Below are 115,689 nucleotides of genomic sequence, written 5' to 3' on the forward strand. Positions count from 1 at the left end.
TGGGAGTTGATCTTCCTTATTGGGCTGAGGGCTAGCTTCTTTACATGAGTTACAGTTGATTGTTTTTGTGCTTTTCCATTTTTTTTGTTGCATTGTTGTCTTGTGGGGCCTTTCGTTGTTTTGGCTCCCCCTCCCCCTCGCCCCCGCCTTTTTTTTTTTTTTTTTTTTTGCCCCTGCTTCTCTGGGCTTTCCGTCGTTCTTGTTTTGCTGGTTGAGTGTGTTGCTAGGCTTTGTCTGTGCCTCTCTTGTGATTGAGGCCGTCTTGTTTCCGATTTTCAGGCTGTATCTCTCCTCTTATTAATATATCCGGTAAGGGTCTGCCTAACCCCAGCTTACCCATCCAAAATACAAAAAGGCTTCCCACCCTTGATATTTGATCCAACAGCTGCCACTTTTCAAGAGGCTGCTGTGGGATCAAATATATGGGGGTCGCACCTTCATAGTACTGCCTAAACTGCATTGGACTTCACGACCGGGCACCATATTATATCTCTAGATTATAGAATTATAGATCTGGTGTTGCCCATGGGGGGATGCTACCAAACAAGAACAAATTGTGTATTGAGGACCTCTTTGGATAACCGAAAATTAGGACATGTTTGGCTGCCTTGAATTTTTTTTTTTTTTTTAATGATAAGCCACCTCCATGTGGTGAGAGAGGGGTTTGGCGTGTGAAGTGGCTAAAAAACAGAAACCAAAATACAGGAAACTAGTCTGCATGTGATGAGAAGGGGCTAAAACACAAACAAAAAACTCTACTCAAAATCCAAACAGCTGTTTCACGATTTTTTGCCACTTCTCATTACCAGACACTAGTTTCAGGATTTTTAGCCACTTCACCCTCATCTCCACTTGAACACAAGGAAAAAAAAATCACTGTAGCCAAACATTCCCTAAGTGAATTCTTTTCTCAAATAAGATTGAGGAATGCTAAACTGAAGGGTGCCATGCTTCATTGGCATCCCGTGTGATCCACTGCATCAAAGTGCGTTTATAATAGCACCGAAAAATATAAAAGTAAACTAAATGCACTTTTGCGATATAGATCCAAAAGGGGTACCTCAGGCGGCTTGTGTTTTGCACGAGCGCCCTTTATTCTAGCATTCCTCATTAAGATTAGATTAAGTTAGACGAATTCTAAACTAAAGGGCGATCTTGCAAAAACAAGCCCCAAGGGTGCCCCCATTGGATCCACATCATCTTAGTGCAATATAATATATAGCATTGAAAATGTTAAATTAATAAAATAATTAATGCACTTTGATGATGTGGAACCAATTGGGGGGGGGGGGGGGGGCGCTCTTGGGCCTGGTTTTTGAAAAGTCACCCTTCAGTTTAGAATTTCTCCGATAATTTAATATCATTTATAAATAGGACATTAAAGCCACTTTTAAAGCCGCTAATTAAGATATGAGGAGTTCTAAAATAAAGGGCGCCCTTGCAAAAAAGGGATGAAAGGGTGCCCCCGTTGGTTGTAAATCACCAAAGTCCCGCTTTAATGTTCTCTGACTTGTCATACCATTTAAAGCACTTTGGTAATTTACAGCCAATGGGGGCACACTTTCATTCCTTTTTTGCAGGGCGCACTTCATTTTAGGACTCCTCTTCATTTAGAAATAAAACTACCCCATCTATTTGTCTTGAGCTTTTGTGGAGCTGAAAAGAAATGGATTGAGTTGGTGGAATGGTGGGTTAACTACCCAAGCAAAACCCAACTGAATGCTGAATAAAGCAAGAGAACAACCTGTTGATTAAGGTGCTCTCAAAGTCATTTTGTTAGATTTACTGTCCCAGTCGGAAGAGTCGGAACAATGAATCAAATCACGTGATCAGGGAGACGTGACGGTGCCTAGAAAGTATCTGTTAAGAATTATTAGGAAACAATGAATCCGATCGAGGAGTTTTTACTTGATAGTCCATGACAGGCTTATGATTTTATTCAGTGAAAGATTATCCAAATAAACACCATATATATGTCCATATTAAATATACACCAAACTCTCTTCTCTCTCTTACTTGAACAAGAATTCCTATTCAAACTCTAACTAGGACTAGGACTTACTTATCCATACCATTAATTTTTTTAACCTAAAATTTATCTAGGGGCCAGGGCAAGCACCTTAACTTTTATTAATAAGTTAAAAACATACAAGAGGGAGCCGGCCCACCTTACCTCAAAGCCCAGATCAATATTGGAATTACTTACTTATATTGAATTCTTGGAAGACCCAGGACATCACATCTTAAAGCACCCCTTATCCGTAACATAAATTATGACTCCTTTTAAATAATTTAATTCTAAGACTCTAACTACGCCTTTTTTGCAAGGGCGCCCGTGAATCTAGCATTCCTCAAATGAGAAATATCTGTCCAACATGAAGGCCCTGTTCATTTTAGATTTTGAAAACCGATTAGGAGTCTAAAACCGATTATTGGACTGAAAATTAAACCTAACTTTGAGTCAACTAATAAGGGTCATTTGGATGTTTCTAGCCCTTTGATCTGTGGAACCCCAATTTTAGGATAGCACAATAATAGAAACTTCTCAAATCGATAGGTTTAGAAGAATTGAATGGGTCTATATTTGGGCCATGGGTTACGAATGTCCCAAAAATAAATAGTTTAGATCAGCCATTCAAGTGGGCCCAATTTGCGTTGGGATATAGCTGCGTAGGAACCATTCATTTGTTGAGGGCCAACGTAGATAGGCCATGCCCCCAAAATTTTCTCCATAAGATGATCCCAACCCTCATTTCGATTGAAGTTTCTAACCTGTACCACTCAATTTAAACCTTCATCCTCAAGGAACAAGACTAGAGAATACACCTTCTTCGATGTAGTGTCCATTGATGTGTTCACAATATTGAATATTGAAGTATAGATGATTAAATAACACCAACTCTAACAGCTTAAGCGCTTCGAGTAATCGGTTGTTTCACACACAATACACGATCGAATTGTAGAAACAATATATCAAGAGAGGAACATTAAGCTAAAAAAGAGAAAGTACATGTTGTGTATTGATGTTCAGGAGCCTTCATAAATTCTTCTCCTCTCCTAATTTTACACGTTGGAACTGGTAGTTGTTGATCAACCATGTTGTAACTGTTCGTCCTTTTGTGCGATAAACATGTGATCTATCTTTTAAATTTTGAATTTGAGGTTGTAAACACAGTGATATGTCTCCCAGGAACAAAAGCACCTCCATGAGGGAAGATTAACTTTTATAAGTAGTATTATCGAAGTACAGGGCCTAAAACCTTTATGAGAATTCAGATGATGTGCAATTAGGGTCGATTTTTTCGGAATTTCGGTTAAGTTCCTATGGGAGAGATTTCGAGCTAAAAATATCCTGGATAACCTTTGGTAATGTGATGTCCCACAAATTTCCCAGTTGCTTTGGCGTAATTTGGTGTTGAATTCAACTAGGTCCGGGGCATTGGAGCCGTCCATAGAAATAATTGCCTCTACTGATTAGGGTCATTTAACATGTTCGATTTATAGCATATGACAAATCTGATCTCCTTGATAAACGGTTCAGATCTTGTGATATCACACGGTTGGACCGCTCACTCTTGTCTCTTAGCGGTGCATCTTGTATCATTTAGTACAAATGGAAATCTTGTTGTGTTATGTGTTTCTACTATGTGATTTGATCTGGGTTTATTTTTACCGTGATGAAGCAGGAGAAAGGAAATCCAAGACTAAAGATCCATTCTTTCAGCCATGGTTTAAAATTTCGGTTTCGGTACCGGTTTCGGACCCCTGAAATTTCGAAATTTGATAATAATTAAAAAAGCTTATTTAATTCATTTCGAAATTTTGTAACATTTCTTTTTTTTTAAAAAAAATTGCATTTTCTCGAATTTCAGAAAGGCCGAAATTTGAAATTTCACCAAATTTCAGTTTGGTCCCTGGTCGAAATTTAAAACCATGCTTTCAGCAAGAAAGTTCTGGAAGCAACGGAGCTTCTAGCCGAAGCAATTACTGATAGAAATTTTTAAAAGGGAAATGATAAATTCGCCCCTTTTTACATGGGACAGCCACTTCCGGTGTACGTGGCAATCAGGCCCGTTGAATCCTCCAGGTGAAGTAAATCAGGCCCGATGACCCATGTGAACTGACCTGAAACATTTCCACTTTTGGCCAAGCTTTGCAACGATGAAAAATTATTCCATGGAATATTCGTTGGCCTAACGGTGAAAGAGGAGTTGAGAATGAGTGAGTGGGAGAGACTTGAGCGGGCACGAGTGGAGGGACAATGGAAAGAGCATGAAAAATCCCTAAAAATAGTGAAAAAATTAACTAGAGCTAGGGCTCTAATAGTTAATGATCCATAAATTTATCTTATTGCTCAGACGGGTAACCAACGTGGTTCCCCTACTGATAATTTATACTCTCTTATTGATAATGCTTAATATAAAAACCGAATGATATGATATAAGCAATTACCTTCCTTAGACACGATGTCAAACCACATATATGTGAACAGTAACGCTGTTCAAATTATATATCGTATGTAACTTTAGAGAATTTATATGATGCCGACCGTCAAAACATAAAGGGCGCATATAGACAAAACGTGCTGCCTTGACCGTCAAAACATAAAGGGCGCATATGGACAAAACATGATGCCTCGAGAACTGAACCAAGGAAAAGTAAAAAAAGGGGGTTCTCTTGGATTAAAATTCAAGAGAGAGATGATTCTCTCTCCGCCCTTTAGGTTTTGACTGTCTGGCATCATATAAGTTCTCGTAAGTTTATATTGTATGTAGGTACATTGGAAACATTCTCGTTGTTTTGGGCAATTTATTCTCCCTTCTTGTTGTTCTGGGCACGGGGGTGTGTGTGTTTGTGTGTCTCGGTGTAATCTTTCATAGTTGTAAATGGATGGTTTAGAAAGTTAAAAACAAGATTAAGGTTGTCCAACCCTCAAGATTTTGATCCACAAAACCATCCATTGTAGTAAGACAATGCACATTAACGGTTTGGATGAGCAGACCCAACTAGTAGACCCCACCTTCACTCTCGTGATTTTTCCTCGGAAAAATATGCTCCATAAATGGGAGTATAAGTTTGGCCTTACCTGATAGGGATCACTAGTGTTGGATCAACCGGGGTCAGGGGTGTAGTTGGGGGTGCTCATCGATAGTTTGGGGGGAGCGCAATTCCCATAAGCAGTCCACATTTTAAGGTGCTCCTTTTGGATCAAATATCAAAGGTGGTACTTCTGTCTAACTGCATTAGACTTTACGCTCGGGCAGGGGCGGAGCTACATGTAGCATAAGGGGGCAGCTGCCCCTGTTGAGGTGGGCCAAACTCCTTAATAGGCCCAACTTAATTGGGCCCAGCCCCTTCAAATTTTGACGCCTGCCCCCCTATGTATAAATCCTGGCTCCGCTACTGCGCTCGGGCACCATATAAAAACTCCAAAAAGATTTTAGGAATATATAGTTTCACATGCATATTTAATGTTAGGATTTTGGAAAAAGATCTGCATAATTTCATTTGAAACTCAAAGACCAATTTTCAAGTTGAAAATGCTTTATTTAAATATGCTCCTTCATCATTATCAAAAGTAAAATAATATTCATTTATGCTCTGTATGGTTGCCAGGTTTTTTTCGTTCCCGGGAGTTATGTGGGAGAGAAAAATACCCTGGGAGATAGGTGGGAAAAAAAAAGTCCTGGAAGTATCCTGGTAAAATAAAAATCCCATGTTTGGTTATGTGGGAGAAAAAAATACCCTGGGAGATATGGTGGGAAAAAAAAAGACCTTTGTTTGGTTGCTTGAACTGTTGGGTAGAAAAAAATTCTTCTCAAGCTTATTTTTGGTTCCTGAGTTTATTTTTGTTCCTGGGGTTATCTTGGGATGGGATGAAAAGGCAATCATTACAAAAGTGGGATTAAAAAATTCACCCCACAAGTAATCATTACAAGAGTGGGATTAAAATAAACCTAGTGCTAAAAGACAACCAAACATGGGATGGGACCAAAATTTAACTTACTCTCCCACAAAACTCCCAGGAACAAAAAAAAACCCGGCAACCAAACAGAGCATTAAGAAGAAATATTTACCTAAATAGGAAGTGTACTCTTAATTAAGAGGAAACATGTGGGAAGAGTATGGGAATGGCACTTCTCCTAAATTTGGGAAGAGAGAAGAACTTCACTTCAGAAGTGAGTTTCTAGGTAAGTAAGCTTCTCATCCCAGTAGGAAATTTTTGGTAACTATGCAAGGGAGTACACCCAAAGCAGAAATAGACCAAAAAGAAGGAAATCTCAAGGGGGGAGATAGTCAAACAACTCAAATAACATCCTTGAATACCCCTTCTCTAGCTACTTTATCAACTACTTCATTCGCCAACCTTCTAATGTGCCGGAAAGAGATCAAAGAGCTGCCCACCCGATCCTAAATCTCGTCAAAGAAATGGCCAAATCGCCATGGATAAGAATGAGACCCCCCTAAGTCATCTAATGACATTGAGGAAATCACCTTCCAGCACTACACTATCAATGGATTCCTTCTCCAATAATTTTATGCCCTGATGCACAGCTAGCACTTCCCCCTCACTAGAGTCGGTAACTCCAATGGGACCCCGCGAAAGCCCATCTCACAGACCCCATCTCATCTCCAAGCACACCACCAATCAGATCACCTGAGTAGATTCTTGCCCATACTCTCACTCTATGGTTCACTTGGAAGGACCGAAACACACGCAAAGTCTCAACACCATCCTTGATCCTCCCAAGGGATCCACGACATGGACAACATTACAAGCAAACCATTTAGAGGCCAATTCTCACATAGAAAACACAGTTTACACTCGATACCAAGCAGTCCTGCTTAACAAATGACAGCAACAGTACACTCCATTCTACTCACTCTGCTGTAAACCCATTTACCGTACCCCTACCCCCCCCCCCCGCAGCGCCCCTTTCGCCTGAAGTTTATAAACTCAACTTTGACAAGGCTTCAAGAAAGAACTTATGAATAGCAGCGGCGAGAGGTGCATTTCCTGACTCCCGGTGACAACTTCGCTGCTGGCTAGAACTCTATCTTCATCATAAAAAAAATCACATTGGCAGAATGGCTAGTTTTAAACCTGTTTACCGCATAAAAATTTAGCAATAAAAGCACATTGGTGTGCCTTTCTTAATGACAATCTTTCTTAGCTGTTGCCCATAATACATGATAGCAGGAATAGGATTTCGTCATGCTCCATTTAAGCTACAGGTTTGATGCAATTTGGCATATGGCACGAGCAATCCGAGCCATGGTTGGCCCCTACAATATGTAGCGCTAAACTAAGAAAGACAAGACACATGATCAATGAGAGATCAAATGTATTGTGACAAAACACTTGCCAAATGTTAAAACAATAGAAGTCCCTCGATAGGGATATTCAGGAAAATCCAAATGCATCTATCGGGACAGATAGCATTAGGTTCCTATTTGGTACAATTGCACCAACCGGGATGCATATATCGCTGTCTGTAACAAAATCAAATATCACATATCTCGATCGAAAAATGATATAGACACCCCCTTTCACTTGGACAGTAAAACAAGGCCCAACAACTTGGCTCCTGCAAACCAATGAGAAAGGCATCCATCCACATCCCATTGTAGGGTGCATTTGATAATATGTCAATTCCTCTTAAATAGCAATGACAACAATAGATGTTCCTCATAAAGCTTCAGTAAGGCAGAGTGGGCCTCAACTTTGATTGAACTGAACCGTATACTTGATAGGCCTGGCTTTAGATCTCCAATGACCCAAAAATCACACCCATCACGCCCATCCTATAACAGTAAAAAACTACAGAACTACATTAGGAAACAGTTCACATTCAACACCATTATTGACAGTTTAGGATTGCATGATTGATATGATTTTTCAACCATGAGAAATCCAAAGCAAGCCCTATCAAATAGATTGGTTCAGATCAACCAATCAAAGGTGGAATGCACTACACCATAGCATTCCTCTCTTTTTTTTTCCATACATTACCATGAAAGATGCTCCAAAGACAATGGCTGTTATTTTCTTCCTGACAGACACCCTGGATGAACCTAGATCCTTGATCTATCAAGTCTCTTTTAGGGTTTCCCCAAACAAAAGCTAAACTGTCAATTTTCTGCAGTTCTTAATCTTATACACAGGATGTCAAAGCTTGTGAAATTAAAGAGCTTCCCTTGAATGAAATTTTATAAGAAAGAAGATAAATTGAGAGAATACAGAGAAAAATACGAAACAATCAATGTATACTCATCAAAATTTATCAACTAATTAAATTGACAAAAATGGTGATCACAGAACAATACAAACCAACATAGCCAAAATTATGAGAATGAGGGAAATTTAAGATTTCTTACCCTTTCCTCTCCCAAAATACCCCCAAAAATCTAGATCAATTTTCAACTGCAACAAACAAATTCAGCCCAGATTAGAGACAGGCAGAGGAGAAGAAAAGAACATGGAATAAATAAAGATAAAGGCAAAAGCAAAAGGAATAAGAAAAAAAAACGCGGCCACCACCATGATCATACCATTTGTAAGATAAGGTAATCTAAATTGAAAAAGCTCTCTAATGGGTATTATTCGTTGCCCTAGATCTCTTCTTAGCTTCGCTGTAAAGCACAACCCCCATGATCGTTACACCGAACCCCGTAATACCCATCGCCGTCACCGGATTCCTAAATATCAACACCGACACCACCGCAGCCACCGCCGCTTTTGCATTCCCGAGCACTTGTAATGTCAGAGCACTCGTATGTTTCGTCACCAAAAAATTCGTCAGATTTACCAAATACGCCACCGTAGCATTCCCCACCAACAAAAACACCATAAACGAATCCACCCTCGCCTTCTCCATAGTAATCCAAGCCACATTCCCCTCTATATAAAGCGTGAATGGCAATAAAATCAAAGCAGCCATTGGAGCCATATACATCAACAGATTCATAGAATGCAAACGCTCTGCTTCAGAAGTAAGCAAAATCCCCTGCACCACAGATTTTAGGGCTCGTCCTGCGGTCGAGCCCAAGCAAACTAAAAACCCAAAAAGGTGGAAAAGGGGTTCGCTATTACTAGCTAAAACAATCCCTAACACAACTGGTATCAGAGCGAGATAGACCTGCGCCGATTCTTTCTTACAAATGATGAGGAATGAGAAAATCGCGGTGAAAAATGGGGTTGTGGCTCCAATAGCTTGATTGAAAGAGACGGGAATGTAACGAAGGGAGGTGTTGCCACATACAACAGAGAAACAAAAAATGAGACTTAAAGCGGCGATCTTAAAAATCTGCTTACGGGACACGATGGGTTGGTAAGGGACGAATTCGAGCCAATGGATGAAGATAAAGCTATAGAAAGCGCAAGATAGCATGTGGAGCATGGTTAAAAAGATGGGGTAACGGTAACCATAGATAGTGAGGAGGTATTTGTTGAGGAGGAGAACGCCTATGTTGGAGAAATACCAAGACGCGATTATTAGGGCAGTGGTTAGGGTTGGAGAGGGGATTGGGAGGCGAAAGCAGAGGAAGAACCAGTATCCGTTATTGCCGTTTCTTAGGTCGGCGGTTGGGGTTGCCGGAATGTCGATGATTTGTTCGGTTTCGAACCTTGGATTGCTGCCTCGTCTTGTTGTCCATGTTTGGGCATGACCTTCTACCATTGCTTGGTTAAGATCTGAGAAAAAGGGTTCTTTTGATTGGGGGAAAATCTTAGACAGAAATGGTCTGATGAGGGTTTGGTTTTTTTTCTTTTTCTTTGTGGATCTGGTAAGAGGTGCGAAAATGAGGATGATGTTGATGAGGATAGGGGAAGGGGAAGGGGAAGGGGATGGATTGTTGTCTGAGTGGGATCTTATCGGACGGCTGGTGGTTAATTTGGTGTGGGAGTGAGGAAGGTATTGGGCCGTTGGATTGAAGGCTGACTCGATTCTCCTTCGCCAGAACTTTTAAATAAATAAGTGGACACACGTGTACTATTGTGAATACTTAGGTCGGCATTCGTTACTTGCTGCTTTCCTAAGCTTTTTTTTAAGAAATGTTATCAGCACTACTGTATTTTGATGGGGGCACTCTCACTTTATTCAAAGTACGGTATGGCCCGCACCATAGGATGATCCAAACGGTCCATTAGATGGGCCACAGCCTAAATAGGTCTTGCACCAAAAATTATTTTCATAGCTTGATTCTAACACTCCGATCTATAGATGGTTAGGATCAACCCTCTAACATTCAGATCAGAGGGTTAGGATCAACCTATGGAAATTATTTTTGGGGCATGACCTATTTAGTTTGTGGCCCATCTAATGGACGGTTTGCATCATCCTATGGTGCGGGCAAAAGTAAATATATTTTGATATAAAATATTACCATTTCAAAAAACAGAAGTTTGATAGAAAATATCTCGAGTTCTGTCGTGTATCTCAGTCAAGTTCACCCTCCTCAACTCAATATGAGAGAAGAGTTCCTACTCCCTAGAGTAGATAACTCATCTACTCCCTAGGCTTAAAATACAGTGGGGACTCATTGTTTAGGTTATCCAAAGCATTCATTTGATGGGCCCTCACGTAGGTACTCCTTAAGCTTAAAATGCAGTGAGGACTCATTGTCTTGGTAATCCAAAGTATTCATTTGATGGCCTTCACATAGATAGGGTGTGCCCAAAAAATAGCTCCATAGGATCATTCTAACCCTTTGAATTGTGGAGGCAAAAAATGGACCGGTATTTCAAGTCAAGTTTTCGAGTTCCTCAAACTATGAGTCAGACCCAACAAATCATTGGATCCTTTCAAAAATCTTTGACAGGAAAATTCTAGCCATCTCCATTAAACTCGAAATATCTAGCAAATGGCCGTTGGTTCAAAATCCTCTAAGGCTGTATTTGGATTGCCGTAGTTAGGAATCAGAATCGGCATCCTACTGTGATTCCTATTCTAATTCCCCTGTAAATGCTATTGAAAATCAAATTTCAAATTTTGCATAGGAAAAGTTGTAAAAAGCTGGAATTTGAAAACAAAACAGACGATTATTTCATCTTGGCTCTCAATACAAACTGGAACATTCTGTATTAGTTTTCCATGAATTTGTAGAGGGGCGATGATATTTTCAACCCCCCTCATTACGCATGCGCTCCCTGATAAGGTGATTTGACGTGAACAGTGTGCAACTTTTAACTGCTTCTGGCCTCAAAATCACATTATAAGGGGAGGGCATGCCTAAAGCAGGGGGGCTGAAAATATCATCTCCCTTTGCAGAAATGTGTATACTCCCCCCTCACTTTTGGGGAGAGAAGCCCTCTTGAGGCTAGATAATGTTTTCAAAGAGAATAACATGAAGTCAAAATCCTTTGGATCACTACTGTGCTCCTTTGCTAGGAAAATGCATAGCCAGCAAACATCTCGGACTCAGAGAACTCCTACACTCTCTCCTCCAAACATATCTAAATTTCTATGTTTTCGTCATAAATCAACCCATCGATATGCATGCTAAATGTAACTCCATTGAAACGACCCACTCTTTTGGAACACAATCATCAGACTTCTCAACAACACCCACGAGCTATTCGACGAAATTTCTAAACCAATTAATGTTTAGCTATAATCTGTCTAACCAAATTTCAAGATTAACCCATCACGGGCATTACCAATCAGGTGATATCCATGAACATCTAATTGACAAAACATTCTTAGAAATTTGGTGTTGCAGTCAATTCCCACAAGGATTTCGTTCCTAGCCAGCGAATGGGTGAGTGATAGAGATGACGCAAGTGAATAGTGAATTTTAAAAGAAAATTAATTTAAAACTTTCAGTCGAGGGTAAAATTAATAAAAAGCATTGAGTGATGGACATTAGGAAGAGGGAAGTTTTACAAATACAATTTTAAAATGATATCTTGGGTGATATTTGATTCTTAATGAGTAATCGGAAGATATTTTTCATGAAAAGGACTTGTCGAGCATTGAGTAATGACATTAGCTAGAGGAAAATTTCAGAAATAGATTTTTAAAATGATAATTTCTTGGAAAATATTTGATTCCTAATGACTAATTGGAAGATATTTTTGCAGCCCCTCTTTCATGGGAGAAGTGCCACCTCATTTGAATTAAATGAATAAGACAATGCAGCTCCGAGGTGGCTCCTCTCACATGCCAAGGAGGGGCTGCGAAATTGGTTTATGCTAATTGCTTATTATATACTCATGCTTGAAGGTCATGTGAATATGTGATGTTGGATGGGAATTTAAACACAATCTTAAATAAAACAGGTGCGAGTCAAATGGATCTGGCATTGACATGGTAAAAGCAATGTTTGGCCTTCACTGAAAAACCCTTCTAATTTAAGTCTCCGAAAATGATAATGACAGCCGTTTGTTACAGTAGGTAAACCAATCCTTACTCTTTTTTCGAACTCATTGGCTGGACTTGGCATTATCTACGACCTCCAATGGAAGAAAGGGTAAGAAGGGTGCAGCTATCAAAACAAGGTTTTCGCAATTAATGAAAATAAAGCAGGACTAGTAAGACCGGCATGTCGGTGCATGAGAAATATACAAAAATCAGACATTTTAACCTTTATGTAGCTGTCCCAGCACATGATGATTGATGAGAGGTTAGATATCACATCAACGGTGATCTGAGCCTACTGAATTTTGCCCATTGGGTGAGGGGCTGATTATAATTCGCCTCTGTAATTTCCTCACACAAAGCAGTACTCGAATGTTTCTCCCACATTCACGAAATCAATAAAAAGGCTTCCAGTTTAATCTAGAAAAAACTTTACACATTTTCTCAGTCAAACCAAAACTCTAGATTGGGATGTAAGACCACGGGGCCATTTGGATACGCGGATTATAGAATCCAGGATTTCTTCAAAATTGTAGCTAAGAGACAAGAGAAGAAGCGGACCAGCCGTCATTTTTTACTTCTCGCCCTTCTTTCCGTCAGCAAGAGAGCAACATATCCTCCTATGTTTCCAGGTTTTAGAAATCTCGGGATGCAGGAGAGATTTTTAAAACCTGAATTTCTCACTTAAAATCCGAGAAACGTTGTCAGGACAACATACAGCAGCTTGATCATGAACCCTCTTTTACACTGTTTTCAAACTAAAAACCTGGATTCTAACATCCGCATATCCAAACGGCACAATATACCTTTGCCCGAATTTGATCGTTTTTCAATCAAAGAAAAGCCAAGTGGAACCTATGCAAGATCCCAGGGGAGGGAAATAAAGAAAGAACGGACAAAAAAGAAGGCGAAGTGATATTTACGCCCCATCTGATTACTAGGGACACCCACCACCAGTGTATCAATGGCTAAAGGGGGGCTAATGTACTTGACGTCAGAAGAATCCAGTGGGTTTGATTGCCACGTACACTGGTGCTGGGCGTCCCTGGTGATCAGAAGGGGCATAAGTATCACTTCCCAAAATAAGATGATTAGTGAAATAGACATTTTCAGGGTCGGTGAGGACGACTTCTGAGGCCAACGTCTAGACTTCTTGATTTGAAATCAGGTGATAGATCAGACTTTAATTGATCACTTGGTTATGAGGGGCAATTCCATCAATTTAGTTGGATGGGTGATGGTAACAGGTGTAGAGGTTAGCTGATGTCATCGAGTAGATCTGAGTAAATGATTTAAAGTCATGGCGTTTAGATTCAGCATGTAGGAAGATCAGATAATTGTGGGTCAGATTGGCTCGTGTGCTCGGGAATTTATAGAGTGGATACTGATGAAATTTTGACTCTGACCTGAAGAATTTAATTATTTGTGTTTTTTGAATTTTCTCATGTTTTATTTGATTTTGCGCTTGCTTTCTTTGTGTCGAATCCGAAATTTGACCCAAAAAAACAGTTTTTTTATATTAATTTAATATTTTTCCGAAATTTCAACCGTTCGGTAATTTCGGCCGAAATTTAATATTAAATAAAATATTGGTTTCGGGTTATGTACCAGATTTCGACCGAAATTTTGAAATTCCAAGGTCCGAAACCGAAATTTTAAACCTTGATTGAGACCACCTCCCTTTCTTTTGCCTTGGTTATTTAATGCAATTCTCATTTAAAAGAAGATGCTTGGCGTTGGATATGTTACAATAGAGTTACAGAGGACTGAAAGGTACCTTACAAGTAATCATGTGGGAATGTGCCCTTTACAGGCGTGTATTATAGAACATGGCACCATTTTGGTTGGGGGTGGGTTTGTCGCCTTCTGTGTTTTTTGGCAACTCCCCATGTGCATTACCTATCAAATCATATTTATACAGTTTACCTATTTTAAAAGGCATGTTGAGAGATATGGACAACAAGCAAAGGGTGACAAAACTTAATAAACCAGAAAGGCAAGGGGGACCCATAATTCAAGTGGTAATTACAGAGCACAATTTCATAAAATAGGTTGAGTAGACCATGAATCAAGAATCACCACAATCATCAAATCAAAGAGCAGTAAAGAACAGAAAGTTATCTATTCAACCTCCAGCATCTCTCTGTGTACATGCATGCATGATGTGCTGCAATACTTATAATTGTATCTATGGAAGGGTACTTTACCAGCTAAGGATGCCTTACAATATGAGCAGCTAATATCGCTTTCTCCGCTTTTGGGTTCTGAACTGGTGGTTGCACTCTTAGCCATGGCATTGAGAGCTGCTATTCTCCTCTCAGCTGCAGCTGCTCTCAATTCTCTCTCGGCTGCCTGAGCCCTCTTCAGTTCCTCCTGATTAAACAAAACAAAATCTAGATTTGCCTGTTTGAAACATATAGTATACTGCTTATGGGAAAGGGAGTAATTTTTACAAAGACTAACCTCTTTAGACATCTTTGCTCCACCATGAGAATGCGTCTGCCCTTGAAGAACTTGAACTGGCACAGCTCCCTCACCGCGTGAAACTGTGGGAGGATTTTGCAGAAGGGCCGCCTTTTCCTGCATGTTTCAAACCCGACATGATTAGCTGAAAATGCAATGTGTCTTGACTTGAAGATGTGGAACCCAAAGAAATAAAAGAACCATAATGGAAAGATCATTCCAGATGAAGTATGGAGAAAGGTTTTTCTTCCCTCGCATATTACTACGCAAACTTAAAAAGGAGAGGACCAATTGTGCCCATGCAACAACATCAGCAGTGATCAAATGTTGACAAAAATATTTTTTCTAAAGCAGCTACAAGATTTTTTTTTTAAAATGCGGCCCAGTGCACGAGGCTCCCGCCATTGTGGGGTCTGGGGAGGGCTAGATGTACACAGCCTTACCCCTGCTTTACAGAGAGGCTGTTTCGGTGACTCGAACCCGTGACCACCAGGTCACAATGGAGCAACCTTACCGTTGCGCCAAGGCTCCCCCAAGCAGCTACAAGATGTATGTAATAAATCTTTGAAACCTAAGTGGGTGTGGTAAATCTTTATTAGATTTCAAACAATAAATATTCAACTGTAACACCATGTTGTGAATCCAGGTAGCGTAGATTACGGCAGTATGACTTCTGGAACTGAAAATAAAAGAAGAAAGTATATATTTAATATAGTATGAACAAAATAGGTAGCCCATATGAATAGATTTTATTGGTTACTTGTGCTGATACAAGTCAATGTGGATAGTAGTGCTAGAATTAGATGCCTACGTTTGAATGTTAATAAAATTCAGACGCATAATATATTTGAGTGAAGGATTCTGTACCTATGAATAACCCTAGTGGGGATCTCTAATAACTTGATTTGGATTATGTTCTCCATACAAATACAGTATCCGATGTAATTTAACACATAATAGCATGGCGATAACTCATGTAATCATGAACTAGAACCGTGTGTTATATCCATAGGCACATCAAGACAACAAGATAATGGATACTCCAACATGAAATATCTGGCTGTCATAGATGCAAAACTAGAATACAAATCATAAGCATCAACTTCAGGCATCAGTGATCACCTGATAGTTATAAACCAAATGCATCATGTCTTTATAAGCAGTGGAGTTCGTTAAAGTTTGATAATGCAGTGGAGTTTCCTTTCCCAAATCTAGCTTGAGGGTGGGGAATTTCCAGTTTCATATTGCCTTCTATACTTGATTGGACCGACTGTCCCAATGAAGGTTAAACTCAACTACTCAACTCAACTAAGCCTTTCTCCCAAACTAGTTGGGGTGGGCTCCCAATGAAGGTTATGTATGGGAAATGATATATATACCCCTTTCCCACCTTTTTTTTTTTAATACTTTCCCAACATTTCCACCCCCTATCGTTTGCATTCTCCTAAAAATGAAGTCATTTTCAGGAAAAATGGGTGGAAATATCAAATTATTCATGCACGCACTATGAACAAACATTATTCATGCAAATTTTTATGACATAAATATGGAGTCGGTGCTTAAAACTGTAAGGTAATTAATAGTTATAAAGTAGTTTACGTCTATAATGCATAATGTATTTAATAGCTATAGAGAAACTAAACATGTATTATTTAATAGCTATTAAGAAATTTAAATATCTATAAGGTAGTTAATAGTTAAAGAAAATTTTAAATTTATAAGTTTTCTAATAAAATTAGGGTCAACCAAGTTTTCCTATTATAGTACAAATAGATATATAATAGCCATAGAGCAATTTACATTTACAAAATATTTAATAGCATTAAAAAGGCTCACGTTTATAAGATTTTTAATAGCCATTTAGGGAAATTTACATTTAACGGTTTTTAACAGGAAGCGACGGAAGTATTCCTATTATGCATAGTATATATAGATCAATATAGATAGTATAGACAGTTAATAGCTAATTAGCTATAGAGAAATTTACTGATAGCTATAAGCTATAGATACAGAGAAACTTAAATTTATAAGCTTTTAAACAACATAGAAGGCCGCCAAATTTTTCCGATTATATTTAGGAAAACACTTTCAAAACAAAAATCTGTTTTGAAAAAAAGAACGAATATAAAATGACCGCTGATTTCACCGTTTTCAGTTCACTGTTGAATTGGGGGATTCAAGCTCTCTTCTTGTCTTCATGCACACATATCACGATGGATCTCCATCCCATTTGTTTCTACCAAACGGATTTCCATTTTGCTAGCAGCCCTCTTATATTTATTATCCAAAAACCTCCTGTTTGTAGAAACAGGAAGATATCTAAAAGTACAAATAAGAGGCAGATTGGCATATCTAAGTATTTGCCAAATCCAAGTTGAAATCAACTAAAGTGATTACACTCAACTCTGTATTTCTAAAACATAGAATCCAATTTTCTCAGACCACAGGAACAATGATACATGGGAAATATGGAGTTATAAACTGAGAACCAAAGTGCAGAGTGAATGAACATCCCTGAACAGCTGTAGAGCAATCATTCGAAGTAACAAGGGTGAAATAAAGTGCACCTGAGCCGCCTTTTCTTTCACTTTCCGCAATTTCTTCAACTCCTTTGCCTTAGCTTTCTTCTTAGCATCTTTCTCTGCCTGAATGTCACAAAGTAGAATTAGATTTCTGCTTGGGTATTTTAAAACTAACCAAGCATCATAGGAAGCACTCTCATTATGTAGTGAACCACAGGGTTTACTTCATTAACAAACATGATTCAAAATTGAGATTTAAAATTGATAAAACCAATACAAATAGTGAAACTTTCATGCCCTAAACATACAACTAGCAAGACTCTCCTGTGTGATGCACAGGCTAAAGAAAAGGAATCGGAAGGCAAAAGGATGAAATAATACATGAAACGGGAATATCAGCTTTCAATCCTTGCATACAACTGATTCGGTTTAAATTGTAGCCTTCAAAGTGGCCAAAACCCAAAAGAAATGCTCATACGAGTCATAGGCTTCTTTGCAGACAACTAAACAGTAAACATTGAAAAAATTTGACAAAAACAGGACAATAAATAGTAGGACTTATCCCTTCAATGACAAGACAAAACACCAACAGGCCGTACTTGTCACAAATGTTACCACATACGGTTCAAACCCTTCCTCTGGCATTTCTTAGAAAATTTCTAAAGCAGGCTGTCTAGCCTGTGAATTAGAAGTCCCTCAATTATGGTATTCCAAGCATACACATCCCTGAGGCATAAAATGCAACACCTTCATAGAATTCAAAATTTTACCACACATCGAATATATGTATATGGCAAGGTTTCAAGCCTGCTATGCATTTTGATTGTGACGGAAATGGAAACATGTCGGTTTTAGATACAAATTCAGTGGCAATCATATAATATCACAAAAACATATGGAAGCATATGCAAATGATGAATATTTAAGATGAAACTTTAGGGAGTGCTAGAAGAAGTACAAATACAAACTAAAAAACAGTCGCATAAAAAACCACTCATAAGTTTAACAACATCAAACAACTAATAATTCAGTATATACCACATTTCACATGGAATTCATATAAATTTATATAAAACACACACACACACACACACCACATTTTACATGCAATTCATATAAATATAATAATGTAACATATGTCGGTATAATATATCACTGCTACACTTACAATTTTGGTTTTTGTATGAATTTAGGTAGGGATGGAAAAAAAATATTTTGGTCTAGAAATTGAAAACCATGGTCTTTGGGAGACCTGCCTTTATATACAGTACACAGCCAAAGATGTCATTCTTCTCTATGAATTTATGTACATAAATCCCTATTTTGAGGGCACTTAACTGGGCACACAAAGAAAGAACACTTACCAAGTTTAATATCGTTATGCTTAAAAACCACAATTCGCATCGATTAAAGAGACCAAGGGCCTCCCAAAAGGGATATTCTCCAAAAAATTGAAATGAAGGTAGGAACACCACAGTATCCCTTCATCAAGGATGGTTCTATCAAAAGAACTAGGTCTGATTCTATCAGAAAAGAAGCAAATAAGATTCAAGCATATAGTAATCTCGGAAAAAGTACTTGAACACCTATAGAGACTGCATGAAAATTTCATCTAGAAATGATAAAATTAAAAAGAAATTCTGGTACAAATTGCAACTCATAATATTAAGAATCTAAAACGATATGATTTCCATCTAACTACTAAGTACCATTAATGTGACTAGAAAGAAGAAGATCTGAGAAGACAGAGGGGAGATGGAGAAAATTATCTAAGAAGTGAGAAGTATAAGAGGGTGTCAGCTTATAATCCCAACTGAGATGGGATGAGAGGGAAAGAAGAGAAGTAGATAAAAGAAAGAAAAATAAGAATTTAGGCGTAGTAACTAACCTAGTATGAAGCTCAAATATTTATTCATTACATCATTGCAAAGCATCAAAGAGAAGTGCCCTAGGATCTCTTACACACAAACATATAAGAAAAGAAAGAGAACTAGAAAGTTTTAAACTCCTAAACAAAAACCAAACACTTTCGGACTAAAATACCCTCTAATGACTTAAAGACTCCCTACTTAGAATTTTCTTAATACATGTGTAGGGCCAATTTAAAACATTCATAACTCAAAGAACTTAAATGATTTTGATGGGAAAAGACTACTACGCCCTATGAATTAAAAAGACTTAAATAATACTCTAAAAACTAAAGAAAACACTTTTAACATTAACAATGGACTCCATCTTCTCAACTCCTTGATGCTACACGGCATCTTGGATGGTCCCCACAAGAAGGTAGAAGACATTTTGACTTGATGGTAGTCAATTGAGATTTGAGAGAGGGTCTGAAGAACTTAAATGGTACCATATAGATACACCAATGCACCTATTCAAGAGCGTTTTTAGTAATTTTAAGGTATAAATAAGGAAACCTATGAATCATTCAAAAAATAATAATAAGGAAACTTATGACAAGATGGATATGGCACACGGAAATTGTTGGATTTTACCTAGACAAGAAATTTATTAAAAACCAGCCAAAGAGTAAAATAAACTTCTCTTCATGACTCCAAAACCCCTGGGATGCCATTTCCGCATAACATTGATACAGTTTCTAGTTCCCAAGAGCATAAATTAAAGACTTTTTTGCCCAAAACTCAATTCCAAGTACCATTCAATAATAATAATAATATATATATATATATATATATATATATATATATATATATGAGGAAAATGATTGTGAGCTTGAAGCTCATGTAGCTTATATGAGCTTGAGGGCCCAAACACATGTCCCACATTTTTTTGTGGTGATCCAAACCATTCATTTGTAAGGCCCCATCATAGATAGGGTGTGTACTAAAAATCAGCTCCATTGGATCATCCTAACCCCTCCAAAAGCGGAGGGCAAAAATGGGCAAATTTGTGGCCAACGGTGTCTGTCCATTTTGCCCTCCACTTTTGGATGGGTTAGGATGATTCTATGGAGCTGATTTTTTGTACACACCCTATCTATGTAAGGGCCTTTCAAATGAATGCTTTGAACCATCCTAACAATATGAGCCCACATGTGTTTGGGCCCTCAAGCTCATATAAGCTATATGAGCTTCAAGCTCACAATCATTTTCCTCTATATATATATATATAAAATAAAGAGGAAGGGAGGTTTACTGTTCACCGCTGATGTGGCAGCCCTCCCCTTCCTCCCCCAAATCTATGTGGCATCTTAATTTCCTACTTGGCATTAAGATTTACCTGGCATTAAGATTTCATAAAATTAACAACCAATTCTATTGTTAACTCTTCGACTTCCCACGCATAGAATTCCAAAGGTTATCAACTTCGAGTTCCCAAAACACAAAGAATTCCAAAGACGCATGCTAAAACCGCAAAATCAAAAATAAAAATGGAATCAATTATATAAGTTTCCTTTCTGGATTTATATGGACTCCTAAAACTTCTCATTTCCGAAAGGGTTACTCCTAATACATCTCCTTTCCAAAGATTACTCCTAAATATATTTCTTTTGATTCGTTTCCAGATCCTAAAACTTCTCCTTTCCGAAAGGTTTACTCCTCTCCTAAAGCATCTCCTTTCCAAAAGATTTCTCCTAAATATATTTCTTTTGATTCTTTTCCAGAGGGTATTCCAAACGCATATCTACCTTTCCATATTCATTTCAAGCGTTAACCCCACCCCCGCCCTTTTTTTCCCGGATTGACTCCAGTCCAAACTATTTTCTTGGGACAAGACACTACTGGTATTTATCTATGGTCCTTCGATTCATTTCTTTTCTTAGTATACTTCTTGCTTCACTATGTATTGCTAATTGCTTCTTTTAAAGTAATCCTCTGATCAGCCTAAACACTTGGTAAATCTGAAACTTATGCCCACCAATGTGATCGATTCATTTTAGAAATTCAGGTAATTCCTATCTTCGCCGTGCATATTCGTGTGTACTACAATCTTCACGGAAGATGAAAAGCTGAGAGCAAAATAAGATCTGTATATACATCCTGCCATATGTGTGCAGTACGGTCTTCAATGAAACTCCCATCTATCTGAAGGCAGGGGAGAATGGGTAATTTAGTTGTATGTATCTCACTGATTTTTTTTCCTATTGAAATGTTCAAATCCACTCTTATATATTTACAAGATTGTTCATCCCTTAAATTACACTTATCCTATTTATAACATCTATCTTTATGAATCAGGAATTTATACAATATACTCAAAATACAGTTCTGCTGCGAGGGACATTTCTGCTGAAAGTGATGAGAGATGTATTTTGCCCAATGCCAAACTCTTACTGCTTGGATACCTATTTGCTTTTCTTTCATAGATGTTGCAGGTCACCATTGTTGTACTGTTTAACCTTTAGATTTTCTTCTACAATATATTGTTCTTAGTGCCTGTCTATATTTAACTCTAAAAGAAGTTCTTGCTTACCACGTGTTAGACTTTGCATGTTTCTTTGTGCATGATTTTGTTTAACTCATTTCAATGAACTCAAGATCTTCCATGGATTTGTTGAAAACTTTTATGTTTCCTTCTCTTAGTAGTGATTTAATGTTCTCCCTCTTTAGCAAAGATATTTTTAATCTCATTTTTTATTGATTGAACCTTCTTGTATTACAATTTTTTTTCGTTCGAACCAATGCATCTCATGGGTGGTCCCACTAGTAATAATAATACCATTCAATAATAATAATAATAATAATAATACCATTCAATAATAATAATAATAGTAATAATAATAATAATCTCTGTTTAATGTCTACAATAGAGCACTTTACTACGGTGCTTCGATGAAACAACTTCCAACTAAAAAGCTTTTAAGCACGGTCTGAAGGCTTATGGCACATACTTCGGATTACCTAGTTCAAATTGGCCATGCTGATGAAAAAATTAAATGGCATAGAATTAATGTTTTACCCGCTCATAATAAAGGTAACAGTGTCAAGAACTCGAGAAAACCATACATCAAGAGCAATGCGCAGTTATATATTAACTCCAGTGTAATGAGTACAAATCTTATAAGTGTAATGCAGAATACATATGATCCAAATTAGTGCAGCAAATAATATCAAAATTTGTAGAAATAAAGAATAAATAACTAGGACAACTAACCTGCTTTGCTGCTTGAGAATCTTCCATCTCCTTTGTTAGTGGACTCGGGACATTAGCAGCATGCCAATCCCACTTATCAAGGTTTAAAGCCATGAACCGTCTAAAAGTGTTCCTGACTTCCTTCTCTGTTGCCATCATATAAGGTGTTCGCCCTCTTGGATCTTTAATGCAAGGATCCAAGCCCTGTTGAAGAAGCTCCAGAGTTAGTTCAGCATTGCCAGATCTCGCTGCCTCATGCAAAGGTGTTACTTTATCTGCACCAAGTGTTGTATCTATATCTTCCGTATTACTGGATATGGACAACCCACCGGAACTTTCGAGACCTGAACTTGCTTCCGGAGTCTCGTCAATTCCCGAGAGAATTTGTAACTTCTCTTTGTCTGATTCTTGATTACAATTTGCGACACTGCTTGAACATGACAGTGTGTCTTCTACATCCTCTAAACATTTTTCCTTTTCTACCTCATTGACCACAAGTGTCAGATGGTTATATATGCGTTTCGCTTCCTTCAACGTAGGCCTACGGACTGTCAAAGGTAGATGGCGTAATACGCAATTCTGACGACTAAAATGCACCTTTTCCCCATCAAAAAACAGCTGCCGATTGTTTGATGGAGCATGGATGAAAATGCGTGAGGATGCATCCAAATACGGCTTCCAAGAAGCAAGTAATTCTTGAATTTCCTTGAACAATGCAGTTAAGAAAATTATCAGCAGCATAAGGAGAGAAAACATTACGAAAAAAAGAAAGAGAAGAAAAGAAAAAATAGTTCACCGTCGTGTGCAGAGTGCACCATTATAAACAAGACATAAGGCAGTAAAACAAGAAATAAAATTTAAGTCCAAACGTTGGAATAGGGAGTTATCAAATATTCCCTAATAGAAATATCTGGTCGGAAATTCGATGCAATGTCAATGAAACATCCTCTAAAGACAAATATCAACAATTTTGGATATTACAGGATAAAAGATGGGAGTGAACTGAACCAATAAAATCTACACAGATTTTACTAAATGATGGATGTGTTATACAAAAAAGGGCTCAATACCTTCTTTAGAGCAAGTTCATTGTACCGCCGAAGAGAAGCTCCTGCCGATTTTGCAGCTTTGCCAGTTCCATCTTTTGCTGATTGTTGTTTGCCAGCCTTTGCCCTAACCACATACCTACAAACAATAGAAGAGAGTCAAACCCAGTCACGGGAAAAATTTAAGTATAGTAATGTTGCCAAAAATAGCCGAACTTGAGAAAGGAGGTTTAAAATAAGATTCAGATTTCATTCTGTTTCCAATTTTCATGAATCCAAGGGAAATTTTCAATTTTTCAACTAAATCATAGATACAAATTTCAACAATTTTCAATTTTATTTTTTTTTCAACAAATTTCAACTAAACCATAAACCAAAATAAGGGCGCAGTAAGGGTGCACATTTCAACAACTTTCTCCTACCCCAAAAAAAATAATAAACTAAAATAAACACTGAACATGAAGCAGTGTAGATTCTGTGACTACAATGAAAATATTAAAGCAGTTGTAGGTCTAAAAATATTCCACATTTCTGTTTTCAAGCATTGTGCAAATGGAAATTCCAAGGAAACATGGCCATGTTTAAGATATTTCCAAGCCTGAACATATAATCTATGATTTAACTGGTAGCTAACATAGTAATTGCATGTTGGGAAGTAAGAAATTATTTAAGCGATAGTTCAGTTGATACCATGCCTTGCCGATGGGAATAAACAGGAGCTTTGGGTTGATAGCTCTATGAGAGTTGCCTTGGTTGCAAAATTTCTGGGCAAGGTCTTTTGACCGGCTTTGGGGTGCCACATCATCTTCTAGAACTGTTTGGTTGCATGTTTTGATTCGAACTACAAGGAGACTAGTGGCCTTGTCTCTCGGTTCTCTCCCTTGTCTGCCCATGTGGCATGACTTTTGTCCCCCACCAAACTAATTGAAAAAAAGTTTGGTTTTTTTTTGCTAGTAGTCTTGTGATATAGAGCTTCTCTCTCTCTCTCTCTCTCTCTCTCTCTCTCTCTCTCTCTCTCTCTCTCTCTCTCTCTCTCTATATATATATATATATATATATATATATATATATATATATATATATATATATATATAAGATGGTAATAGCACCCTTACTGCGCCCTTATTTTGGTAATGACATTTTGCACCAAGAAACTACTTTAGTTGACAACTAGACATTACTTATCACTACTCTACGAGGAGACTACTTCATTGATATTACACCTATTGACTACTTCAGATTCACCACTACTCCTTGAGGCAACTACGTGCAACTGAACTGATCCTTAAAGAATAATCAAGGGGAGCAAGAGGGATGGATAATGGGATGCAGTAACATAGTTTTGAGCAAGATTTTAAATTTCGGTTTCGGCGTTTCGTTCCTCACCGAAACCGAAATTTCGGACGAAATCGATTGAAATTAAATAAAGTAATATTTTATCACCTACCAAATTTCGACGAAATTCCCAAAATTTCGGGATAATATTAAATAATGAATAAAAAACTGATTTTTTGGAGATATTCCTTAAATTTCGGCCTGAAATTTCGGGGGAAACGAAATTTCGATTGAAATTTAATTTTGGTCGAAATTTTGTAGCGTTTCGACTTTACCTAATTTTCGGTTTCGGTCTCGACCGAGACCTGAAATTTCGGATTTTGGTCGAAATTTAAAACCTTGGTTTTGAGAACACATAGAAGCATGAATTATATTGTCCGCAGATTTCAAATTTGTGAGAAGTATAACTGAAATTGCAGGCCTGAGATGCAGATTGAAAAATAGGAGATTAATTTTAGAACATCTGCCTATTCCTTTGTAAAACATCTAATCTGGCAAGTGCCTAAGATCAGGTATGGTTGCAACTATTATTAACTAAAGGGTAGTGTCCATTTGGACGTAATTGTATTTATATTTCCTGTTTGAAAGGTTACATCGTCAACTCAAAGGATTTGCAAACTATGTAGAGTCTGTAATTACAAAAGCTTCTTCCTAAAGCTGGTAAAGACAAAGTGATCTTAAAAAGTATATGGGAAAAAGCAGCCATGGGTTTCTTACAAAAGCTTTTTCCTCAAGCTAATAAAGACAAAGTGATCTTAAAAAGCATATGTGACAAAAAGAAAGCAGCTATGGGTTTCCTTCTGTTTTCACATTAAATAAAAGACAAATGCAGCAAAATTCACACCTCAACAGCATGCACTCCCCCATGAGCATTTAGATCAACTTGATATGAATGACATATGAAATTTACATTGTTCTTCCAGATAAAGAATAAATTGAAAGGATACCCCATACATAGTAATTGGTAAAAATATAATATATCAGTTGGAAGTGTTAATTTCCCATGACTTCACATGTAACTGAAGTTCTAGCACCCAATATGAGTATTTTTCTTTAATAAATGAAAATTAGGCATAGCAGTCAAAAAAGATATGAAGTGGTCGTTCAAAATGAATACAGCAAGTCAGTGAAAACTTTATAGAAACACGGTCCACAAATGCCAAAGTAATGTGTTGTAGGATCATCCGACAAAGTACACAGTACTGAAAATCAAGACATAAAATACAGATATACACTTGTTTTGTAACTGAATGTAAAAAAATTTAAAAAAAAAATCCATGAAACTATTTCATCCAGCAGATCTCACTTCAAAGAGATCACTCAAGAATGCCACATCATGAGAGGCACTTCTAAAAATATTACACAAAAACTCTACAAGACAATCTTGTAGGGAAGTTTGACACAAGAACAGGAAAATACTTGCATTAAATATTTCACTGACCTATGGTACGGATGTAGTAAGAGGCATCTTTAAAAACAGGCATGAAATATATATCACTCATGGACCATTTCAAAAAAAAGAAATATCACTCATGGAAGGTCTACACTAAATTTCTAGTAAAACACGGGAAACATTGAAGGATATCATTCACCAACCTATGGAATGTTTTGTGAGCTACAAGAGAATTCCCATCAAAGACGCAGCCAGCAAAGTGCCCACCACTTGCGAGCAACACAGTCCTTAGCCGTGTTTTATCCCTGGGCTCACGTATCAAACGTTTTAATCTCTCAACCAGCTCGTCCTCACGCAAGCACGACATACATCCACCATTCTCCTTGGCAATTAATTTATTATTCTCGAATGAGAGATCTTCAGACTCATCCAACAGCAGACATTTCCAAACAGAAACTACATCTCCTGATTTCAGACGGATGAACAATTTATGTTTACCCCTCTCCCCTACTTTCCCCATTATTCCAGCATTGGTGCATGACCCCTTCTCAGCCTCATCTTCAGACCCTGATATACTAGATACATCATAGTCTCTGAATAGAGACTCACTGGTCAACTCATCAAATTCTTCTTCCTTGATGGTACTCTTTCGAGCCACACTCAGCTTAACCTAAAAATAAACATTAACAGGTAAAAAAACACCAAACAAATGTTGGAAATTGTACAATGAACACAAAAATAAATAGAAACTTGGAAAGTAAAAGATAAAGTCGACAACAACCAATTTACAAATTTCTCAGTTGAAGCCTAAAACAACCCAAGAAGGAGCCATGTAATATATAATAACAAGCATAAATTGTACCATATGTAATGCCTATATATACATATACATGTGTGTGTGTGTGTGTGTGTGTGTGTTTGTATGTCTGTGTGTGTGTGACACACATTAGGGGAACATACCCAAATCACAGGGTTGTTTCACTGTTTTCCTAAATCACCACAATCAGTAACTTCTATAAAATGCATACGAATTTCATTACCAATTCAAAAGGGAAAAGGGCACATAGGTCACCACTCACCAGCCATCATTCACGTACTGAGCAGATCAACTCCTTTATGAAGTAGCTTTTGAAATGTTAAATTGACACTTGGGAATAACCCAGTTGCAACACAATTGCACTGTTTAAACATTGGGAGTTGGACACGGAACTTGTCCGAATTAATCATTTTTGCTAAGGCCCTAGGATTTTGAGAACCGATTGTGAGTCCAAGACTGATTGTTGGACTAAAATTTACGTTTAATTTTGAGTCCAACAATCAGTTTCTAAAAATCTAAAACAAGCAGGGCCAAAGTGTTAAAAATTAATGTCTTCAAGGTAATTTAACCAAGACACTAGCCGCTACCCAGCAAGTCTTCCTACGCAGGCAAATTCACCACTCAACAGGCGCGGACACGCCAGCGGAACAATGCCACTTCAAATTCAATAACTTAAAGGGTGATGATAAATCCGCACCCCTTTTATCCTACAGGGTATCATTGCCCTAACTTAAAACAGGTTAATTTTACAAAATCAAGTTGTTTTACGAAAGACAAAGATGAAATGTCGGAAAATCCATTCTTATCTAACAGTAGAAAGATAAAGAAGTCGAAATCTAGTGACGAAGCTAAGGTTGTTTTAAGGATTTCATCGATTCAAATACCTTCTTTATGTTGAAATTATGATTATACATTCACTGGCACCACGTATTAAATAAAACGATAAATTCTAATACGGCATACTATATATCTATATCAAAACCCTAGATAGGAAATAACGAGAAACGAAGGGGAAAAAAAAAGATCAAACAGCAGAAATCAATATAGAGAGAAAAGGAAGAGAGGTTACGTTGAAACGGTGGAAATCGGATTTGAAGTGGTAGCGCTGGTCTTGGAGGGAATCAAATTCCGCTTTGCACGTGTTGCACGACCATCTCGGGATTATTACCTTAGTGCCCTTCTCCTCCTCCTCCTCGTTGTTGTTCTTCTTCTTCTTCAAGTTATCGTGCTCTAGGGTTTCGGAGGGGATGGTGAATGGAGAATAAGAAGAAGTGGATTGAGAATTGTCGGAAAGGAGAGAACAGGAATTAAAAAAATTGGATGGGAAATCGAAGAGGGAACGACCTCTCTGCTCCCCCATTTTGCTTTCGCTTCCCATCCTTCTTCTTCCAAAATCACACAAGATTGAGATGAGAAGATTTATGTAGCGTTGCAGCCCGCGTTTGACGATCAGAGCCGTTGATCCTAATGGGGCCATCGTACGATGGCTTAATGGATCCAGCACAATGGCTAACATAATGAGTCCGTATGTGGTGAAGCCTGCAAACCATCAATGGTGCACCTTCTATTTCGTAAATATCACCGTGGTGTGTGCATAGTGTGCAATCGTTACTTGAATTGAATCTGGATTGTGATTGATTTTGTCATGTAGAGGCCAACATGCCTCCTCTAGAGCTTGGATCCTGCTACAAGAGGGTTGGGATTGTCATGTAGAAATGATATTTGGGGCCCAATCTATTTACGTCGTGGCTCATCAAATGGACGACTTACTCCGTAGGATGATCCAAACCGTCCATTTGGTGGACCAAAACGTAAATAGGTTGTGCCAGAAATAGCATTTCCACACCATATAAAAACTCTCCTCCTAGAATCTTTGTTTAGCGCCTCGAGTAGAATTTGTTGTGTTAAGAAATCTCGAACATTGACTTGTAATAAGCCAGAGTTAAACTTCCCATTGAGAACTAATCCATCTCGAACCTTGTCATTTGAATGATCATGACAAAACCTAACTTTACTCTGATACCAGACTGTTATGAAAATGATTGATTTATAATTCATTGGAAACGCAAGGAAAAATGGAAAAATCAAACAAGCATACGCAAGAACACATGAGATTTTCATAGAGTTTTCACTATAAGAAGATTATAAAAGTCGCATCACAAGTTTACAACTAAGACTTTCTATGATATCCCAACCCTAATCCCGTCTAGTTTCATCAAAACATGAAACTTGCAATTTCAAGCAGCTCTTTCAATTGTAAGCCCTTCGAGCCCACATTGCAATCGTATGGTGGCTATATAGGAGTATATATGGGTTAAATTTCGAGAGATAAACATAACATAACAGTATGCATGTATAGTACACATGTATGCTTCTCTTTTTTGTTATTCTGAGATCTCATTCACTAACAAGTCAGAGATTTCATGTGGGGCATCTAAGCAGGCAAAAAATAGTCATAATGGCAGGTGTAAAACATCTATAACCTAAGAATAAAATGAATAGAAGAAAAAGTCTAAAAAGCAAGAATAACAATAAAAAGATAAGTGAAAAACAGGTTTAATTCATTGTTCATGTTAATAAAATGCTATAAAAAAAATTTGTTTATATATACGTAGAATAATATTATAAGATACTCGTCTACATAATCAAATTCTAAAATCTAAAATACTACTTATAATTCATTCATTACTCATCATATTTACTAACTAAATTACGTACATACAAAAGATTAAGGCCACGCTTGGCAACCATTAAAAATATTCTATGGAATATTGGTAGACCCAATTGTGTGAAAGGGTATGAGCAGGAGGGATAGGGAAAATCTTAAAACTTAAGTAATCAATAGGGAGAAGACAGGCTGAGTAGTCTCCCCGTGGTTACCTCGTGGAGTAATAGTAGCTATGTTTGGTTGATGGATGGGTCAGGGGTGGATGTGGAATAGGGAGTCAAATTGGCTTTCGGTGGAATGGAAGTCAGATGGGATTTTAGGGGTGTATTAAAAACAGCTGTTTGGTTGTCATGATAAAGTGTGAAAGTTTGGTGGGAAAAGACTCATTTATTGAAGAGTCATTTCAACATACCATTCCAACTTAGATTCCACAAAAAAAAAACTCCGAATTTGTGGTTTACAATTCGGCTCCCTTTTCCCTTCCACGTCAGCAGACAAGGATCCGACAATCACAGCAGTCAAATGTGCTTTTGGATGAAAAAAGCAACCAAACGTTGTATTGGATTTCAAATCATGTCCGAATGCTTAAAAAATTCCTACTTTTTTGGCAACCAAACACGCCAACCCGTGCGGGTGGAGAGAGCATCATAAATTCCTAGAAGACTGGTGAAGAGCAAAATCACCTACTTAACATTAGTTTTTGTTTTACTGATTTTTAGGAGGTTTTCATGCTCCTCACTCACCCTCCTAAGATTTTTCGTCTCCCGCCCACTCTTACAACTTTCATGGAATATTTTTTTAAGGTTGCCAAACATGGGCTTAAATGTAATCTCTTCCTCCCTTCACAATCTCCTCTCAATCCAAGATTTGTGTTAAACCCAATGGGCCCGTGAATTTGCATGTTCCGATTATACGGGACAGGAAAATAGGCATCCATCTAATTATTTCCTTTCCTCCTGAATTAAGAGGAAAGTCAAACACTGAAAAATGGCTTGTATTTAGAAAACTAAAAATGGGTTGCATAAGGAATTGTGATCACGTGAATAGTACATAGCAACCAAACAAGATGTGCATATAGAAAATGGCAAGCAAACCACCCAATTAGCCAAACAATGCAGGAAAAGAAAATTATGCCCTTTTACTTTGATTTCCGAATAAAAACACGAATCATGTGATATGCTCAGTCCTTATTGTTCCTCCAACCACCCACTATTACATTTATGAATTATTATGACCACTCTTTTTTTACACAAAAGGGGGTGGTCGGAGGAATTTATAATTCACCTTTTTCGTGCAACCAAATGGGCCTTATGTAGATGGTGGAGAGATGTTCGTTCATTTTTTTAGGTACAAATTTCTCATATAAATGTTGCTAGTTTGACAAACTAAATGCAAATAAAAAACTAATAATATTTATCCCATAAAATTTCACGAGTGACAAACTTTGGATGTCTCCCATGTTTGGTTGCACAAAAGCTCGACAGCCATCAGATGTGGTTTGGATTTGGCATGCCATTCCATGTTTGGTTGCCAAAATAGCATTGGACTCCCTTGGATGTCTCCCTTGTAATAATTACTTGTGTGGTGATGTGGATTCATTGTCCCTCTAAAAGTAAATCCTTTCAAAACTAAAGAATTTTGGTTGAATTTTCTGGGCAATGATCCTCTCTCTTCTATCTCTCTTTTCTCTATCCCTATATTGGTAATGACACCCCTACTTATTCTCCTACTTCCTGAGGATATGCCGTGCAATCAAACATTGCTTCGCTATTTTCTGAGGTAATTCTAGACAAATCAAAATGCTTATCTCCTCCCACTTGACTTCTTTTGACTTCATATTCCACTACTTTCCGAACCACCCCGAGCAACCAAACGGAACAGTAAGGTTTTATGCCCCATTTGTTTTACTGAGATGTCATGGATGTGAGTTGAAAATTCGGATGGCATGAATTTTTATAGTATTGGAGTTCCAAAGCAATAGGGCTGGCAATTAAACCCGCAGAAACGGGGATCCGCCCCACACGGGGGTGGGGGATTGCAAAAATTCCCCAAAGCGGGGGATGGGGATGCCTCTGGACCTGCCCCGCCCATGAGCTCTCTCTCTCTCCCTCAACAGAAGCTGCTAGATCTATTCATTTTGCATTCAAAACTCAATTCCAAATCCAAATACATCATATACATGAGGCATCCAAACGGGCCCTAAATGCAAATAAAAACACGAATAATATTTATCCCATAAAATTTCACGAGTGACAAACTTTACCGCCGTAACGTTTATGACGTTTATACCCCATTTGTTTTACTGAGATATTGGAGTAGAAAATTGGGATGGCATGATTTTTTACGATATTGGAGTTCCAAAGCAAAAGGCCTATTAAAGCAAAGCTCTCCACTATCCACGTTTTCACCACCTACAAAACACCTTTTTTTAACATCATCCACGTTTTCCCTAGCTTTGTGTTGGGCAAAAGCTGCAAACGGCATTTATCATCCTCTGCCCCTTCTCTACTAAATTACAAGGAGCTCTGCCTCTCACTGACGATGCCAACAGTTTCCTCGAATGTTACGATATGAAGTAGTAGATAAGGATCAATCCACTTTCACCTCCCATTTGATTTCCTACTTACATTCGGGACTCAGTAAAATTTTCATGTGCAAGCAATTTCAGGAAGAAAACTAGTTACCTTTCGACACTTGATGGTTACACAAAACGGCATATCAGTACTGAAAAAGATAATAAAAAAATTAAGGTGCAGTAACAGTCAAGAGCTTAGTCTTTACTCCCAAAGCCCATACGTTTACAAGTTACAACAACAAAACATAAAGAAGTGGAGCCTAACAGATTCCCCTCAACACACGAAACCCACAGCTCTGTCTCTTACATCTCTAACAACCCCTGAAAAGCACGTCTAAGACCCTAAGTTCTAACAATCTAATTCATAAACAGGCCTTCTGTTTTACAGGTACTGGTTTGAAAGACACTGGTGGGTGAGAAGCCTAACCTTGAAGATGCATTGCTTTTAGTGCTAGTGGTGGTGTTTGTGGTCATCAGTTCGAGCCCTATTGGCATTGAAATGGAGAGTTGGATATTAGAATCGATGGGGTTTCTTAAGAGACTGTTGTTTGTAGCAACTTGGCCTTCCACAGGCTTTCTTGAACGTTGACGACCTCTGTGCATGTGCCTCTCACAGTATTTTCGATCGGGTACCACATCCTTTGAACAACGCCATTTTTTTCCATCTGTTCTTCTGCATCTTCCTGGCTCAGCTTCCATGCTATTTCTATAATCAAAACACAAACTACTAAAACCCAACCCTGCAAAAACACCCCACTCAAATCATCACTTCAAAAAACCCAAATCAAACCAGCCCCACTGACTCACTTGAAGGAACCCGAAGAACCTACCTGAAATCACTAGGAAAAAACCCACCAAAAAATCCAAATAAAATCACTCAAAAAAAGGAAAAATAAAAGAGTAAGACAGTTCAACTTACAGCTAGGATGGTTCTTATAAATCCCACCAGCAGAGCTTACAACGCTCTTCCAAATGGGGAGAACAAGGTGAAAAGGGACAGACACTCCTGCCATCATATACTTAAAGATCAGAGCTTGATGTTCAAGTTCCTGCAACTGAAGAAATGTGAAAGCAGATTTACTAGACCCGAACCCAGGCCAAAGCCCAAGCCCAAGTCCAATAGAAGGTTCTCCCATCGATAACATCCCTACAAAAAAATTACCAAACAAACACAAATAAAAAGGACCCAATGAAAAGAAAGAAAGCAAGAAACGGTAAGAATGAAACAGAGAAGAGTTAGTACCTGTGTCTGTAAACAGAGAAATTTTAGCAGGTGAATTTTCAGGTGCCATTTTACATGAATCTCCAAAACCGTTAAGCGGTAAACACTGCCAGAACTGAAGTTTACTTACTATCCTGCAAAGCCCAGACTCAGAAAAGAGAAATGAAGAGAGATTTCAGTTTTAAAAGGATGAGAAAAACAAAACCGCTTTTACGACAAAAAAACCAGATACCGCTGTTGGTTTTGTCCAGTGGGGAGAGAGATGGTGTGTACGGGGCTGGCATTTAAGTAGTGGAAGGTCTTCTGACATGTTTCAGCCTTTTTCTGAGTCGCAGGGAAAAACACAGAGAAATGCGTATTTTGCAGAGATACTCGTCAGCTGCCGTTGATCATTGGGACCCACAAATAAAACAAAAAAACGAACGGCTCAACGTAAAGATAGCCGACTGGCGTCCGACAGTGCTAGCAAAAATCTGTTTTCTGAACCTAATGATCGCTGGCTTTGTCCTTTTCCATGGAGGCCCAATCCTACCCATTCATTTAACCATTCATGTTGGAGTACTGTCGAATGGACGGCTAAGAACGTTACCATAACATTGATACTGCAAATGGAGGGTCATGATTATCCAATGCAGCTGATTTTTGGTTTATGATCCATCCATGGTAGGACCCAGCAAAAAAATGAAGAGCATTTTTCTTCTCGTGTTTCCAATTTCTACACTTCATTTTCTGCAGCCAATGATATCTAAACCGTTAATTTTTTAGTTATTTTTCTTCTACTACATAGGATCTCCATTGGGTATGGGCCAAAAGATCATGTGAGTTTCCTCAATGATTTCTACAAGATGAACGGTCTTGATTGCATCTACATCTGGCCTTTTGGGACTCTAGCCTAGACCAGATGGTCACAGTTGATCCTGAATTCTAGACTCTCTCTCTCTCTCTCTCTCTCTCTCTCTCTCTCTCTCAAAAGATAGTGCGTCAGACACCAATAAAATCAGGTTATAACAATTGGTCCCACCAGACCTCACCACCGACCAAAATATCAACGCAACTTGGACTCACATCTTGAACCCACCACGACCATGTTTTGATACTCTCAGTAACTCACTTGTCTTTTCTTTTTAAATCGAGTTTTCTAGGAAATAAACCTTTGACACATGGTTCAGTAGTAAAAGACGAGGTGAATTATTGCAATTATAAAAAAATGATGGAACAAATATATATATTTTCCTTTATTATTGTTAAAGCTAAGACTACCGAAATTTCACTACCACATACGTTTTGATAACAAGACTAGCTCACCATGTCTTTTCCTTTTTAATCAGCTGGTGAGAGCTTTTTGGGAATCGTAATAGCCTCTTACAGCCGGTTAGAAAGCTATCAAAACATGTCAGTGCAAATATCAGAGGGTCTCTTCCATTTTAACCAACTGTCAAAGGCTATTACGATCCTGAAAAGCTCTCTACAGCCAATTAATGAAAACAAACAAGGTGATTTCGTCCTACTATCAAAAAGAAAAAAGAAAAAGAAAAAAGGCTGTAATATCTGTACCCGATGGGGCTGGCAAGCAAACGTGTCGAATGGTGGTTCCGTACGAATCTTCATCCAAACACCCCCCATTTACTGCTACGGAGAGGACGCCACATGTCAGACTCATCACAGATGTCGACACTCCATAGAAGCAACCATCTTCTTGTCTGCTACCTCTTTTTCTAAATATTTTCCTTCATTTCTTATGTTCCCCTTTTCGTCAGCTAAACTAAAGTGTAAAGAAAAAGTGCCGAGTTTCTTAAATAATCATCTTTCCGTTGATGATACACATAAACAACATGCGAGGATTTTATATGGTGAGCGCGCGTGGTTTAGTAGTTTTTAGAGAAAGTACAGTGGGGCCCGCTTTAGTAGATGTTCTAAACCCTTCACTTGTTGGGGGGCCACATCCCATAGGATGATCCTAACCCTCCGATATATAGATGGGAGTGTTAGTATCTTCTCACGGAGATGATCTACGGCTATTACCTTTTTACGTTGCAAATGAACAATTTTCATCCTTTGAAGTTGGCCCCACCGTATTGGAAATCATGTCGAAATCATTATAAATTCCCACATACATGCATTAGATTTTTTACTTCTTCCTAACCGGTTTTTTTTTTGTTTTCCCTCTTTGCTTTTATGTATTTAAAGATTTCTTCATTATTTTCTTCATCCAATTGCTAATTTTAAGATATATTTTCTAGGGATTTGCTAGTTTCCATCCCAAAAGGCATTTCGCAGCTGGTCTGTTGCACGTCAGACCACCCACCTCGTGAATGGGATAACAGCTTGTGTCTCCATCGACGAGGTGGCTGGTTTGAAGTGCGACACAGTAGGCAGCTGCGAAGTGCGTTTTGCGCTACCAATTCCCTTTTTTCTATTGTTTTGATAGTTTACTCGTACCATCATTATTCAGATTTTTATTTATTAATTAAATTTTAACAGCAAATCTTACGAACTCAACTTGTCTTATATGATCTAGCCAGGTGTAACTTTTTTGGAAATTGTAACGGCCATTTAAACATTTAGGACAAGGTGAGCAAGAGCATATTATCCACCTAAACATTTGAGATTTTAATCCTAATAGAGAAACACCTATCATCGTAAAATTTATATTTCCTTACTCCATCATCTTCTTTAATTTTTTTTCTCTTCTCTGATTTGTTCTCTTCCTCCTCTTCCTTTTCTTCATCTTGTTCGTAGTTTTTTTTCTTGTGAAATCTCAGCGATGCAAGTTCAATTTTTTACTTGGTCCTATTTCTAGGTTGAAACTTGAAACTGAGGAGAAATTATATGATGCCCGACGACGGTCAAGTCACGTGATGGTGGTACTTCAAAAGTACCACCCTTGATATTTGATCCAACAGCAGCCTCTTAAAAAGTGGGTAGCTGTTGGATCAAATATCAAGGGGGGTACCGTTTTGACGGTACTTGACCGTCGGCCACCATATAAAAACTCGAAACTAAGAGCTACTTCATTTTATGAATGATCTTACTTTGACGATTAGATAGTACTATCTATTTGTGTTTGTTTAGTGCCACTGGTTTGGATTTTGAGAACCGACTTTTAAGTCTGGAACTGGAGGAATGATAGATACATGGGAGCCCTTGCATAAAGAGCCGCAAAAGGGCTCATGATTGGATCCAAGTCAACAAATGTAACTGATTTTTCTTTTTCAACTGATTTTAAAATGTAACTGAAAATGATATGGATCCAATGAAGAGCCCTTTTCCCACTCTTTATGCAAGGGCTCCCTTGTGTCTATCATTGCTCCCAAAACCGATACAGGACACAACGAAAATGGATTAAGGCCGCCCCCAATGACAGTATTTCTTGTAGTGTATTATAGATACGAAAACACTTTCACTGGGATATCATTTGGAAAATAAAGACGCAAATGGAATTGCCCGACGATTTGGTCATTCCCAGTGTTTTTTTTTTGTATTTCATATGATTCGAGCCCACTTCAGTGTCTTCTTGCCCACGCGTCATAACTTAAGTTTCAGTCTTTTTTTTCCAAACTAGTTGAGTTCGTTCTATCATCTAAACATTGTAGTGGGAATAGTAGTAGCCTTTTTGAACTTCTCCAGAAAATTTTCTAATAAATGAAATATAGTGCAAGATATGATTCCCCCATACATATGAATTTCGCCTCCTTATTTGCGAAACATAACATGTGAATCGCAGATCCCATATAATATTTGTATATGTATCTTGCCAATATCTCATTCATTACCTTCACGCTCAACCCTTTTATCTCTTTCTGATCCAAGTGTTCAAAGTTCAATGCATCCACCCTATATTTCTCTCTCATCCATGTTGGCCATCGCAGAAATAAAGGGCAAATGGATTGTATGTGTAAGTTGGGTGCATTTCTTTATGCACTTGGTGTTACTGAAAATAAGTTGTAGAAATTAGACAAGGCAGAAACGTCCATACCTCTTCTGCCCTGCCTACTGCAAATAATCTGCTCTGCCAGGGAATGGTTGCTACAGGACAAGCTATCAAACCAGCACAGAGCCATGATAAGAATGTCAGTATGTCACCACCTTGGGTTGAAGAAACTTTGTCAACATTTCCTGGGAGGCTTCTTAATCTGATCGTTAGGAATGTTTTATGGGAGCCATTATTGTTGTATAAGCGCATTAAGGGTTTTCGCCACTTATTATTTTGCCTCATATTTTCTTCTCAGATTACTCATGATTGTATATGTAGTAACTCCTCAATTTATCTTAATTTTACATTAATAATTGATCTTTAGAAAGTGTTATTTTGATGGTATACAGTCAGACTCAGAAGATACAAATCATGAATGTGGTGACCCAATTAAGAAAAATCACGCTCATCTATCAATCCTAACCATATGATTGAGGAAATAATTGGCTATTGAATAAGAACCATTCAAAAGAAAACTCTTTCTCCAACTATCACCCCCTAATAAAGTTGACCCATCACGTATGAATTCTGTATGAAGGCCCATCCATGGTAAAAACCAATCAAATAGTCGAACTCATAGCTAGCAAAGCATGATGCCAGGTGAAAAAAATAATAATTAAAAAATGTAAATGATATAAGCACAACCATGTTTTGATAATAGACGCTAACTCACCTTCTATATGCTTAACCGAGCTGTTACATTTTCCAAAAAGCTGACAGCAGTCACAGCTGGCTAAAGCATATACAAGAAGTTGAATTAGTGCAAAATATGGGTGTGCCTATATCATTTGCCTAAAGAAAAGTTAAATAACCAGAAATGAGAATAAAAAAAATACATTCAATGAATAAAATGGGTTTAATAAATTTTTGTCTTCAAAAGAAAGGATAAAAAATTTGAGTACATATGAGATTTTACGCCTATGAAAACTGGATTTGATCAGTCAAAAACTTATTTCAAACATTTTCCTAAAATGGCAGATTTTTTTACTCAATTCAAAATGTTTTGTTAAAGGTCAGCCCCACAAAATGCTGTTTAAAGCAGTCTTTTGCTAACTCTGGTCGAGATCATCCAACCATGCAACAAGGACATAAGACCTGAAACGGAGAACATTTTATCTAAGACTACCACCCTTTTAATTATTGCACCTTTAATTTTATATTTTCATTACATTCAAATTCATGTGTACAATGTTGGCCAAATTCCCAGGAGGAGAGAAATAGAGAGAAGAACGCACAATGTTGTGGAATAAGTTAGCCAATTGATCAATGGAAAAGTGGCCATATCTTCATTACCATTCAATTCAGGTTGATACTGGACTGGAGTCATTTACATACTTCGCAACAGATTAGCGAGAAATAATATCATCTGTTCAGAAAAAAATCATATTTACAAACTATAATAAGTTATGCCAATACCACTTCTCTATCACAGTGGGTGGAATTGAATCTTCTGCTTTGCGAGTCAAAAAGTGTTGCTTTGGGTTAGAGGGCAAAATACTCTGACTACATTTTATGAGGTCAGAGAATTCCCTTCCAATACAACCATCCAAATCAGGAGAGAGCGCCCCTGGAGGAAGGTCAGAGCAATCGATTGTGGGCTTCAAGCATGGAAGCTCTCTCCTGAAAACATATGCAATGAAATGAGTGTAAGCTCAGACCTTAGACACTAAGATCACACACTCTTGGGCTAGTTTTTTAGTCAGAGAAACATTTCTCGACAAATTAGCTGTTATTGGGACTTGGGAGAATGAAATGATAATTCATCACATTCTGGAAGACAAAAGAGAACAGTAACAAAAGCTTAAATTTAAAAAAATTATGGCAAAATGCCTAAGAAATGGAAAGTGTATTTTTCTTTTAAGCCAGTGACATTTTTTTCATAAAATTAGGGCAGATTTTTTCTAGTTCTGTTAACTATTTTATGTAATTTTTTTCTCAAGTGTCACGATCCCAAGTGGCGACCTACCTATCTATGGAACTAGGTGGGACTCGGCTTGGTATGGGACAAGTTTAAAGGGCCTAGCCTAATGCGTTCCATCAGTCTTGGAGCTTTTGCCCTATTGGTTAGGTACCTAACACTTCAGAGGCAAGTTTTGATCCTATACCTAGGTAGGGACCCACTTATCCATGCTGGAATCGGAACTACTGGACTTTCAGACACAAGTCTTCAAGAACCAAAATCATTATTAACTTCTCTTCTTTCCATCGCCATCACCTTGTTAAATTCAATCTCGCGGCCATGACCTCAAACAAGCCATCTTTCTCTTCTCCCACATCCTAGTTAATGGCATCTGCCTGGACAGATCTCCTTCTCTTGAGTTCTCAAAGCCTGCTTAAGACTCCAGTCCTGTGGGGAAGAGTGAGTTACTGGTCAGATGTTTTGTTGTAGAACTCTTTCGCATGTTTTTATTGCTGATGTCGGCTCATGGAATATTCTTCTCAGGGATTCGGTAGAATGCCTGAAAGAGACTTGGTATCTTGGGTCTCGATGATGGATAAGTTTAAGCATGGAAAGACGGAATTAACGCGTGAACTCTTCGAGCAGATAACCTTCGATGAGAAGAATTTAATCTCTTGGAATTCAATGATTATGGGGTATGTGCAAATTGGAAGGGTTGAAGGTTGCTCAGTCTTTACTCGATCGAATAAGAGTTGATCTTGTGGATGGGAGATTGGAATCTGCCCAGAATTTGCTCCACTGGATGCAAGAAAGGGAAGCGGTCATATGGGCAAATCAGATCAAAGGGAAAAAAAATCATGCAAAAAATTCAGGGCTGCCAAACATGCACACAATACAATCTATTACAAGAAAATGGTGTGAGATATGCACGAAAATTGTTCATGCGAAAATACACGCTTTTATTACTACATTTCTATGAGGTAAAATAGAGCCCGAGTTCAAAAGTAGAGGTATTTAATAGCTATAAAGAAATTTATATCTAAGGCATTTAATAGTTATAGAGAAATTTACATTCTAATATAATTAATATCTGAAGAAAATTTAAAATTATAGGGTATTTAATAGTTAAAGGAACTTCACATTTATAATGTTTCAAATAACCTTGGGGTCCAGAAGCTTTCCTGTTATATATAATTTTTTTTTTTTTAAGTTGACATATTTCATTGATACTATGAAGGTTACAATAGGGACCAGGAGTCCCACGTGTCGTTACATAGCATCAGATCGGGTAGTTCAGGGCATACCCTGAATCCTCAAGAGCCAGAAACATAAAATATTAAATCCTCCACAAGTTTTCTTGAACACCAACCCCCACAAGTAGTCTCAAGCATCCGAAGTCCAGGATTAACTTCTTAATTGTAGCTTGCCTGAAATTAACATTGTATAGCCCAGTTGCGTGTACTATTTCACCCACATATTTATAAAACCATTTTTGTCAGTATAGAAGTCTAAGTTTTAAATACAATACTTCGCCCATCATCGAGAGTTTCCAATTCACCTTCTTTTCCAAAACCGAAACCAAAATTCCATAAAGCCTCCTTCATGTAACCTATTACCCAATAATCTCATTCTATAAAACCAAAACTGAGATCCCAAGAACTTCCTAACATCTCATTCTACTTCCTTGCCATCTTTCAGATTTCTCCATCCAATCAGAAACTAATTTCCAGCTACCCAAAGCCATCTATCACAGCCTTTTTATCAAAGTACCAAAACTAATTAGGCTCAAAACTTTCACACACAGGTGCTCAGTTCCATCAATAGGATCCCGATGTCTAATTCCAATTCCATATCTTTTGAGAAAAATTCCGAAGCAAATTGCGGGTATGGGACCTCTTCCACTGGATTCATCCGAATTGCTATCAATTTTGATATTTTGCGCATGCAAAGAATTCGCTTCGCCTCCCATTCTATCTGTCTCAAATTGTTCACATAGACCAGACAACCTCGGAAAAAGGCAATTTATAAACCGGTATACATGTATCCTTTATATTATAAGTACTTGTTAATGGGGAAAACTCTTCCGCAACAAGCCTATAATCATCCTGAAAGAGCTTCCATTGCCACTTAATAATTCCTTTAACTAGTTTAGGGATGGTGGGAGCTTCCACCAAGGCTTTTTCAACACTGTATTTCAAATCACGGGCCCACCGGTGGTGCTGGAACCACTCCGTGCAATCAGGAGACTCCCTCTGTAGTCTCTTATAAGTTAGAGAGTTCGAAGAAGATAGAGAAGAAGCCATTCTCTTAAACACTAAGTTTTACTTACCTTTTCTGAGGGATACCAACAACAGACCGAATATTCTTAGCCTTGTTACCCCTTATATTAATAAAGTAAACTAAAACCGCCCTAAGCTTCGTATCCTTGGGCCCACGACTTCTCTCGAAAAAAACAACTATTACGATCTTAGGTTTCTTTCCCAGCAAGGCTTGTCAGGTTAATGACTTTGCACAAGGACACTTGTCATCTCAAGCACCAACCCCGAGGAGACTAGATTTAAGCTTTCCTTCCCTTTGGGTATTCTAAATTCTAAGATATTTCTGTATCTTACTTGAGCAACGAGCCAATCATGAGTATCCCATTTCTTTTCTCACACTACAAAAATTAAAGACTACAAGTATACCGTATCTATACTCAGTACTTCAATGGAATTTAAAACCCCCGCACCCCCCCCCGCTCAAAACCAAAAACCAAACCTGATTAGAGAACCCCTCATCCACAAGAGACGAGGACACTAAGTTGCAGGGCGGTCTTACCAAAACTTTCATTTTTTGAGATTGATGCTTCTACTATTTCTGGAATTGTATCTAAGGAGGGCCCTACTGTTTCCTTTGCCCTGAGCAAGGATCCCCTACGAAAATCTGTGACAGCCACTTTTGGCTGGAATTTCCTTGCACACCCAAATGTAGATTTACAACTTTCTGTAAGAGATAAGGTAGTCCCCTTTCTCACAGTACCTAAATATTTCCTTCTCTCTACAAAACGTCCTTTCCTTGACCAGGAGCGAAAAGGACTGACATGCCCCAGGCAGTTCTTCAACAGTGGTCCCTTTACCTCCAACCCTATCCCCGTACCAGGGTTGACTGACGGGCAAGGCGGAAGACTAGAAATTTGAACTCGATGGGGTAAGCCCAGAGGGTCCAACGCCCCTCGGCCAAGATGTTCCGGTGTAAGAACGGGCAGACATTCCAATGCCACCGTAAGCTTTTCCTGGTTCTGAGTACCAAGGTTCAAGGGGGTAGGAGCTGATTGGGGTGGAATCCTGCTCAGAATCGTTGAACCCCTACTGTCCAGAGATTCAATGCCAATAGTATAGTTTTGACCAGAAATCTGAACTTGAATAGATGATGGCAAGGACTTCCACCACGGAGCAAGAATTTTAGCAAATACGAAGGTCATACACTAGTTGTGGTTCCCTTCCATTTTTACTTCTAGTACGCGACCAAAAAGATTACCTAGAGCTTGAACTGTTGATGAGGCCCATACATGAAGAGGAATACCATAGAACTTAACCCAAAATTCCTCCAACCCTGGAGAGAAATATGTATGCCATGGGAGGAGGGAATAGAGTTGATCATTCGACCCATCATCGCCTTTGTCCAAGATCCCTTTAGCCTCTCCATCCGAATCAAAGATAAATAAGACTTCGTCTTTTGATAGAAGACATGGGCATGATAGGAGGGGGAGATTCCCCACAGCCATAGATCATGAAGAGTCTCACATGTATCTTTTATTTTCCCAATTAAGCAACTTCTAAGTGAAGATAGTCTTGATTCCACCTCTTTTCCGGATATAGAGAGGGCCGGAGTATCCTCCCAAGAGAGTAAAGAGATTGTCCCCGAGGCAGGCCAGCGAACATCTTCTGTAGAGTCCGATTCGAGACCCAGACTATTAGGTTCTCTACCTAAAGGTTGAGTCATGTCCTGTAATTCCATACGACATCTCCGGCACTTGTCTCTCGAACTAAAATTAAGATATTTACAGGAGGGGCAGCACCAATCATCTAGTCTCCCATTTTGAGCTCTCTTCACGTTTCTTTTCTTTACCCACCTCCATGAGTTTGGGGGAGTAATTTCAGGTACAGATTTCCAACTGTGTTGTTTTTCCCAACGACAATACCGCCTCCATTTGAAGTTCTAATAAGCACAGTTATCGCAGTACCAATCCCCCTCCATTCTAAAATGCTTCATCAAATTTCTGTGACGCACTCAAATGATGCACGATGGTTTTTTCTTTTGCTTAGAGAGATGTTGGGATTTTGCACCTTTATCCCCTATCCCTATTATATATAATATTTTTTTTGAAAATTGACAAATATATTCATACCAGCAAAATTACAATGGGGACCAGTAGTCCCACTAGATTTACATAAAAATATAATATATAATATACAACAGACAGTTTCAAAAAATATAATATACAACAAAAAACTATCACCCTATCAATTAAAGAAAAAAGGGAGGCCCAATGCACAAGGTTCCCGCCATTGTGGGGTCTTGGGAGGGCTAGATGTACACAGCCTTACCCCTGCTTTGCAGAGAGGTTGTGTCCGTGACTCGAACCTTTGATCACCCTATCAATGAGATTTTTTATTTTTTTATTTTTGAATGGTTCTATCAGTGAGATTTTTTTCATTATGACCTAATCAAGGAGGCCTTTGAGATTGTAATTGACAAGAACAAGTCAACAAGGCATGTGCCATACGATCATCTGATTTGAGGAGAAGTTAAACTACGTCCTTTTTTACATCGAAAGAAATGGAGCCTGACAGGAAAACGCTGCAATCGGTTACCAATACATATTGCTTTCTTTATAAAGATAAAAGGCCAAATGACAAAGACCCTAAATCCCAGCCATAAAACCAAAAATAATACTCGTGAGCATACCCTAAATCTTAGCCATAAAACCAAAACTAGCCCTCGCAAGCATATATTTTGAGACAAAATTGAAAGGAAAGATATAAAAAATATCAAACTTCTAGTCAAAATAATTCATGAATAATTACGGTGGAAAGAAATGCGCGAAATTACAATGGAACGAAATGAGCGCACCTCATTCTGCGGGCCGCTCTCAGAAGGAAACCAGTGCATAAGAACACCCAGGTGCATTAAAGCAGGTATCAGTTTGAACATGAGAGGAGTTGTTACCTACAGAATTTGGAAGAGATTTCATGATGGAGAACACTGAAAACTAAGACCGATTCTAATAATAGTTTTTTTTTTTTTTTTGAAATGGGCCATTCTAATAATGGTGTTCCCATGGGAAACAAACTTACCAGACTGAGAGCTGTTGTCCCCAAAAGAAGAATATACATTTTCCCCTGAATAACAAAATTCAAGTAAATAGACCATACTCAAACAGTAGTCTTAGCAAACAAGAAATAAAGTAGCAGTAGTGGGGGATTGGCCTTTTCATGTTAAGCCAAGTTGAACTAAGATGAGAAGCCAAGCAGCGAAAATAACATTGTGTTTTAATACAGAGATTATGGTACTGGTGAAGTACTTATAAAGAAAGCTGATACAAGACTAGCCTCTGACCAGGACCAAGATGGGCCGTCACCTGGTGATATAGTGGGACATAGTCCATTGTCACGCAGTGCTATCATCAACTTGATCAAGGCGTTAACAAATCAATGCTAAACTTTATAAGGGAAATATGACTTTGGATCAAGGGCAGATTGACCCAACAGATCAACTGTCCCAATCAGCCAACACATGTGCCACTTTATATGGCAGGCTATATATCTGAGTTTCAGCTAATCAAGGAATGATCAGTCTCCAACTCATGTTCCATATATAAAATTTAAGATATTGAAGGTAGAGTAAAATCACTCACAAAAACCTGACCAAAAAAGTTACTAACATATTTCGTGTGGATTTTGTAGTCAAAGAAAACTTCACCAGTTGTTTTTATGAGAAAAACACAGTAACAAAGCTGCATGCACTTTTCATTATGCCCAGATCGCATTTTTCATTCAGGGCATGTTTGGCTTCCAGGAATTGTTTTTCATGATAAATCGGAGTCTCTAAAGTGGAGATGAGGGTGAAGTCGGCTAAAAATCAGGAACCAAAATCCCGAAACTAGTGTCTCCTCCGGCGAGAAGTTGCTAAAAACCGGAAAAGGTCGATCCGGTTTTGGGTAGAGTTTTTTGTTTCCAGATTTTTAGCAACTTCTCGTCACTGGAGACACTATTTTCGGAATTTTGTTTCCTGATTTTTAGCTGACTTCAAACTCATCTCCACTTGGACTCCAATTTATCATGAAAAACAAGTCCTGGCAGCCAAACGTGCCCTTATTGTCAATTCTCAGAACCTTGTTTTATATTTCTCTCAGTTCATAAATCCAAACACAACCATAAGCTTTTTTCTGACGTTTTAACACAGAGTAAGTATATGAATTCAAATCATTCACTAAATCTCATTTCAAACAAGGTAAAATAGTGGTAATAAATCAAAGACCAATACCAACAAGTTATAACATCATATGGCTTTTCCATGCATCAAAGAGTTTTGAAACTATGAGATTGGTATTAACATCTATTACAAGAATATGTAGTCCAAAAACTAGCAGGAGTAAGGTTGGTTATTCCTACTTTTTATATATTAAGCACAAGTAGAACATCCGAGATTTCATCAACGTATGGGGAGGATGCGGGGAATAAAGATTCTCATAAACACCTTCCGAAGGCACGAAACATAAATGCATCATAGATACATAATGCAAGAGAGAAATCACCTCAACAAGATGAAGATTTGATGCGCGGCTAAGGAGAACAAATGCAAATTCTCCAATCTGGGCTAATGACACGCCCACCTTTGAGGCACAAAAAACCAATAATTCATCAATCTACAATGGTTTTTACCTTATACAAATAATGTGTAACACATGGTTTTTCAGAAGAACTTACAAGGAATGAAGTCCTGATACTGTATCCAAAGGCCTTGACCACGATAGTGGTCACAGCTGTCTTAACTACTATGACCAGAATGACAGATGCAAGCAATATATCAACGTGACTCCATAAGAACTGTACGTGTATAAGCATTCCAATGCTAGAAAGGAAGAGTGCTGCAAATAAGTTACGGATTGGTTCCACCTGCAATGTATAAGAGCAACAAATTGGAAGGGATGCATCTCTCACTTTCACATGTCAAACAAATAGGATTATAGGGGTAGAGTAGGTAAAATTCATGCTTGAATCCAGTCTGAATATGACAACTAGATTCTACATCTTCACCTCAACGGCAGGACATGAATGAAGAGCACAAACAGTACGGCTACATATTTACAGGAGCACAGGGGAAGTAAATGCTTATGGAAAATACCACTAAACCTTGGGTATCCATGCCATGCCATTCACATAATACACACAGCACACTCTAACACAAGGAATTGTGCATGTTACGTTATGTTAGATAAAAGGTGTCAAATGATGTCTCAACAACGAAGACAGGCAACACTAAATAGCATTATATAGAAGAAACCGAAAATTTTGGTAGCTTAACAAAGAGTATATCCACAAGATCCCTGAGCTAACACCATTCGCTAAAAACTTGTTTTTCATGCATGAAAGCGACACGCATGATAATTATTACGATTGCTTCTTGAAGAGGTTTTATAAATTGCTCAGGACTTTACACTCATTAAAATAACAGAAACACCTCTGATTATTCATTAAAATAACAGAAACACCTCTAATTATTCATCAAGATGTTCTTCATAAAATAACAATTTACAATGGAGAAAAAACAGAGAATTTTCTCAAATGTCCTCCGCACAAACTAGATTTTGTAGCATAATTCTTCATCTCTATTTACAGGTTATGATTTCTTCGGAGAAAGAAGATTTTGTAGCATAATTCTTCATCTCTATTCATATCTCGAGAGAAAGTTTCATCCCATTCTATAGGAATAATACCCTTTTCAGAAAAATAATTTCCATCAAGTGTACTCTTTAATTGATTTTGAATTCACATTATAAAGTTTCCAGGAAAGAATCCTCCCAAAGAAAGATTTTGATTCTTGAATTTTCATGGTCGAACCTCTTAACAGAAGTCTTCTCAGAAGAAGATCAGTTTACTTCCTCCATGTCCTCTGAAATTCTTGACTTATCCTACTTCCTCCATGTCCTCTGAAATTCTTGACTTATCCTACGTTGCAAAATATGCTCTCATACTGAAGGAGAGGGTGCAACTCTGATAAGGAGGGTATGTGTGGTTTGGGCATGATGGAAACCACAAATAGATTCTCCAACCAATGCCAATTCATCACAAATATTCTTCACTTTGCCAAAAAAATTCACTAATGGTGGATGACCCTCGTTGACATTTTAATAATTCCCTACGCATACGTATTACTTTAGATTGTGAGATTTGAGAAAATTAGATTTGAAGAAAGTTCCAGAGATCCTTTTTTTTTTTTTAAGTTTTTCCCAGAGATGTTTTGCACTCTTTAACTTTTAGGACTTGTTAGAGTATCTCCAGCTTGAGGGTTACATCGTGCCATTCAATGAGAGATTGATCTACAGCAAACCATTCTCAATATGTTGGATTCGAAATCACCTTGACAGTCTTGCTCGAATTATCTAGTTTATCCTCATGAAATGAGGAGTTGGATCAGTTCCACCCAGATGTCCCATCATCATTTACCCATGTGATGCAGGATCACACCGAGAAAAGCTCTGATACAAATTTGGATTCTCCCGGATCATTTGGAGAATCCAAATGTTAGCTTAAGGTGGAAGCAGGATCTGGTGAGTGGTGATCAAGCTTAAAGAAAATGAAAACTTGAACCACAAATAGGCAAAATGACTTCGGGGGAGATTGTACAAATATAAAGCACCTAACACATCTGTTAAAGGTGATTTTTGAATTCCATCTTCTCTTTATGTAAGGAAACTTGGGCTTATACTGGCTTTACGACATGGAGTTGATTTACCATACAACAAATGTCTGTGCCTTGAATATCTATAATCTATCTACACCAAAAATATCATAACCTTCAGTGAGTCACATAAGTCCACTTCTTTTTTTAGTGATGCTTCAATTTAGTTTGATTATTATTCCACTGTAATTAGAGTGGCCAACATTCCCAACAATTTGTTTAACCCCTCTTAAAAGGAAGCGCACTTAGTTAACCATCGTAAAATAGCAGATTATAGTTGAGCATTTCTCCTGGTGGTGATGACCTCAAGGGTATGACATTGAAGCTAGGGGTTCAAACTTCATACCTACCTGTCAAAGAAAACGACTAACCAAGTGGTGTTCATAATATGTGGTCTTTTCAAAGGTTGAGCAAGGAAACCTAGAATACATCAAAATACTTCCATTTTGGCATTTTCACCAACTTTTTGACTTACTAATGGTTGATTCTAGAGGTCCTTAATTAAGGTGGTGTTTGAATATAGAGATTGAAAGCCAACACAAAAATGGCGGTGCTAGTGGATCTTATGGATGACAAACACCGTGGATGGTGATGTCAATTAGTCTAAGGCTTTCTGCTGGCGAATGGGGGGCCAAAACACTTGTATGAGGCCTCAGATCCGATAGAAGGCAGGGAGGAATAACTGGGGAAGAGGGAGGATGTTTTCACGAAGGAGAAGTGGAGGCAATTTGTGTAGAGAGCCCAAAACATTATTAGGGCCACTTCCCTTCATTAATGAGTATGTATAAGTGCTTTACAAGTATGAAACAATATTACAAATATGTCAGGCAATTTGTGTAGAGAGCCCAAAACATTATTAGGGCCTCTTCCCTTCATTAATGAGTATGTATAAGTGCTTTACAAGTATGAAACAATATTACAAATATGTCAGGCAATTTGTGTAGAGAGCCCAAAACATTATTAGGGCCTCTTCCCTTCATTAATGAGTATGTATAAGTGCTTTACAAGTATGAAACAATATTACAAATATGTCATTATGTATACCTTTACACTACTGCCTAGTTGTAATAAGTTTTTTACGATTAGTGGATTTGACAGGCGTTGAATAGTTCGTAAATGTGGTTATTCTTGGAATGAATGCATTGAAATGAGATGCTATGGCGTTAATGAACCACTAAGATGAATTTTCATTAGTGAACTGGAAAATGCAAGTTTTTTTTTTTTTGATGAGTAAATGCAAGTATTGATATATATAGGTTCATGAGATCCGAGTAAACATATCCTGCAAAGTTACTACTTACACGCAGTAGAGTTAATGAGAGTTACAGATGATAGCTACCACCAAGCATTTTTACAATCTCGTCATTCTCACACTATTAAAAAATTGTCCATGGAGATTTTCCAAGAAATAATAACATGACGATGCCATGATATATCAAACTGCTTTATATTTGTATGAGTATGACCCACGTGATGCTAAGGAGATGAAGGGCTATTGGGGACGAGTCAACGACAACGCAACAAAAAAAACTTTTCCGCGGACAAGCAGCACAGGTGAGGCTAAGGAGTCTGAGAGAATGTCACCTCAAGATAACTAATCAACTGATAGGTAAAAAGTTTGCTCCAGACCTATCAAATAGGTAGGGATATAGAATAGGTAAAAGGGTAACCATATGCTAAATCCATGATAGCAGGCTGCACCTTTCCAAATAAAGCATCAGATTTGCGATAAGAAAGATTTTGGATAGGCTAGGGGTGTACAGATTTCCAAATAAAGCATCAGATTTACTTCTAGTTAGATTTCCTTCCCTTAGTTTTCCTCCTTGGGCAGCTAATCTATAAAACTATCCAAGGATGCTGTAGTTTCCCCATTGGGCTGCTAATCTATACAACTCTCCAACGATGCTAATCTATTGACTTGACGATATCTGATTGACAACTTGCTTGTGACATGAAAACATCAAGGATCCATTGCATGCTCACACCCACAATTCCATTAGTTAGTTCCCATCAAAATTCAAAAGGAATATGCAAAAAAAAACAAAAATTGCTGAAACCTGTAACTAAATAGATCAACATAAATGATATAGCTCAAAAAATATCAGCGACGAAGACTACCTGCTCTAAGGTATGTTGAGCAAAGTCAGTGGTTGATATCATAACTCCAGCAGCAAATGACCCCAGCTCAAGACTTAAGCCCAGCTTATCACTGCACTGCAGAAATAATAGCATAGACAACAAAGGATTAGACCAGTGAACAAGAACATCATGCTGCAGCCCAAAGCAGACAACTCATGACATGTAATACACCGATTATCTTAGCTTCAAGCTGATATGGATATGAGGAGAAATATGATTTCTAAAATTTCTTATTCCGTAATTTAGTAGGGTTCCAAGTAGTGTTTCAATACTCAGAGTTGGATGAGAACTTGGCCAATGTAAAAGGGAGTTGATTTGGGCGAGTCAAAGGGTTTTTGATTGAATTGATAGGGAAACCTCAACAATGGACAACAACATGACCAAGGTAAAACTGAGTCAACATTCAAGCTCATATGCTATCTTGAGAAATTGAATTACAAATATGGTGGCTTAAATATGTCTCACTCATTCCACATTTGCACCGTACAAATAAAATAGAGCTAGTGAACTTGCTCTGCAGGCAAGATGACATTCTAGAAGTCTTGCAAAATATGCAAATAACAAGACTCATAAAAAATAAATATAAAACATATAAATGGAGCGAATATTTGCATTCCCCATTTATCAGTAAGAAGAAAATCCTATTAAAAGCAGTAAAGAACAATAATCAAACGATACAGCACAGAGACAACAAAATTTGCCGCAAGATAATAGAACACTTAACCTTGAAAAATGGAAAAGTGCTTACCCAAGATAATAGAACACTTAACCTTGAAAAATGGAAAAGGAAGTGCTTACCCAAGCCAATAATAAGCAGAAAGCCACTGAAGCTAGTTGATAAAGTTCATTTGTCTGTGGAAGAAAAAAAACTCAGAGCTATTAAAGTGACATTCAAACCATGCTATAGCTTACAAAAGCTTCAAGAAAGTTGAAAAAACGCCCTTCAAATCAACAGAACATGAGAAATAAAAAACATTACTATTTAGATACAAATGCAACTAATAAAGAAGAATGACTCATTACAACTTTGATGCATCAGAATATGATGCCATGACCATCCTACCCATCGTCGACTGATCTAGACCATCCACCTGGTAGGCTGGTCAAGCCTGAATTTCTCATGGCCCAAAAATCTCAATGATTGGATGATCCCACCATACAAACAAGTGCCTGTAAATGGACCATCCACCTGGTAGACTGGCCAAGCCTTGGATTTCCCATGGCCCAAAAATCTCTATGGTTAGATGATCCCAACCATACAATCAAGCGCCTGTAAATGGACAGTCAACGACTCAACATAAGAGCAACCACGCACATTCAATGCAGAAAAATCCATTGGTTGGATGCATGGACTCAACTGACCACAGCTATTCTCGGGCCACGGGCAATCCATGGCAGATGTCACCAAATGAGTAGTCCAGATTGATGATTCACCCATGCATTAAATACGTGGGCATCACGTTATGATGCACGGGATTTCTATAGGATATCAATTCTTCACTATCTGTATGTCCCAGATTGTCAGCCAAAATTGCTTTAGTAGAAATTTGAGGGGAAGACAACCAACATAAAAGAAATCAAATGTTTCACAAAAAATCTGATCCAAATCAGTTGCTGGTAAAATAATATGAGAAATGAAGACACAGGGATATCGAGGCTGTTCCGAACAACCCTCCTAAAATTGACATGTTTACAAAATCAGGGGTATGTTGGTCATTTTATTAAAAAGATATTTTTATCCAAATAATGTCGTCACTAATGCATGTTGATTCAGTGGCTTGTTTGGGTAGGGGTTGTGGTGGTGTTTTCTTCTTTTTTTTTTAATGTTGGGGGAGGGGGTGTTTAAGTTGAGAGATGGGTTTGATAAGAAGCGTTGAAGGAAGTCAGGTGTGAGGAGAAAGGCAGGCATGTCAGTTTCCCAAGGGACCGCTGGGACGAAACAGAGCATTCCCTCTCAACTTGTTGAGTTCGATAGCTGGTTGAGGGCTTTTATGCTGCTTGTTATTTAACTCCCTCTCTCATTTCTCTCTTCCTTCTGCCTCCATTTTGCTTTTTCAGGAAAGGGACATATTCGAAATTCCATTAGAGAGAAGGAGAAAAGAGAAGAATAGAAGAGATGGAGAGAAAAAAGAAGAGTAGAATGGTTCTCCCTCTCATAACATGTAATATATGTGTCACTAGGGTCACCATGTCTAAAATACCCCCAATCGGATATGTAATTACACGGCTCCACCTAATAATTTGGATCTAATCCTCCATCAACCTCGTCGATGTTCATAGACCCAAAAATATAGTTCGACCTAATGCATTAATTATATCATTTGATTTGATAGATTCTAACTCACGATCCAAAAAATTCAAACTTGAATGGATTCTCATCAGCAATGGGTAGGAGATCTCACGGAGAAAGATGGACGGTACACACAATGTTAAGTTCAAGAACAATCGAGACACTTCTAGATTTGCAGCTAAACACATCACAAGATCCTTCAGTTGACCATCTTCTGGCACAAATGTCAGGTCAGGGAATTCAATCCACTCACTCTACCTACCACGAGCTTCCCTTCCAAACATTAGATTCTCCAATACGAATCAATGTGTTCACCCTGAAACCACCTGCTGCAATTAGAGATGGATCCAAACATTCGAACATATAAAGGGAGCACGGCAACAAGACGTTTGTTTGGAGTTTTCCTTTTTTCTCCAAAATGCAAGAGCAAACATAAACAAACCACATGTCTCTTATGGTATCCCTAGTTCTCTATTGAAACTTTATACTTGGGCCAAAACAAAGAACAGTAACCTACTTAAAATAGGAGATTTTATATAGTCTAAGCCTGTATAGTCCAGTATTTTTCAAAAAGTGTTGTGCGGCTTACACCATAGGATGATCCAAACCGTCCATTTGATGGGCCAAAACGTAAATAGGTTGTGCCCAAAAAATCATTTCCATAGGATGATCTCTATAGATCGGAGGGTTGGGATAATCCAAAGGAAATGATTTTTGGGGCACAACGTATTTACGTTTGGCCCATCAAATGGACGGTTTGGATCATCCTATGGTGTAAGCCGTACAGTACTTTTTGAAAAATACTGGACTATAAGGGCTTACACCGTATAAAAAGTCCTGAAATTATATCTCTTAAACTGTTGGGGAATATTTGAAAACGTTATACAGTATACCTATGCCAAAACAACCCTCTCAAAACTCTCCTTGGGAAGGCAGCCTTGAAGTCAAACTGTTTGTACCATAGTTTCAAAACTACCCCGCATCAACATCGACTCCCCCGGAGTACCGATTTATGACCACGTCAACCAAACACTCAGCAGTGTCAACCGGGTACCCAACCGCTTTGTGCCGAGTCAACTAGGATACACTTTGGCTATGTTTTAACCCGCATCTGCATTTTTGAAACACTGCTTTGTATCCATAAAAACCGCTTGACACTCCCCATAACAATGTAAGCAAAAACACAAGAGCAAACATAAACAAACCATAGGTCAATTATTATATCCCTTGTTCTCTATTGAAAACTTTATACCTATGCAAAACAAAGAACGGTAAGATACCTAAAATAGATCTCTTAACACTGTTTAGGGACATTTGAAAACTTTATACCTATGCCAAAACCACCGTCTCAAACCTATCATTGGGAAAGCAAACTGTATGTGGTACCCATGAAAACCGGTTGGCACTCCCCATAACAATGTACACTGGTAAAAACAACCTATAACAGAATAGCCTTTATCTAGATTCAAAGAACCATAAAATAAAAAGGAGATGCCGCTTATGGGTATAATAATCATGTATGTAAAGAAGCGAATGCTACAAAATCAAGAAGCAAGGGACTTCAACAGGTCACCTCACACTCGACTCATGAAAGAGATTTCAGAACAAAATTGCCACAGCTGGACATCCTGTGTCTCACAAAAGTTCTTGAAATGCCATCATTCACATCTTTATTAGCAGTAGAAGCAAAACAAGACAAACCACAGGATCACAATAACAACCCAACACAATAATTCTAGTTTTAAAATATTCTCCATTGGTATCAAAAAATAAAATCAGGATATCAAAAATAATATAAATTGAGGCTTTGGGAATCACTCACTTGAGACGATAATTGTATCATTAGCTTCAAGAACCGGGGAACGAAAGACCAAGACAATATAGATACCACAGTAAGGAACATGGACAACACCAGCAACCTGTTGATTTTCAAAGCATAAACAAGATTATTAGTAAAATTTATAGGTTGGACTTCCAAAGAGATCAACAGTATGGGCCATGTGTCTACGAAGGCTAAAAGTCAAAGCGTCGTGAGAAAATAAAACCAATTTGAGATATTATCTATATATTAATTTCAAAACATAAGTTGTACCGCCACAAAGCTATGACAAACCAACTCGCAAAGGATTGCATACAAACAATGGCAAAGAATTATAAATGCATCTATATTTTTTTTTGAAAATGATAAATGCGTCTATATTATTGAAGCAACTAAATATCCAATTAATTACACAAAAAAGGAGAAAGTAAAAAAGAACTTACAACTTTGCCATGGACATTATTCCCAGAAAAATTCCACTATTGCCACCCAATACTGGAATCAGAGCAAATAATAAACCAACGGCACAATCCTGCAATAACCCACGATAAGGGAAAATAAGATAAAGCTACCACATTCAAGCTTTGCAGCTTAATATACTTCAGATAATAAATTGTAAAATGGTGTGCCAATACTTAAAGCTTCAAGCTAAACCTGAAGAATGAGGGTCCCAATGGTGACTTGTCCATGAAGAGCATTCGTACTACTCCTTTCCACCAAAAATTTAGAAACCTAGCAAACAAAGGGAGATGAAATAAACTCAACTAGACCTTGGCAGCCAAGAGAGGCAACTAAGAAAAATTGAACTTGTCAAAGGCGAATGTGAACAATTACCACTGCCGTTGATGACATTGATAAGAAAGAGCCAACAAATATGCCCTCTGACAACTTTCCACCACACAGCTACATCCAACAGAAACCGTATTTTTTTGTCAAATTAAGCACCCAAGTTGGTAGGAATAAGACATGGAAAGTGACAATATAAATTTCAGCAGAGTTAACAGGGAGGCTACTGAATATATGAAAGTGAATTGGCATTCTACCATGGCAGTGATGCCACACAGCAACATAAAAATAACAATCTGAAGAAGCCCTCCAAGAACAGCAACTGTCCCAACAGCTTTTAACTGCATTAGTGAGATGAATTAATCTTAATTTCTCTGGTAAAAATAAAACAATATGAAAAATTTTCCACGAGTACAAAAATATTAGTATTCAAAAAAAAAAAAAAAAAAAAAAAAAAAGCTGTTGTGAGGAAGTAGAATCACTGGAATTGTCATTTGTTCAATGTAAGATACCTTTGTCAAAGAAAACTCAAGTCCCAAAGCAAAAAGGAGGAAGACAACACCAAACTGCGCAACAGTCTCAACCTGGAAGCAAAACAAAAACATCACATTCCCAATAATAGAAGGTATCTTATATAGAAACCAGAAACCAGTACCTAATTACAATATTCGTAAATAGCAATTAACAAACAAAAATTCACTGAACACAGGAACTGAGAGAAGTCTAACTGGTTAGGAAACTTTGGCTGGCCAAGGGCTGAGTCCAACTCAGATATTTTTATAAAATTGATGAGTTTATCATTTTTTTTTTAATGGCAATCGATGAGTTTATAATTGACTAAGCTGAGTCTGACTCAGTAATAGGAAGACGAAAACAAGCAGAGTTCAAGTCTCTGAACGTTCCTCAACATAGGTGATTTCTTTGAAGAACAAGCTCCCCTTTCAACCCTTCATTTTTCAGACCTAACCTTCAACCCCTTGTTCATAGATGTAGCAAAATATAAGAGCTCATTAGCTTCTACAAGTATTTTAGATTTATGTGTCTGCTAAAAGTCTTTTTCAACATGGCACATGATCTCTGGATCCAGCAAGTCAATGAACTGGAAGTTTGTACAGTCAAAACCATCAAACACCAAATTTAGAAGCAAACAGATTGAGAAATGTGGAGGAAGAGTGAATCACAAGACAACAAGGGGGACTTGTCCAATTATACTACTCCAAGCAGGGGACGAGCAAGGAATTTGGTCCAGAGGGGGCAAAAAATGGCTGTTGTAGTATGTTGGGCCCACTCTTTTACGCTTCATGTTTTGATAGGTGGGGCCCACAATCTCCCTACCCTTATCCCATGCATTAAGTGGATCCCACAATTTACACCTTGAATTTTGATGTAGTGATGCCCATGCTATTTACACTTCACGTTTTGATGCATGGGACAAACTATTTACATCATGGCCCAAGAATGCCAGTGATTTTACTATTTACATTGTGGCCTATCAAATGAAAGTTTGGATCATCAAAAAGTGGGACCTAGTCTTTTTTTGAAAAATAATACAGTTCAAAATTACTACAGTCTATTCACATTGTGGCCCAACAAATCCTTGATTTCAGGGAGGCAAGTGCCCCCCTCGCCCACTGGCTACATCAGTGATTTAAGGGGTGCAACCAATATACATTGTGGCCCAACAAATGAACAGTTTGAATTGTCCTATGAAGTGGGCCACAACGTAGGTTTTGAAAAACACTGTAATTCACCCGCGGACAAGTGAACAACATATAAAATCTCATAATTATCTATCTCAGTCAAAAGTTTTTATATGGTGTGTGGCTGTACAGTCCACGATTTTAATAAAAAGACTGTAAAGCCCACTTCACGGGATGATCCAAACCGATAATTTATTTGGCCACAATATAGATAGGTTTTGCCTCAGAACTCATTTCCAAATGATGATCATAACCTATAGCGGTTGTTCCTTTATTGATCGTAGGGTTAGGATCATCCTATGAAAATGATTTTCGGGGCACAACTTATTTACATTGTGGCCCAACAAATGAACAATTTGGATCATCCCATGAAATGGTCTCAGTCGGTTTTCAAAAATACACACAACCACAAACCACATAAAATCTCATCTGTTGATTCAAATTTTGGCCCCCAAACCATATCAGATTTTTTTTGTCGTTGCTGATGTAGAGATGGAAACTTTAGTGGAGAGAGAGAGAGAGTTATGAAAAAAAATGCTATAAAAAAGGGGTTTACTAAAATTTAAGTATTAACTCCAGTTGCTTTTTGAGGAGGATTATGATACAAATGCTATAATACAGGGCCGGTATAGAAAATTTTCCGATTTTCAAGGGGGTCTTTACGAGAAAACTGAATAAACCTATCACTTAGCGGAAATTTCCCAATTTTCAGGGGGGGGCACTTGCCCCCCCACCCACACTCTGCTGGCTCCATCTCTGACTCCAAGGACCTTGAAACGGCTTTAGCTTCAATGAGGCAATAGCAGTCGAGTAGTTCTTCACTCTGTCAAAGGCTAGATATAGTCCCTGACATATGTCAAAGGGTACAATGAGCTGTAATCCCCATTGCAATACAACGCTGATACTGTTACTGAATCGTATTAACATTTCTTTGTTACGGTGTTTCTTATGTTTAAGTGAGATTTCTTGTGTATGAAGGATAGGGCCCATCTCATTAACTGCATTTCTTGTTAATATAGATGAGTGAGATAATATATAAGAGAGCAACCCAAATCACAGGTATGCTCTCTCTTTTGCCCAAACCTCACGTCCTCCCTCTTCTCTTCATCTCTCTTCTTTTTCTTTCTCCACTACTACCTCTACATCTTCCCATTCCCACTTTCATCTCATCTCTCCACAATTCAAGTCACATCCTATGCTGACTTGGACATGGAATCAGAGCCTTGTTGAAGATCTTTGTGGAAGCCCTATAAGATAGAAAGAAGAAACAATAAGATTCTACCAAGAGTTGAGATATTGTACCCTATCTTCATGTGAAGCTATTTTGGGACCTTTTTCCCTTGCGCAAGGTAAGAGAAATCAGATCTTCATAGATCTGAACCTCGGACAGATTATGTGAAATCTGATTTTTTTTTTCTTTCAAGCCCCATTTCTAAAAATACTATGTAAGAGTGAAGTGAATGATCGAAGTGCAGGTGCTCCTGGCCGGGATCCAATTAGTGGAGGCTAGGGATTTAGATTCCTTGACTGTGGAAGGAGATTCCCTTAAAGTGATCTGGTGGATGAACAAGGGCATGTACTGTCCGTGTAGATGTGCCAACGTGATCGAAGAGATTTTCGATTGGCTTAAGGGGCATCTAGTTAAGTTTCAATACACATTGCATTCTACAGACTGTGAAGCTGATCATCTGGATCTACTGGGGTTGCCAGACCTGTCTTGGAGCTTTTGACTCCCTCCTTGATTCTCCTTTCTGTATTCTTCTTTTCTTTTTGTTTGACTTATATTGACCATCTCGGTCCTTGGGCTTTGCCCTTTTTATAATAAAACCATTCAAAAACAAATTCTTATGGCATTGAAATCAACCCCACCATACACAAGATGTTTCTTTGATTGTGGATGGCCACCAATTCTTCCCATAGAAATCTTCTCAATCTTGTTTTGTTGGGTCAAAGAGGAGAAAAGAAGAAGAATAGAAGAGGAGGAGGAGGAGGAGGAGGAGAAGAGAAGAGGAAGAATATAGGAGGAAGAATAAGAATAGAAATTAGGGGAGAAGAGGATAAATCTGAAGAGGGAGAATCTGTCTTCACTTCAATTAATCATCCAAAAGTAATAATCCCTAATACATGAGGCCTATTTATAGGCAATTGAAATAAAATTCCATAGAAAATAAATAAATTCCCTAATTCTAAATAACAAAAAAATAAAAGCCCTAAAAACTAAAAACATGGAAATATAAATCCTATAAACTAAATACCATGGAAATATAAATCCCTAAAATTCCTAATGGGCAAATATGCCACTTATTGGGCCTACAATCCGCATCGCCATGTATAGGGTAAGAGTTGACTTTAAGTTAGATGTGTCAAGTCTAATGCTTACAATATGTTTATAGCATTAAAGGAGAATTTGTTTTTAATGGTTAAGAAATCAAGTGAGATAGAATCTTAAGATGAGTCCTCACCAGAACTTCTACGTGGAATAAGAAAACACACTATGGACCTATCAAAATGTTTCAAGTTCCATTCCCATCGAAACCGAATCCGAAATGACCGAAATGCATAAATCAAAATCGTAAGTATAATAGTGGTATACTAATGTATTACATAATTATATTTATATGAATTGATGCAAAATGTGGTGAATGTATTATGTATAAATATTTTTGTGAATTACAAGTGAAATTTGGCATATACTAAATTATCAGACATGCGTAATGGTGCATGTAACTAGGTGTTCGATGTTTTTAAATGATTATGGTAGTTGTCTCGCTTATGTGATGGTTTCTAAGTGTGTCTTCGTGCTTATTCTAGCATTTCTTGAAGTTTCATCTTTAAATTCCATCATTTATATATGTTTCTTGATTTTACAGGATTTCCACCAAAATTTCCAACCGAAACCAAAACATTTTCGTTTCCGTGGCAACCGAAACCTGAATTTAGAACATTGCTTGTGGAAAATATCTTGACACAAGCATGCACCAATAAATATCTAAAGTGCATTAAATAGCATTTTGCAAGTTGCAGATACTTAATAATACATTATCTAATGCCACATTCGTCATAGGCACATGATCGAAACAGTATAAATGTATGTAAATGAACAAAAACTAAATAAATAACATCTCCAAAGGGTCTATAACTATCTCAGTAAATTCCCAAACAGCAACGTACCTGTACCAATTCACTGATGAAACTCAAACCACCAGGTCCAATAATAGATCCCGCAAGAAGATAGCCGACAATAACCTAGCATATATAGGAAAAAGTAAACATTATAGAAAAATGGTTGAGACAAAGACTTCACAGGGGTATTTAACTTTCTAAAAGGGGACGAAAACCAACAAAACTACAATCATGACCCAAGCACAACCCAGACGATATGATAACACAAACAGTATAATATACTAACAGGTTGTCCCAAACAGGAAAATGTAATTCCACCAATTGCCGCAGAGACAATTACAACCACCAAATCTGAAATGAACCTGCAGAGATGTATTGCAATAAATCCGAAGCATAAGCTACAAGTAAAAACAAAGGAAGGGCTCAACAACCTATCGACTAGGATTCAACATCCAATTCAACATTGCCAGTTCAAAATATAGCACAAATTTAATATGAAATGTACAGTCAAAGGAAAAAGTTAAGTCAGATCAACCTCAAATCTACTTGAAGCACCGGATACTTCGATTTCCGATTGGACATAATGAATACATTATCCTGTCATGAAGTAGAAGGAAAGAGTTAGATGAGAATTCAGAAATAATAACCGGACAATAATTACTTGGAAGCAACTTTGAGCCAAACTTAATCCCACGGCAACATTTGAGTGCACCTTTCTATCTATCAAGGTTGTCGTATCATCAGAACCATCATTTTCCAGGGTAAAAACATCTTGGATCTGGAATGACCGAGTACCACTGCAAAGGAAGAAACAGTATCACAAGAACGAGCAAGAAATCGGTCTCTCTTTATCCTATACAATAAATTCTAGAAACCACTTGTTCATACTTTCCCTCTTGCGTATTATTTTTCTTGGACTTCTCATGAGTAATTCTAATTACAGTCTCCAATTCAGCCTGAAAGAGATTGGCAAAAGAACTCATTAACTAACGTAAGAGATGAGGAAATAAGAACCATAAGGCAATCCAGCAACTGAAGGTAGCAAAAGTTCACAGGTATCATGGTAACCGATATGAGATCACTGATCTACATAGAAGTGCCATTTTGACTTTCTAGTCGCGGTTTGAAGCTGTTCAAAGTTTCACAAGCATGGGTCTAAAATTAAAAAGCATATATACTTAAGGTCTAGGCCATAGATTATCACCTTATGAGTAGTAATACAAAGACGCATACAGTCCAGGCTATGAAGCAGGCAGGGATACATGTATCCCATTTAGCATATGCTTTTTTTTTTTGAATGGTAGCAACCATTTAGCATATGCTAAGTCCTATCCTTCTAATAAACTTATACAGAAATTGGCATTTTTAAGGACATCATGTGTATTGCTTCTTTTGTCTCGTAATTATTTACAACTTTATTAGCCCTACAACCATAATCTTGTGTTTCATAACATTTCTTGTTCATTTGTCGGTGCGGTTGTCAAACCAAGAGCATGAATCATTCTCGTTTTCATTATTGGGAAAAAAATCTGATTCCATGAACTTGAGAAAGTCTATCTACACTCCTCCAATACATTTTGTTAAAAATCAGAAAAGGAATTCTGAAAACAACTAATAGAAATAAGGAAAAGAACTTAAAAAGTCATTTCATATTATTAAATTTTCACCGAAATCGACACAGAAAGGCCAAAATGTTTCCGTTTCCATCCCCCACTGAAACACGTACCGAAACCGAAACACAGCAAAACCAAAATTGTAAGTGTATTAGTGGTATACTATACTGGTATATGTTACATGATTATATTTACATGAAATGCACGTGAAATGTGGTGTATGAAGTATGAACAAGTATTTATATAAATCATATGTGAAATTTGATATGTACTAAATTATTAGACATGCAAGACAGTGCATATCACTAGGTTCTAGATATTGTTAAGTTATTATGGGTGATTTTTTTGCTTACGTGATGATTTTTTAGTATGTATATGTGTTTGTGCTTATTCTAGCACTTAATGAAGTTTCATCTTACATTTCCATCATTTGCATATGTTCCATACGTTTCCCAAATTTTACATAATTTCTGCCAAAATTTCGAACCGAAATCGAAACGCTTTCGCTTCCATGCCGACCGAAACAGAAATTTAAAACCTCGAGAAATTCCAAATTTCCAATAGCTTAAGATAGAAAAAACAAATATCGTGGTTATAGATATGAGACCAGTAATTTATACCTAATGATTAGCTAGCTTTACATGCTAAAACCAAATGAGGTTCAGAGTCATGTAATATGTTATCAAGGTCATTAGCTAGATTTATTTAAACTTATTACTATGTTCTAACCTCTACATGAGATTGACGTTCATAACATATCTATAGCTAGATAAAACCACCCCTAAAATCTTGTATATTCATGTGCATGATTCAAGTTGACAACATTCCACAGGCATGGTTTCAAACCCCAAAGCCATATTCTCCATGTGCAGGGCATACCCTAAAATCCTTAGAGAGGTCTTACCAAAAAGCATACTGTCTAGAAATAGTACTGGCAAGGATACAAGTATATCTCTTGACCATATGCTCCTGATCAGAACACTACTCTCACATTTCAGGTTATGCAGAAATCAGCATTTCAATGAGGATATGTCATCTTCTTCTTCCTTTTTGTTTTAGTGGCCTCGTCTTCTTTTCTCTTTGGGTAGTACTTGATATTATTGGCTGTATGACCACAACTTTATAAATCGTGTGATTGGAGTTGCATTACAAACAAAGCTTTACAATCTCCTTTGTTGCTTAAAGGATCTTATTAGTTATTAACCCTTATTCAAGGTGTCAGTAGCAAGTAAAACAGGTTGATTGTTGGTAGTATGTTCATTATACTTAAATAATATGTCAAAAGAGAATCCAGAAGGATTTCAAGAAACAATATCATACAGGAACACAATATTGTGAGGAGAAAAAGGTGCATAAGAAACGGCTTTGTCAGTAACAAATAAAAATGGGATTATTTTCTTAATAAAGTGCTTCATCATTCAAGAAACAACAATGGAAAAATTAATCTAGATGAAGTGTTGCTTAGATAAAAGAATGGAACATCATATTTAAGATGTCCGGATGAGGAACCTAAAGAGTTTGACAAAAAATTCCTTCTGTTTTTCACTGACCATTTGGGTCTTGGTTTCTTACTTTCTTTTATGGCTTTCTCTTATAAAGTTTCTACACAATTAAAAGAAAGAGTTACATAAAAAACTCAAGAGTTAAGAAAAAATGAGAAGATAATATTTGATGAAAGCAGTGAACAAATTCAAAAATACCTGAGATAAAGGCATAAAAAATGTTTAAAGAAGAAAGTAAAACATAAATATTCAAAAAGGAAGAAAGTAAAACACAAATATATGAATGTCCTTATAAATTGCCCAAGAACATGCAGTGATGAAAGGAGCATCCGTATGACATTCGTCGGTTTTCCATGCAACACCATCTCTTGAAGCCACCTTCTACAAACATAAGCAAGAGATAATCCTAGCCTCACCTCCCATCAAGTTTAATTTTGTGTTCCAAACTTCTCCATCTTGGGCCTTATTATTTTTTGCCTTTCCAATGTTTTGTAGAATATTAATATCCACTTAATCTAGGCTTCCTTTAGAATTGTTCAAAACATATAATGGAGAAAAAAATCCACTTTTGCAAGCTTGACTCCTTGCTGCAACATCTAGCATGTTTATAGAAAGAAACGCAAGAGGAAAGTCACACCTACTTGTTTATCAGTTACGCTGCTGTTGAAACTACTCGCATCAGATCCTGACAAAGTAGAATCCAGAACCATCTAATCAGCAATTGCAAGAACAATTTGACAAGAAATAAACAACAGTACATGATCCCAATAAAAAGTTCAATCAGTAAAATAATAATGACCCAATTATCACAAGACAAGATATTGTAGGATCTTTAGAAGATATCAAGGGTTTCATGATTTGCTAAATACAAAACCAGTAGCTGAAAACTATGGTTTTAAATAGGGCTGTTCATTAATCGGTTTAAACCGAAATAACCGACCGAACCGAAATCGTTTGGTTATTTCGGTTCGGTTAATATATATATATATATATATATATATATATATATATATATATATATATATATATATATATATAATGGTTCGGTTTCGGTTATGGGATCATAACAATTTCGGAAATCGGTTTCGAGTTTGGTATTTAGTGCAAATTAATCCGGTAAACCGAACAAACCGAATATAGTGTAAAAGTAATACCAAAACTCTTGGTTTGGGCTGTCTGGCCTTTAGCTTTCCCCCCTAAAATAATATAATATTATAATACTATAATGTTATCTAGTTGGTCCCTAAGGCGGTGTACTCCTCCCAACACAAGTAAAGGGAAAAGACCTGACGTGACATAAAGGAAGGATATGTGACCTTTTGCTATTTTCAAGAAAGAGAAAAAACTACTAGAGTAGGTATGGCAGAGAGAGAGATATTAAATGCTCTCTGCAAACCGATCTAAACTTTCTCTCTTCTTATCTAATATCCCACAGTCCCACTGTCCTCTTCCTTATGAAAAATCAGGAAGGGAGGGGTAGATCTGGTCGTTTTGCTTATGAAAACCAATGAAGGTGCCACTATTCGCACGCCTCCCACCCGACCCAAGGATGCCGGAAGTCCTGCCGACGAAGCTTCAGGTTTCCGGTGAGTCGAGACCATCGTACATAAAGGCACCGGTGGAGAGAAACCACCACAAAGATGACACCCCTATTTCCAGTGAGTCTATATAACCTGAATTTCTTACCCAAATCAGTCATCTGCAACCAGGGGTGTAAACGAGCCGAGCCGAGCCGAGCTTGGCCAGGCTCGGCTCGGCTCGTAAAGCTCAAAAGCTCGGCTCGGGCTCGGCACGGGCTTGAACCAGGCTCGGGCTCGGCACGGGCTTGAACCAGGCTCGGGCTCGGCTCGGCTCGGTCAGGCTCGACCAGGCTCGCGAGCCTTACCGAGCTTGGGTTATATTAAGTTCACACCCCTCATCTTCCCTGGACAGCCCTATATAGTGTAATTTGACTACTTTTTTTACACTATGGGGGGTGGTCCAAGTAACAAATGGATGAAGTGACATATTTTGCCTCCCCCTTTCACTCCCTGGACAACCCTTTTAGTGTATATATTAATATATAATATATATATTTAAATATATTAAATTCTTAACGAGCCTTAACGAGCCGAGCCGAGCCGAGCCTGGCCTAAATCGGGCTCGGCTCGTTAAGCTTAACGAGCTGGCTCGGCTCGGCTCATTAAGGATTCGAGCCGAGCTCGAGCGAGCTTCCGAGCCCGAGCCAAAATTGACACCCTTATCTGCAACCTATTTTCCCCACATCTACTTCCATTTTAAAATCCAGAATTTTACACTCATATAATTCGGTTATAACCGAACTAACCGAACAACTGAATTCATTTTTCGGTTTCGGTTCAAGTTCGGTTATCAAATAATTCGGTTCGGTTTCAGTTATCATTTTTCAGTAACCGAAATATTTCGGTTCGGTGATTACGGTTCGGTTTAAACTGAATGAACAGCCCTAGTTTTAAATTTCCACCGAAACAACCAAAATGTTTCCATTCCCATCTCCACCAAAACCGAAACGACTGAAATGCATAAACCATAATCGTAGGTGTAATAGTGGTATACCATATCATAATGTATTACATATCAAATTTATATGAATTGCATGGGAAATAGGGTGTATACCCGTACGGCTGTGGCTCTTTGGCTTAAAGTCATGGGTATGCTCCCCATTGACAAGAGTTCGAATCCCCAAGGTCTTACCCGATGCACATGGTTTACGGGTGATTGCACGCATCCATAGGGAATAGTCCCGCCCCAAAAATTGGGGTAGGAATACCCTATGCCATAAAAAAAAATAGGGTGTATGTATCATGCACAAATATTTAAATCAATTAAATGCGAAATTTGGTGTGTACTAAATTATCAGGCATGCATGACAGTGCATGGCAGTAGGTGTTCGATGCTTTAAAACCATTATGGATGGTTGTCTTGCTTATGTGATTGTTTCTAGGTGTGTATTTGTGCTTGTTCAAGCATTTCTTGAAATTTTATCTTTAAATTCTATCATTTGCATATATTCCTGTATGTTTCCATGATTTTACAGGATTTCTACCGAAATTTCCAACCGAAACCGAAATTTAAAACGTTGTTGAAAACATAAAATTAGAATACTAGGTGAAATTACAAAAGATTCAACTGTAATGGCACAATGTGAATTTGACTCCTCGCATTTTTAGATCAGTATATAGGAAGCTTTCTGAATTTGTACCAAGATAATCTCCCGTAAATTTAGTATATAAGTTTTGCTTATTTGGCTTTTCCGTATCTTTTCTAGAACTATAGTAAGTTTTCACATTAATGTTCATCTTGGTGTCACATGACCAAAATTACACCTACTTTCAATTTCCCTACACAAAAATGACTAATAATACCCCTAGCTTCAAAGCTTCAGATAATCGATGTGGAGCACTATGTGCTAATAAGGACAAAGGTTGCATTTTGTCACCATGTATAGCCTCCACTGAGATGAAGTTCACACAACTTTAGCCTATGCAAATATTTTAGGAGAAATATGCTGGATTGGAAGACAAAGATACCATGAAATCCAACCATAACAAGCAATTTGCACTTGCCTTTGAAACTATGTCTAAGGAAAGAAGAATTATCTCCTTCTCCAAATAAGATATATATGGTGATCACCATTTTCTGGGATAACTGGGCCTCAAGCCAATGTGAGGTCCTTCTCTCGGGGTAATTGTGTATAGTTTAACAGTCCCTGCATGAATCAACCCTCTATATTATCCATAATGCCCAGTATTCCGCTTTAACTAGAATATCGTTGTCTTTCCCATTAGTATCACGAAAACCTAATCGATTAGTCCATTCTTCTCTTATTGGCATTCTCAAATCCTCTAGGTCAAGGATGCATCAAGCGTATTCAGTAATAGTCGTCCCATACAAATTTCACTTGTCATTACCCTAAGTCCGTATCCATGGAGCTTAAGCTGATCATAAAGGAAGATTGCCTAAATTTAATCAAATGTCCTAGTTCACTGAGATTCTCCCCACCTGCCAAAAGGTTGTTTCTTCACCTCTTGCCTCCCTCGGTTGCTCAATATGACAATCGGTTGTGAAAATCTGAAGCGAACAGGGCATAAGTGGTTTAAGGGCCTAACCTAACATATTCCATCAGTGTCTTGGGGGGCTTTGGCATATTGTTTAGGCACCCTAACATTTGGTATCAGAGCCAACACCACATCCTGTGCTGAAGTCATGGAAGAGGGGACCTGTGAAAAGGGCGACCTATAGCAATTGGGCTGCCAACAAAAAGGCGACCAATGAAAAGGGCTACCTGGAGAACAACTAGAGTGAAAGCCAACACATAGTAGGTTGCCCAGGACATTGGTTGTTGAGCGTGGTGTTGACTATTGGAAGGAACAAAGACAACTATAGGGTGAAAAGTCTTTACAACTATAGGGTGAAAAGTCTTTATACGGTTCTCATCATTAATATACAAAATTCATAATGAAAAGAAACATAAACCTAAAAAACGAGAAGAAAAATTATATATAAAGAGAGATTCATAAGGTTGCATTGGAATGGAAAGAAACCCTAACCTTCAGGTTGATCGCCCTCGGTGAACTCCTTATCAAGAACACGACCAAACATCTTGGCAATGCTCCCCTCCCCCGAATCGGGTGCTGAAGATTCCAAAGAAATATTTCCGTAAAACCTCTCCCTCATTTCCTTATCGGATCTTGCCCCAACGCTCAAACTCACATAGAACGATACTAAGATGAAACATACTAAGACTCTCAACATACCACGAGTCGGATCTATCTTCGCCATTGGAGATCCGAAATTCTCCCCTGATTTCGTAGCAGAGCCGATATTGGCCGCGCTCGCTATCTGTGGAGGAGAAATGAACGGCGAAGATCGATCGAAAATCTGGTATTGAAATCCCTCAGAGCCATTTCAAAGGAGGACACGTTTGGAGAGACTCTAGAAGCAAGGGTTTTTTATTTTTATTTTAACTTCTGCAACGAAGGGTAGCGCAATGATAACGAAAGGAGTGTCTATATCATATTTTGGTGATGTTTTTTAGATTTCCCTCTTTATCACGCTTCTTTAGTTAGGTAAGCCGTTGGCGTGGGAGTATTAAGTCCGAAGGTATCTTAATGAACAAAAAAATTACAAAATAGCCGCTCCCTCATGTCTGGTGTGAGAAAATTGATGACGGTTGATTATGTGGGGCATCAAGAGACTAGAATGAAATTGTGGATCTTTAATTCAGATGGACGATCCTAAGCCCTTGATTAACGATTAACGTGAAGACTATCTCTTGAAAATGTGAGACTAGCCATTCCCCCTATATTCTTTTGGTCCCTTCAACACCTAAACTTCAAACAATAAAAAGAAAAATATCCCGAAGGATGCGTTTGGATTGCGGACATCCTATTCTGATTCCACCTAATTCTGGCATTTGATTCAAAACATGAGCATAATCGGCAGCAGGAGGGTACAGATGTTAGAATGTGTTTCCTGCTCGAAGAGATGGTATTTTGACTACGTCAGACGGAATGAAATTTTTACGGGAACTGCTAGCCAATTTCGCGGAAAGACATTTCGCAGCTGGCTTTTGCATGTGAGAACAGCCGCCTCAGATGAATTATTAAATGAATAAGACAAAATCTGCCAAAAAGTTAACCTGTGAAATGGCTTTTGGCTAGCAAGTCCCAATTTTTATTAGTATTTTTTCATTAAATTTTTCATCTTAAATATTTTATTCTGTTTTCCAGGAGAATCGGAATAGGTTGTCGAGATGGTTGGGAGAGATAGGGGGGTGGTGTTGGTCGCAGACAAGTGCAATAAGGGAAATGGGTCGTCTGGTAGACCTTCTAGATAGTTAGTCTTTTGATCCATGGAGGTCTAAGTGGAGGAACTTGTGGCGGATAGTTCTTATGGCGATGTTCAGCGTTATATAGAAGGAAAGAGAGGTGTCTCTAAAAGCCTGCATTGTCTCTTTACGAAAATCATTGTCTCTTTACCAAAATCATTTCCCTACCCATCTCCTCGGTTAAAATTCTTCCCATTTTAATATTCAAATTTAGCTCTGATTTGTGGAGGTCTTGGTGGGAGATTCGTCCTAGTAGTGACACGAAGGAGATTACTTTTCCTCGATTGACACCTCATATTCATGGTTATCTAAAACTCAGTTTCGATGGTTCGAGCTTCAGCAATCCAGTAGGAATTGGTGGAGTTTTAACGAATAATAGGGGGGCGACAAGGTGGTCTTTTCACGACCACTGGGGTTACAAACTCCAACGAAGCTGAATTAAGTACGGTATTGCTAGGCATTAGAATAGTGAATGAAGGTATTCTTAGAACTTTGATTGTTAAGGGTGATTCCCATAATGTGATACGGTGATTTGTTGGGAGTAATCCTCGTCCCAGAGATTTGATGAGTTGATGGATGAGGTTCAAGAGATGATTGCATGTTTTGGAGTAAGGTTTCAACATGTTAAAGGATCCGTCAATGGCGAGGCAGATAGACTAGCCCGTACTGGGGTTGGGAGTGTTGAGTTGGAGTTTTTTTATTTTTTGATGCCTTAATATATTTTATCGATCTATTTTGTATCTATCTATATGCAACCTCGACCACTTCGGTTGTGGGCATCCTCTTTCCTTTTAATATAATTTCAATTTCGCGCTTAACTAATAAAAAAATACGCAATAAGGGAAAGAGTTCTCCATTGTCTCTCCACACCATCATCACATGCGAAATGTCCTGCCTCTCCAATGGCTGAACTGCTAACATGTTGGAATCAGACTGAATGACAGTCCACACAGTCCTTAATCTCATCGAACATCTTTGCAAACCTCAATGGGTGGCGATGGCTCCCATCCAGCCAGCCTTTGTTGGGAAACTTGCTCTTTCGAAAGATCCAAAAATGGAAAGAAAGTATAATTGTACTTATATTTCCATAATACGATTGACCTCTCCAAAAATACCAGGTTTTAACCCAACCACATTAACTTCAAAATATTCAAAAAGCATCAAGATTCTACAATCACAATATGCCACCACCTAAAAGATTGTAAAATATGCGTTCTTTTGAAATATTTTATGAAAATTTTCAGTTTCAAAAGTGAGCAGCAAAATGTCTTTTTGTGAAATTGCCTACAAATCCCTATAGATAAGAATATGAGATTTTATATGATGTGGCCGTATAGTCCATTTTTATTTTTTTTTATTTTTTCCAAAAAGAGCTTTACGTACGACTCCATAGGTTGATCCAAACTATTCATTTGTTAGGCCGCAACGTAAATAGGTTGAGCCTCAAAAATCATTTCCATAGGATGATCCTAACCCTTCTTTTTATTGAGAGTTCCATAATGTGCAGCCCCCTCTATAGATAGGAGGATTATGATCATCCTATGTAAATGATTTTTGGGTGGCCCAACAAGTGGGCGGTTTGGATCATTCTATGAAGTGGGTCATACAGTACCTTTTGAAAAAAATATAAAAAAAAACTCATAAATATAGGGAAATGATATCAGCTTGTCTTTTCGTATTTAAAGAGCTGTCAAGCGTTATTCCAGTTGCCAAAACTGTCACAAGCCGATAAAAAAGAAAAGACAAGATGGGTCTGTGCAGTTACAAAATCATGGCTGTTCTGATATCATTTCACTAAATAACTCAGTACCTAATCGTTTTGGATGGGAATTGATATTATTTATGAATAGGCACGAGATCTTTCGAAATAACATATATATGATAGGGGTTAAATAAAGTAGGGATGTTAATGAAATATAAAACTAAACAGAAGGACTTTGTTAGCGTTTTCACCTCTTGTGTAAGGTTTCCCATGTAAAAAACCAACTAGATTTAAGGATTAATTGATAGGTAAAAATATGAGCATTGTGGTATGTGGACTGTGTCCCTTCTATTTGTTGGCCCACTGGATCAATAATGTTAATTATTGCACACATATAACAAGACAAGGCGTGTCGATGGGCTTAAGAAATTGTGACCAAACCTTGGGTAGGCCAAGTTATTTGTCCTGCGAGGTAAAAGTCGAGCCAGGCTTTAAACTGAATAATTCAAAACTAGGACAAGCCAAATTTGTAACCGTTGTGTGTGTGTGTGTGAGAGAGAGAGAGAGATCGTTTTTTAATATACATAAAAATAGAGTAATAAAGAGTGGGGTGCCATTATCACCATTAAGTGTGGGTATCCTTCTAATAAAAAAAAATCAAGCCGTTGCCTCTCCTTTTCTTTATTTTCTTTTCCTTTTTCCTTTTTAGTCATTGCTAACGAAAGGTGATAAAATTATCCATCTAATTTTTTTGAAGGAGAGGAATCTTCTTCTTCTTTTTTCTTTTCTAAATTCAAAGAGGGGGGAAAAAAGAAGTCTCACAAAAAAGAAGTGATTATATATACCTTTGTTTGGATGAACTATTTTAGTGTAAGTGGGGATGTATTTCCCAGTTCAAAAAAATAAAAAATAAAAGTGGGCATGTATTTCCTGAGAAGACATATTAGCATGCAAAATTACAATTTGGGGCCACTTGTACAATGATGCGAGTCAATAAGTCATCTACTTGTCGGGTCCCACATGATGGTGATAGAATAGAAGCTAGCTCACCTGATGTCGTTCCGTCCAACTCTATTTCGATAAGCACACCTATTTTCTGAACTTTAAAACAAATATTTGGTGCTTCCATAAAAGCTCGATCGTGATTGAATGAGGGCGCACGTATGGCTTATCATGTGCCTTCGATTGGCTACTCTTAGTCAAGCTTTAAAATTTCAATTTCGGTTTCGGTACCGGTTTTGGACCTTGAAATTTCAAAATTTCGGTCAAAATATGGTACAAAAATCGAAATTAATATTTTATTCAATGGCCGAAATTTAATATTTGGTAATTTCCGTTGAAATTTCTGTGAAATATTAAATTATTTTTTTTTTAAAAAAACAGAATTTTTAGGTCAAATTTCGGAAAAACAGAAAATCCGGCCGAAATAAATGACCGTTTCGGATTTTGGTGGTTTCAGTGTTGGTCTGCACCGAAATCCGAAATTTCAGTCCGAAATTTAAAACCATGCTCTTAGTTGGGCCTTCCTTCGATTGGCCACAAAACCTTTGACGTTGCTTCGTCCTGTGGCCAAAGCCACATTGTAGCCCTCTCCCAAACAAACCTCGGAGCTTGCAGAATCCGCATGAACCATCTATGTCTAAATGAGAAGCAAAGGGTCCTTTTGAATGTAGTTAATATATAAGTAGAATGAATGGAATGAATGAACAAATAAAATAAGTACAGACAGATATTCACCTTCTACACCCAAAGATACATTTGTTCAGATTGATGGAATGTCTAATTAAACAAATTTAGGTGCACCTTCAACAGTCGAAGATACATTAATGTGGGTTCCTTCTTTTGATATATCAAGGAAAGAGCCCACTTACTTGGATGATCTAAATCATTAATTTATTACTTCCCATCATAGGCCGTGCCCTAAAAATCTTCTCGAGGATAATCCTAACCCTTCCATTTTTAAGGTTTCTATGCAAGCCCCTGTTTTCTTTCTAGAGCATCTGTTTAGAGAGTTTTATGGGTTGTGGGTGTGAAGTTAGGTATTATTTTTTAGAATGTAATGTGGGGCCCACTTCATAGGAGGATCCAAACCGTTCATTTGTTGGGCCACAACGTAAATAGGAAGTACTTTGAAAATCATCTCCATAGGATGATCAAAACCATCCGATCTATGAAGGTTTATGCAATGTGCAGTCCTTCTTCAGATCGGTGGGCTAGGGTCATCCTATGGAGATGATTTACGTGGTGTAGTCCATTCACGTTGTGAGCACAATAAAAGAACGGTTTGGATCATCCTATAAAGTGGGTCCCATAGTACTTTCAGAAAAATAATGACCTTCACCTGCCCACAACATATAAAAGGGAAGTGATATATTCTCCCCTTTTTTAACTTGGACAGCCCTAACACTATTTTAAACAGGGATTTGCTAGGGACCATTGTAGAAAGGCATTTCACAGTCAGCTGTTGCAGGAGAGAAGGAGAGAGAAGCCACACAGGCTCACTTTTCAACAGATTTTGTCTTATTCATTTAATTCACACATGGCTGCTCTCTCCTGCAACAGTTGGCCAGAAGAAATGTCTATGTGGGATGGTCCTTAGCAGATCTCTTCAAATAAGGGGCATGCGTGGCAATCATGCAACAATTTTTCTATTTGTTAATGCCCTTTTTAGGTAAACATTATTTCCGATAAAACCTTTCCAGCAAAAACCTCATAGATCCTAGCCTCAAATAATTCTCTGCACCATGGAAAAAAAATCCAGGAATAACCTTTCCAGTAAAAATTTAAAATCCTTCTACCTCAAGTAGGGAAATGATATATTCTCCCTATTCTATTCCTTAGCCATCCCCATCTACTATATTTATCAACCTCTTTTTAAACCCAGGGGCTGGCCCACTGAAGAAAAGCAGAAGAATTTACCACCCTCGTTATTTTATAAAGAGAAAAGTACGGAATGGAGGCTCATGTTTTGAAGAATTACGGATCACGAGTCTCTTTAAAACAAGAATGAAACACGGTCGATTCTTCGTGGTAAAAGGACCCGGATACCCTTCTTTCATCGAAAGAGTCTTCCTATTTCATCCATGCCTACAAGGCTTCTTTTGGCTCGTTTGAATGTGCATTTGAATCAACAGAACCTTGGGTTCGTTTCTATCTTGGCCGTCGGAAATAACTAGATACTGATGGATGCTTGGCACGTGTTGGAAAACTTTTTGGAACGCTGACAACCCAAAGTCAATCATTATCTTTTCTCACTTCTCTTTTGACTTTGAAAGGTAACGTTATTGAATACGTCTCTTTTGGCTTAGAATATTTTCAGTTCTCTTTTGATCCTCACTTCTCTTATGGCTTATAACGGTAATGTTATTGAATACGTCTCATTTGGCTTATAACGGTAACATTATTGATTATGTCTTTTTGGGCTTAGAATGACGATATTATTGAATATTTTAATATTTCTCACGTCTTTTTTGGCTGAGAATGCCGCCGAAAAATTAAGGGATACATCGCCGAAAATAGGGTGTACGCCCGGCGTAAATGATGGGGTACGCTAGCGGAAATAGAGTGTAAGTGAAAATAGGGTGTACGCCGGTATAAATAATAGGGACCAAAAGAGAAGTAAAAAGATTCTAAGCCACATGAGACATATTCAGTAACATTACAGTTCTAAGCCAAAAGAGAAGTGAGAAAAGATAACGTCAGCGTTCCAAAAAGTATTCAATAACGTCAGCGTTCCAAAAAAATTTCCAACGTGTGTCAAGCATCCATCCGTCTCTAGTTATTTTCGACAGCCAAGATAGAAATGAGCCCAAGGTTCTGTCACTTCAAATACACATTCAAACGAACAAAAAAAAACCTAGTGGAGCGCGCCAATTTAATAAGTAGTAATGAAAAAGGACTATATTGATGTCAGGAGGGTATCAAGGTCATTTTACCGCCTGATTTTGAAGAATAACCCGTGTTTCATTCTTGTTTTAAAAGGTAGCCGTAATCCGTAATTCCTCTAAACATGAACCCACATTCTGTACGTTTCTCTTTTATAAAAGGTTCCAGAGATGCCCCCAAATGTAGCAAACTTTCCAGCTGTGAGCCACCAAGAAAAACCCTCTCCTAAACCCATCTCTCTCCCTTTCGGCAGGCACAGTCACATGCTACCATGCACTACTAACTAACCGCACTTAAACCCTCCCCTTAACCACGGTTACTTCACCCCTCCCTCCAACCCTTTTCCACAACATATCTTCCATCATCTCTTTCCTCCTCCCCACACCCAACCAAAAAAAAAAACCCAAAAACCAAACACTGAAAAAGCTGAAACACTCTAATGGCATCTCTCTTCCTCCCTCTTCTCTTTCTCACAATCTCTCTCTTCTCTCTCCCTTCCAATGCCCATAACATAACAGCAATCTTATCCTCCTTCCCAGACTACAGTCTCTACAACAGTTACCTAACTAAAACCAAACTCAACGATGAAATCAACAGCAGAACAACCATAACCTGTCTCGTTCTCAACAATGCAGCCATGTCATCCCTCGCCGGAAAACACCCTCTCTCCGTCATAAAAAACGCCCTTAGTCTCCTCATCCTCCTCGACTATTTTGACGGCCAAAAACTCCACGATATCTCTAACGGCACTATTCTCTCCACCACTCTCTACCAAACCACAGGCCAAGTTGAAGGCAATTTGGGTTTTGTCAACATTACCGATCTCAAAGGCGGAAAAGTGGGTTTCGGTTCTGCAGCCCCAGGTTCGAAGCTCGACTCTTCTTACAGCAAAAGCGTTAAACAAATCCCTTACAACATCTCAGTTTTAGAAGTCACTGCTCCGATCATCTCGCCGGGGCTTCTCTCAGCTCCGGCACCGTCTCTCTCCGACGTTAACATCACGGCCTTGCTCGAAAAAGCTGGGTGTAAAACCTTCGCTTCTCTGATTGTTTCTTCTGGGGTTTTGAAGATTTACCAGTCTGAAATTGATAAGGGTTTAACTGTTTTTGCTCCGAACGATGAGGCCTTTAAAAAGGCCGGAGTACCGGACCTTAGTAAGCTTACGAGTGCTGAGATTGTGACTCTTTTACAGTACCACGCGGTCGCTGAGTATAGTCCGAAAGGTTCTTTGAAGACTACAAAAGCTCCGATAAGTACTCTGGCGTCAAACGGTGCCGGAAAGTATGTACTCAAGGTATCGGCTTCCGGTGATGACGTCACTTTAAATACCGGAGTTGATACTTCTAGGGTTGCTGAGACAGTTCTGGATGATACCCCACTTTGCATTTTAACTGTTGATAATATTTTGCTCCCAAAAGAGCTTTTTGCTACGTCTCCCTCTCCGGCTCCAGCTCCGGCACCGGTATCTTCTCCTACTCCGACTCCGGCTACTAGTCCTTCTCCGGTAGAAGCACCTTCTCCGTCCGAGGCCGCGTCTCCTCCGGCACCACCCATTTCTCCTACTTCAGAAGGGTCTCCTGCAACAACCCCAGGAAGTTCACAGAGTGTTATTTCCCCGTCAGAGGCTTCATATTTTAAAGCTCCGGCATTGTTCAAGATACTGGGTACGGTTTCTATTGTCTTGGTATTTGCTTCATTCTCGTAAGGGTTTTTGTTTTTTTTATTTGATTGATGCACGCTTTGTTGAATTTTTTGTTTTTGGGTGTGTGTTTTGTTATTGGAGCGAGGTTTATTTCTGTAGTTAAGAGGAGTTTTACTGTTTTAGTATCTTTCTCTTATTTTTTGGGTAAGCAGCAGCAATGGCGGTGATCTGTGGTTCCTCTTTGTGTGGCTGAAAGGTGGAAGATGGAAAAGGGGAAGATGATTTGTCTAGTGTAGTGGCACTGTGGCAGTAGTAGTGTACTTTTATGAAATTTGTTTTTTTTTTTACTGATTTTATTGGGGGGTGTTTTGTGTTGGGAATTTGGAATCCACATGCAGATAGAGAGAGGGTATCATCTGACAGGGAGCCATGTGGTAGAGATGGGTTTTAATGGTTTTTTTTTGGTCTATTCGAACGAGCTCCTCTATTGCGAAATACAGTAGCGATTGAGAAAATTGGGTATTTTTTGACTGTTCTAGATCACCCTTTGAACGAGTATAATTCCCCTGAAATCTGTATGATTTCGGAATATTACCAGCCACCAACGGTCAGTTTAAGGGCATTTTAGGCATTTCGAAATGTTCTGTATACTGTTATGGTAAGGACATTGTCGGTGGTATCTGTACATTGACTGGACTATTCTCCACAATGACCCTTTCACCCCTCTTCGAATGACTGGTTCCAAGTGGACGATGGGCCCTGGTCCTGGCCTGTTACCATCCATCTATTTGGGTGGTTTGATTTAGAAAAGAGTTCAGTTCGAGTGACATCGTGGGTTTAGTAGTGAACTGGTGATTAACGATTACGATAGCAGCATACAAAGAGGTGGGCCAATTATGGTCCGGGGATCCGGATCCGGATCCATCATTAATGTGGTGGGGACTGTCATTAATGCAAAAGTCACATTAATTAGATCATCCTAACTATCTAATTAATTGCCTTTAAATGTGCATATGTTCATTCATCCTATATAAGGGTGAATTTTATAGGGTTTTTTTTTTTTAATGGTAATACTTGAGATCAGGGGTTCAATTCTAGAATAGAATACCTACTCCCACCCACCCCCACCCCCACCCCACAACCAAAAAAATAAAATAAAAAATCCTTAGGACCACTCATCTCTTGCTATTTATATACTATAGATAATGGTTATAATAGTTATGAGGCTGGATGTTGGTGTGAGAGCAGCCACACAGGCTCACTTTTCAGCCGATTTTTTCTTATTCATTTAACTCATCTGAGGTGGCCAAGAAATTATGGTCCCTAGCGAGGGCTCCGTCTGGTTGCCGGAATTTTTTTGGTTCTTGGGATTTTTGTGGAACAAAAAACTTCCTGGGAGATTGGTGGGAAAAAAAAACTCTCTAGACGTATCCCGGTAAAATAAAAATCCCATGTTTGGTTGACCGGACTATGGTGGGAAAGTTGCTTGAACTCTTGAGAAGAAAAAAATTCTTCTACAAGCTTATTTTTGGTTCCTAGGGGTTTATTTTTTTCTTCCTGGGGTTTCGTGCGGGGTTATTTTGGTTCCTGGGATTATTTTGGGCCCACCAACCAAACGTGGGTTTCTTGAGGAAATTCCACAAAAGTCCCAAGAATAAAAAAAAAATCCGGCAACCAAACTCATTTGTAAATAGGACCTTAAAATAATTTCAATTTGCCTATAAAAAAAATAATATAAATTTAAATAAGGGTCAATTTGTTAGTACGTTTCAATCTCTTTTTATGTGTTTTGTTTGTACTTCTTTTTTTGAGAAAACAAAACGAAAAAGAGGGTGGAAACAGGGGGAAAAGGGTTGGAAATCAATCCCCACCTCTCTCACTCCTTTCACGGGGACTCCCTTTGTGTCAATTTCTACCATCCTCCCTTCGACAAAATGATATGGCAAATCCACGGCACTTTTAAGTACCCATCAAAGTGTACAATAAAAGAAGCCTTAGCTTCTACCATTTCTTAAGACACATGAAACACCTTTAATAGTTATAAAAAACCATAATTTTTTAGCTGGGATTGAGCATGCAACCTCAAGGCTGAGATACAAATCCTCGACAATTGAGCTCCAGTCCCAACCCCTACAATATACCATATTAGAGGTATGCCATTTACGAAAATCCAGTTAAATGAGCTAAAAATCAAATAAACATGCTATAAGGATACGAGACAGCTGAAAAAGAAGCAAAATGCAGCAGAGAATAGACTAGAAAGAACTATACTCTAAGAAAAAGTCTAGGTTGGGTGTCAATTGGTAAACAAAATGGGCACAAAAAAGAGTAATTCTGCAAAAATCTATAGAAATAAAAATTAGTAAAATAATTAATGATAATTCGTAAAAATAGATTGAATCTTCAGAAAATTAGGTTAAATCGATCACAATTGGTTTAAATTGTAAAATCTGAATTAAACCAAGTAAAAAACAGTTTAAATCAGAAAATGAGTTAAATCATAAAAATTAGATCGAATTGGCAATTTTTGGTTTAAATTTGCAAAAAAAATTGTTTAAATCAGACAAATGGTTTTTTTTTTTTTTTTAAAATATTTTTCATCAATTTTTATCGATTATATATAAAATTTACTGATCAACTCATTTTTCTAAATTTAACTCATTTTTCTTGATTTAAACCGATTTTGATTGATTTAACTTAATTTTTTGCCAAAATAAAACAACTGTTTCGGATTGAACATGATTTTGTTGTCTTCTTCTTTCTACCTCTCTATTTACCACAAGATTTTTTTCAAGTTAAAATGGGGGGCGGCAGCATACTGGCGCTGATGATATAAGAACGTAGAAGGGCAGAGGGTGGGGCAACGACTAGATTGACAGAAGGAGAGAAATGGAGGAGACACAAAAGGATAGGGTCCATCGCAAAAGGCATTTCGCGGCTGGTCTGTCGCATCTCAGACTAGCCCAGCCACCTCGTTAATGAAGACAGACCAGCCCACCCACCTCGTGAATGAAGACGTGTGGCATCTTCATTCAGGAGGTGGCTGGTCTGAGATGCGACAGATCAGCCGCGAAATGCCTTTTGCGATGGATGCTAGCAATTCCCCTTGAAATGATATCAACTTACAAACTTTCTGTAATTACTCAGTCAAGAGGCCTATATAGATAAATGATATCACCACATGGGGATAGACCATAATGTGGTGTTTTCAGGGAAAAAAAAACACATAAATTAAATTTTTAGATTTCTTTTTAATTATTATCCAATGATAATAAACAATTTTGAAGTTATGCTCATATGTTGATGTCATTTTATTTTTTATATAAAACAAGCGAATTAAAATATTTAAACAATCTTAGCAAAAATAAATTACAGAATCCTTTAATCTTATGCAAAACATGTGCTTTTTACTAGCTAAAATGCCTCTCATCAACCGATTCTAGAAGTGCATTGTGAACGCTTCTCATCAACCAATTTTAAAAGTGCACGGTAGAGAGTAGAGTGCCATTATTGAAACCATGGTTTCAAATTCCGGTTTCCGTACCGGTTTCGGACCCCACCGAAATCGAAATTTCCGACGAAATCCGGAGAAACCAGAAAAACATTATTTTATTCGATATAAAATTTTGGCCGAAATTAAGGTAAAATATATATATAAAAAAAAAAAGGTTTTTGGGTGAAATTTCAGGGAAAAACAAAATTTCGACCGAAATTCCAAAATTTCGGATGAAATAAAATACCATTTCGGGTATGAGTGATTTCGGTGTTGGTCTCCACCGAAATTTAAAGCCATGATTGAAACGATAGAATTAGAATATCAGGCACAAATCTGACGGGGAACGGTGCACTATTTCAAAGACTAATATTGCATTTTGAATTTTTGATGGAGAAGTATTCATATTGCATCCTTGATGGCAACTTGGGCTGGGTCGAGTTGGGTTATGCCCAACCCCAGCCTTGCCTGAGAACCCAAAGCCTCTACCATCATGAAGGGTCAACCCTAACCCAACTCACCTTTAAATCTCTCAACAGTAACCCAATCCAATTCTTCAAATAGAGCTGGGTTGGAATGAATTGTGTTCAGGTTGACCAGGATAAAACCCCCGGAAAAATACAAAAAATCATAACCGTACAACTAGGGGTGCAACTCGGGTCGGTTTTTCGGAATTCAGGTTGAGCTTTTACCTTAAAATTGGGTCGGGTTTTGTTGATTCCAATTCATATTTTTAGCAAAAGCTGAACCCGACCCCGACCCAAGTTGCGACCCTACTTACAACCTTGAAATCACAATAAAATCACATTAAAATCAGGGTTGCCCAAACCCTCAACCCTCACCTAATCTCAAATTAAATTGGGTTGGCTTTTCCGAACCCTAACTCTAACATGATGAGAGAATGCCTACACAACGAGAGTTGAAATCGGATTGAATCCGTCTAGTTGAGTCCGGCCCAAGAGTACCCTTAGTCTGTATACATGACGTGTCATTAGGGGCTCCACCTCTTAGCCGATAGCGTGTTCTCCACACGTTGTCCACCAAGTCTCTCACATTGGTCTCTTCTCTAGGCTTTGAAGAAAGTAACAGAGCAAAGAATAAAAGAAGAAGAAATGGCCATGGCATCGGTTGTGGGAGCTCGTTTCTGCTACAGCCCATCGATGGAGGGGCTCACAAAACGAGGTAGAGGAAACCCTAAGTTCTCCTCTTCTCCCTTATTGGCACGCGTTATTAGAGCAGAGGCCATAAATCCAGAGATCAGAAAGAACGAGGACAAAGTGGTAGACTCCGTCCTCGTCTCCGAACTCTCCAAACCCCTTACTGCCTATTGCAGGTCAGTGAAATTGAAACCCTAGTTCCCTATTTGAATTGGGTTCTTGTTTTTAATTTATTTATTCCTCTGTTATTGTTGCACAGATGCTGGAGATCAGGGACTTTCCCGCTTTGCGACGGAAGCCATGTGAAGCACAACAAAGCTACTGGGGATAACGTAGGCCCTTTGCTAGTCAAGAAGTAATTTCTCCTGCTATGTTTGTCTGCAACCCCTTGTCTTTCTACTTTTTATGATTTTATTTCCGTTTTGTGTTGGGATATGACCTTGTTGTTTGTTTATGTTTCTTTCATCTTAAGTCTCAATTGTTCACGATGTCCTCTAGTGCTGGTTTTTAGACCTATACCCAACTCATGGGAAACAGTATTTCTTGATAAAATTGGTTTTTACAAGCCCTATGGTTAGATGGAATGGCCATTTATGCAGCCACTCCTTAGGTATATGGCTTTTGCCTACTTTGGATTGAAATCTTAGGAAAACTTATTTGATGGTATATTTGGTGCCAGAGAAGGTAATCTTTTTACAACATATATATCTTTGTTTTTAGAAGCCCTTCTGTTAGTTGTTATCAGATTCTGATTGGTAGGGTGTGTTGTTCGTGGCTTACGATTTTGGAATCTTCAATTAGTAATTGCTTTAGGGTGATTAGTTCTTCTTGAATCTGTTATGCCAGGAGTCCTTTTTTTTTTTATTCTAGGCTTACTCCCAACCAGAATTAGAAAAAGATAGAGGCGGCTCGGCGATTGAAAATCAATTCCTTTGGTTGAATGTTGACAAACTACACAGGATTCTTATTGTCAATTGGAAACAAGTAGGCCAATTAATTATGAAGAGGAGGTCATAGGATTAGGAGGGCTGTGTATGTTCGGTTTCCTATTGAAATTAGCTTGGAAGTTGTAGGTAGCACACGACAATCATCGATGGGTGGACTTGTCTCTAAGGGGCTGTTTGGATATGCGTATTTTAGAATGTTGGATTTTCTCAAAATTCTGGATGGAAGAAGAGGGAAGAAGGATACCATTTTTCTGATTTCTCTCCCTTCTTTCCGTCAAGCAAGAGAGCAGGAGATCCTCCCATGTTTCCAGGTTTTATAAATCTCGAGATGGGGAAGAGATTTCTAAAACCTGGATTTCTTACTCAAAATCTAAGATGGCAGACGAGAGAAGAAGGACGTCCTTTGTTTTCTGCCCCTCTTTTACACAGCTTGGATTCTAAAATCTGCGTCTCCAAACAGCCCATTTTAGTATGAAAACATTGTAAAAGAGGGTTCATGATCAAGCTGCTGTATGCTGTCCTGACAGCATTTCTTGCATTTTAAGTAAGAAATCTCTCCCCCATACTGAGATTTCTAAAACCTAGAAACATGGGACGATCTCCTGCTCTCTTGCTCGACAGAAAGGAGAGAAATTAGAAAACGACTGATGGTATCCTTCTTCTCTCTTCTTCCATCTACAATTTTGAGGAAATCCAAGATTCTAAAATCCGCGTATCCAAACGGCCCCTAAATGTTTATGACAATTGACAGATAGCTTTGCTGCAAACAAAAACTAAGGACAGTGATTCCTTTGCTTAGCGAAATATCCTCAAGGCTGTCCTATTCTTCAACAAGGAATCGTTATGCAGCTTGGTAATGGAATTATGGACATGATATTAGCTTTTGGGATTATCATTGAGTACATTTAAAAGCTTTAGTTGACTCTGAGGGAGTCATGGAAGTTTATCAGGACCAATTTCAGGAGGTGACTGTCGCTGACTTCATCCTTTGGAATCCAACTCGATGAGATTATATTAAATTAGCAGCTCTTCCTTATCATCATTGGACTAAATTACTAGTTCTTACCTTCCTCAACATCAAGCTCTGGATACCAATCAGTGTTCAGGTTCTTCTGCATCTGAAGATTTTGCTTGATGTTGCTTCCATCGTTACACGGACATTTGGTTATGACTCTGCTTTATAAGAAGGATATTGTAGAGATGGAAGTGGTTATGATAAGGATGCTGTAGAGATGGAGGAGGTTACGCCAGCTTTTCTGCTGAACAATTGAGAAAGAGACCCACCAATGAGGAACCACAAGCGAAGGACTTAATGGCCAGATGTAGATCTAAGGAGAGGGATGCAGAAAGTGCTGCTTCAAGATTAAAATCAAGGACGAGTAGGAATAAAATTAAGTGTCATCATTTTTAGAAGAAAGTTCACATCGAAAAGCATTGTCAGCTATACAACGTCGAAAAAGAGAAGAACAAAAGCAATCTTTGGCCAATCGAATGTGATAGACAACAACTCTGATTGTGATGAGGAGAACACCCTTTTTGAAATCACATGAAACAATCAATTTCATGATGTTTGAATTCTTCATTATGGATGCTTGTGTCATATATGTCCTCATAGGGATTGGTTAAAATATACAAGTCCTATCTTGGAGTATTTTGATGGGGAACGATATGCCTTGCAAGACAATAAATATTGGGATGATCGAAATCAAGATGTTTGTCACCATGGTTAGAACATGTTTGAAGCCACAATTACAACACTAGCCGTCACGGTGTTTGACTATATCAACAGGTGACATGATTGACAAAGTTTTACTATGAGGAAAGCAATATAAGGCGCGAGATTAAAACTCATCAAAGACTCAGCTCTCTCTCTCTCTCTCTCTCTCTCTCTCTCTCATGTGAACCCAAGATTCTCATTATCACTTTTCAAAGCCCTCTTTTATAAAGGCCTTTGCTGCTCTCTATCCCTCTCTTATGTGAGTAACATGACTGGAGATCCCAAGTCATAAGATATCTCAAACTAGTCCTTTGTAAATGGTAATTCAGGTCACATTTAAGAAATCTCTAACATGGCTTGGGGTTTTCATAAAGATAACTCATCGACCATCTTCCCCAATAAACCTCCGTAGGTGTCACAGTATCCAATCTTTTTGAACACTGGTCAAGTCCAAGCATTGCATGCATTTCTTCATAGGAACTTACTTCGTCATCTTTCGATTTGAAAAACAAAACTTCGTCATCTTATTGCATTCATCTTTGTGGTAATATTCTTCAAAGAAACTTTTCAAGTAGATCGAATCTCACAAATTAAGTTAAACCAAGTTTAATAGTATTTTATTTATAATTTTCTTGTTTCTTGTCTCATGGCATGTGATACATGTATCCGTATCCATATCATATATTTTGAACAATGCCCAGTCATGTCTTTATTCCTTTGCCCATGCGGTGTCCTATCCACATTTGGGTATCATAGGTTTCTTTGCCAAACATATCATGCCCTTTCTATCATTTTTCACATATGTGTTAATATGTTCAATGCTCAAATTGCCAATAACTCCTCGTAACCATATAGATTTCTTCGTAAATCATATAGTTGCCAACTTGCCATGTATTCTGCTTCCCTTTAGACACTGCTATTGTCTGTTGCAATATAGATTTCCAGCAACAAGTATGGGGACCTATCCAATAGCCGACCTCCTCCTGTCCAAATATCTAACGAAGTCAGCATCCACATATCCCGTGACATAACTTTCCCTGTCATCATTTTTAAATCTGATACGTGTATCTGACAGATGTACATGTCAGTTAGATAACAAAGTATCCATTTCTCTGCTTCATAATGTCCCTTTCCTTGATTTGCCATATACCTACTAACCACGCTGACATGTGAACTGGTGTTCTGGTCCTTCTGGAAACCATTGCATACCTTAATGGAAACCATTGCAAACATTACACTCCCCCCACTTGCATATGTAACTTCAGACATGTATTCTTTTTGTTCATTTGTAGTAGGCGACAACTTCAAAGAAAGCTTAAAATGGGCCGCAAGAGTACTTAAGTTTTACATTCTTCATCTCAAACCATGCAAGAACTCTCTTAGTGTACATCTGAAACAACCATAGCTTGCTCTTTCTCTTGTCTGCGAATTTCCATGACTAAGAATCTAAGTTCTTCTTTACTGCACCTAAGCCCATCTCAAACTCTTTAATTAGCTGGGACTTAAACATATTAACCTTCAATATACTTTTAACAACAATCAAGATGTCATCAAAATGTAACACCAAAAATATGTGACATATCAGAAAGACTTTTAAGTAAAAATAGCTTCTGGTGCACCCTTGCTTGATCATTAAATTGTCGAAATGCTTCTATGAATTGTCTAGGTGACTGCTTCAATCTATGTAAGGGCTTATTCAACTTGCAAATATGATTTTCCTTTCCTTTTTCGGTTTTCCCTCAAAACTAGAAAGCTGGAGCATGTAAATTTGCTCTTCTAACTCCCCGTGCAATATGTTAAATTGACATCGAGTTGCTCCAATATGTTTTATTACCCATTCTTTATGTCCTAAAAAATTCACTAGTTTTTGAGGATCATTTCTTCTTACTATGGACTCATTTGCAATTGGTAGCTTTTTCCCTTATGCAAATTTACCAAATTTTTTTCTCTTATTTTTATGAAGACTTGATCTCTTCACTAATGTTGTCTTCACTTGCCAGAGTTTCTATCATTAACTGGTTTCTGAAGTTCAGATGGGTCTCCAGTTTCCTAATGCAAGCAAATGCCAAATTTTCTTCAAGTTCACTCCTTATTGGTGCCCTTTCTTTGTTTCTATTCTTCAACTTTCAAAGCTCGTCGTGTTCCTTTGCCCTGTCTTTCTCTTCTAGCTCATCTTGAAAAGAATCTGAATACTATATGTCTTCTGTCAAGGACATAGGACCATCTACCTCTTCGACCTGTGAAGCTTCTGGACCTTTGACCTTTACATGAAAGGGTTTGGGCCTATAGTTTAATTGGTCGTCTATCGTTAAAAAAAAAGTTTAATTGGTCGAAGCTTTGTATCGTAATCGTGAGATTTTAGGTTGGGATAAATCATTTACCTGCACAGAATCATACTCCCTGATTAGATTTTATCATAGAACGATATCAAATATCGTGTTTCTGTTGAGGACTAACTTAAAGTTTCATAGAATCATGATCATATGTTGTATAATTGTGTATTTGTAAGAGTTTTATCGTAAGTTTGACCAGTGGGAGGGTTTATTTATTAAAAATAACCAACACTTGGGGTATCATTTGAACAATGTCCATGAACTTTTTAATGAGCGAACTTCAGGGATGAACCCAAATTTTTATGTTAGATCGACTTGATTTTGTCCCTGATGAACATAGACGATCAGAACTCTATATGCACACGTGACAGATGTGCTTAGTGATTGGGGCCATTGATCTGGTAGGCCATCATAGGGGGGCCCAGTGGGTCCAAGTTGGACGCCTAATACAACTGCTTAAAGACATCTTAAATGGTTTCTTTTCATCATGCTTGATCAAAGGCCTAGAATGATCCAATTAGAGTAGGACTAAGGGCAATAGGCAGGATTTGTGATGGCAAAAAATGTATATGGACATGATTACTGAGCACATTGATTCATCTGTACGTTGACTGAACAATTTTTGTCACTTAAAAAGGATTTTTTGGTAGGTAAGTTGGGGTTTGGCGGGACCCCTACCGGTTTATTAAATGAAAAGAAAGATGATACATTTAAGTATGAAAACAATCATCCCTATCCTCGAGACACACTGGATAGGGAAAACAAAGGATTCAGATCCAAGAATGCTAGGGACCTATGAGCAAACCGATGGCAACGAAACGGATTTCAAGCTCATCGAGATCAACTTCATGCTGTCATTCATGAATGATTCTGATGCGAATGCCACTCTGGGTAGATAGCTTGAGTGAACTTGATGCCCCTAATGTTCTAGGACTTCTATCCTCCTCCGACTTAACCTCCTGATTCTCTGGCTCTTCCTCAACTTCTGGTGGTTTTTTCTCAGTGTTTTGTCCTCTGTTTATGGTGGTTTTGTCCTATTTTCTAACCCTCTATTAGGGGAAATCCTAGTTGGGAAATGGGAGAGTACTTCTTTCTTCTCACCTTCTGCCACGCTTCATCTTCCAAGTTGTTGTCTTCAGGATAATAGTTGACAACGGAATCCTGAGGTCGCTCTTTGCTTGTTCTTTGGGGATCTGGGACTGGAGTTTGGTTCAATTCATTAATAGCAGATGAGTTCTCTGAGGATGCTTTGGAATCTTGATCTTCCTGGTTGCCTTTGTCATCCTCTGTATCTTCAAGAACAGAGTAACCGTTCGTCTTCAAAATGCTTTTATGGATCACCTGAGATTCTTTGATCTCTTGGGATGGTCTCCTGTTGCTTGGTCTTGGGACTCGGTGTTGTTTTTGGGCCGCCATTCTTGATACTATTTCTTGTCTCTCACTATTTGTTTGTTTTGGCTAGTTTCCGATGAATGGTTGAAACTGTGCAGCTCTAGCACGAGGATGGTCGCCGTTCGTCCTCGACTTTTTGGTTGATCAGTCTACCTGGAGTTTGAATGGTGATGGACTCCGGGAGGTGGGAATCTGGTTCCACTTCTATGTACAAATGGGCGCAACATAGTCTTCGAAGTTTCTGCAGTTTGTGAGTCCATGTATAGGGGATTGCCCATACCACTGTCGATTTTATTGAGGCCTTTTGGGTTCCAAAATTGAAGGGGAGGCTTGGTAGACGAATTCAAACTAGAACCGATGTGAAGTTTAATTTTTCCATGGGCATATTTGGTGACCATTTTTTGCAAGATGAGCGGTTTGCCTCCATACGAGTGATTTGCTTCAAGAACATGAGCACAATCTTCCGGACAAGTGAACGTAAACAGAAAAAAGCCGTTACTCATGGTGAACACTTGGAGTTCTCCCCTAAGATTCCATTTTTAGACGGATTGTCTCATAAGGCCAAGAAGTATGGGCTCCTGCCCAAGAAGTAGCCAACTAAGCAATTGTTCCATCTGTTTTCAGCCGTCTTGATTTTTTCTTCCTCGAAACGAATGATGTTGTTTCTATCTTTGTCCTTGTTAGGTTCGACGAATCTCGGAGTTGAGTTCGAGTTGCAGTTTTGCTGGGCAAAGAGATTTCTCCATTGGCAAGGTGCAGGTTTTGGAATGGGGTAATGCGCGCCATTTTCTTCGGCGCGACTCTGTTCTTGACTTGTCCTTTCCTTTTCTAGTGTTGCCTACAACCTCTCACTGCAGTTGAGAGCTTAATCAGGGAAGATTGGCTTGGTTTGTGTAGCAGGAAGTTTGTGAAGGTGTGGGTGGCTCCTGTCTCCGGCAGAGGCGTTTTGCCCATTGAGGAGTCCATGATTTGGTCATCTCCTCCAGTCTTTGGAGTCGTGCTGAGGTTTCATGGGATGAGGCAAATTCCATCTTCATTTCAATGAATTTTTCCCTAGATTCTTGGTCATTCTCCCAAGGAAAATGTGGTCTGGTTTGATTTTGTTTCTTATCAGAAGAGATCTTCATTGCATCGTTCAATTGTCTATGCCCCATATGTCATCTTCCGAGTGAGTCCTTCTTTGCACGGACAGGTAGCTTGACCTTGCAGGGCTTCTCCTGCATCAGATCCAGTTGAGAAGGTGATGTTTCGATTTCGTGATCACGTCCGAGGGTTAGACGAGAATCCCTTTCTTCCAAAAGGCTTGAACTCACCGGCTTCAATCTTCATGATCAAAATAAGTCTTCTCTGTCAACCAGCCTCTTAAACTATCTACAAATTTGACAGACCCTTGCAGCGTCTCTCCCATATCCAAACTCCTTTCATAAACAATAAAATAGAAGAAGAAAAATCAGGGACCTGGAGAAAGAAGTTTCATACATATTTTCCACCATCTGGTTGGATTGCAGGATATTAAACAGGATTTTTGTGATAAGAGAAGTTTAAAAGATAAACTTCTGGTGATTAATATTGACACAAACATGTTTTTACAATTAGACGAAGACAAGGTGATTTCGTCTCATTATCAAAACATGGTTTTCCGTAGCCTATTTGTGATTTTCGTATTTCAGATCCCAAAAGACAGGGATAGCGTACAGTTCTCAAAAAACAAAAGACTAGCGAACCAGCTCGGCTTTTTTATTCCTTTTTGCGTGAGCACTGGGCTTTTAGCTGAATGAATTCAGGAAATGTGGTACGTGGAGTTACGTCTATCTTAGACGCATAGAAAGAGGGGTCGGTCCCCCACATGTAAAGCAAAATGTATTATTGCATGATGTACAACCATGTTGGTACATATATTCCTGAAGTAAATGGCGTGGTACGCTAGGAAGACCTCGCTTGTTTAGGTTTGTTTCCTCGGGGGTCTACCCAAAAGTGGCACCTACTAACCTAGTGGGGCTGTTCGCTATGTGGACAATAGGCAAGTCCATATAGTCCTTTAAAAAAAGTACTGTAGTCCGTATAGTCCTTTAAAAAAGTACTGTACCGATTGCACCATAAGATGATCCAAACCGTCCATTTGATGATTTGACGGGCCACAAAGTAAATAGGTTGTGCCACAAAATTCATTTCCACAGGATGATCCCACTTGATGAGTGGAGGTTTGTTTTATCCTTAGATAGACTTGCTATATATCCATAATTCATGTGCGCCTATATCCCTGAGTACAACATTTCAGGAACAAAGTAATCATCGAAAACCCTAGATATTAAAATCTTGGGCTAGGGTGAGATTTCAACATCTTATCGAGATAACCTGGACTTGGTACTTAACCTTCACACACCACCAAAATTCAAGATATTCTTGTGGTGAACGATGGACAAGATGATTACTTAACAAGTGGAATAGCCAATCGAAAGAACAACTGGGTCTATTCATCATGGGGGTAGCAAGCCGAGTTCTATTCGCATGATTATTCTGAAATGTCAAAAGAAGTAGGGAAGATCTATATCTAATTCACTTTCTCGTTTTTTCAACAACTCTCATATCCAAACAAATCTCTCTCCCACTCTCTCTACCTTCATGAAAAATGCTAAAAAGACAAAGGATTTTTCCCTCCTTAAAAAGACCCATATTGGGCCTGACTTGTGACTCTTGTTTGAAATGAGATTTGTTGATCCTAACAGCAGCCATAAATCCGGCTAAATGCTGTTGCAGTTGAGAACATCTTGATGGGAAGACCCTATGAGCTATGAAAACCAAATAAAACAAAAAAAATAAAAATCAAATATCTAAAAGGGGCCTGCTAGCAAAACGGAAATCTGTTATGTTAAAAAAAACGATCCTGACATGTGTGCAAAACAACAAAGGAGAGAGCTGGAATCCCCAAAATTATAAAAAATAGGGTGAAAATGACCAAATTGTCCCTCATTATGTTAAGGTTCTGAGTGGGGGCCTGCCTCGGTATGGGATTGGGTGGGAACGAGCCTGGTATGGGACAGGATTAAAGGGCCTTTGCCTTCCATCAGCTCTGGAGCTTTTGGCGTATCGGTAAGGTACCTAACATTTGGTATCAGAGCAACCACCATGTCCCGTGTTCGAGTCACGGAAGGAGCGACATGTGAAAAGGGCTACCTAGAAAAAAGGCCAGAGTGGAAGCCGTCAGAGAGTGGGCTGTTGAGGACGGCGGGTGCGGAAGCGTGGCGGTATGTTACTATCCTGAGTGGGGGCCCTCCTAGGTATGGGACTGGGTCCAGGTATGGGACTGGGTGGGACCCAGCCTGGTATGGGACAGGTTTAAAGGGCCTTGCCTAACGCGTTCCATCAGCTCTGGAGCCTTTGGCGCAGCGGTAAGGTATCAAAGTGGTATCAAAGCAAGGCATGGATGATCCAAGAATCGAACGGTCGGAAGCTGCGTTACGTTCTCTTGCAATGGGGCTAGAGAGGATGATCAAGGAGATGGAGGTGGTGTTTTCTGCTCTGAACGATCGGTTTGACGAGATGATGGCTTCATGTACGTGCAGCCCGAAGGAAAGCTCCAACAACCAAGTTTGTAATGGTGGAGGTAGATATTATTGCCTTTATGTGACGAATTCTCGTCTTCCCAAGTACAAAAAAGGAAAGGGGAAAAAGCAACAAAAGAAAGGGGTTTGTCAGCCTTGTCAATTCCGACGAGGTTGTCGTCGGAAAATCCGTTGTTTCTTGCAACATATCCAACGCCACCGAGCAGATTCTCTTCCACGACCATCTGTGTGTCAAAATTTCAAAAAAATAAGGCGATGGAGCTTTGGTGATCCACACGGTCCGATTATTTTGAAAATGGAGTTGGCTCAACCTTGGACGGCGCCATACAAAATGGAGACTAATCGTAGCACAAAGAAAAGAAGAAAGGGAGCAAGAAGGAAAAAGGAAAAACATAAGAGAAGACTTTCGAAAAGTCTATAAGAAGATTTTATTTTTCTCCAACTGGCCAGTGCTTCATCTCCAACCTTGAGGACAAGGTTGATTCTAAGAAGGGTGGAATGTTACGTATTCCCTTTGTTGAGATTTTTTAGGGATTGGGTATGTACGTGGGTTATTGGGTAATTTTAGTTAAAAACAATTTGTGTAGGTTGTGGCTATCATTTTGCAATTGTTTAGGAAAGTTGGTATTGTTTAGGATTTGGCACGTATGATGTTGTTGCTGAAGTTTAGGATCAGTATTGCACTTAAATTCATATAAATAATTGTAATTAATTTAATGAAAAGAGGCAGAAAATTTATTCCCAAAAGTATGCGGTGTGCACGAAGGAGGACCGACCCTTCCCTCGAAGTGGGTCAAGAGGCCGATCTTCCCTCTAAGAAGATCAAATCCGTTGCGATCCGAATCGGGTTCGTAACACATTATCACTGCCATCTTTATTTTCTGAACGTAATTTCCTTATTCTATTACGTGGGCTTATAGACACCGCACAAAAGAAACTACAATATATGAGGAATGCTAAAATGAACGGTTTCCTAGCAAAAATCAACCACAAGGACGCCTCCATTGGATTCACATCACCAAAATGCATTTATAATAGCACTGATTCCTCTAATTTTACATTTTTTAGTGCTATTATATATGTACTTTTGTGAAGTAGGTCCAATGGGGTGCCCCTGCTTTCTAAGGGCACGCTTCATTTTAGCATTCTTCAGTGTACATTTCTTGATATCTTGATTAATAAACTTGGTGGGAGCTCCTTCAATGTCACTCATGCCTAGTAAAGAGATACACAGTGAGAGCATCTCATCAATGATGGCGAAAGGAAAATTCAATGTGATCCCAATTTACTTCCAGACAACAGAAAAAGGCTATCTTCCCCTCTAGGAAGGAGGCTCACCTTGTTACTGCTCCCATCCCTCTTTCTCTTTCTATATGGTCCTACTTGGAGTAAAATAGATTCTTTTTTTTTGACATTAAAGTATTCCCTGGCACTTTCTACTATTGAATTAGACAAAAGCAAGAAAGGAACCATTCGTTTAATAATATATAAGATGCCATATAAGCAACTTATTTTTAGATAAAGAAGCCTTAGGCTGCTAAGATTATGAGCTTAGAGCTGGCATTATTATTACCATCTACCTAATTAGAGAAAGGATATCTGTCGCCTTTAACTCGCCAAAATAAAGCTACATTTAATATAACATGTGGGCCCATCACAGAATTCGTCTCGTAGCTATGTGTGGAATTGAGATGATCTGCCGACGCAAAAAGGTCGAGCTGGTACTGTACATAAAGCTAAAGTGATGTTTAAAATTAGGGAAAATTACATTTACACCGGCTCTAGTTTCTGACACGTCCACTTCTACCCCTATAGTTTAAAATGTGACAAATACACCCTTATAGTTTCAATTTGTATAAGGTAGGCCCCCTCAATTGACGGTTCATCCACAGATTCAAGGGTTAGGATTTCTGATAGAGCTGACTTTTTGGGCACACCCAAAGCGTTCATTTGATGGGTCCTGACATAGATAGGGTGTGCCCAAAAAAATCAGCTCCATCAGATCATCCTAACCCTTGAATCTGTGGACGAACCGTCAACTGAGGGGGCCTACCTTATACAAATTGAAACTACAGGGGTGTATTTGTCACGTTTTAAACTATAGGGGTGGAAGTGGACGTGTTAGAAACTTGAGGGGGTGTAAATGTAATTTTCCATTAAAATTATAAACGAATGAATGAATTTTTCTTCAAAATTGACTCTTTCTGCACTAAACCCAAAAATTCTCTCTCTCTCTCTCTCTCTCTCTCTCTCTCACGCGAGCACAGACACCCCTTTGTCCTGATCGCCAACTACATTTGGGTTATGCCAGTTTTTCCTGTTCGTTCTCTAGCGAACAACGGCAATTATACAGCTAATGGAGCCAAGCTCTTCAATAATACTAGACCCACAAGTATTCGTTGCATACGTAGGAGCTAACATTTCCACACTTTTATTGGTAACCTTTCCTTCTCGGTTTTAGAAATAAGGAAAGGAAATGAAACTATCGGAAGCATTATTATGAGAAGCATGATGATAGCATGATCGGGACCCTTCATTTAGTTGTCCTTATAATGAAAGACGATAAGATCAGACATTCAATCGACTTACAAATGGACGGTAAGATTTAAATTCTATGAAGAAATGTTAGAAACGGACGGTCAGATTTAAGTTCTATGAAGAAAAGACCCAACACAGTGATTTTCCAATAGAGTGGTGTCGGTGGTCCAAGTTTTAGCTTACTACGCGCCTCTCACCGCGGAAATTTCCCCTCAATACTGTCATACAGAAAAGATGGTCAGTTAATGATGACGAAATGCTTAAACAGAGGGGTGGAAATACCAAAACAAGTAGGTTGAGAATATGTGGGTCCCCTTCGTGAATTACCCGATTTTAAGCACCATTAATTAAAAGGGCGATGATATTTTCACCACCCTGCATTACGCATGTGCCCCCAAACGACTGCCATAACATGCGATGCGACGTGTCAATCCACGTGTCAACCGGTAATTCAGAGGCGTCTTTCACCAAGAGACTCGCACTTCAAACGGCCACCTGGAGGTGGAACCGTCGTTCTTCCTCGTCGGTGGACACGCGTCAGCATCCGAGGTGGCTTTGTTTAATCAAAGAGCTTCAAATGCAAGGGACGTACCTCTTTTATACGCTCTCTGTTTTTTCTGCCCCCATTATCTCCTCCTTTCCCTGCATTTCCAACCCTGGTTTTGTCCACACACATTTTCCGGTCGCACGGCTACCGGAAAACCGTTTCTGATGCTTCCTAGATCCGATCCCCAGTCCCCAGAACAATTTCTAAAAAAACCCAAATCCCCAGACTACCCTGATCGGAAAAACCTCCTCTATTCTCTCCAAATTTACATCTCTGCCCATCCCCGTACATGGCTTGTCCTCACCATCCTCGTTCTCCAACTCCTCCTCGTCTTCATGGCTCGTTCTCTTCCCGTCTCCGTCATCCATTTCCGTTCCCCTCCAAAGGAGAATCAAATAACGGAGGATAACGCCGTTTGTGATTCCGGTAGGGTTTTCGTCTACAACCTTCCAGAAATGTTCAACAAAGAGCTCTCCGACTCTTGCGAAAGCTTAAATCCATGGAATTCCCGATGCGCCGCGCTATCCAACGACGGCTTCGGCAGGAAAGCAGTCGGACTCGCCGGAATCGTGCCGGAGAATCTGGTTCCGGCATGGTATTGGACGGACCAGTTCGCTGCCGAGATCATTTACCACAACCGAATGCTCCGGCACCGGTGCCGGACCCTAGATCCCGATTCTGCAACGGCATTTTACATACCCTTTTACGGCGGTCTTGCCGTGGGTAAATACCTCTGGTCGAATTATAGCTCTAAAGATCGGGATTTTCATTGCGAGCTTCTGATGAGATGGCTTCATGGTCAGAGATTCTGGAAGAGATCCAACGGCTGGGATCATTTCATGATGCTAGGGAGGATCACGTGGGATTTCAGGCGATCAAAAGACGGAGACTGGGGCGGGAGCTTGCTCTACATGCCGGGGATGAAAAACGTGACTCGCCTTTTAATAGAACGAAACCCATGGGACGAGTTAGACGTTGGGGTGCCCTACCCTACCGGATTCCACCCGAGGTCCGACGCTGACGTAAGAGAATGGCAGGATTACGTCATGAATCGTAACAGAACGACGCTGTTCTGCTTTGCCGGGGCGACTCGGGCGAGTTTTAAGGATGATTTTAGGGGGGTGTTGTTGGACCAGTGTGGTAAAGAATCGGGAGTGTGTGAGTCGGTGGATTGTTCTGGAACTCGGTGCTCAAACAGTAGCTCGGCGACTCTGGAGCTGTTTATGAACTCAGAATTCTGCTTACAGCCACGTGGCGATAGTTTCACTCGACGGTCTATCTTTGACTGCATGGTAGCCGGTTCGATTCCGGTTTTTTTCTGGAGGAGAACGGCTTATTTTCAGTACCAGTGGTTTTTACCGGAAGAACCGGAGTCGTATTCGGTTTTTATACACCGGAATGATGTGAAGAACGGGACGTCGATTAGAGAGGTTTTAGAAGGGTTAGGAGAGGAGAGGGTGAGGAAAATGAGAGAAACTATTGTGGATTATATACCTAGGTTTCTGTATGCGGCGCCCAAGGAGGGTTTGGAGAACACTAGGGATGCTTTTGATGTTGCTCTGGATGGGGTTTTGAGACGATTTCAGGAACAAGAAGAAGAGAGAATATAAAATTGATTCACTATGAGAAGAGTTGGAAGAGGTGGTGAGATTTCTATATTTTTCTTGGAGTAATCTTATGTGTGTATAGAGAGAGATAGGGGACAGAATCAGAGATAGATTTGATATATAGATACTCTGGGTAAATTCTTCTATTTCATTCCATTTCTTATCTGCAGAGGCATGAGCAGAGTCAGTCAGCTGTTTGTTGCTTTGTGCTTTGCTACTGTTTCTGTGGTCTTCTGTAATTTTGCTCATCTGTAATACTCTGTTTTCTTCTTTAATAATTTGGGGTTGGAGCCTTGGAGGTGAAGCCTTTTTTTTCTTAAGTGATTTGAGATTACTCATGCATGGTATGAGTACAGCGTGGGTACTCTCATTCAGCGGTCTTGTTTATATATTTTTTGTTAGAGAAATTCTATAAGGAAACAACTTATACTATACTAGTAAAAAACCCGTGATGCACGGTGAAAGAACTGTACGGGTGAAAGAACTGTACGGACCACGTCATAGGTTGATCTAAACCCTCCATAATGGAGGCGGCAATCCGTCCATGATTGATCCAAACCGTCCATAAAGCAGGGGGGTAAGATCGTAATTATACGGGGTGCCTTTGTTAAAAGCATAAAGGAGGGGGTAGGATTGAAATTATATGATTTAATAGGTGCCTTTATTAATAGCATAAAGGAGGGTGCAAACTGTCCATGGTTGATCCAAACCGTCCATAAAGGAGGGGGGTAAGATCGTAATTATACGGCTTTTAATAGGTGCCTTTGTTAAAAGCATAAAGGAGGGGGTAGGATTTAAATTATATGATTCAATGGGTGCCTTTGTTAAAAGCATAAAGGGGGGGGGGGGGTTATGAGTTGAATGGGTGCATTTGTTCAAAAAAGTCAAAAAATGTGACATGTAATTCTCATGTAATTTTCAAAAAAATGGAAAAAACTCTCTTCTTTTCATCCCAGCTTATTGTAGTAGATGGTAGAGTTGGGGTTTGTGTAGAATCTAGTTCATTTGGGCTAGTTTTCTATTTTGGACACATGTCTTACGTCTAGAAATGTGTGAAGGCTCCACTGTGTCACAAAGATGGCATCAGTATGTCAGGTGTTAGCCGTTCAATCAATGGTTTAGTTTACTTCCAGTGTATTCATATGCAAAGTGGGCATCTCACTAGTGAGAGGGTCTTGGGACCACATGCAATTAATCTCGCTATGGGTGTCAATGGACTCAGATGGTTAGATGGATCAAAAGGATCTGAGTGTTAATGGACAGGGTTTCGGCACAAGTGCTGTATATTATAGTGTCCATTAGATCTATATCCTTTTATCTAAGGTCTTAAATTATTTTGGATCATGACCGTAGCTACAAAATCCGATGGGGCGTTGTTTTTGTCCATGTTAATACCATGAGGGGTTTAGTCATGCAGGATTGTTAAGACCACTCAAACTCATGTAGCTCGAAAACAAAGTATTGTGAATGCGCGGGCATTAATTGGCTCTTTGGGGACCTGATGTTGAAGGCATGGACACATGGGAATCACATGACTCTGAACACTTTGTAATGACCATAGTTAGCAAAACGTGATTCGGCAAAAAAAATAAAAAAACGGGACGGGGACGGCAAAAATTCGAGTTTAATATGGTGATTCAAAAAAGGGAAATGTTATCAGCACTACCGTATTTTAATGAGGACACTCCTCACTTTATTAAAAGTACGGTATGGCCCGCACCATAGGATGATCCAAACCGTCCATTAGATGGGCCACAGTCTAAATAGGTTGTGCCCCAAAAATCATTTCCATACGTTGATCCTAACCCTCCGATCTAAATGTTAGAGGGTTGATCCTAACCCTCTATAGATCGGAGGGTTAGGATCAACCTATGGAAACGATTTTTGGGGCACGACGTATTCAGGCTGTGGCCCATTTAATGGACGGTTTGGATCATCCTATGGTGCGGGCCATACCGTACTTTTTATAAAGTGAGGAGTGTCCTCATTAAATTACAGTAGTGCTGATAACATTTCCCTTCAAAAAAAACGTAAGTAAAAAAACGGAAACATAAGAAAATGAGTTTAGAATTTTGTCATTTAAAAAATATAGTGGGGTAAAATTGGAAAGTTGGCTAAAAAAACGTGTTTAAAACGTTTGCCTTGAAATGGAGTTTTATTCCTTGTAAAAGTTTTAAATGGAGTTTTAAACGGCACACCAATAAAACAAGTTTTTTTTAAAAAAACCGCCATTTAAAACGGAGTTTCGCTAACAATGGTAATGACACCTACAAAAGTACCTATACCTCCTGGAAAACGAGAAACTTCCCATATCTCATTAGAAATTAAATGAAAAAAAATAAATCTAATGAAATGTCCAAAATACTCTTTATCTCGTATAAAAAGTTATAAAATATCTCTATTTTTTAGAAAATGAAAAGTACCCGTATCTAATAAAAATAACATGAGTAGCAATATGCCCATATCACACGGACACGAACAAACATACACATACATAATGAAAAATTTCTAAAACTCATATCTCATGACAAATAATGAAAAACTTGTTATTAGTGGAGAAATGCAGGCCACCACAAAAAATATCGCCACTAATGGTCCAATTTCTTGTAGTGTCCCTATCATAAAAATGATAAAATACCCCTATCTCATGAAAAATGGGATACATGTATCTCGATCATTTTCAATGAGAGGCACATTTTATTATTTTCTATGAGGTAGAGGTAATTTGTTCATTTTTACTATAGAGGGGTACTTTGTCATTTTCCATGAGATATGCGCATTGTCATTCCTCCCCCCCCTCCCCCCCCCCCCCCCCCTCCCCCCCCCAAACACACACACACACAAGAATGGGTATTTTGGCTATTTTTCATGATATAAGGGTATTTTGGTAATTATGATGATTGTGATTTTCTTGGCATTTAGGTATTTTTGTCATTAACTATCAAATAATGGTATTTGATCATGTTGAGAAAATCTGCCGGGCAATCCGATTCGATCGTGCACAAATTAAACATAAAAGAAAAATAACAAACAAGCCACAAGATGAACACCAAGATTTTACGTGGTTCGGCCAAGCCTACTCCATGGGCGAGAAACATGGTCTTCCACTATGAGAAAAGCAAAATACAAGAATTACAATAGATTAATCACAAACCCACAAACCTGCAACCCTTTCCTTGCTTCCCAACACTAAGACCGTACACCGAGAGTACCCCAAGAGAAAACCCACAAGAGAATGCCCGAGAAAAAACCCAAGAAGAAACCCAATTTCTCTCTCTCCTCTCTCCTCTCTCTCTCTCTCTCTCTCTCTCTCTCTCTCTCTCTCGTTTTTGCCTCTACCTACGAGAGAGTAAAACATCTCTCGTTTATATCACTTAGGTTTTAGAAAAACCTAAAAACATTGCCGTTTTTGCATTCCCACCGAGTGGTGGGAAATTATGCAACTTTCCCAACAATCTCCACCTTGGTTTATTTCCAAGCCACCTGAAGATTTTATGTTGATGTCTCCACCAGGTCTGCTATGACCGCAAACCATCATTAGCCTTCTCAAGTACCAGCTACACACCCTCGAACCACCTTGGTTTTGACTCCTTCCGATTCGATCAACACAGCCAATGCACGTGTGTAGCTGCCAACCCGTTGACTCACCCAGTCAGCCTTGGAGAGGGATCTCGATCCATCCTCCAAAATGCAGGTACTGTCACCTTCTCACAATTGTCTGCAACCTGGAAACCCGTTTCTGCATCAACTGCGAAAGAGACCCTACGCGTGCACACGCTACTACTCCGTTTTCAATTAACTATTGAGATCTTAGTCATCGTGTCCCCAACTAGACGATATAATCCGCCACACTTCTCTCCTTTCATCAGAACGATACAGCCTCGTGTGATTTTGATGGCTCAACTTGCAGCTGAAATCCTACAACCTCTGGAGTCCTACTGGCAAAGAGATACTAGATTCTTCCGTATCTTTGGGACATATGCCACACCACCCAAAGTACGAATCACTCCATCAAACATTTTGATCTTCACCGTCCCAACTCCCGTGACGTCAGAAGTAGACCCGTCACCCAAGGACACTACACTCACCCTTGTCTCTTGGAACGTATCAAAATATTCCCTCCTAGAGCATACATGAACAGAGCACCCTGAATCTAAAATCCACTCATTATGAGGAGTGTGATTACCTGAGGAGACTGTGAGAACGTCTCCAACCACTTCGCTCTGTTCATCCGTTACCGCCATTGCCACCGCCATATTCGTACCACCATTGTCCGCCTGGTCAGCTCGCTTTGAACATTCCCTCTTGATATGACCATATTCCTTGCAACGGTAACATCGCACACCCTTTCTGCTGACCCTAGATCTTGACCTGCTTTTTCCTGATCCCCTGTCAGACGATCTTCCTCTCTGATTCCCACCATGAACAACCAACCCATGCTCTTCATTTCCACCAAGAACATGTTTCTTTCGCATATCATTCGATAAGAGCAACGATGTGACTTCCTCCAACTTTATCGTATCCTTACCATATAATAAAGTAGTCACCAGGTTGTCATATGAATCAGAAAGAGAAGTAAGAAGCAAAAGAGCCTTGTCTTCTTCCTTCAACTTTTCGTCAACCTTGTGGAGTTGATCTACAAGCCCATTGAACACTGTGATGTGTTATAGAAGATTTCTGCCTTTCTGCATCTTTAGCCCGTACAATTGTCGCTTCAGATTCAACTGGTTGGCAAGGCTTTTTGACATGTAAAGCTTTTCCAACTCTCATAATTTAGGCGCATCTTCCTCTTCCATAACATTAAACATAACGCTATCTGTGAGATATAGTCGAATATTGCTGACCACCTTCGTCTAAATGTCTTACCACTCAGCATCCGTCATTTTCTCCGGCTTCCCATCCTTTCCTTTCAACGCCTTAGCCAAGCTCTGTTGAACTAGGATGTCCTTCACCCTCATCTGCTATAGGATGAAACTGCGCTTTCTGTCAAAGTTGTCGATGTTGAACCGAGTATAACTTGATTTTACCGCCATTAGATTACTATGCACTTCACGGTGTAGTGCTCCACCTTGAATGAGAATCTTTCTTGGGCAATCTTTCTACTCCCAAAGATCGCTCTAGCCGCGATCCAACCACAACACCCTCGATCACTCCGCCGGCCTCGACGATCGCTCCAACCACGGCTCTGATACCACTTGTTGAGAAAATCTGCCGTGCAATCCGATCCAATCTTGCACAAATTAAACGAATAAATTAAACGGAAAAGAAAAATAACAAACAAGCCACAAGATGAACACCAAGGATTTACATGGTTCGGCCAAGCCTACTCCACGGGCGAGAAACACGATCTTCCACTATGAGAAAAATAAAATACAAGGATTACAATGGATTAATCACAAACCCACAAACCCGCAACCCTTTCCTTGCTTCTCAACACTAAGACCGTACACCGAGAGTAACCCAAGAGAAAACCCACAAGAGAATATACCAGAGAATAAACCTTGAGAGAATACCCGAGAAGAAACCCAATTTCTCTCTCTTTCTCTCTCCTCTCTCGTTTTTGCCTCTACCTACGAGAGAGTAAAACATCTCTCGTTTATATCACTTAGGTTTTAGAAAAACCTAAAAACATTGCTGTATTTGCATTCCCACCAAGTGGTGGGAAATTAGGCAACTTTCCCAACAGACCATTTTAATTGTGAGAGTGGTGCTTGGTTATTTTTCGTTAAGTATGTGGTTTGTTTTCTTTTTTCTTTTTTCCCCGGGACATGAGATTTAAAAGTTGCACTTGTTTTAGGAGAACTATAGTCTCTATCGGGGACTATTTCTCTATTGGGATTTGCTTGCGTCCATCACATAAGGCGTTTTTTGGATGGGCGGTTGCATATGAGAGCAGCCACCTAGGCTCACTTTTAAGCAGATTTTGTCTTCATTCACGAGGTGGCAGCTCTCATATGCAACAGCCCATCCACGAAATGCTTTCATATTCCACAAAATGCCCAGCCGTCTTCCGCATTTTTTGCAACCAAACAGGGCCATATGAAAAACTATGAGTAAATTGGTATTTCAAAAATCTCCCTTAAAAGTCACCTATGACTAATGGGGTATTATACAGCCCTAAAAAAGTCATGCAAGACAAATGCATGTATTCCTCAAGTATGCCAAAGGTCGCTCGAGTCACTGTCCATGAAACCACTATGTTGTCCAATTTCTTTGCTAGCTAAGCGGGAGAAGTGGATCTGTGCCTTGCAGTTCGTAAGAGGAGAAACAAGTAGTCAAATCTAATACAATATGGGATTTGCAATTGAGACAAGGAGACGAAGCTTTAATTGGCATAATACTGTTTTGGATGATTTCAAGGCACTAATGTAATGCACTTTACTCGATGAACTATGCTAGTCTTTCTTTTTGTTCTGTTTTTAGCAAACCAGTATGGCCCATCACGTGGAGGTTTATATGGCGATAAAAACCGGTAGTATAAAACCAATAAGAACCCGCTTGAGTAGATGGATCGGCCCGGTTTTCGTTGGAACTAGCTGGTGGAATCACAACACTACCAAAAATGATCAGTTTGTGGTGAAACTTAAACATTTTCCTTCACAGGATGAGTTCCTAACAAGGTTTTAAATTTCTTAAATTTTGGACCTTGCTGAAGCAGAAATTTCAGCCGAAATTTGGTAAAAAGTCTTCAAATGTCGGTACTTTGGGCTCAAATTACCGAAATTCAGGCCGAAATTCTGTAAAACATTAATTTTTTTTTTTTTTTGAAATTTTAGCCAAAATTTCCAAAATTTCGACCAAAATTTTGCACATTCGGAAGTTTCAGTTTCGGTACGTTTGGATTTCAGTTCGGCCTCCAAAATTTCAGTCTGAAATTTCAGATTTCGACCGAAATTTAAACCATGGTTCGTAAGCCATGATCTTTTTGACGAATGAGCACTGTGAAGAATACGGGTTAGCTTGACCAGACCTGGGAGTTGGGAGATACTGCAAAGGCAATTTTTATGAGGGGAATATAAGAGCATTTGTCATTATTGGAGCTACTACAGCTAATTGTGGTATGAACCAAGATTTAAAATTTCAATTTCGGTACCGGTTTCGGACTTCCGAAAAACCGATTTCAAAATTCTGAAATTTCGGTTTAAATTTGGTACTCAAGTTCTAAATTCAGGACCAAAATTTTGTAACACTTTTTAAAATAAAAAATAAAAAATAAAAAAGGCGTTTTCTCAAAATTTCGGACCTGACAGAAATTCCGAAATTCCGAAATTTCCACTGAAATTTGGTAAATGGCAAAATTTCTAATTTCACCAAATTTCAGTTTCGGTCCCCACCGAAATCCGAAATTTAAAACCATGGTTGAACAAGTGGGACATGTAACACTAGAGACTGAGATACCCAAAAACGTGTATTGGAAGACTTTTAATTCTCTTTAAATAATACAAGTTTTATTGATGGCCACCGTTAGAGAAAACGACTATTTCATTATGTGCTGTTGTCAATGAAGGATCGCTTACGCTCTCCCTTTTTATTTCATCTAAAGATTTCTCCGTTGAACCGTTTGAAGTAATCCTTTGTGATTTACGGGACGCATTAGTTTTAGGGCGATGATAATTTCACCTCCCTGCAGTATGCATTCGCCCCAATATAAAGTGAACAGTGGGCAACTTTAACGCTTTTGCTTGACAATACGACTGGACATGACTAATGAACAAATCAAAGAGTACAACTCAAGTACAATTAGTGCAAGTACATGAGACATAAGTGACACACATACGCTAACACTCCTCCAAGCAAATGGAGATTGATCATTCCCAGCTTGCTCATCAAAGAAGGGCCCTGCTAAGTCCCTTATTGAGGATGTCGGAAATCTGATTCTCACTGGAGATGTCAAGAGCAAGAAAGGGAAATGTGATTTTTTGCCATCTCTCAGGAGGAACCAGAACTTTTGGTTCAGATGTGGGGGCTATTGTAAATGGGAGTGCCGATCCGGGCGGGGAATCCTATTCTCTGTATTCTTTGATTTAGCTATTCTTTGCAAAAAAGGAAGCTCGGAAGACCTCGTCTATTTGGGGGGGGGGGGGGGGGGATGCATACTGCAGGGTGGGGTGAAAATATATATCATCGCCCTAGGTTTATCAGTACAAAATTTTCAATAATTGCAGAAACTCATACTGTCTGTTATTATTTAAGATGTACGTCAAAAGTTATTGCAGTTCCCAAAAAGAGAAAAGTACGGAATGTAGGCTCATGTTGAGTGAAAATACGGATTGTGGGCACCTTTTAAAACAAGAACAAAAAAAGGGCTAATCTTCAAAATCAGGTTGGAAAAAGACCCTGATACCCTTTTGACATCAATAGAAACGTCATTCAGCCTCCTTTTTCATTACTGGTGTGTTTCACGAGGTTCGTTTGGTTCGTCTCGTATTTGAACCGACAGAAGTTACAGAACCTTGGGTTCGTTTCTTTTGGCCGTCAGAAATACCTAGAGACGGATGGATGCCTGAAACGTGTTGAAAAACTTTTTTGGAATGTTAGCGGCTCTATACATAGTCGGTTTGATTTGGATTGAAATCTTTCTGTGAACTCAGAGTCCTTGGGTTCCTTTAAATCTTGGTCGTCGCCAATATGAATAGACGGTCGGATCCACGACATGTGAACATTAATATGAAACGGTGGCGTCTTCTAATAATTCTCATATCTGTAACTATTATTCCCTTCTCTGTAACCATTATTTCCATCGGCGTACCCATTATTTCCGCCGGCGTACCCATTATTCCTATTCCCCTCTCTGTAACCATTATTTCCATCGGTGTACCCATTATTTCCGTTGGCGTATCCTCTGGCGTACCCATTATTCCCCTATCTGTAACCATTACTTCCATCAGCGTACCTATTATTTCCGCTGGCGTACCCGCCGGCGTACCCATTATTCCCCTCTCTGTAACCATTATTTCCATCGGCGTATCCATTATTTCCGCTGGTGTACCCATTATTGCCCTCTCTATAATCATTATTTTCATCGGCGTACCCATTATTTCCGCCGGCGTATCCATTATTTCCCTCTCTGTAACTATTATTTCCATCGGCGTACACATTATTTCCACCGGCATATCCATTATTTCCCTCTCTGTAATCATTATTTCCATCGGCATACCCATTATTTTCCGCCGGCGTACCCATTATTTCTATCTTGGTCGTCGAAAATACCTAGAGACGGATGGATGCCTAACACATGTTAAAAAGATAAGTGATAAAAGATAACATCTACCGTTCTAAACCAAAAGATAAGTGAGAAAAGATAAAGTTAGTGTTCCAAAAAGTACAAAAACGTCAGGGTTCCAAAAAGTTTTCCAACACGTGTCAAGATCCATTCGTCTCTAGTTATTTCCGACAGCCAAGATAGATGTTTCCGTACTTTTCTCTCCCAAAAAAGTTATTAGTAGCCAATTATTAAAAAAGAAAAGACAAGCTAAGTTTTTGCAATTATCAAAACTTGGCAATGCCAATATGAGAAGTTTGTGAGATTATCAAAACATGAAAGAGTAGCCTATTAAAAGCCCTTCTTACAGTATTTGGGTTTATATATCAATATAGAGGCATGTTACACTATTATATAGTACAAATTCTTGTAGGCTCTTCTTTGGATCTCCAATAGGCCAAATCACATTGAGCCACCTAATTAACCATCAGATTAAGTGTATTTGTGTTGTAAAAAATATGGGGAAGCCTATCTACGCCAGTCCATCAATTAATTCAGTTGTAGAGCAGGTGATACTCCTTTCCCCTTCTTTCTTTATTCCACTTTCCCGAAGGAACAAAACAGTCGAATATGTTAGAGAAAGGCGTAACTTCCTCTACGCTAACACCCATCGTAGTGGATTGTGATTGATTTCTATGCAAGCCTTCATGCAAATAAGTATATTAGTAACAAAGGCACATGTATAGCACGCAATCAAAGAAATATTTTCACCCCCACCCTGCATACTGCAGCGTGGGGGTGAAAATATATATCATCGCCCTAGTTTTATCAGTACAAAATTTTCAATAATTGCAGAAACTCATACTGTCTGTTATTATTTAAGATGTACGTCAAAAGTTATTGCAGTTCCCAAAAAGAGAAAAGTACGGAATGTAGGCTCATGTTGAGTGAAAATACGGATTGTGGGCACCTTTTAAAACAAGAACAAAAAAGGGCTAATCTTCAAAATCAGGTTGGAAAAAGACCCTGATACCCTTTTGACATCAATAGAAACGTCATTCAGCCTCCTTTTTCATTACTGGTGTGTTTCACGAGGTTCGTTTGGTTCGTCTCGTATTTGAACCGACAGAAGTTACAGAACCTTGGGTTCGTTTCTTTTGGCCGTCAGAAATACCTAGAGACGGATGGATGCCTGAAACGTGTTGAAAAACTTTTTTGGAATGTTAGCGGCTCTATACATAGTCGGTTTGATTTGGATTGAAATCTTTCTGTGAACTCAGAGTCCTTGGGTTCCTTTAAATCTTGGTCGTCGCCAATATGAATAGACGGTCGGATCCACGACATGTGAACATTAATATGAAACGGTGGCGTCTTCTAATAATTCTCATATCTGTAACTATTATTCCCTTCTCTGTAACCATTATTTCCATCGGCGTACCCATTATTTCCGCCGGCGTACCCATTATTCCTATTCCCCTCTCTGTAACCATTATTTCCATCGGTGTACCCATTATTTCCGTTGGCGTATCCTCTGGCGTACCCATTATTCCCCTATCTGTAACCATTACTTCCATCAGCGTACCTATTATTTCCGCTGGCGTACCCGCCGGCGTACCCATTATTCCCCTCTCTGTAACCATTATTTCCATCGGCGTATCCATTATTTTCGCTGGTGTACCCATTATTGCCCTCTCTATAATCATTATTTTCATCGGCGTACCCATTATTTCCGCCGGCGTATCCATTATTTCCCTCTCTGTAACTATTATTTCCATCGGCGTACACATTATTTCCACCGGCATATCCATTATTTCCATCTCTGTAATCATTATTTCCATCGGCATACCCATTATTTTCCGCCGGCGTACCCATTATTTCTATCTTGGTCGTCGAAAATACCTAGAGACGGATGGATGCCTAACACATGTTGAAAAGATAAGTGATAAAAGATAACATCTACCGTTCTAAACCAAAAGATAAGTGAGAAAAGATAAAGTTAGTGTTCCAAAAAGTACAAAAACATCAGGGTTCCAAAAAGTTTTCCAACACGTGTCAAGATCCATTCGTCTCTAGTTATTTCCGACAGCCAAGATAGATGTTTCCGTACTTTTCTCTCCCAAAAAAGTTATCAGTAGCCAATTATTAAAAAAGAAAAGACAAGCTAAGTTTTTGCAATTATCAAAACTTGGCAATGCCAATATGAGAAGTTTGTGAGATTATCAAAACATGAAAGAGTAGCCTATTAAAAGCCCTTCTTACAGTATTTGGATTTATATATCAATATAGAGGCATGTTACACTATTATATAGTACAAATTCTTGTAGGCTCTTCTTTGGATCTCCAATAGGCCAAATCACATTGAGCCACCTAATTAACCATCAGATTAAGTGTATTTTTGTCCTTGTATGTGTTGTAAAAATATGGGGAAGCCTATCTACGCCAGTCCATCAATTAATTCAGTTGTAGAGCAGGTGATACTCCTTTCCCCTTCTTTCTTTATTCCACTTTCCCGAAGGAACAAAACAGTCGAATATGTTAGAGAAAGGCGTAACTTCCTCTACGCTAACACCCATCGTAGTGGATTGTGATTGATTTCTATGCAAGCCTTCATGCAAATAAGTATATTAGTAACAAAGGCACATGTATAGCACGCAATCAAAGAAATAAGGAAAATGATTTTAATTTTAAATAAAAATAAAAGCATCTAAACAATCAGAAAAATGCTTAAATCCTAATTGAAGATTCTATCACATCCTTAAATCATCCATAACTTCCTCAAATCATGTCCAGAGTTCGTAAGATAAGAATCTTTCTAATGATATCAAAATCAGTCAAACCGAAAAAGATTTGATACCTAAAAAGTAAGCTACAAAAAGATGAAGAAAATAACATTTGAGGAACAAGGGACTCGTTCCACATTTTGTAGTACCGACAAACCTCATGTTGTCGGTAGTTTTTGTCCGCATAAAAAATATAATTTTATTCCAATCTAATTAAATTTATTTTTACATTTAATACATACCTTACAAATTCTCATAGTGAATTTTATTAGGGCTGCAACTCGGGTCGGGCGGGTCGGGTTTTGGAGAACCCAACCCTACCAGAGAAATATCTCGGGTCGGGTCGGGTCGGGTCGGGTTTTTTTTCGGAAAACCCACGATTCCCAAACCCGGCCCTACCCATGATAAATCTTGGGTCGGGTTGGGTCGGGTCGGGTTTTTTCACGTTGACCCAATTTTTTAAGGAAAATTCTTGTTTGGCAAGGCAACTCAACTCATAGAAGTAGAAATTACACTCACATTACACTTGAATCAAACAATGATGTAATTACACTCACATTACACTTGAATCAAACAATGCCGTAATCAAACAATGTTGTAATTACAATCAAACAATGCTGAATCAAACGCTCGAATCAACTCAACTCATAGAAGCATAAATTACACTCACATACAATGACAGTGGGTGCGTGGGTTTTCACTTTTAACTTGTAACTAACAATAGAAAAAAATGTACATACTATAACTTATGTAACTCGGATCGGGTCGGGTCGGGTCGGGCCCCTTCAAACCCGGCTCGACCCAAGATTCATGCGGGCTTTTGAATGCTCAACCCGGCTCGACCCGAAACCCATGAAACCTGAACCCGACCCAAGTTATTTTCGGGTCGGGTCGATGCGGGTCGGGTAAAACCCGGCTCGAGTTGCAGCCCTAAATTTTATCATTCCCTCTTTTAAAAAATGCCATTAAATTGAGAGGGATATTTGTTTTAGAGGTAGAGGGCTATATAGTTAGGCTTATCAACGGATTAAGATGGTCTGACAAATACTTTAGATTGGCCTACATTTACATAGACACACAATGAGATTTGTCGGATCCAATTCAAATACAAATTCCACTATCTAAAATCAAGTCGGATAGGGGTTGGGCCTGTAGCTCAATGGTTGAGGCTGTTTCTTAACCTTGAGGTCGCAGATTCGATCCCAGCTTATCTGTAAAAGAAAAGAAAAAATAAAAGTCGGATTGGGACCCACAATATTGAGGGGGATTTTGATATTTTGGCATAAAAATGAGAAAAACAAAAAATATAAAAAATCTCACTTTTTCATCATAAAGCCAAAACTTGGTCTTGAGTTTTATTTACATAGATTTAGTCTAAACTTTTTATTGATAGATCTAAAAAGGCTTCATTCAAAATGGATTTTGTCGTAGACACCAAAAGTAGGATCCAAGAACTATGATTAGGAAAATTCACAAGTAGGATCTAAATGGGTCCAGGACAAGACATAGGTGGATCCAATATAAGTTGGGACACGTTGATACAATACAAGATGTGATTTGATGCGGATTTAGAGAGGGGAGGGTGATAAGTTTTGTGAGAAAATAAGAAAATAAAAAAGAGTTTTTAGGATTTGTGATGACAAAAAGTCGGGAGTGGGGGTTAAAATTTGAGAGAAAGAGGTAACAAAATTTAATGAAAAGATCCATTAATTTTTAATAAACCCTATAAAATAGCTAGCTAGGAGGTGCTCCTCTTTAAAATTAATGTGTAAAAATGTTGAAACCAGCGATAGCTGATGGCCATGAAATGGGATAGATGGGAAATAAAAGAGGAGATGCGAGGCCTATTCATTGGAAAGAAACCCCTCCTAACTAAGTTAAAGCTGTCGTCCTACTTGTGTGATTAGCAAAACTAGCAAGAATCTTGTTATCCCTGGATTCTCCAAAGATAAAATTGAACATGGCCGAATGTGAAAAAAAGTTGAAGAAATATCTGCCAACAATAGAGTAGTTAACAAATTAATATAATGGTTTGTACCGATAAAAGCCTTCTTTTAGTCAACAAAATAAATTGAAGAGATAGCTACCGAATCAGTGTTTATCTTGTAGTGTACGTTTTAATGACTTGTTTTAAATCCTCTTTAATTACCATGAAAATTAGCCTTTCTCCTGTAGTGTCAGAAAGAGGTAGAAATATGTAGAAGAGCAACGTTACAAACAAGGATAGAGTCAGAGCCTTGGTAGTCTTGTTTGGTGGCTGAAGGTAACAAAGTATCAAGTATGTGTCAGTGTGTCACATGATTTGTTTTACCCGTTTCGAGTCATTATTGATCACTTGATGGAAGGGACGTGACAACAAAAGCAGAGGGTAAATCACCGTCTCGACATGTTTGATTGAACCAGCTCTTGCATCGGAGTGCAATGTGGCCATGTTTGGCAAAAATCTGACAAATGAGAAAGGTATAACCGGATTAATTGGATGGATGGCACCAAGAATGCCAAATTGTAACGATTGAATTTAAACTGAGAATCTGATCATGGGCTTGAGAAGTGTTAGAGTAATTAGGTCAAGCAAGAGGTTGCTTGAAGCATTACACCCAAGGTATCTAATTTGGAATACCAAGTTTGTTGCCTCCAGCCCCTATATATAGAGATACACTAGGGTTATAAGAGGTTAATGGGCTCCAGCCCAAATGGGCCCACTACACCTGGTCCATTACCTATTGGGCTTATATTAGAACATACATGGGTCATATTATATACCCAACAATCTCCTCCTATGTTCTACATATAGCACAATCTAATAGATAGATAATGTGATGTCCAAACAAAATTATTGAATCATCCATATCACCATATGGTCTATATCATAAAAGATCTGTAATCCAAATGAAAACATGAATCCTTTTATGAGAAACCATGAGTTTTAGATATACAACAAGCTAAACTCAACCAAAATGTAGTTTCACATATAAGTGAACCCCACTGATCTTAGATGAATTCATTCATGAGGTATGATTCTCATCAGGATCCAAAATAAAGTTCCACAAAAAAGTGAACTCTATGCATACTGAAATGTAAGCATAGTCTTTATGACTTTAGAAGATTTACTCATCAAGTAAGTCATCTTCATCAAAGTCCAAATCAAGACAAGCTCCTCCTTTTCGCCAATCCATGTGAATTACCAAATATGGATTTCATGAAAATGAATCCAATCATTTATGTAAAACACTAAAGTATCTAGTTCTACCTGAAGAAGAACTTAGTACAATTTCATAATTCACTAAAGTATCTAGTTCTACTTGAAGAAGAACTTAGTACAATTCAAAATTGCTGAAAAAATTATCAGTATCACTCTCACCATAAGCATCATTGTCAAGTTTTAATAAAGAACAAGACCTAAACAGCTTCTTTTGCAAATAACCATTCCTAATTGTCAAGTTTCATGAAAGAACAAGACCAAATAATTTCTTTTGCAAAGAACCATTTCATGTTTCTTTTTGGAATGTTACAGTCATCTTATCCATATTTGAGTTAAACTGTATCATCAAGTTTGGAATGTACAACCTTTCCCAAAAAGGACATGTCATCAAATGTGGAATGACACACAATAACTGTAAACATCGTCGAAACATATCAAGTGCTTATCTTGGCCAAAAGGGAGATTCGAAGATTCAAAATAACATGGATGTAGGTTAAGTCCAGTCTATATAGACTTTAACCACATCTCCCTCACAGTTTTGAATATTCGATTTTTGGTCAACCTCTATATGAGAGCATCGGCTATATTATCCTTCGATTTCGTATCAATCAAAGTGATAATCTCGTGTTCTTGAGATAATTCAGCATGGCATGTTTCAGCCTAAGATGTCTCCTCTTACCATTAAAGAGTGAGTTCTTCATAATCGTAATTGTAGCTTGATTATCACAGAACACACTTAAGGAACTGATCCTTAACTGGGTCAGTGGAATGTCCATAACCATAATCAAAATCTTTATCTCCGCTGCTTTCATTTGCAACTGAAGCTAGAGCATAAAGTTCCAATTCGACTTCCACACGACAGCAGTAGATTTGCTGTCCCCTGATTCTGATCCCCATGATTCATCAGAATATTCTTCCACGAAAAGTGGATGGCCACCATAGTTTTGAGCATACTCTTGAGTACACGAAAGGTATCTCATCAGCCTCATAAGGGCATCTCTATGCTCATGGCCAGGATTGCTAGTAAAAATGACTCAGCATGCCAACTATAAAGGCTATGTCTGGCCTAGTGCAACACAAACATGAGGCTACCAATTAGTTTAGAATAATCTAACTGACTCACACTGTCTCTTCCTTAGAGATCAGCTTCTTGGTATAATTAAAATGGTGTCTCAATCGGTTTGCACTCACTGCATCCTCAAAAGAAAAGAAGTTTTTCGTATAATGGGCTAAGCCAAGGGTGATTCCTTGCCTTTCAAAAACTTACTTTCATACCAAGAGTGGTGTTAACAACACCCAGGTCTTTTCATGTCGAAGTCTTTACCCAAGGGTAGTTTCATATTTCTCATCACAGAAAGAGATTGGAAAGAAGAATCAACATCTACATACAAACAAATAATCATGACCTTATTCGACACAAAACGATAGTAAAGGCATGTATCCGAGTTATATGTCAGAAACTCAAAGCTCTTGACTACTTTGCCAAATTTCTAATGTCACAATTTAGGTGCTTGATTAAGACCATAACAAACTTTGTATAATCACATACAAATATCTACTTGCAGCCCGTAGTCTTGGCCCCTTTTGGCAAATCAACTAGCTGTCAAGTTAGATTTTCTAACAGAGAGCTCATTTCATCATGAATGGCTTCTGCCCACAACACAGAGTCCCTAGATCTCATCACGTCCTGATAGGATGATGGATCATTCTTCAATTGGTAGGTCACAAAGTCCTCACCAAATTCTTGGGTACTCTATCACATGGAGGAGCATATAGAGATTTAGGATGTGATTTGCAGTCAAAGCTGCCTCTCCCCAAATGCAACTAGGCATGCCAACTAACATTAACATGGAGTTTAACATTGAAGTTAACGTCCTATTCTTACACTCAGCTATGCCAATTGATTGAGACGAGAGAGGAGCAGTAGTTTCAAGGATTACGCCCTAAGAGGCACATAATTCCTTGAACTCTGTCAATGTGTATCTTCTCCTTCTCGATCACCCCTAACTCTCACACTTGTCAAAAGTAATTGACATATATAATGGTATCTTATGAGTATTAGTAAGTTAGATCATTTTCTGATAGTGCACATGTCCCAATCGGTTGTGTAACAACTTAGGATCAATTAGCAGTGAACAATCCTGACTAACAGTCTCATTTTTTTAAACTCAAACCATACATACCATCTATCAAATATGCACAATCAAAATAGTATGAGTTAACAATCAAAGTTACTCTACCACACATAAATGAAGTACATATGCCAGCATAGTCTAAAAGACTAATAGAAATTAAATTCTTTTGAGGAGCAAGAACTACTTTAACAATTTTTAAAGTTGGTATTTGTCCTGAAGAAAGGACCAAGTTCGCAGTACCAGCGTGAGGCACCTCAACCTCTGCTCCACTAGCCACTGTAACGGTCTCTTTCGCGGCAACAACATCAACTAGTAGTTTTTTGGAGTTGCAAACATGACAAGTGGCTCCTGTATCTAACCACCAATCTGAAGAAGTATTGACCTTACCATTTCCTAACATGGCAGCAAAACTCTTAGGCTCAGCACTGTCCACCATCATATGAGCTTTCTTTTGTGGTGTGTTAGATTTAGCCTTCTTAGGTTGTTTACACTCTGCAGCAAAGTGACCCCATTTCCTACAGTTGTGGCACTTGCCCTTCCTTTTCTAAAAGATAGTCTTTTTGGCCTCCAACTTGGGATGTTCACTTTTAGGTGACTTGGATTTCCGAGAAAATTTCTTGGGATTTGTTACCACGTTAGCAGCAGATTGTTGCTGTCTAACCATCTCCAAGTTATTCCTGGCTCAATTCTCATCGGCGATTTGAATGAATCGTTTGAGATCATCCAGTCTCACTTGCACTTTTTTCCTATACATTTCAGTATTAAAAAAAATGCCATTGAGATTCATCAACTTCTTCATTCGAGTCAGCAAAGGTACTCAAAACGGTGTAAAAATAATTCATATATTTAGACCGAATTGAGTCTTTCACTTCCATGAATTAAACTCAGATCCACCAAATGATTGAAGTTTGACCATCTCAAAGGGAATAGTAGTCTTTTCCATTTTAGGCTAACTACAAAAGTAAATATGGAAAGAGTGCACCTGATTTGTGTATCGCGAAAGCCGAAGCCAAATGGATGAACCAAATCGCGTACCAAATCCAAATCCAACAGCCAAGGTGAAACCCTTCAGCAATAGATAACCACCAAGGTAATACCCAAACCCAACTGACAACCATTGGGATTTACAGGGGGTGAACCAGAGAATAAAGAAACAGCCAAGGTTAAACCCGAGGCATTTAGGCTCATGCAAGAACTGGTGGCGAACCAAACAGATTCAAAAGAACCCAAACTGTCAACAAAACTGGTTGTAGAGAACTGGTCTAAAACCAGTTTCACAAACTGAACCAGTTGTAATGTCTGAGAAAACTAGTTCCAAAAAACCGGCCACAAATGCCGCGAAGGTAACCAGTTAGGATTCGGCAATGGGGAGTTCCTCCAAAGGAATTCAAATATGGGATTTATACCCAAAAAAAAAATGTGAATTCAGCAATGGTAGTGTACTTGTGTGTCACCGACAAAGGAGAAGAGAGAATTACCCCAAAACGTTCTTCAAGAATACGCAAGTGAGTGGGCTTCTTTTCACATTGCTATATGCATAGCCCAAGATGTAATGAAAGACAAAAGGGGGTGCTAACAATAACAGCCTCTGAGTTCATTCAACAAAACAGAATCTGTTGTTCTTGGACGAGAAAGAGAATCAGCCCCAAAACTAATCCAAACGACAGATCTTGGCCCAATATGACCAGACTTTTTGGGGAAGAAGACAAAGAAGAGGCACATACCCGTATGACCCCCAACAAAACGATGGTTGGATGGCAAAAGAAACGTGGGTTTCTAGTGGTACGTGGCTGAAGCGAAGGATAAAAATCCAATTACCAAAGGGCAAGCGAGATATGGCAGATGTCTTCTTTTGAAACCACCAATGGATGAAATACAAACAGTGATTGGGTGGAATACAAGCAAACAAACGATCTTATAACCCTCTTTTATTCTGTTGAAACCACATCAACAGACGTCCCTGTTTTGTTAAGAGAGGCAGACGATCCACCATGAGAATAAACCCACCTCAATTTGAGAGATAATAATCCCATGCCCAAATCGATTCTAGGGATTCAAAGCACGCCCAAAACCGATTTGACCGGTATGAAACCCACATCAAATAACGATGAAAGAAACCCACTTCAAAATAAAATCGCTGTGGAGGGTTTGAACGTGAGATCCAAAGTCGAAATCCCACTCTTCTACAAACGTTAATCGAATGGTAAAAGTTCCCTTCCCTTCAAAAACGAGAACCAATGCCGAGAGATAGAAGCAGACGTCCAAAATTAGGGCTTGAAAAATTAATGCTTCAAGATTGTTAGAGTAATTAGGTCAAGCAAGAGGTTGCTTGAAGCATTACACCCAAGGTATCTAATTTGGAATACCAAGTTTGTTGCCTCCAGCCCCTATATATAGAGATACACTAGGGTTATAAGAGGTTAATGGGCTCCAGCCCAAATGGGCCCACTACACCTGGTCCATTACCTATTGGGCTTATATTAGAACATACATGGGTCATATTATATACCCAATAAGAAGTAGCCCTTCCCCACCTCTACTACATTTATGAGGGCGAGAAGAATCACGATTTTCTATAGCAGTAAAGGCAGTGGAATGAACCATTGACTGATTAGCATGCAAACATGTTTAAGGCGAAGTGCTTAACTATAAAGAAAAGATTGCAGATCCTAAAAAGAAATAGGATGTTCCCTAACAATAACGGTTGTACA

General features: G+C 38.6%; 7 protein-coding genes across 11 annotated transcripts; 3 read left to right on the forward strand and 4 right to left on the reverse strand.

Moving 5' to 3' along the window:
* Positions 1-7,331: 7,331 nt before the first annotated feature.
* On the reverse strand, positions 7,332-9,923 carry LOC143877430 (Nucleotide-sugar transporter family protein). Of its 3 annotated transcripts, none has more exons than XR_013250619.1 (3): positions 8,554-9,830; positions 8,380-8,425; positions 7,332-7,806 (listed from the first exon to the last, which is right to left on the reverse strand). XR_013250619.1 is itself a non-coding variant. In XM_077379471.1 (2 exons), exon 1 carries the CDS (start codon positions 9,678-9,680, stop codon positions 8,592-8,594), a length of 1,089 nt encoding a protein of 362 aa, XP_077235586.1. In that variant the 5' UTR covers positions 9,681-9,923; the 3' UTR covers positions 8,195-8,425; positions 8,554-8,591. The 3 variants fall into 3 exon arrangements, 1 of the variants encoding a protein (XP_077235586.1); XR_013250620.1 differs by having other exon boundaries at positions 7,332-7,822; XM_077379471.1 differs by lacking the exon at positions 7,332-7,806 and having other exon boundaries at positions 8,195-8,425; positions 8,554-9,923.
* Positions 9,924-14,314: 4,391 nt separating this feature from the next.
* Positions 14,315-28,527, reverse strand: LOC143877431 (zinc finger protein-like protein). Its single transcript, XM_077379472.1, has 7 exons — positions 28,105-28,527; positions 26,422-26,888; positions 23,515-23,629; positions 22,466-23,149; positions 17,390-17,467; positions 14,823-14,939; positions 14,315-14,732 (listed from the first exon to the last, which is right to left on the reverse strand). The coding sequence occupies exons 1-7, from the start codon at positions 28,510-28,512 to the stop codon at positions 14,481-14,483; spliced, it is 2,121 nt and encodes a 706-aa protein (XP_077235587.1). The 5' UTR covers positions 28,513-28,527; the 3' UTR covers positions 14,315-14,480.
* A 3,894-nt stretch (positions 28,528-32,421) lies between these two features.
* Positions 32,422-33,758, reverse strand: LOC143876596 (growth-regulating factor 12-like). 2 transcript variants are annotated; one of them, XM_077378299.1, is made up of 3 exons: positions 33,522-33,758; positions 33,198-33,284; positions 32,422-33,018 (listed from the first exon to the last, which is right to left on the reverse strand). In XM_077378299.1, the coding sequence occupies exons 1-3, from the start codon at positions 33,568-33,570 to the stop codon at positions 32,636-32,638; spliced, it is 519 nt and encodes a 172-aa protein (XP_077234414.1). In that variant the 5' UTR covers positions 33,571-33,758; the 3' UTR covers positions 32,422-32,635. The 2 variants fall into 2 exon arrangements, with proteins under 2 accessions (XP_077234414.1, XP_077234413.1); XM_077378298.1 differs by having other exon boundaries at positions 33,198-33,425; positions 33,522-33,757.
* A 4,037-nt stretch (positions 33,759-37,795) lies between these two features.
* On the reverse strand, positions 37,796-68,317 carry KEA5 (K+ efflux antiporter 5). 2 transcript variants are annotated; one of them, XM_077379473.1, is made up of 21 exons: positions 67,857-68,317; positions 63,930-63,973; positions 61,062-61,129; positions 60,886-60,970; positions 60,709-60,770; positions 60,460-60,535; positions 60,222-60,296; positions 55,863-55,934; positions 55,608-55,691; positions 55,399-55,467; positions 55,219-55,296; positions 55,008-55,096; positions 54,568-54,664; positions 51,254-51,307; positions 50,435-50,530; positions 46,342-46,530; positions 46,170-46,247; positions 44,710-44,754; positions 44,486-44,581; positions 38,147-38,206; positions 37,796-38,001 (listed from the first exon to the last, which is right to left on the reverse strand). In XM_077379473.1, the coding sequence occupies exons 1-20, from the start codon at positions 68,086-68,088 to the stop codon at positions 38,150-38,152; spliced, it is 1,746 nt and encodes a 581-aa protein (XP_077235588.1). In that variant the 5' UTR covers positions 68,089-68,317; the 3' UTR covers positions 37,796-38,001; positions 38,147-38,149. The 2 variants fall into 2 exon arrangements, with proteins under 2 accessions (XP_077235588.1, XP_077235589.1); XM_077379474.1 differs by lacking the exons at positions 37,796-38,001; positions 38,147-38,206 and adding an exon at positions 38,733-39,093 and having other exon boundaries at positions 67,857-68,314.
* A 6,592-nt stretch (positions 68,318-74,909) lies between these two features.
* On the forward strand, positions 74,910-76,712 carry LOC143877434 (fasciclin-like arabinogalactan protein 10). Its single transcript, XM_077379475.1, has one exon. The coding sequence runs from the start codon at positions 75,163-75,165 to the stop codon at positions 76,426-76,428; it is 1,266 nt and encodes a 421-aa protein (XP_077235590.1). The 5' UTR covers positions 74,910-75,162; the 3' UTR covers positions 76,429-76,712.
* A 4,178-nt stretch (positions 76,713-80,890) lies between these two features.
* Positions 80,891-81,580, forward strand: NEET (2 iron, 2 sulfur cluster binding protein). The gene is made up of 2 exons (XM_077379476.1): positions 80,891-81,191; positions 81,275-81,580. Exons 1-2 carry the CDS (start codon positions 80,971-80,973, stop codon positions 81,372-81,374), a joined length of 321 nt encoding a protein of 106 aa, XP_077235591.1. The 5' UTR covers positions 80,891-80,970; the 3' UTR covers positions 81,375-81,580.
* Positions 81,581-94,092: 12,512 nt separating this feature from the next.
* GT18 (glycosyltransferase 18) lies at positions 94,093-95,979 on the forward strand. The gene has a single exon (XM_077379477.1). The coding sequence runs from the start codon at positions 94,217-94,219 to the stop codon at positions 95,660-95,662; it is 1,446 nt and encodes a 481-aa protein (XP_077235592.1). The 5' UTR covers positions 94,093-94,216; the 3' UTR covers positions 95,663-95,979.
* Positions 95,980-115,689: the final 19,710 nt, after the last annotated feature.

This window comes from Tasmannia lanceolata, unplaced genomic scaffold (genome assembly GCF_043159265.1).
Source record: "Tasmannia lanceolata isolate RefF3 unplaced genomic scaffold, GAP_Taslan_0.1 ptg000005l, whole genome shotgun sequence".
Lineage (NCBI taxonomy): Eukaryota > Viridiplantae > Streptophyta > Magnoliopsida > Canellales > Winteraceae > Tasmannia > Tasmannia lanceolata.

Bases quoted from the DNA above. Each gene is read 5' to 3' on its own strand.
- GT18 (XM_077379477.1), top strand. From the start codon at position 94,217: ATGCTTCCTAGATCCGATCCCCAGTCCCCAGAACAATTTCTAAAAAAA.
- LOC143877430 (XM_077379471.1), bottom strand. From the start codon at position 9,680: ATGGTAGAAGGTCATGCCCAAACATGGACAACAAGACGAGGCAGCAAT.
- NEET (XM_077379476.1), top strand. From the start codon at position 80,971: ATGGCCATGGCATCGGTTGTGGGAGCTCGTTTCTGCTACAGCCCATCG. The intron at 81,192-81,274 runs GTCAGTGAAATT...ATTGTTGCACAG, and splicing joins CCCCTTACTGCCTATTGCAG to ATGCTGGAGATCAGGGACTT.
- KEA5 (XM_077379473.1), bottom strand. From the start codon at position 68,088: ATGGCGAAGATAGATCCGACTCGTGGTATGTTGAGAGTCTTAGTATGT. The intron at 54,665-55,007 runs GTAAGTTCTTTT...GAAAATCAACAG, and splicing joins ATAATGTCCATGGCAAAGTT to GTTGCTGGTGTTGTCCATGT. The intron at 46,248-46,341 runs GTAAGTTCTTCT...TGTGCCTCAAAG, and splicing joins GTATCAGGACTTCATTCCTT to GTGGGCGTGTCATTAGCCCA.
- LOC143877434 (XM_077379475.1), top strand. From the start codon at position 75,163: ATGGCATCTCTCTTCCTCCCTCTTCTCTTTCTCACAATCTCTCTCTTC.
- LOC143877431 (XM_077379472.1), bottom strand. From the start codon at position 28,512: ATGGCCCCATTAGGATCAACGGCTCTGATCGTCAAACGCGGGCTGCAA. The intron at 26,889-28,104 runs GTAACCTCTCTT...GTTTATTTTTAG, and splicing joins CCGATTTCCACCGTTTCAAC to GTTAAGCTGAGTGTGGCTCG. The intron at 23,150-23,514 runs GTATTGAGCCCT...GCATTGTTCAAG, and splicing joins ATGAACTTGCTCTAAAGAAG to GAAATTCAAGAATTACTTGC.
- LOC143876596 (XM_077378298.1), bottom strand. From the start codon at position 33,570: ATGGCACCTGAAAATTCACCTGCTAAAATTTCTCTGTTTACAGACACA. The intron at 33,426-33,521 runs GTACTAACTCTT...ATTTTTTTGTAG, and splicing joins TTCTCTGTTTACAGACACAG to GGATGTTATCGATGGGAGAA. The intron at 33,019-33,197 runs GTAAGTTGAACT...GTGTTTTTGCAG, and splicing joins TTATAAGAACCATCCTAGCT to GGTTGGGTTTTAGTAGTTTG.